General features: G+C 47.0%; 5 protein-coding genes and 1 non-coding gene across 8 annotated transcripts in view; 5 read left to right on the plus strand and 1 right to left on the minus strand.

Annotated features, from left to right (window-relative positions):
• Positions 1-1,461, plus strand: part of LOC135367543 (uncharacterized) — a 1,958-nt gene extending 497 nt beyond the window's left edge. The window contains exon 2 of the mRNA XM_064600837.1: positions 1-1,461. This exon is cut by the window's left edge and continues 30 nt beyond it. Coding sequence (XP_064456907.1) covers positions 1-1,461 — 1,461 coding nt within the window.
• A 24,050-nt stretch (positions 1,462-25,511) lies between these two features.
• On the plus strand, positions 25,512-34,756 carry LOC135366029 (phospholipid scramblase 1-like). 3 transcript variants are annotated; one of them, XM_064598682.1, is made up of 7 exons: positions 25,512-25,673; positions 28,121-28,244; positions 28,321-28,398; positions 31,783-31,922; positions 32,922-33,089; positions 33,148-33,306; positions 34,558-34,756. In XM_064598682.1, exons 2-7 carry the CDS (start codon positions 28,235-28,237, stop codon positions 34,603-34,605), a joined length of 603 nt encoding a protein of 200 aa, XP_064454752.1. In that variant the 5' UTR covers positions 25,512-25,673; positions 28,121-28,234; the 3' UTR covers positions 34,606-34,756. The 3 variants fall into 3 exon arrangements, with proteins under 3 accessions (XP_064454752.1, XP_064454750.1, XP_064454751.1); XM_064598680.1 differs by having other exon boundaries at positions 28,152-28,244; XM_064598681.1 differs by having other exon boundaries at positions 28,152-28,244; positions 31,840-31,922.
• Positions 34,757-56,836: 22,080 nt separating this feature from the next.
• On the plus strand, positions 56,837-100,190 carry LOC135366601 (BMP and activin membrane-bound inhibitor homolog). Its single transcript, XM_064599380.1, has 3 exons — positions 56,837-57,249; positions 92,213-92,554; positions 94,281-100,190. The coding sequence occupies exons 1-3, from the start codon at positions 57,174-57,176 to the stop codon at positions 94,637-94,639; spliced, it is 777 nt and encodes a 258-aa protein (XP_064455450.1). The 5' UTR covers positions 56,837-57,173; the 3' UTR covers positions 94,640-100,190.
• On the plus strand, positions 68,121-68,198 carry Trnat-ggu (transfer RNA threonine (anticodon GGU)). Its single transcript has one exon. It is a non-coding gene; the product is annotated as a tRNA-Thr (tRNA).
• Positions 95,725-110,797, plus strand: LOC135366600 (F-box only protein 47-like). Its single transcript, XM_064599379.1, has 11 exons — positions 95,725-95,814; positions 98,233-98,322; positions 103,086-103,184; positions 103,240-103,371; positions 103,428-103,504; positions 107,109-107,283; positions 108,111-108,278; positions 108,333-108,485; positions 110,292-110,434; positions 110,487-110,628; positions 110,705-110,797. Exons 3-11 carry the CDS (start codon positions 103,133-103,135, stop codon positions 110,788-110,790), a joined length of 1,128 nt encoding a protein of 375 aa, XP_064455449.1. The 5' UTR covers positions 95,725-95,814; positions 98,233-98,322; positions 103,086-103,132; the 3' UTR covers positions 110,791-110,797.
• A 3,862-nt stretch (positions 110,798-114,659) lies between these two features.
• LOC135367544 (uncharacterized) lies at positions 114,660-120,829 on the minus strand. The gene is made up of 3 exons (XM_064600838.1): positions 120,753-120,829; positions 117,715-117,848; positions 114,660-116,097 (listed from the first exon to the last, which is right to left on the minus strand). The coding sequence occupies exons 1-3, from the start codon at positions 120,827-120,829 to the stop codon at positions 115,787-115,789; spliced, it is 522 nt and encodes a 173-aa protein (XP_064456908.1). The 3' UTR covers positions 114,660-115,786.
• Positions 120,830-138,660: the final 17,831 nt, after the last annotated feature.

Raw genomic sequence — 138,660 nt, forward strand, 5'->3', positions numbered from 1 at the left:
ACGTTGTTCAAGCAGTGGATCATCAAAATTAAACGTGATGAGGGACCATTGTTTGAAGTCACAAGGCATACAAAAGTGTGCTCGAAGCACTTCACCGAAGATAATTTTGTGCCAAATGTTGCAAGCGGGAAGCGCATCCTCCGAGATGATGCCGTTCCATCTGTGTTTAGCTTTGGTGCTCCCAAGTCAAAGCCACGTCGACCCCTGGTGAGGCGTACCATTCTGTTGGAGACAAATAGCAATGCTGCCGCCTTTGTTGAACAAGAGAACATTGCCCCGCAGGAGCAACTACCGGAACGTGCCTCATCACCTCGTGCAGACCTTCAAGCCCTGCAGGAAGAGCTTGCACACATCAAGGAAGTTTCAGAGAGCAAGGAGAAGGCAATCCAGAAATTGACAGCAGAGCTTGAAGAACTCAAGACGCAACTGCAGATGAAGACAGATGAAAACCATAAACTTATACGTGAGCTTGAAATATGCAAGGGGCACTGTAAGAAGCTTGAAGAAGACAAAAAGCCGTTTTGTGTTGAGAGGTTTCAATGCAGTGACAACGACTTCCAGTTTTATACTGGCTTGCCAAATTATGCCACCTTTTGTGCTCTTCTGAGGTACCTCGACCCAGGCGACGTTGCTGAGAATATTGTCCCCTGGAATACAGAGAGGAGCTCTTCAGATGCTGACGCCAGTGGGTCCAGAGGACGCCCGCAAAAACTCAGTGCTGAAAATCAACTTTTCCTTGTGCTTGTGAAGCTGAGATTAGGCGTGTTTCACCAGCATCTTGGTCATCTGTTTGGCGTGTCTACGAGCTATGTGTCAAGAACATTAACCGCATGGCTAAATTTTATGTACCTACAGCTTGGACAGCTGCCTTTGTGGCAGTCACGTGAAACAGTTGACCGCAGCATGCCAGCAGCGTTTCTGGAGAGCTACCCAACCACGCGCGTTATAATTGATGCAACGGAAGTGTACTGTGAAGCACCAAGTTCTTTTGTGCTGCAGTCAAGAACATATTCCAACTATAAGTCTGCACACACGTTTAAGGGCCTAATAGGAATTGCACCAAGTGGTGCTGTCACGTTTGTGTCAGACCTGTTCACAGGGAGCATGTCAGACAGAGAATGTGTCATCAGAAGTGGATTTCTGCACATGGACTTCAGTGAGAATGACTCTGTTATGGCTGACAAGGGGTTCAAAATTGCTGACCTCCTTGAGCCTCTCAATGTGCACCTGAACATTCCACCTTTTCTGCGGCAGCCACAATTCTCGCAGCAAGAAATTGCTGAAACTCAAGACATTGCATCGCTCAGAATTCACGTTGAGCGAAGAATCCAGCGAATTAAGACGTTTCATATTTTTGACCGACCTATCCCTGTTACTTTGGGGCCAGTTATTAATCAAATATGGACTGTTTGTGTGATTCTGACAAATTTTCAGTCACCTATTATTAAAAGTGCTGAGTAGCGAGTACCCTTATTAGCAGTGGTGTACACTATGTATTCGAAGTGTAGTGCTACGACTGAACCATGGATTGCTCCTCTAGTCGATCATGTGTCATACAATGCAACATTTACCACATTCCTAGACTCCTACACTGTCATGTTAGGAAGAATAAACACTGTTTCAACATTTCAAGTCAACATTTATTGCTTTGTACATCACATGCTTAGTCTCCCGAAATCACAGGTAACAGGGTGTCAAAATAGAATCGTGTAAGCTTAGGCTCAACACGGGCCCAGTCACATTCTGAGAAAGGTATTCGCTCAACAAGTATGAAATCCTTGGAGTACACAACAAAGTCACCCCACCTTAGTCCCGAAACTGCCATCTGGCCAAGAATCTGGTAATAGTAATCATGATCCCTGTGTAGCATTGGCCTCTTCATTACATTTTCTTCATTCTCATGATCTGATACAACAGAAAAAAATGCTTCTTCCGACAGGTCGTGCAGGCTTGCACTTCGCAGGGAGTATGGACACTTAATTTCCAAAATTCCATGAGGTGTCTCTTCCTTGGGGTCAAACACGATGCCATCTGGAGTCGCGCCAAGCCACGGCTGTGAGGGTGGAACAAGCAGGCCACAAGGGCTCACCGTGATGTTTCTATCTAGCGAATGGAGCACGGCCTTGTAACGATCACGAGCAGTGTCCTCGTTTTCAATCCCGTACCTGGAAGTCAAACAAAAATGTGGTGAATAAGTCGGCTTGGAGATAAATATCCGGGACTATTCACATACTTCACAGCCCTCACTCTTGATATGTCCTTCTGTGCAAGCATGTTATCGAGCCCCTTCCTGCTCCATGTAGCACGTTTGAAGACTGCTCCAAAGTTTGATGCCGTCAAACGTGCAGACCTTTCCTTGAGCCACGTTTTGCTGTTTCGCTGCTGTCTGGTATTCTTCTCGACCTCTCTAGCAGCAGCAGGAGTAACACAGAGCGACTGCAAAAAAATGGCTGATTAAGTATTTTATACTGGGTATGGAACCACATATGATGGAGGCAGCACTTCCTAGAGTTCGAAGAGCAGTGGTACAGACCAGGCCATCCCAATGTGTTTTGTTTGTGTATGTTTGTAAATTACCTTGATAAGCTCCATCTGCTTTTCTGGAAAGGTGTCTGGAAAGTTATGGGGTGCCTGTCCACAGAAAAATATACACTCCTGCAGCGTAAAGCTGTTTTGGGAGGGCCTCATAAGATTCTCAGATACACAAGAGCTGAACCCAAATGGCAGTACAGCCTGCTGGTATGACAGCGGGGAACTTCCGAATGCTGGGCCAAACTTAGTGTTTTTAACATCCTGCATACCATGACTAGTTAGGGCATCAATAAATGGGTTGTCAACACCCAAAACCTGGAGTTCATCAGCTAAGCGTCTCGCTGCTAACTGCTGCTCTATGGAACACCTTGGCTTCTTCCTTGCCTCGTAAAGTCTCATCTTTATGGAGTCATCCCGTCCACCTTCTTGCACTCTTCTCCAATTGACGTTTTGAACTGATGTCGCTGGCACCTTTCTTCCACGAGGTACTCCCCACTGTTGTGGGAGGTCAGTACACGACAGTTGTGGAGGAGCCTCGCTGAACCCGTTCTGCTGCAGCAGACCAACGGTGCGCAGTACACCTATTTGGTGGTTGCATGCTCGTTTGCCCGCGGGGTAATTACAGGCACCATCTCGAACAACTGCATTCTGGTCGAAGCAAAGCACTGTTAGGTAGGGATCTTGGGTTTTCTTCTTACTTTTGTAGCACAGTGCTTTCACGTAGTACTCGCCTTGCCTGGAAATCATTACATGCATGACCAAATTAACTCACCGCTCGATGCACAGCACCCAGAAAAATCCGTTAATTGATTTCCATAATAAAATGGGGGATGTCGAAGAATCAGAAACTGGCGTCGTCAGTCGATAACATTTATGTGAACAGTTGGGAACAGCAATTATAAACTTGGAGACAATACTGTAAGCACAAAAGGAGATATGGCCTTTACTTTACTTACCTCGTGTAGTTTGCATGGATGGACGAAGTCACCACGTACTGCTCTACGCAGAAGTTGTAGCTTCTCCTCACATTTCGTTGTGAGGAACTGAAAGACTCTATGCTGTCATCTGGCAGTTTTGGCAACTTTGAAAGGTCACGTATCCATCCAGTGACTGGAAAGGATACGGTGGACATCTCGACAGCGCCAAGTCACATCCGCACGCACGCCCAATCGCTCAATGCGCAATATATGAACCATATACATCACATACGCCGTGTCCCGCAACATGGCGGACGCAGCTCCCCGTGGCCGCCAGGTGGCGTTATTTCGAAAATGGTCTATAAAGCAACCTTCGAGTTTTTATCATGGAAGGACGAGAATAATAAAGTGCTAGCTATAGAATAAGTCGTACTCGGCAAACAGGACGTCAACTTCAAACCTGAAAAAGCATCTTGAGGCGTGTTCCTTGTTCCAGTGTATGTCTCTCTCTCTCTCTCTCTACACGCTAAGAAACGCGTGCGTGTCACCGTGCTCTTCTTTTTCACAGCGATGCGCCAGGTCGCATGCACATGTCGTATTTTTCCGTGTGGGATAACCGCGTATTAACTTATACTGCTTCTGGTTAAGTGTAAGGCAACTTTTATCGCACTTCAGTAAATATAAATAAATGTATGTTTTTAACAATTGTATCACCCTCTCATGGTCATTTTTATAAAAGGTAACTGTAATGTAACTAAGTTACTTTCTCTCAGTAACTGTAACTGTAACTAGTTACTCGACCAAGAAAGTAACTATAACTGTAACTTAGTTACTATTTTTGGCAGATAAACTGTAACTGTAACTCAGTTACTTTTTAGAAGTAACTTACCCAAGACTGATGTTAGTAAACATTTTTTATTTATTTTCGTGTTAGCGCCGCGAAGCAACTGTGGCTATGAGCGGCGTGCAGATGTGGACAAATGGAGAGAGGACAGCAGGGGGACAGGAGGCATTAAATTTGCAATTACATCTGGAATTTTTATTTTTTCGCGTTTAAAAAGAAACTAGCCGTGTATAGGCCCATTCTCAGGGATCTAGAGCTTCCGATCTGTAAATGAGGACGGACGTAGCCGGTTCTAAAATAAACAGAGGACAAGGAAATTTTAAAAAAATGCAGATTGTCTCATTTTGCCCCAATACCCCTCGGGGCAAGACGAGACATCGCGCGGGGCAAGATGAGACACGCCGTCGTAATGAACTATGCAAATTAGTTTTCGCAATCCAAGCACGTACGCAGCCCCCTTGAGCCCACCGCCTACATGATGTGCATAAAATGGCAATAAAATGGCAATAAAACCACACAATCCAAACACGGGAGAGTCGCTGCGAAGGGCAGTACAGGCCTAGCGAGCTGGCTAGAACATGATTTGCAACTCACCCTGAACGTGGCGGGAAAGACGAGTAGACGTCAACCAGTGGCGAGAGCACTCCGCAAGACCGTAGAGTGCTTCCTCACGAACAAAGTGGCTATACGAAGCCCTGCCCTCACAGCCTGAAATATAGCTGCGTCTTCGAAGTCTGGGCCACCGAAAGCCAGCCGGCAACGACGGATTCAAATTTGAAAGGTTCTCTCCGCAATTAATGAAGCCATTTTTTTTTAAGCTGAGTGCCTGGAACTGAGTGTGTGGAGTGCTAGGAACTATACTGTGTCCCACGCGACAGTCGACAGCTGAAATATTTGCGTTAATCTGCGCCACAGCAAAAGAGGAACACGACAACGCCATTCAACGAAAGCTTCGTCGGCACCGAAGGAACTGCGGGACCGGACTGCAACTCCCAGATTGCCGTATAAAAATCGCTGACAGCCCATAACGGGATGTCAGCGCCAGCAAGCTGGAGTCGGAAACTCCTCACAACATCAACACAGTCAGCGTATTGATGAGGCAGGACTTCGGACCTAGGCCGAAATGCGGGACTCTCAATGGACCACCTGGTGGCGCATCTGAGAGAGTACTGCACTAAAGCGCGGTGCTGGGTGCTCGGGAGTGTGCAGAGCCTCGAAATAAAAGGGCGACTGAAGTGCAAGGCACCTGTCGAGCACCACCGGCATGGCTAAGCCGCCTTGCCACGTATACGGTACAAGCGGGATCTTGCGACCCACTCTACTGAACCGCCCCAGAGAAAACGGAACGCGTGTCTGGTGATGGTAATATGGAACAATAGTGGCGGCGTGACAACGACTCCTAGGAACCACAAGCGACGGTAGTACCAGGCCAATAACAGGTGAGCCCGAAAAGTGATGGGCAAATCAACGAACCTAAGCTGCTGGAGGACAGCTCTGCAACGATTAAACACGCGGGGCCAATTTACACTAAATATCCCAGTGCAATCGAAAGTCACGCCAAGAATTTTGATCTCCGGTCTCACTAGAACCCCGAAAGGAGCCTCGCAGGAAGGCTGGAGCTTAAAAAACAGTGCTGCACTTTTTGATCTTTCAGTCTTGCCCCTGAAACAGCTCCGCAATCTTCAAACGCATTCACAACAGGTCCCAGGGAACACTCGCGCGAAACAATCACAGAGGCGTCACCTGCGAACGTGAAAACAGGTGGAGGGTATCCATTGGACAGTGCGAAGGTAACATGAAGCGAGCCCAGTCTCTCGAGTAGAGGGTTGATGGCTATGGCGCACAAGGCGGCACACAGAGCACATCCTTGGCGGACACCACAAGTTACATCAAAGGGCAGCGACAGGCCGCCAGCAACAGAGACAACGCTTCTTGCGCCCTTATAGAGCGTTTCCACATAGGTGACCCGCGCTATGGCGAACCCGTATGCCTTCAGTCAAGAGAACAGGTATGCGTGTCGCACATGACCAAATGCCTTGGATTGATCGAAGGATGCCAGCACTGCGGGGGCATGGCCACTGTTAATCCAGTGGATGGCATCGCGAAGTGCGATTCTGTGATGGTCTGAAGACCTGCCGGGGGCAGAACATGTTTGGCAACGATGTAACAGCTACTCCAACAGAGGCGAAGCGCGCAACCGAAGTGTTTTAGCTAAGATCTTATAATCGCGATCGTCAGCAAAGTAATCGGACGATAAGCATCTCGGTCCAGTTTTCGAGACGCGTCTTTGCAGAGAAGGATAACAACACGAATTTTCGTATTGCTAACTGTAGGATGGGATAAGCAACGGCGTGTATTGTCATCAAGCAAGTCAATGTATGCATTGGCATCATGGTGGAAGATGGAGTGAACGGCAGCGGCAATTCAACGAAGTATATGTATTGGCATCATGAATAGGCATCAACGAAGTGCATTGTCATCGAGCAGGAAAGCTACCCACGGTAGGTACGCGAAAGAAAAATTATTTCACGGAACAGCACCGCAAGCGGTACTGCCCCGTCGACCTCATTCAAACACACGGCCCATCACCCAGGGGCGTACCGCGTTATCAAGGGACCCTTCTCCACATAGGTAGGTATCTACAGAACAGTGTGTATTGTCATCAAGCAGGAGAGCTACCTATGGAGGTAGGCTCCTTTACACTAGACGCGCACTATGCTGAAAGGCAGGATAACAACGCTCCTAGGGAGCTTGCTGTTTGTACGGGCCATACCATGCGAACAATCCATGATATACGGGAGAGTCGCGACGGAGGACAGTAAAAGTCTAGCAAAGTGGCTAGAAGAGAATGTGCCACTCACCCTGATCATAGCGGAAGATGCGAGTGGTGCAGAGCCAGCGACGGGAGCACTCGACTGAGCCGTGCACTGCCTGTTCCCTGGTGATCAGCGCCCGTAGTCCAGCACGAACTGCCTGAAACAAGCCTACGCTCCCACCGTCGCGGCCACCGAAGGCCAATCGGCACCGGCGCATCCGAATTTGGAAATTTATTTCCGCCATCAAACACGCCAGATGTTTCCGATCCCTTGGTGCAACCGGCAGCGGTTCCATGAACCTTACAGTGGCCCATTCGACTCTTGGAAGGTCAAAAACAACAGCCGCTCTGCTCCTACAGGAGCAGCGGAATCGGGCACTGAAGGAAGCAGTGCTCTGGTGACTCTGAGATGCCACAAAACCGGCAGAGATCCGTGCGACAAATATGGAAGTGTAAACGGTGTAAACGGTGTAAACGTTCACGAAGCGGGAGGACACCATGAGCCATCTTCCACTGGATACGAGCAAGAGTGTGTATTGTCATCAAGCAGGAGAGCTACGAGCAAGATATATGTATTGGCACCATCGTGGAAGACCAGCCATATCGGCTGGCTCCCTTTAACGAGCAAGATATATGTATTGGCATCATCGTGGAAGACCAGCCATATTGGCTGGCTCCCTTTAACGCAACATACGAGCAGGTGGTGGTGGTGGTGATAGGGCTTGCCGTTGTCGGCCTCACGTATGTGGGCAACGTCACGACTCACGCCCTGGGGGAATGTGCGTCCTGGGCCGACTTCTAAGGGAACTGTGCCGACATATGTCTGAAAGCGTCTGAGGAAAACCCAGGAAAAACCCCAGACAGCACAGCCGGCACCAGGATTCGAACCCGGGTACCTCCCAGTCTCGACGTGACATGGCCAGCACGCTAACCACTGAGCCACGGGAGCTGGTAACATACGAGCAAGATAACAGAGCAGATTGTTATTACTCTACGAATAACAGCGTTTCCTGCCGAGGCTTCAAGTTGAATTAGAATTAATATAGAGCGTCAATCTTTGCGGTGTCTTTAGCCGTGGTGTTGCTGACCTGCCGTGCCAAAGCAGGAGCTTTCTTCGCAATATCCAGGAGTAGGTAGGGTGAGTCCGCCCACACTTGCGCGGCTACATGCTGCACGATCCGCAGGTTAGGACTGCGGATACTGCGGATACTGCGGATACTGCGTGCACTATCAGGCGTGTTCTCTACTTACGGAGCACACGCCACCCGGCCAACCTTTATCCCATGCTAGTGTCAGGATAGAAATCTTTCGACCGGTGTCTCTACATTGCACTACGGCAACAACTGGCTATCTGCTCTGTGCTATGTCAGAATGCATTTGAACCCATCAGAGTCTTGAAGCAGTGTCACTCTGACAAATCTACGACGAAATTCAGCCCACGAACGCCCCTGCCCAAAAAGCGTAACCAACCCTTCTGGATAATGGTGGACTCTGGCCCTTGCTATGGGATAATCATTATATTTCACACAATTACCATAAAAAGTGGGAGACGGCATCCCGTTAATTTGAAACCATGGGGTAGAATATCCCGTTAATTTGAGACACCGGGGTAGAATATCGCGGTAATTTGAGACAACGGGGTGGAACATCCCGTTAATTTGAGACAGTGGGGTAGAGCACCCCGTTAATTTGAGACAGTAGGGTAGAGCATCCCGTTAATTTGAAAAAAAAAAATAGGCCAGAGCATCCCCTTTATGTAATACACTGGTCTAGGGCATCCTGTTAATGTTAGACAGTTGGTTCGTACATCCCTTTAATTTGATACAATGCACTAGAGCATCTAGGTAATTTACACGCATTTAAAGGGCTACGAAACGATTTTGATATCGTCTTTGTTTGACAGAAAATGTGTAGCGGAACACATACTCGTGTGCTTCATCCTCGGTACGAAGCGTGGTTGCGGAGTCAGTCGCGAAGACTGGACGCTACTGCGGCGCAGGATGGGTGAAACGAAAACAGACGCTTTTCGCTGTAGATGGCCAGAATGAAACGCAGTAACCACATTCTTCATAGATGAAGATTGCAATTACAAAGTACCGTTCCATCTAGGACCAGCCACCGTGCCTTAGTGGCTAAAATGTTCGCCTTGACCGCCCAGCCATTGAGTCGAATCCCGCGATACGACGCGACACCCGTAGAAACAACCGGCTCCGGCTTAGAGTCTGAGTGTTTTGCGCAGACACTATAAGGTACATGTTGGCACAGTTCCTTGTGAAGTCGGCCCAGGATGTACGATCCTAATCGAGCAACAGGTCGTCCTATTGGCAGACAGCTCACTCTGCAATAGCAGGCTGACTAAAGTGTGTTACAACGTTCAACACCAATTACGAAACATGAGAGAAAACACGGTTTGCGCTGTATGGTGGTCAAGAAACTGCATACCTGATAAGAAGTGACGTGAGCAGACCTTGTACTTGTCAGGATCCCCCGCGATTCCAGCACGTTTGATTCGCGCCAGCCATTCCCTGCGTCGTCTCTCGGACAGCAGTCTTGTTTTCTCGCACTCGTTCATGCGAACCTTCGGTGTCTTGAAAAAACTTGGATCCTTCTCGTTCGACTTTATCTTTTGTTGCTTGCTCTGTGTGCGGCTGTTACAGCCGACAATGGCACAATAAACCATGAATGAGGAGGACAGACGCTCTCGCCGGGCCAAGCGAGCGCGTACTATGGACTTCAAAATGGCGGACCGGCCCACAGTGCACCGCGCTCAGCGCTTCAGTGAATGCTGCCTATAGGAGTGTCGGTATGGACAGCATGTTGATATCACGACGCACCGTCACCGTTATATTCTGTTGCTTCGTACATACAAAATGAATACAGCTGCTACAGTTAAGCACATATATCTGGAGGCGCACTTGTGTGTATAGTAGGCATGTCTTTTCTCTTTTTTTTTTTACAAAAAGTTTACTGTGCGCGAAAACTAAGTAGTCAACGAACGAAACTTTTCAAATGTTTTTTCGGCACCGTTCTCCCACACCGTATCCCCGTCATCCTTGGCCCCTTGTCTAGATGCCTCCAAACAGCGCGACTAAGTCCAGTCGTGCGCTGGCATCACTAGGGGAGGGGGGGGGGGGGGGGGCTACGAGACAATTTTCTGGGCGCCACCTAACTAGCCTAGTCAGGAATTCATGCATGTCGTTTTTATAGGCCAGCACTCGGGATTTGGTCATGCGTTCACACCGACTGACACTCATAGCCATCAACGTCATTTGTTTGTTGAGTTGTTGTTGAAGAATGAATGGCTGACAGCTGTGACGCGTGCGGCGACACATACTTATTCGACACGCTCGATAGTCACCCAACAAGGGTTATGGGCCGAGAAGCAGGAAGAGCACCAGGGCTCTACGACACAGGTGGTCGAATTTATCTGCAGTCCTACCCTGCTGCGCGTGCAGCAACAACTACACACTCTAAGAAAAAAATGAGTAAAATAGGGAGTAATTGCAGTTTCTAGTCCCCTGGATTGCAATTACTCCCCATTTTAGACCCCTAACCCCGACATTTACTCCCCAGCTAGGTCTGCAAGTTGTCACTGAACTTCGCAAATGGTGTTGCGGATTTTATATGACTCGACATATCCCTGTTGACGGTTTGATGATTGTTGAGTATTTTCACGCATGCACAGGAATTATGTACCTGGAACTGTTAGAACGGAACATGAAATGCAGTCTCCACTCTGTGACATTCATTTACTCCCGTACATTTACTCCCGACATTGACTGTTTCTTTTTTCTTTTTTTCTTTTTTGAGGCAATGCATTTAGTCCCCAAAAGGAGTAAAATTACTCCGTTTTTCTTGGAGTGTAGGGTGGACTTAGCACTGGGAAAAGTTAGAGATCTACGGCAAGGTCCACTCGAGAGACTATCAGAGAAGAAAAAGAACTAGATGAAACTTCGAAGAGCAACCACATCCAGAAGCAGGAATGGTGCAACAACGGAACCTGCAGGTTTAAATCAGCCCTGTAAGTAAATACGAAATGATTATATGGACTGCTTTTGAGAATGATCCACCAACGGCCACATGAGGAAAATGTTCTTGGGTCAGGAAGGTTCAGCAAGGTCTGAATGCAATCGTCCAGACAGTCTCCAGCAACTAGACCAGCTATGTTATACAGGGTGTTTCAGTTAAATCCCCGGGCTAAATAATTCGCGAACCGGTGCACCAATCGAATAACTTTCTTTTTTAGAAGTATCTGTCCAATACCGCCTACAAGATGCGCACCGCGTGAACGAGCGGGAGGCGCTCATTATTTAAATAAAAATTCAAATGAGTTTCGTGAAAAAAAGCTAATTTCTAAAGCAGGGCGCCGCCGGCATTAAAATGGGTACTACTCCTTTCGGGACCTTCAGTGGACACCTTTTAGAGAAAAATCTGCCACCGAAGCGGGTCATTTATTGCAGTAATTAATTGGTTTCGGTTTACGTATTTTTGTCGCGGCTGGTCGCGGCGAAGCGCAAAAGGACGTAATTCATTGGTGTAAGGATGTAATTCATTGGTGGACATGGGAGTGAAAGAGCGTCCTTTTGCGCTTCACCGCGACCAGCCGCGACAAAAATATGTAAACCGAAACCAATTAATTACTGCAACAAATGACCCGCTTCGGTTGCAGATTTTTCTCTAAAAGGTATCTACTGAAGGTCCCAGAAGGGATAGTACCCATTTTAATGCCGACGGCGCCCTGCTTTAGAAGTTATCTTTTTTCGCGAAACTCATTTGAATTTTTATTTAAATAATGAGCGCCTCCCGCTCATTCACGCGGTGCGCATCTTGTAGGCGGTATTGGACAGATACTTGTAAAAAAGAAAGTTATTCGATTGGTGCACCGGTTCGCGAATTATTTAGCCCGGGGATTTAACTGAAACACCCGGTATAGTAGACGTAGTAGGCGAAAGACGCATGAGACTGTTTAGAACGACTTAACCGAGGACGAGTCGCAGAGAAGAAATTTGGGCCCAAACGTGAGCTCAACTCAATGGAGCGGAGAAAGGAAGAGACCTCTTTTCAGAACTCCTTTCTCCTTCCTCTGCGGCGCATACAGCATTAATAAATGCATCATTACTTGCTTTCCCGTGACAGTTCGTGCTAATGCGCTTGTCGTCACGTATTCCAAATCTGTTCCAACAAATTTTGCAGCAACGCGAAAAGAGAAGCCAGTAGTGGTAGTTGATGGTATCAACAATGTCATTTACTCTCAAAGGGCACCATGCACGCTGAAAGGCAGGGCGACAAAGAAGAAAAGAAGCAAAAAAAAAAAAAAAGAATCCAACTGAAAGAGGCTTCAGCATCACAATGCTTGCGAAACCGTGTTTATCAGACTAAGTTCTTGCTCAAGCTTTACAGAGAAAGTGATAGCAAGAAAAGCAAGAGCCTCGCATAATAACCAACACTTTTTCTTATAGAATTTAATGCAAAGTAACCCCGCAGGCTTGCAGACAGTATGTACGAACAACAGTGAACGAAAGAAGAAAAGAAAAACTTTTTGTGGAGAAAGAAGCAAGTTCAAACGTTACACAAGGCGAATGGTCATTGTGGTGAACAGATTAATCTGCCCCCTTTTTCTTTCTCTCTCTCTCTCTTCTTCTTCTTTCTTTTTTTTTCTTTTTTGCCTTGCATTGTTGTATAGCAGATAAAAGGACACCTTTTTTTTTTTAAAGTACACGCGTGAATGAAATAGGAATAAATATATATAGAGAGAGAATGACAGAGAGGAAAAATTGAGATTTTCGGTAGCGTGTTGGCTTGCTGAGCTCAAGGTCGCGGGTTCGATCCCGGCCGAGGACGGTAGCAATGTGGGGGATGTAAACATTTTGCTTTCAGCACCGTGTGTAGGAGTTTTCCGGCGCATGTCAAAAGATCCCCAACTGGTGGTCGAAATTATCCGCAGTCCTACCCTGGGGCACGTGCGACATGTAGCCACACTATTGGCCTCGAGATCGAACTGTAGGTGGCGCTGCGGCGGTCCTTACGTGTACAAACCTTAAGTGTAACATCACGGCATCATCATCATTGGGGCAGCCATCTGCTCCGGAACATGCGCGTGCGTACGCGTCAATCAAACACGCTAATCTTTTGGTACTTGTCCAGTCTTTTTTATTTTTTCTTAGGGTGTATAGTTGTGTGGCTACATGGCTCAGTGTTACATTCCCCACATCCCCACCAGCAATGGGGTAGAGTATCGCCTCTGGCGATGAACCTCCCATCTCAAAATAAAGTTGTTGTTGTTTGTTTGTTGTTGTTGCTGCACGCGTGCCGCAGGGTATGACTGCAGATAATTTGGACCACCTGTGCCGTATAACCCTGCTTCTCTTCAAGCTTCTGAGCCCATATATAACACTCGTTATAGGACAATGTGTCTTCATCAACAACGCAACAAATTAATGACGTTGATGGCTTTATGAGTGTCAGTCGGTGTGAACATATGACAATATTCCGTACCCCGGCCTCAAAAAAGTGCATTAATTCCCGACAATGTATGTTCGTCGCGTAAAAGATCCGTATAGCATTCATACCGAAAGCTGACTGCGTATTACATACGGTAAATCTTCTGTGACTTCTAGGGAGAAGAAGGAATAGGCACAACTTGGAGTGCGCCCTTCTCAGACAGGAAAAAAGGAGCCACATTCTACGCGTACCTACGGAGATTTTTCCCATTGGTCGACTACGGACCGACGTCACATTCTGTAGCACATATCGCCGGCTGTGCTTTCGCCGCGGCCGGTTGGTTACTGGCGTATTATTGCCGAGTGATATGACTGCAAATACGACGGCATGTTGCTCGAGAGGGATCGTGCGTTTTGGGCCGACGTCACAGGAAACTGTGCCAACATGTACCTTACGACGTCAGCGGAAAATACAGAGAAAACGCCCAGACACTGCAGCCGATGTCGGCTGTTTTCCCGGGTCCGACTCCGGATGCATCTTCCAGTCACGGCGTGGAAGGCGAACCTCTTAGTCACAAAGGTGCGGTGACCAGTCATATAGATAGAATGGTAATTTGTAATTGCAGGCCCGTCCAAGCACGTCAAACAGCCTGTCAAATCAAGAAAAAAAACAGTCAAAAGTACGCTGCTCCGTCCTCAAGTCCCCCCGCAAACACGGGGACCGTTGTAGGTCGGAGGCGAATGGTCCGCGTTGGGATTTCGGTTCCATCGCGGACTGGAGAAGACGCAGATTTTGATGACGTAGCCTGTGACGTCCACGCCATCCGTGGACTTATCCCGGGGATGCGTCCCTCGTGTAAACCCGCCCTTAACGCCCCGTCTTCGCCACTCACGCCGTATCCCCTTCGTGTAGAAGAACGAGTGTATTTTTTGTGTTCAGGGACACCTCTTCTGTCAGACGAGCACGAGATAGAAAAACGTTTCGTAGTCCTTCTAATGCGAGCAAATTAACGATGCTAAAGATGCTCTAGCCCATTGTCTCAAATTTACTGGATGATCTGCCCCAGTGTCTCACATTAACGGCATGCTCTACCCCAGTGTCTCAAATTAATGGTATGCTCTACTACCACAGTGTCCCAAATTAACGTGATGCTTTAGCCAATTGTATCAGATTTACTGGATGCTCAACCTCAGCGCCTCACATTAAAGGGATGTTCCACCCCGCTGTCTCAAATTGGCGGGATGATCTACCACAGTGTCTCACATTAACGACATGCTCTACCCCAAAAGTGTATCAAATTAACGAGATGCTCCACTACCACTGTGTCTCACATAAACGAGAAACTCTACCCTATTGTCTCAAAGTAACGTCACGTTCGGCCCCAGTGTTTCTCTGTCGGGGTTCCGCGAGTCTTGTCCTGATGTTACGCGAACGGGATACTGTTCAGCACCCCGTGAGTGGAACTTGGCCTCCTACCAAGGATCGCTCTCGGAGAGCGCTGCATGCCGGGCAGAAAATTTGCCACATAGTGCAATGTATTGTGAAGATGAACCCGAAATTATCCGCAGGGTAGGCCTGGGGCACGTGTAGCATGTGGTCGCACAAGTGCCGGAGGACTCTTCGCCTTACGTGTAAATCTAGTGCGTATTTAGTTATCATTTAGTGATCAGTGAAGAAGGCTCCTGCTTTGGGCAGGCGAGGTCAACAACAGCACGGCCACCGCGAAAATTGTCGTTCTATACTCATTCAACTTGAAGCCTCTGTAAGTGCCGTTATTCGTATAGTAATAACAATCTCCGACATGGTAGTAGAGATGGTGCCTACAGTTGGCAATACGATGATGCCAATACATATATATATAGTTGGCAGTACGAGGGATAGTTCCCTAGAGGGAGCCAGTCTGTGTGGCTGGTCTTCCGCTCTGATGCCAATACAGGGGATAGTTCCCTAATCGGTAACAAGACAATACACACACTGTTTCCGGGAAGATTTTTCCCAAAAACGCTGACGTCCAACGCGCGGCCTATCGGACGGTCGTCGGGGCAGCATCGCTTGGGTGCTGTTTTCGGGAAGATATTTCCCAAACAGTTGAGGTCGACGAGAGTACACATCGTCGTCTTACAGTCCAGATCATACAGCGTGCGCTTTGGTGCACTATTTCCTCGGTCATGCTGTCCGGTGGTTCACCGATACCGCCGACATCCGTCCGAGAGCAGAAGTTCGTTCCCCCATTTTCGCAGCTTGCATAGCTGCCGTCAGACGCGTACATGAGATGATGCACTCATGGAAGCACTGCTGGTTTCCTCCCTGCCTGGTGTCGTGGATGGTCCCTCCGGGAGTGCCCTGCGACGTATCACGGCTAGCTGGTTGGACGCTCGTGGGGCGAGTCTCCAATGGAAGCTGCCTCATGGTGTCCTGCCGCTCCATGAGCACCTGTCGAACGGATCACTGCCCGCCTTGCGGCATCTCGGAGTCGCCGGAGCACTGCTTCCTTCAGTGTCAGATTCCGCTGCTCCTTTGGTGCAGAGTGGCGGTTGTTTTTGAGCTTCCAAGAGTCAATGGGCCACCGTAAGGGTTATGGAACTGTTGTCGGTTGCATCAGGGGATCGGAAAGATTTGGCATGTCTCAGTGCGGAAATAAATTTCCAAATTTGGATACGTCGGTGCCGGTTAGCCTTCGGCGGCCCCGACTGCGAGAGTTTAGGTCTGTTTCAGGCAGTTGATGTTGGACTACGGGCGCTGAACACCAGGGAACACGCAGTGCTCGGTCCAGTCGAGTGCTCCCGTGGCTGGCTTTGCTCCACTCGCATCTTCCGCTATGATCAGTGTGTGTTGCACATTCTGTTCTAGCCAGTTTGTTAAACTTGTATTGTATTGTATTGTATTGTATTGTATTGTATTGTATTGTATTGTATTGTATTGTATTGTATTGTATTGTATTGTATTGTATTGTATTGTATTGTATTGTATTGTATTGTATTGTATTGTATTGTATTGTATTGTATTGTATTGTATTGTATTGTATTGTAAAGAAGCGCTCGCGCTTGTCCCATTCTACAGTTGGCAATACATCTGGTAAAGGAGCATCCATTCTGCAGGAGGAGTCTCCAGTGGAACCTGGCCCATGGCGTCCTTCCACTTCGGGAACGTTTTCTTTCCACCGTTTCCGGATATGCCGTACAGTCAGTTGTCCGTCCTGCGGCATGTCTAAGACTGCAGATCATTCTTTTTTTTTTTTTTTTGCGGTTCCTTATTTTGCTTTTACTGTTGAGTATTCGTAAGGCACGTATGCCGGCAACAGAGTCAGCAGTCACTTGTACAGCAAAATTACGATTTTTTTTTTTCTTACAGTGTGAGCGTCGTAGTGAGAGGGAATCACTAAAACATCTTGCGAGTGCCGGGCACAAAATGAATGACAGGGATAGGGCAGGATGAGAACTTTCCAAACCGTTTAGCGCATTCATTTAATTCCACGCGCGGTTCACTGAGGCATGCATATAGCGCGCCTTCGCAGCAGGCGTTAACGCGTGCGCCAGAAAAGCAGCCAAGTAATTGCCTCTTTGCGCCTCATATTAGAAGAACCAGTCATCAGCAGCTGCCATGAAAACACAAAAGGAACAAGATATATATATATATATTCCTCCTCGAACAAACGATACGAGTTTGAAAACAGGGCGAAAACAATGGGACACAAAATGATGACGGCTTTGTTGAGACGTTTCGAAGGTCGATCGTTAAGCCCAAGAGCATATATTGACGCTGTGGAATTAATGATGCATTACGCTATTAAAGCGTCACAACGCCGACTAAAATAAGTGACGCGTATTTTGTTTGGTATGACTGATAAAAGAGAGAGGACGCTGACGAGCTGGTGCATACTTGAAGAAGGAGGAACCAGAGGTATCAGTACCAGAGGTACCAGTAGGTACCAACCAGAGGTTGGTATTATGAATTGACCTCTTTCAAAGATTCGGTACGCAAAATAATAAAGACCGCCAATGAACATTGAGCGCTTCCACGAATTTTCGAAGAACACAAATAAGCTTCATAGATTCGGATTGTCCAAGAATATGTGATGTCGTCATGATGGGGCGTGTGACTTCTACCAACAGCGCGAGCGTCCCTGCTCTGCACCGTGGAACGTTGGAAGTCAGCCTGCACCTGCGGTCGGTTGCAAAAACTTATCCTCGCGGAATGATTTAATACCGTTACCTTTACATCGACACAAAAGGAATGGGATTCATCGGTTTCGCCGTTCGTGATTTATGATCGATAAAAAAAAAACACAATTTATCGGTTGCAATTGTAGTCCGTCAACCCTCTCCTTCTCGAGAAGCGCGGCAACGCAGAGAGGAGTGGGATTGGTCTCCTCAAAGGGTCTTCCGTGATGATTGGACAAATCCTGTGAGGGAACCAATAAGAGCGCTCCGCACTGTCGGCCCTCTCGAGAGAGACCAGAGAAAGCTATAAATTGCAACATTCCTCACGATGTCCGTCTCCTCATCACAGCTTCTGGGAGACTTCCAACGTTGAGTGAAGAGTGGAGACGTTCACGCTATTGCTAGGTGAAGAACGCCAACTCCCGATGACGTCACGTACTCTGGCAAAATCCGAATTCGTGGACCCCGTATGTTGGCTCCACCCGTGAGTCGGAGTCGCGACGTATGAGAGTCATCGTACGTCATCGATCCACATCGATAAGGGAATCGCTGGGAGTCTTAAGCGCCTCTTGTGTTGAATTCCTCAAATTTTAGAACGGGAGTCACAGATGACGTCACAAGATCCGCCCCTAGGCATTTTCGTCACCAGTGTCAACTCTCTCCACTTTGGAGCTCCTCGAGTTCAATAAACGAATTCGACCAGGGAGCGCTTATTCACTGACGTCACTCCTCCAGAGGGCAGTATCGTGGAAAAGACGAAATCGACGCCATATATGGCATCACTACCATGCTATTCATGAGGTTATTAGCGTTGAAAACATGGAAGCTATACTTGGATTGTTCTTCAAATAATATTCACATATTACACTAACTTCGAAACAGCAAATGTACGGTGAATGCGATGCGGGTGAAGGCCTGTACTGCCTAAGCCTGAGGACTTACATTATGTCTGCAAATCTGCTAGCGACAGTGGCGCTCTCCTGCGGATGACGTCATGAGAATAAAGCCGATATTTTGCGGGCTAACTTGATCTAAAAAAGAAAATCAACTAAATTTCATTCTCTACTGAGCAGTGGCACGTTAAAGGTCTTGGATAAACTAACACAGTGTAACGCGAAGACGCACATCAATGCACGTACACAAAAAAATAAAACAAACAGTAACACAAACCGACAAGGTCGACGCCATAAAACTCCAGGGACTGGAAACGGGTAGTAAAATTTCAAGCGTCTAATATTGGGAACGATTTACCGCCGTTCAGCTTGTAAAAGGCTTGTTAATAATGTTAATGGAACGGTTCTCGGTAAAATCTTTAAACTGGATGAAGACAAAGGCATGGCTAAGGGCAGTGGGGTCGACCCTATTTGACAAATTTATGAATCGTCCTTGTCTTCTGCAACAAATATTTCAGGCTGTCCTGTCACGTGACGTTCCCCATATTTCTTTTTGTTTTGCCGTTAGATTGTTTGAACATTTCTTTGTAATCCGTTGCTTTACGTCACGAGGCAATTATGATCATGATTCGTGAGCCATTTAGAACAGATACTACCGCATTTATTTCCTTTCTTGCGTGCTTTTTGCGTGTTTAAATGCGCTGTAATGTAGTAGAGCTGCAACTTCTGAAAATGTATATATTCCATAACCTGAGCATTCGATTATCTTACGTCACAATTTTCGTCCCAATTGCGCTCATTGTTGTTGTAGAAAATTAAAATTAGAAATTACTGGCAACACTGTGTCAAAGTAGCTATACCTACTGTGCACTGCTCGCCGGAGACAGCAGCAAAACTACATTGCATGCGTATAACACTGGGTCTAAAACCAAAGAATCCGGCTACGTGTCGGCTACGTAGTCACCATGAGCTGCAGGCCAGTCAGGAACACTGATCACTCGTGTTTGACAAAAGTAGGGATTGTCACCCACCAGACGTCGCCCCGGGCCATTTTATCGCAATTTTAATTGCAAATTTAAAAAAAAAAAGTTAACATTCCGCGTCGCATGAATAACTTGTTGTGGTGGGTTTACAAGCAGCAAGCCGTTACACTACGCCGCCAATATACAGGGTGTCCCACTGAAAAAGGGCCAGGGGCTAATGAAAAAACAGAGTGATCTACACAAATGGAACCAGCTGTACGTGCTTAGCAGTTGTGTGGTCTATCCAAAAAAATTTTTTTCATCGTCCTTGTCAATTAATTAGCGGTAATTAATTTTCCAACTTTTTAATTATCGGTTTTAGCTCTCAGATGTCAATGAGAAAGTTGTAGTACATGTCGAAAAAGACGCAACTGAAGTGGTTCGAGGTTGCTATGGCTTGTGGTTTAGTTTTTTCCCGGGTTTAAAAATTGGTTTCTGAAGCCGCGCGCACCACAGAGCGCTTCCCATAATTCGGCGCCCGCGTGCGACGATTGCAGTGCACTCTGATAGGTGTGCCGTGAAACAGGTGAAATATCTTCCTCTTGTGTGAAGTGACCCAAGGATGGTCTCCAAGTCTCCAAGTCAATGTACGCCGGAGGGCGCTGGAATCGTCGCGCGCGGGTGCCGGACTTTTAAGCTCGGGAAAAAAACGAAACCACAAGCCATAGCGACCTCGAACCACTTCAGTTGTGTCTCTTTCGACATCTACTACAACCTCCTCATTGACATCTGAGAGCTAAAACCGATGATTAAAAAGTTGGAAAATTAATTACCGCTAATTAATTGACAAGGGGCGATGCAATTTTTTTTTTTTTTTTTTTTGATAGACCACACAACTGCCAAGCACGTACAGTTGGTTGCATTTGTGTAAAGCACTCCGTTTTTTTTTTTTTAGCCCCTGGCCCTCTTTCGGTGAGACACCCTGTATATATATTTTAAATTCCGTGTTAGTGCCGCGAAACAACTGTGGCTATGAGCGGCGTACAGATGTGGATAGATGGAGAGAGGACAGCAGGAAGGAGTGGGGGACAGGGAGGTTAGTACGCGTCCTGGGCCGACTTCAGGGGGAACTGTGCCGACGTTCGTCTCGAAAGTCTTCGGAAAACCCAGGGAAAACCTCAGACAGCACAGCCGGTGAGAGGATTCGAACCCGTGTCACATCCCAGTCTCGGCGTGGAAAGCGATCATCCTAACCGCTATGCCACGGGAGCTGGTGCCGCCAATATAACCGCTGCCGCTTTGCGGTAACTAACCACCACGCTACGCTGATCCCTCTTTGCTGCAATAACTAGCCGCGGCACTCCACGTCGCGACAAGTAGTGGAGCGTTCACGAAGCAGAAGGATAGGGTGTCTGAATACTAACTCGTCCGCTGCTGCGTCGTCTGCTATGATATCAGCCATCTTGAAGCCCACGCGCAGCGCTGACAAGGCTGTAGCAATACGCTATACACCGTTTTCCAGCAAGCCTCACACCCCAGTGCTTTCGCACCCAACACACTGCAGCAAGGAGGAAAGCGATGCCAGGGAGGAAGCACACGACATGCGTGCTTTCCTTCTCTCTGGCATGGGCAGTAAACAGTTTTCAACGTGCTCCTCCGACTAGACGGCGCTGCGCTTTCAATATGGCGGCGTCCACGGGAAAACGCGCTCACGCTCACCACAGATACACTTATATACTCGCGGAATGACGGATGCCGTAACCGTGACATAAACACAAAAGGAACGGGTCGTCCGTTATGTCATTCATGATTTGCGAGCGAAAGAACCTTCAGTCCGAACTTTGAGACTGCACTGTTAAAACAGAACTTCACCACATAGCACGCTCCTAGCCAACCCTCATTCCGATTGATATCATTCTGTGCATTGATTTGTTGAAAATGAGAGGAGGCGCCTACCTGGGACAGATTATCTTCTCCCAGATAGGCGCCTCCCCCCTGTTTTGAACAAATCATGACACAGAATGATATCATTTGGTATGATGGTTGGTTAGGAGCGTGCTATGTGGTGAAGTTCTGTTTTAACAGTGTGCCATTCAAGATGGCCGACGACACGGAGCGTGCCCTCATTGGTTTGGAGGGGGATCTATCTATTTCGGCGGGTTTCTGGAGAAGTAAAAGGAAAGCACAGCAGAAACGATTGAACGACTTTTTAAACATCCGTCGAGTTAAGTGGCACATCCTGTACATGGTATGACCCCGTACATCATCATTATGATCGTAAAGCACATGAACGACACGTTTTTCGTGTTCAGTCATTCGTGACATAAAAATGTCGTGCATCTAGCGCTGTCCTGACATATTCATCTCAGGCGAAACAGAATTCGTTATAAAACCCATGTGTCCTCGCTTCCGTCGTAACCCTGAAAGAACGTATATGCCGACGTATTTCGTTTACCGTATTGTGTAAAACCATTGAAGCGTTCGCCCACAAGCAAAAAGCTGCATGCTTTCGCACATTTGTCATTTGTCTCTGTCCTGGCGAAGGACTGCAGGTCTCTGCGCCTGTGATATTAATCTTTTAACTTACGAATGGATACGTCCGTATAGAGGTAGGGAGAACATAAAGTGGTATTAAAAGCGTATCGGTTGTGTATTTATCGATGTCAGAAATATCCGGGGAAACGTGAGAAAATGGATTTTTGGCCAAAAGTTTGCCACGCTGAGAGACGATAGTGAGTAATGACTAGTGTGGAAAATGATCGCATTCTTGGCGTTTTTATTTTTATTTTTTATTTTATTTTTTTCACGTCGTGGAGAACATAGCTCAGACTTAGCGAGCCTGGGAGCAACCTGCTGGGAACTTTTCGTTTTCAATTCTGAATGGTTGTGTAGGTTGCTCAAATCGGAACGAAAGGACAGCTTTGCCAGCCGTTTCACGCCGACTAGAGCATGAACCATTGCTCCGCAGAGCCTTCCAGTAAATACGGCTTGCAACACATTGTCTCTAATCGGCTTGATACGCAACACTGTGCTGGTATCGCGCACGAAGGATCTACACCGAAATCGAATATACCGTATACAGTGAACGAACGTTAATATGATCAACCCCTGCAACATCACCCTGGTTTCAGACCGCACACGCTAGCACTTTCCAAGTAGCGTCAAACGGCATCACCCAACGAACAGTTGCGGAACAAAGAACAACACTGCTCGCACAGAGGAGAATGGAATGAGTCAACACGTCTATGCAAAGGAAACAGCAGCAGAATGTAAACGCAGACGCACGCGGAAAAAACAACTACACACACACATTTATCTGAGAAGAACACAACAACAGAAGAAAAACACACACGCTAGGGCAGAAACAGAGTCTTAAGGGCCTTCTTCGTCTTCTTCTTCTTCTTCTACCTGAGATGCTGGCCGTTATCCCTATTTCCACTTCTTCTGTTTTCACTTTGACCGCAATTCATTAGCGGCGCCCTATCTTTCCTGCGCGGTTCAGACCACAGACTTGTGCTAGCGTTCGCTGTGGTCAGCGCGAAAGGCCATCTATCGCAATTCTTGTACATTTGCCCAGAGAAGCTTCCAGTAATTAAGATGAAGTGGGTCATTTCGTCCTGCCGCGTCGTATAAGAACTTTACCTACGGGGCCATCCATTAAACATGACCAAGGACGTTTTGCTTTTTCTAATTTTCCTCTCCTCTCGTGGGATGCTTGCTGAAACCACAACGTGCGAGCCTGGTACAAACTAAGTGTCTTCGATTCACAGAAATGTGCAGGGCGCGAGTGTAAGGGCGAGCGAACGGAAGTGTACGTCGGTGCAGCGCCAGTGCAGGTTGCACCGAAGCTGAATCGAATAGGAGAGTTGGCTCCGTGATGCCCCGGGCAGCACTGAATCTTGGACCAATATTGGTTGGTCACTGGAAGGCTTGGTCCGATATTGCACCAGCTTTGCCAATGGCCAGCCAATAATGGCTTCGGCATGAAAACAGTGGTCCAACATTGCCAATTACCAGCCTATATCGTCTGGTTTGCTATGTTGGCGGGTTGTTTTTGTAACGTGGACGTGGATCAATCAGAAGGTCTACAGAAAAAAAGAAAGAAAGACGAAATAAGTAATCTCACTTTTGATGGTGGATATTATACCGGATCATGCTTTATTATTTCACCGGCTGATCATTGGCATTATCACGGAAGAACTGGCACAGTCTGGGCAAAATGGCCTTGCCAATATAGGCAATATAGGAAGTGCAATCGCAATATGGGAATCCAAGATTAGCATGCCAATATTGGTCCAGTATTGGGCCGGGTTGCATTTACAAAATTGCGCCAATATTGGCATCACTAATTGCCAATATTGGCACAATCTGGGACCAATATTGGCGTGCTGCCTCGGGTCCGTCGTCTGCTGCGCGCCGTTCGGTTAATTTCGACAATATTTCGACAGTGAGCGACTTTTTGCCCAGCGTTTTTGAGCTCACCGACTCCAGTACTGAGGAGACGAAGACAACGCGTCGGCTGCGCGGAAGGTGTTGTGCGAGTCGCAGTTGGACAGGAACCGAGTCCCACTGTATTATGAGAACGTCGTAGGCACCGTTTTGGAAAATATGATTTTCATCGGCGTCTATAGCACACGCCAAACAGATTTTGACATTCCATCAACTTCAGCGGTGAATTCCATGATGGAAAACCTTTTGCTTTGGGGACGAAACAGGCGGACGACACACTTCAAGTACACTCAGAAACCGGATAAGAAAGTAACGAGGAAAAGCGAAAACAAGGAAGATAAATCAAAATGCTTAAAATATTAGAATAGGTATACTGAAATTGAAAAAAAAAAGGTGAAGTTAGTTTTCTTTTCAGTGCTTTATTTTACGCATCCTCCATGTTGTCGTCTGCTACTGAGTTTCACGGAACGCTGCACGGAGGTATGAGGATGTGCAACGTTTTCCTGCACTCGTGCTGCACTCCTGCGTCACGTTTTTGAATCGAATGAGAAAGTGTAGTGCAAAGGCTGGGGGGGGGGGGGGGGGGCACTGCACCTTCGCCGAATCGAACGGCAGAAGTTGCACTACTTGCACCAGTTCAGAAAGTGCAGCCCAATCGAAGACAGCTACTTTACTGAGATAAATCTTCACCGGAGACGACGTATCTGCATGTGGCATGTCCCGTTCTAAGCACGGGGCCGAATGCCGCGTCTCAGTCTCGTGCTCATGCACGTCGTCCCCTACCGTGGCGCCATCCGTTGTAGCGGCAGCAGGTAATTGTCCCGATGGAAAGCGTGGGGCATACGCCCCCTCTGTAACCAGTAATATATAACTGCGTAAGCGTCGTCGCGAATGCGAGTACACCTTCCCTTTCCACCAATCAGAGAAGAAAGCTGTTCCGTTTCTGTCTCCAATTGCCTATTATTTCTGTTGTAGAGTTTACCGCCGAATTTTATGTTACGGAGCTATGCCACAAGTTCGCTTACCTTTTTACCCACCTATGAAGTCATTGGCCGGGCACCCAAACAACAATAAAATCAATCAATCACGGATTGCATAAGTCTCCTCTGTCATTGAGATTACCATCCAACGACGTTTTCAACGTTGATATTTCAAGTGGTCTTCGCGGAAATGCAAATACCATTACCTTAGCTTAGCTGTATAGACATTACTTTTCTTCACTATGGATAGATGGAGCCATACTCCTTTAGGCCAGAGTTGGTGGGGGCGCTGGCGGCGGAACTGCTTGCCGTGGTCGTCCACGTCTAGACTGGCAACGTCACCACTATAGCAGGGGACGGGGAATTTTGCGTCCTGGGCCAACTTCACAGGGAACAGTGCCACAGTTGTTTTGGAAGTGAACGCCAGTTCCGTGAATAGGCGTCGACGATGATGTCGCGGGCAAGCCGCGTGGCGCGTCAGGTTCGCTCAGGAAGAAAAGGAAGATCTGCCTCGAGACTCTTCCGTGAAGGAGAAGCCATTATCTCATTGGCAGAAGAAGAAGAAGTAGCCACTGTACTTAGTGGTAGAGGAAGAAGAAGGAGGAGGAGATTCTTCCGCACTGTCTCCTGTTCGAGAAGTCGTATCTAAATAAGCTGGCCGAATAATATGCCCGAAGGAGGTAAGCTACTTGTAAGAGCTATTGTGCCATTCTTCCCCCCCCCTTTTTTTTTTTTTTTTGAGAATGCGGGCGTACGCCTTTTTGCGGCACTTTTGTGGCAACATTAATTATCGCAGAGAGGCGTACGTGCCGTTCTGAAATCGCAGAACGGTGCAGGGTGCGCAGATGATCGTTCTGTACTTCTGGTTAGACAGCAACCTACGCCTCCTTGTGATTGGGATTAGATATTATTAGATATATGTGATTGGGAGTAGATTGGAATAGTAGAAAAAAATGCATCCTTGCTCCGAAAGTAAGGTACCCTGCACTACTACTTCTAAGCATAACTCACTAAAGGCGAACCTGCACTCCGAGTGATATTGGCTCTGTCTTCCGATTTGCTGAGGACGTGGGGCGTACGCCCATTTCGCCGTGTTATGCGGTGAAGCTTCGTTTTGACGTCATATGTACGTTTCTTTAAAAGTTCGAAGTTGCCTTCCTTTTCGCTTACGTGGCTTTATGTAAGGCTTTGGAGTTGCGGTTCTGTGTAGAGTTAGGTTAATGTATTTCATTTAAATCGAAATTATTAACTAAGTAGTCTTATTCAATGAAGTAAAAATAGTCGAGGTAAAAGTCACCATAGTAAATTCTAAGCCCGAAACCTCGCGCGCTATACTCCAGGAGTTACCCCACCCCATGAAATTTTTATGGTGTGTATGTGAATACTGCTTTCGTTGCCATCGTGGTGTTGTCTAGAGTCACTATATAGAGGGCAGAGTAGCGACACTGAGCCACGCCTTGAGCGAGCCCGCCATCTTGGGTAGGTCCGACGCGGCTGCGTCGCCTAGCAACGGGACGCCAATCTCCGCCTTCTCCGCCGAAAAGAGACCTTTTTACACAAACGCGTCGCATCCTAGCGGCGCTCCGGCGAACCCAGAGCCATTTATAAGGAGAGTTTGGCCATTCTCTAATCTTTTGCCGCCTCGTGGGTGGAGCCTATTTTGACGTCAGAGTCATCGTTGCGCCGCCCAAAAAGACCGAATCCAAGCAGAATCCGCTTATCAGCCATCTGATGCGCGCCATATTGATGCTGTCCGTCAGCTTTGTTGTCGCAATGAATGCAATCTACAGGAATATCCGGCTCATGACCCACAGCCGCCTCTGATAAGGGGGGGGTTTGTTGCCAAACTGAAAGAGTTCAAGGACGGAGGGCTTTCGAAGGACAATGTACGCACGTGTCTTCCCTCCTTGCATCGTAAACAACGATCAGCATCAATATGACGTCGGCGACCGGCCGACAACGGGACAACAATAGAGCACGGCGAGGGAGGTGGGCTAGCCTGACGTCGCATGACGCGCTTCAAGTTAGGCTCCTCCTAATGGCCAAACTCTCTCTATAAACGGCTCTGGGCGAACCATGCTCGGAGCGCCTCAAAACAAATCCACGTGGGTGGCAGAAAGGACCAAAACCCGCTCGGAGCGGGACCGACGAGCTCGCGCCGTTCGTGCGGTCTCCCCACTGGTCCCCACTCCTGTCGTCCCCATACTGCGCCATCTAATGAAGACGGAGATAACCCTCTCCGGCGCCTCAAGGTCATGCGCATGCGCATAAGCCGTTATGAATAAAATGTTCATAGCGCGCAGTCGAGCCAGTTCGCAACCCACGAAACCGGTTTCGGATGGAGGCAGACTTGTGCGTAACGCGTTACTAGTAATTGCGTTACTTGTAATCAATTACTTTTTTGAGTAATTTTTCGAGTAATCAGTTACTTTAAAGTCAAAGTAATTTTTCGAGTAATCAATTACTTTTCTGAGTAATCGATTACTGAGTAATTGATTACTTTCCCGGCAGAGACTAACTCATCTTTTAGATGTTCTGCCCCAAGTCAAGATCTTCGTGCCATCAGCCTTTGTTCTGGAATTTCAGAGTCTCTCTCCCTGATCTCTTCCTACACCAGTGTTGTGGTTCCCCTGGTGGTAGCTTTGGGGGTTTAGTGAGTCATGGGGAAGTTCACCGCATGATATTCCACAATCGGGTCAACGTCTTGTCGTCTTCCCGGGCGATAATTACAGTAGACGTACATATTTTTGGGTTATTTCAGCTGTTCCACTGTTGAACTTTTTTTTTTTTTTTTTTTTTTTTGCTGAGGCACACAAAGACGGGTATAATTTGCGTGAATGCAGAGTAACGACAGGAGTAACGCGTTACTTTTCTACTCGTTACTCAATTACATTTGAAGTCCTGTAATTGGTAACGGTAATCAATTACTTTTTTCGAGTAACGGGCACAAGTCTGGATGGAGGGGACTCACCATGAAACGGCGCTTTCTTGTAAGGAGAAACCACGTGACGCGATCGGGGGCCAATCGGGGACATCGAAAGGCGGCTCCGGCGCGGAAAACGAATGCGATACCCTCTGCCCCTATTTAGTGACTCTAGTGTTTTCCTTCTACCGATTTTTAAACTAGAACCTTCCTGTGGCATCTCTGTATTGTAAAGGACATGGACCACTGCCCCACTGTCCACCAGGACTAGAATACTTAACGCTCATTGATCAAGTGGCCATACAGCAACACCCGGCGATGATCGAAGGTGAGACACATGTGTCCATGCGTGTATGACAATCACATTCAACACGAATGCAATTTTGTTTCCATGCGTGAATTAGGGTTCACGGCCTTTGAAAGGCACAACAAATACATAGCGATGAACGCGAGGGCTCAACCTGTCTACCTCATGGCCGAAGGTCAGTATCTCTCAATTTACTATTTTGACGGTAGCATTAAAAACAAATCATTAACAGCCCGTTGTCCGAAATGTTGTCCGATCTTATGTCCGAAATTGGTTTGAACTGATGGAATAAATATAAAATGGCATATATTGTAGATGTATATAAATGTATATAAATGGGAGGGAAAAGCCATTAAAAAAAAAGGTAAATGATGCTAGACGTGTTTGAAATTCAAACTTACAGTTAAGATGGCTTCTATGGCTGCACGTAGAGAAACAGATACTCATTGAACGATGCGACAGCACCAGAGGACACGTGTTTCGCCGTGTTTGCGGCTCGTCGGCCCTGGGTAGCTGCGCATCGTTCGGGATTGGCAAACCAGGGGTCACTCAGCGAGCGATATACGCCTGGGAGGGTGACCGAGCACTCCTCAATGCCACAGTGCAAGCCAGTGAATTATAAAGAGGAGGGAAAAGCCATTAAAAAAAAAGGTAAATGATGCTAGACGTGTTTGAAATTCAAACTTACAGTTAAGATGGCTTCTATGGCTGCACGTAGAGAAACAGATACTCATTGAACGATGCGACAGCACCAGAGGACACGTGTTTCGCCGTGTTTGCGGCTCGTCGGCCCTGGGTAGCTGCGCATCGTTCGGGATTGGCAAACCAGGGGTCACTCAGCGAGCGATATACGCCTGGGAGGGTGACCGAGCACTCCTCAATGCCACAGTGCAAGCCAGTGAATTATAAAGAGGAGGGAAAAGCCATTAAAAAAAAAGGTAAATGATGCTAGACGTGTTTGAAATTCAAACTTACAGTTAAGATGGCTTCTATGGCTGCACGTAGAGAAACAGATACTCATTGAACGATGCGACAGCACCAGAGGACACGTGTTTCGCCGTGTTTGCGGCTCGTCGGCCCTGGGTAGCTGCGCATCGTTCGGGATTGGCAAACCAGGGGTCACTCAGCGAGCGATATACGCCTGGGAGGGTGACCGAGCACTCCTCAATGCCCCTGACCCCTGGTTTGCCAATCCCGAACGATGCGCAGCTACCCAGGGCCGACGAGCCGCAAACACGGCGAAACACGTGTCCTCTGGTGCTGTCGCATCGTTCAATGAGTAAATGTATATAAATGTATATAGATGTATAGATGTTGCAAAAAAAAGACGCGGAAACAGATTTAGGGAAGTTACAAACACTAGTTTATTACATAGGGAGACGCTAAAAAGTAAAATGGTTACTATGGTTAAAATGATCAGGACATTGTTCTCCTGACGAAGACAGTGCCACTGTCGCAACGTCGACCCCTTGCCGATTTTACTTTTTAACGTCTCCCTATGTAATAAACTAGTGTTTGTAACTTCCCTAAAGTCTGTTTCCGCGCCTTTTTTTTTTGCAACTTCTGTAAAACTTCGTGGCCGTTTGATAATCCTTTTACCTCAACCTAGATGCATAGATGTAGATAGATGTAGATGTATAGTATTACGTACATAGTATACCGGGTGTCCCACCGAAATACCCCGGCTGGATAATTCGTGAACAGGTGGCGCCATCGAAGAAATTTCTTTTATGGTGGAGATCCTTGGGACATCGGCCATGAACTGAGTAGTGTGCGGCTCATTTGCATACGCTCACTAATTAAGTAAACATGCTAACTTTTAGCTTTTACTTCGCACGCTTACAGAACCTCTGTGTTACACATCGAGACCTTCAGCGAAAAATATTCCAAGAGAGAAACCGCATCGACACTTCGATTTTTCCGAGTAATTAATAGACCTCTACCTGTTTGTAAACAAATGACGTCATAGTGTTCGACAGCGCTACCAATTTGGTAGAGTTGAACTACGTTCAAAGCTAGTGGCGAACAAGGACTTCCCAGAAAGCCACGGTCTTGAGGGGGATTACGATGGTCTTTGAAAGGGACGAGACCTTCGGTCCTAGTTTTCTTTCAATAGGAGGCAGCGAACTAATGCCCATTCGTGGAACCAAGCTGTCCCTTTCCGATCTGTTTCGGTTTCAGTCTGTCTAGCAACGTCATGATGACGAAAGATGAAAGTCACTGAAAAGGTTAGCCAGCTGTAGTAGTCGAACCCACATCTTCTGGATTGCCGGTCCAGGGCTCTACCAATTGAGCTAAGCTAACAGCCTCAGAACATCAGTTCTCTCATGTCATGATGACGTTTCTCGGGTAGAGGTTTATTGGTTTCGGTTCATATATATCTTGCGCGGAGCAATGCACCAATGCGCTCTTTGGATCAGCTATCCGGCTGTCAATTTCGTGTACCGCGCGCAAATACGGCACTTCCGCTCCTCGGGCCGTGGACGGAAGTCCCATAGGCGAACGGTCGAGTGTTATGGTCGTGTATTATAGAGTTGGTCGTGCTTCTGACAGGAACTGTGTGAGCAAGTAAAATGTGCCTGCAACTATAGTTACTACTTTTAGTGAAAGTAGCTGCAAAATGTGACTCTGTTATTCATGTAGCTTCAGTCATTTCGCCACAAAACCTCGTTTTTCGTTGCATAATTTCGGGCCCTTTCGGGCGAATATGAAGCTCTTGAGAGAACTGATGTTCTGAGGCTGACCTTTTCAGTGACTTCCATCTTTCATCATGAAGCTCTTTGCTCTTCCGGGCACTGCCGCCGCCTGTTAGGCACCCGTCGCAACTTAACCGATATATGATTCTGCCCATTTTGGATATCAGCTTTTCATTTCTATGCATTAGCGATGCGGTAACACAAAACTAGCTGCAATAAGGATGCACAGGTGCAAGCTTCTGCGTGTGCAGACTCCTTTTATTTTTAAGTATAGGATTCCATTTAATTTCAATTTCAATCCCCGTGTGCAGCCGCTGAAGGCCTGGATAACAGTGCACGCTTACTGAAACAATGAAAACAGAAGAAAGATAATTACGAAATATATATACAAAATTACAATGAATGCAATCCACTGGATATAATGGGGATTACGCTGAAGTTTCAACGCTTACAGTATGAATCAAGTTGATACACATTCTCTGTACTTAGGTTTATTATGCAATTATGCACCTTATCCACTAAAGAGGTAAGAGCAGCGTGAATTATTTGCTAGACTCGTCGGTTCTCACAATATCTACGGGAAAGCAGCAGACTGAGCTGTGTTTTGTGTACCGAGGGTCTTTTGAAGCGCACTTTAATGTGAAAAGATCGTTTTCCGCAAACGTTTTACGTGGCGGTGCTCCGAGAATTCTATAGTCCCTTTAACGCACATTGGCATGCATTTAAAATAAACGCGTAACACATTAGGGACCACATACCCGTGACTTATCCTTATGATGCAGCCGGCGATGAATGACGAGATTGCTGCTCCTCATATCGCCGGCGACCGCCCTGCACATCCCGTTTATGTTCTTCTCTTACAGACAGCGGCTATTGTAGTCGTGCGGTATGGGGTCGTAATCGACAGTTTCTCATGCAAGTCGTCGACTACAAAGGCGACGAAGTCATGCGGTTGCTTCGACCTATGCGCTGTCAGTTCTGCTGTTTCATGTCCTGTCTTCAGGTAGGCATCACTAACGACAGAACTAGTGGCTAGTCCAGCGGGAGGGGGCGATCGCCTCCCCCAACGACAACGCGTTCACACGGTGCCGGAATATCCGGAGTGACGTACTGCGCACTTGGCAGGTGACACCGTCCGCGTCTTTTCCTGTCGTCTCCCACGGAATATATTGTGGCTGTGTCGCAAGCAGACGACTCTTAGCAGATGATACTGTCTGCGTCTTTTCCTGCCGTCTGCTACGGAATATATTGTGACTGTGTCGCAAGCAGACGACTCTTAGCAGATGATACTGTCTGCGTCTTTTCCTGCCGTCTGCTACGGAATATATTGTGACTGTGTCGCAAGCAGACGACACTTAGCAGATGATACTGTCTGCGTCTTTTCCTGCCGTCTGCTACGGAATATATTGTGACTGTGTCGCAAGCAGACGACTCTTAGCAGATGATACTGTCCGCGTCTTTTCCTGCCGTCTGCTACGGAATATATTGTGGCTGTGTCGCAAGCAGACGACTCTTAGCAGATGATACTGTCTGCGTCTTTTCCTGCCGTCTACTACGGAATATATTGTGGCTGTGTCGCAAGCAGACGACTCTTAGCAGATGATACCGTCCGCGTCTTTTCCTGTCGTCTCCCACGGAATATATTGTGGCTGTGTCGCAAGCAGACGACTCTTAGCAGATGATACCGTCCGCGTCTTTTCCTGCCGTCTGCTAGGGAATGTATTGGGACTGTGTTACGGGACATTCCCCACGGTTAGCAGTGTACGTGAAGACGCGACGCTAAGCGCTCGCGATCACGTGACAGCAGAAAGCTATGACGTTTTTCGCATCTTGCGCTGTGGCATTGTGGGGAATATCGCGCGTGTGAATACAGGGGAACTGCCCTAGCATATAGTGCGGAACAGCCACGAAGTGAGTGTTTCAGTGCCGCACTGAAACAGCGATGCAAACCAACTGACACAAGTATATGATGTGCTTCCGTATTCTTTTACGTCCAATCTAGCGGATCGAGGTTGAGGCACCTCCAGGGACCAGGATCGGTTTCGTGGCTCAGGACTGGACCGTTTGCACTCCTTGTTTTTCCATCTATGACTCCACTGGACGAGCAGTACTCGGAGTGGTAGGGCCGTTCTGTCCCGCGGGAGTCATGGGCAGGAACTTTACATTCCAGGTCAGAAGGTTTTTACACTCGTAAAAGTTTCTTAAACGTAGTCGATTCGCAAACGCAGGTTCTCACGCTGGGAGGCCTAGAGATCGGCATCATCTGCAAACGTTGGGAGGGTTTTGTGAAGGAGTCCTTTACCGATCCTGAGATATTTGGCGTCAGTTTTCCTTTGGATCTGGACGTCCACCTAAAGGCGGTTTTGATCGCATGTGCGATGCTTATCGTAAGTCTGTTTCGTATAGTCTTGCAATAACATCGTTTTCAGATTAGATATGGTACGTTATCTGTTCTGTGAACGTCCAATAAACATTAAAGGGCCATTACGGGCTAAATCTCGTCTCCTCAGCATCTAATTGATGTCGTTGCAATTTAATGTCACACTGTATTTTTCACAAAAACGTTTCCTCCATGGGAACTATCATTACATTAAAGGGACCATGAAGATATTTTAATAAAAATATCGGTGGAGAATGGCTCACGCGGAAAAAAAAGCGTCGAGCGATCGCCCGACACGCCCCCTACGACTGGCCTGACGTCACCCGCATCATTTGCTCACTCCAAGGTTACACCGAGTCAGTCCGCCAGCGGGAGTGGTCACCTGCTTCTGACGTCACGTCTGGTTTCTCCGTCGCGCCGGCAACGATCGATGCGACTGCCGCAGCAGTCGCATTTTTTGGCCGTGGTTTAACCAGTGCCCGGTTCATACTCGGCATGATGACTGTAATAGCGGCCAGGAATGCATCACATGCGTTTACAGAGGTTTCGAGAATTTCTTCATGGTCCTTTTTAACTAATTTTGGTAAGTATGACGTCAAAATGGGCGCAATCTGCAATCCCTCTGGCAGTATTGCATCTCCAAAGTCGCTTTCTGCCTCCTCATCAGGGCAGCCGGCAGACTGCCATTGCGGAGCAGAGAATGGGAATGTTCGTGTAGTCTGTGACATCGTGGGTGGGACGGCAGTAGACCTCTGACTTCTGACCCCACATTGCAGACTCTGACGATCCCAGGAACTTCACTACCCACTAAGGAATTAGTAATCCAATTATTAAACTAATGGTGGTACTTTACCCTACTGAAGTACACCGACACAACACGCTCCTAGTCGAAGGCCACTACGAATAACATAACGTCGCTGTCCCTCCTGATTGGCCGAAAATGGAAAGCGTAAGCCTGTCTTGGACACTTTGCATTTTGCGTTAATTGTCCTAAAAAGACGCAGGGCCGAATGACCGCTGGCTTCGTGCAGTGTCATGTCGCGATTTAACGGCGTGCTTAATTCGCTTTTTCTGAGTTTGTTTAGTACCCGGTGCTTTTCCGAAGGGTATTTGTACCCTATTTCAGATATTTTTTAGTTGAGTGTGTGAGGACAACCACCTTGGTCCGGTATGGGCTGTGCTTACCCAAAAGAGAGAAAAGGCCGACAAACTGACGTTTTCAGCATTTGCGTTTTTTCTCTCTCTCTCTCTCTTTCAGGACTTCGTGTACTTCGAAACCGGGAAGGTGCCGAAACCCATCCGATGACTTCACGTTCAACAGCGCATCACGAAATTCGCTATTTGCATTTCTCTCAACACATCACACACATAGAAAATGTATTCTGAAAGCAGTTACCACTGTCAATGACGTACTATTACTATTCGATATTAAAACTATGAACTATGAACTATCGAAATATGTGCTCGTATTACTTCCGTTGCACTTCCGTACGTTTTCCAGAAATTTCGAGGGGAAAAAAGGCAGTTTTAGCGGACCGTTCGTAAAACGTGAAGATGTCGTATACGAACTGGAGACGGGAAGAATCCAGAATTTTCTGAATCCGAATCCATGGAAGGCTCTGCGAATTAAACCGAATCTTTGGAATCCTTTATTTGATTTATTTATTTATTTATTTATTGTATGTACGTCAAAGGCCCGCTAAGCGGGTACAACGGCGGGTACAACTTTAAAAAAAGTTTAAAAAGCCAGGGGGAAAAGCTACTACTGAAAAATATTTTGAAGCAGAATATAAAAACTGAAGAAAACATAACCCTTACACATAAGTTCTCGAGTCTGAATTTTTTCCGTAAAACTAAGAAACAAAAGCAAAAAACAAAAGCAATGTGCTACTTCTAAAGACCTCAGTCCAAAGCAACGTAAACAAACAAACAAAAAACATCCGCAAGCCAGTCGGGCTTTCGCCAGACTCCGCAGATGACAATTTTAAAAAGAAACAAACGCGGTTGGTGGATTCGAAAGATTCGATTCGCCGTTTGAGTTTGGCGCATCCCTAGTACCAACCAATCGCGGCGCCGGTGTGATTCGGAGTCGTCGTTGATGCGGCTCTGAAAATCACGTTATAAACGGTATGCTCAATCGTCGAATGTTTTCGATGCCATCTTTTATTGTATCTCTTCATGTTAAAGTACTGCGTCTGAGAAGTTGCGGTTCCTTCGGTGCGGCTTCTCTTACCTCTGTTCAAGGTCGTCAGGGTTGCCAGGTCAAAATCCTGAAAAGTTGGCAACGCGCCATGGGAAAGTAGCCAAAAATAGCAAATTTACTTGGTATGCAGCCAATTCTGCAGCCAGTAGTGTGAAGGCACCATATATCGAATGAAGGACACTCTAATGACTGCTAAAACATTAGCACAGAAATAAAGCAACCGAAGGACATCGTACGGACTGAGAGATCGATCGATCGTCAAAGCAAACTGGAATAAACGCACTGTGAGTACTTTGGCATTATATAGTGCAGGATGGAATTTAGGTGCACAGCGAAGAAATATCCACGAAAGTATCCAGGAAATAGCCAAGCTGCCATTGTCCAAATTTCGGCGCCACCACAGCCCGAAAGTATAGCCAAACCAGCAGTGTCTTTTATATCCCTGACACAAGGGCGCGTTTGAACTCCTTCCCTTTAGGGAACGTTTATAGCTACAAAGGACTAGGATGCCTCCAGTGCCGTGTATGCCAAAGGGAGTCTGGCCATTAATGGAACATGCCTATACTTGGAGCTCCACCCACTTTTTGAGCTCTCTGGCCAATCACGAGCCAAAATACAGTTCGCTATTAAACCCAGGCTATCCAAGCTATATATTACCTGTATTAACTGGGTGCCGACATTTTCGGGAAACTGGATTGGATTAGATTGAATAGGATATTCCCTGACGACCTAGCAACATAATGGATTTTGCGTCCACTTTTAACGGCGCCATCTGGATGGTGAGGGGCACGCCGGGAAGACGCAGAATAGCAGAAGTAGCAGAAGCAGAAGTGCTTGCTAGCAGAACTGATTGGCCGGCAGAACCGCTAGTTGGAACAGACTGCCGGTATTATACGTATTTTAACTATGAAACATAACAAGACTGAACCAAGAACGGGCAAAGGTGTGTATATGAATAAAAGTATGTCATAAAATGAAAATTTTTGGCCATTTGTAGCGTTTTTCTCGCTATTTGCCTGTGATCGCTGTCGTTACTAGGCCTAACAAGGACGACGAAACATATTATTTTCAGGTAAACATCGACACTGGAGCGTAATTTAAAGGTGATTTGCAAGATAATTGCAACAGAATGTACACTTACGGAATAAAATTGACGTAATTTGTGAAAAAAAATTGTCATGAAATCCTCGCTTCGCCGTTCCAAGCTACGCCGCCATTTTCGGGAAAATTTTGGTGTCATGGCGGCCCGCATAGAAAACAGCAGCCAATGAAAAACGCTCAATTTGATTGATAGGTCGAGCCCCTTTTTTAGGCTCCTCCTAATGGCCAGACTCCCTTTGGCATACACGGCACTGGATGCCTCAATACTCGAGCTCCATCTGCATACACCGCAACAACACCGACTACCCTCTAGATGTACGAGTAATGTGCTAACGGATTCATACGTCCGATGGATATCCCTCGGATGTCCATCGGATGTACGAGTAATGTCCCAACGGATTCATACGTCCGATGGATATCCCTGGGATACTTCGACAGTACATTGTCGTCGTATGTCCCTTACTTCGAGGCTATGCCATACGCCTTTACAAATGAAAAGGAAATCGCCGATCTCATCTTCCCTAAAGGACCGCTTCGTAAAAGGACATTCTGCTTTGTCATGTGACACGTCACGCAACACCTTTCCGTTAGGTGTCCCGTTGTGTAAAGGAATTCAAACGTTCCCGTGCGACAGGGATGTGTAGGGGATAGCAGAGGATAGCTCATAAGGATGCATGCCCAGTGCAGCGAAGTGCATCCAGTGCTGTTCGCAGGGGCAAATCCAGGGAAGCTTGTAAGAGGGGGTGTAGCGGCTATATCCAGTAGCGATATGTAGCGGCGATATGTAGCGAACACAACTACACGGGATCTCGTCGCGCTCAGAAATAAACTACCAGTTTTGCCTATCGCCCTGGTCTGATCAGTCGTCTCCCACAGGGGGGAGCTCTAACACGCTCTGCTGCACTTTCATTCGCACCAGACTCCACCGTGCGCCTCTAAAGTCGGCGCGGATTAGCGAGGTAATGACAGCCAGAATAGTGTGGAGTTTGAAGGTGACAAACAAAGTTCGTGACAGAATTGCTGTTTGGCAGGACTGGCATGAAGTCTGGAGGATCACTGAGTCGGTTTGGGTCAGGTTGTCGCAAGCTGAGAGGAGACGATCGTGCGTCCTCCTCTGCGCCCGAGACTTCGTTCCTTTGTCTGTGTTCGCAGGACAGGTCTTGTGCGGGCAGACGAGACTGAAAGATACTGGAGTGATTTTCTCAAGAGCTCTGCTCCTTCTCCTTCGCACTGTTTCAGTTACTGCGGTACGAAGGCTAAGGTGAGGAAACAAATGAGTGTGTAGGTGTAGCCTTACCGCGCCACTTGTGATGTGCTTTGTCGTATTGCTGTTTCGCAGAACCCAAGAGGTACTGTTAAAGATTGCAATGCCAGCCGAGCTGACCACGTCGTGAGACAGAACGTAAACTTAATTAGGGTTGTGTGGTGGTGGTGAAAGGGCTTGCTGTTCTCGGCCTCACAGAGGTGGGCAACGTCACGACTGACGCCCTGGGGGAATGTGCATCCTGGACCGACTTCTAAGGGCTGTGTCATTGTGGACTCTATGCACCTGATGCTGGCGAGTACAATAGCGAGTACAAAACATCGTTGTTTCCTTCCTGCCTTTTACACAGGTCAACGCACCATCACCTTTGTGCGTTGACCAAAGCTGAGGGTGGGCTGGTCAGCGAGTTGCATGCTGTATTCATTTTATTGCCTTGGAATGATCGGAAGGAATGGAGCTTCCTTGCGTGCCACAGCTGGCGCTTGCTTTTGTCTATTTTGTGGTCTACTTTTGAAGCGTGATGTGGCCAAGCTTTCGCTTGTCCTATCCTACAGTTGGCAATACGACTCTCCCGTATATATCATGGATTGTTCGCGTGGTATGGCCCGTACAAACAGCAATCTCCCTTAGGAGCGTTGTTATCCTGCCTTTCAGCGTAGTGCGCGTCTAGTGTAAAGGAGCCTACCTCCATAGATAGCTCTCTTGCTTGGTGAAAATAAATAATGGAATGATGACAATACAGTGCCTATCATGATAACTTGGAGGGTTTGAAGCAAGGAGCAGCACACAGCCTTCGGTCTTGGGGGAGGCAGCGTGCGCGTGAACATCGACTCAGGCACGTATTAGCTATTCTTCGCCACCCTGGCCCTCGCAGCCATGATACTGACTGTGAAATAGAGGATGTGCAAAGGCGCCTTGCGTCTCTTCGTATGCACTCTTGGCGCAAATAAACGTCGAGCGCTGGTGTCGGGAAGCTTATTGTTTCCGCATGGTATTGCGGCGCAATGTGACAGGAAATCCGGGCTCGAGTATAGCCAAGCTCCGGTCAGCTAACGGCTCACTTCTAACCGAACCTGATGATATTCAAGCAGCGATGCGTGAGCATTGCGCAGTCCTTTACGAGGAGTCATCACCCGACGAGCCTGTTATTAGCCGAGAGTGCCCACTGCCGGAGGAAAAGATAGAGCATGTAGGCTCGGTGCCGATCACGCAACAAGAGATGCTAGCAGCTGTCTCCTCAATGCCGAACGGAAAGTGTCCTGGTGTTGATGGACTCCCAGTTGAGTTCCACAAACGTTTCTGGAGGGTAATTCGTTACTCCTTGACTCGGGTATATAATATATGATCGTCCCGAGGGATGCTATGTTGTAGCATGCAGGGTGGAGTTGTTGCCCTCTTGTGCAAGGACCCGTCCAGAAAACGAGATCCGGACGCATACGGGCGTATCACTCTCTTGGCATGCGACTACAAAATCCTATCCAAGGCACTTCTTCTGCGTGTTTCGCCGCACTTAGAAAAGGTGCTACACCCGTGCCAGGCGTGTTCTGTCCCTGGCAGATCGTCAGACCTCCACAAAGCGCTACGTGATGTCATCCATTGGATAATGTGTTCACGCACAGCTGCAGTTGTGGCTTCCTTCGATCAGTCGAAGGCGTTCGATCGTGTGCGGCACATGTACTGATTTCAAGACTGAGGGCATATGGTTTCGCCGATGGTTGGGTGCAATTTGTTGAGGTGCTATACAAAGGCTCAAGAAGTGTCGTTTCCGCAGCTGGTGGTCTGTCGTCTCCGTTTGACGTTACATGTGGTGTACGACAAAGATGCCCTCTCTCCCCTGCCTTGTATGCCATTGCCATCAACACTCTCCTCGAGAGACTGTGTTCTCTCTCAGTTATCCTAAGGCTACCTAATAGATGCCCACCGCCTGTGTTTGCGTATGCTGACGATGTCTCCGTCATACTACCGCGCGAGAGTTCCCTAGAGCCAGTGTTCAAAGCATTTGAAGACTACGGTACAGTTTCTGGGGCAAGATTGAACAGGTCCAAAAGTGTCGCTCTTTTTATAAATGCTCAGACAACCTGTGCTGCACCGTTTCAAGTCCCTGTCAGACCTTAGGTTAAAATCCTTGGAGTAATGTTTGACAGTGCAGGAGTCTCAGCTCTCAGCTGCCTCGAGTATTCAGCCGCTGTAGTGCTGTGCTGCGGGAGCTTAAATTTGGTGATCAGCCTTTTCGAGCACGGCTGTTAGCAGTATGGTACAGTCGCTTGTGGTTTTTAGCGGCTGTTTCATCCCCACCATGCGGTAATACAAGCTGCCATCACACGACACGCGTTCCGCTTTCTGTGGGGCGGACGCGTTGAATCGATCCGTAGGTATCAACTCCATGGAAGCCGTGATCTGGGTGGCTTGGGAGTACCAGCTGTGCCAGAAAAGTGCTTAGCGCTTCAATCGCGTATTCTCTTTGAAGCGCTCCGTGCGTCGGAGCACACGGCCTGCACGTTAGTCCAGTATTTTCTAGGATACGCCGCCATGTGGTTCCTAGAGAGTCCCGAGCTTCGCCCTAGGCCGGAAATACTCCCTGCTTATTTTAGTGATTGTGTTGCTGTTGTGCGGCGCTTGCGTGTCCAACGCCCAGGTGAAGACATTTCCTTGTGGAGCGTCTGTGATTTCTACGCCGCCTTCAGGGAAATGCGACCGGGTCCCGCAAGGCCAGCAGTGCCAACGAAATTCGCCTGCCGGCGTATTACTGCAGGCTGGCTTGATGCACGGCGCGGTAGTCTCCAGTGGAAGCTGGCCCATGGTGAGCTTCCAATTAGCTTCCAAGGACAATTAGATAATACTATATACGGATATTCAGGCTCTGGAAGAGGAGCGCTGTTGAAGAAGGTCCAACAAGCATGTAAACACACAAAATATATCGACGGCCTAGTAAATTCCATTGGCTTCATTGACGCTTTGAACTTGTCAACGGGAATGCTTATGAATTCAGCTGGGTTGATTCCCGGGACCAACACCACAGACTGGACAGATTTTAAGTCTCGCCAGGCTTGTCGGGTTTTATATCCCGCTGTGTGAGGCGACCTGCTGGGGGTCTCACGGATCATTTTGGTGTTCTGTTATCTTTATCTGGCCCGATAAATTTTTGTTCTGGCTCCAGTTTTTGGCGAACGTTGTTGAACTTTGCTCAGTGTCTCCGAAATTAAAAACGACTTTAGAAATTGGCTCGCGAATGTTTGTTCCGTGCCCGATTTTGGGCCTAGTGAAACGAAAACGAAACGAAGCTCTTCTCATCTAAAGCAGAATTTGTAAACGCACCTGACAGTGGAAAGAAACCCTCACGGGCATGCGAAAACACACTGAAGTGGAGAAAGTGAAGTACTTCAAGGAATTCACTTCGACACTCATCAAGCACTAACGGATGAAAAGGGCGCTCTCCAGACGAAGTTAGAAGAGACAGCCATGTCCCTTCTTCCCACAGGGGTGGCATCCAACGTATTGCTCCGTAGACGAAAGCGTGCTGGGCGAACGCAATGCATCCTGGACAGGTCCTGGTCGCACGTCACAGCAAACGTCAAGACACACGTGACCTTAAAGATGGCGGCACCCGTGATCGGCGGCCAAACCGTTTGTAAACAATGCGGTTGTTGTTTCTGGACGACGTTTGGATGTTTTTCGATCACTGTAATTATTTTTATCCGATAATCTCGCAGTAAAACGCGTAGTTTTGCACATAAAGCCTTCTATTGTTGACAGCTTCCAAAGATGTGATGACGACCGCGCGTTAAGACTTACCGAGCCGATGCGATGTACGTAAATTGAGGTGAAATGGGCTACCATGTTGCGGAAGAAGCACCGCATAGTTTACGCTGGCAAAATGTGGTCATCTCTTCGTGTTATGACGGCGAAAATATGTCGGTAAGCGGCAAAACGACACGTAAACAAAGTCACATGACCTCAAAATGACGTTTTCTGTGACGTGCGACCAGGACAAGATGGCAGTTTTGCCAAAAGCACCCGCTTGAGGGTAGTTACAACAATGGCGGGTTTGTGTCACCCCTGTGCTTCTTCCCAAGGGGCTTCAAATGAGGGTGATGTGCCACGTGACAATGAAGCCACTGGGAACAGGATGAACGTTCCGTCATCCTGTGGGCAATCGTACTACCCAGGAGAAACGACATTCCCTAAAAGGTCAACGCGCGGTGTCAGACCTCCGAAACTAAAGGACTTCGAAGTAGGGGGAGAAATGTAGCATTGTCCGGCCCAAATAGGAGAAAGGGCACTGAAAACACTGAAAAGGGTGACAGCCATCATGGCAGGAGACAGCATCGAAGGAACATGTGATCGGACAATCTGTTACAGTCACTGCGTATTTTGGTTCTCAGTAACAAACACTGAAATCGTAAAGCCTGCCATACGGAAACCTTGTTGTTTCCTTCCCGCCATCTACACAGGTCATCACACCATCAACTTCGCACGTTGATGAAAGATGTGACTGAGCAACGTCACTAAGTTGTGTGCTGTACACTTTCTATTCCCTCACTTTCTTCTTGAACGTCAGCGAAGTTGTTCGAGTCTATTTGAGATGCTGCAGGAAGCCTGCCCCTGTGGCCGGCCTTCCATTTGATGCCAATACACTCTCTCTCAGAGAAGTTACGAGCAGGTATTCGCTCGACGTTCCCACGAGACCTTGCGTACCACAGGTGGCACATTATTTGATCCTGCTCTTCATTTTTAGGGCGAGAACAGTACTATTTTTGTAATGTGATGTGGGCTAGCTTTCGCTTGTCCCATCCTACAGTTGGCAATACGAGGTATTCGGCTCTATCGCTCCGCTGTTAAGTCTTCCGTTTTTAACCGTTTTTGTTAAATTGCGTTAATTGAGTTAAATTAATTGAGTTAAATTGCTCCTGTCAGGGTACCGCATACACCGCGGGGATCCTGGCGAGGATGAATAACAACCCACTCCTCGAGGAGTGGAGCTTCGGCGTTCGCGTACCAGACGTCGCGACTATAGACAACGTCGTCGACGCCGTGTTTAATACAGTGGGACCTGGGAACTTCTACGTGATCCTGCATCGTGGTGTCAACCTCTACGAGGTCGGCCTTGGAATGAGGTCTGCCTTGGATCGTGTCATTGAGTGCGCCATTACAGTCGCAGAGCAAGCCTGCTCGATTGAGCTTTTCGGGTTCACGTGTTGTGAACGTCACCTGCAAGACGGTACCGCTTTATATGCGCGATGAGAATCATATTAGTTCCTTGAACAAGTACGAGAGAGTGCTCAAGATGGAGGATGTTACCTTCCAGGATCGGAAGGGTCGTGGTATCTTGCGTACTGGAAACAAGAAGGCCGTCTTCGAGATGGGTGAGAGAACCCCGCTGCCCAATTTCGTCCGGGTCGTGGAGGTCCTCATCCAGTGCGACTACGCTGGAGTGAAGAAGGTTTGTCGGCGATGCAAGCAAGAAGTACACTTTAGATCGGCCTGCAAGGTCCCGTTTTGTGAACGGTTCTCGACGTTCGGGCACACTACCGACGAATGCGGCTCCCGCTGCCGCACAGACTTCCCCGAGCTCCCTCATGTACACAGGACCACAGTTCCAGTGACGTCTGGCCAAGTACCAGCGACGCAACAGCCGGAACCTGAACAAGTTATTGGCCATGCACCGACAACCGAGGACAGCAGTTCCGTGTCTGCTGTGGTCTCCCCCCCACCATCATCCACCGTACAAGCGTCCGTGAACGACTCAACGCCGTCTGTCTCGTTTCCTGCAGTATCACAGTGTGTTGACCCTTCAAACACTGATGTCGACGCAACAATGCGCGAGATATCCGGCACAGAAATGCAGAGGAGCACCGGAGACGACGGGCTACAAAGGAAGCGACGAAAGAAAGTTAAAGCACCACTGGTTCACGAGCTCTTCGGCTCGGGCTGTGACAGCCCTTAGGGTCGTTGTTTACTGCCTTTTCGATGTCGACAATGAACTTCGCATGTGCATGTGTGTGTGTGGGGGGGCTCCCCACACTCGACAGACTGTGTAGAATGGGCATCACAAACACTCCCTTCTGTTGTCTCTGCTAAGCAGAAGCGACTCTGGATCACCTACTGTACGATTGCCGTGTTTCAAGGATTTCTTTTGTCCCGAGCTGCCCACCGCTTTTCTCCTCGTGTCCCGCTCCAGTGGGGTCCCAACGCAGTAATAAAGAACGAAGGAAACAAAATGACGGTTGCCGGAAGTAGTACGAAACTCTTCTCATCTAAAGCAGAATTTGTAAACGCACCTGACAGTGGAACGAAACCCACAAGGGCGTGCGAAAACACACTGAAATGGAGAAAGTGAAGTACTTCAAGGAATTCATTTCTACACTCATCAAGCACTAACGGGTGAAAAGGGCTCTCGAAACGAAGCTAGAAGGGACACGCTTGTCCCTTCATACCAAGAAGCTTCAAATGAGGGTGATGTGTTACGTGATAATGAAGGCACTGCGAATAGGATGAGCATTCCGTCATCCTGAGGGCAATCGTACTATACAGGAGAAACGACATGCCCCAAAAGGTCAACGCGCGGTGTTACACCCCCGAAACTAAAGGACTTCGAAGTAGGGGGAGAAATGTAGCATTGTCTGGCCCAAGTTTAAGAAAGGGTAGGCAGCACTGAAAAGGGTGAGAGTCATCATGGCGGGAGACAGGATCGAAGGAAGATGTTATCGGACAATCTATTTTAATCTGTTACATTCACTGCGTATTTTGGTTCTCAGTGATAAACTCTGAAATCGTAAAGCTTGCCACTACGAAAACCTCGTTGTTTCCTTCCCGCCATCTACACAGGTCATCACACCATCAACTTCGCACGTTGATGAAAGATGTGGCTGAGCAACGGCAATAACTTGTGTGCTGTACATTTTCTATTTCCTTATTTCTCAGCTTGTGTTACTGTCTTCCTCCCTTTGCAATCTCCCTTGGTTGTAGACTAGTGCGTTTGTTGCGTAAAAGGGAGCCAGCCAATATGGCTGGTCTTCCACGATGATGCCAATACATATATATATATATATATCTCCCTTTGGAGCGTTGTTATCTGGTATGTAAGATAGAGTTTGTGTAAAAGAGGCTACCTCCATAGGTAGTTATCTTGCTTGATGACAATACACCTGTCTTCCGCTGTGTGTTGTGTATGGTCTTGTGGAGTGCTCTCGCCGCAGGCTGACGTCTACTCGTCTTTTCCGCCACGTTCAGGGAGAGTGGCAAATCATGTTCTAGCCAGCTCGCTAGGACCGTACTGCACTCTGCAGCGGCTCTCCCGTGTTTGGATTGTTCGTTTGGTATGGTCAGTACGAAAACCAAACTCTCCTAGAGTGTGTTGTTATCTAGCTTGTAGGACTGTAACGTAAAGTTAGTGTCTGTCCAAAGGGGACTACCTCCATAGGTTCTCTGCTCTCCTACTTACTCTCCTGCTCTCCTGTACTCCTGCTGTAGCTCTCCTGCTTACTGTCTTCCGCTCTGATGCCAATACAGGTACTCTCGTGCGGCGCTTGCGTGTCGAATGCCCAGATGAAGACATTTCCTTGTGGAGCGTCCGTGATTTCTACGCGAGTTTCAACAAGCGAGTTTCAATACAAGCGAGTTTCAACATTTCTGATGCATGCTTACACCGAAGCACGTACCATGCTTCGAAGCACAATATCGCGCGATTTCGAAATTGGCAGACCCCATCAGCGAACGAATTCTCGTCAAAGTCGATAGCCGGCGCAGCGCTCGTCCGGGTCGTCCCCTAACGTGCTCACTAGGCTTCACAGATGGCGCTAGCTGCTGGGTGTTCCTCGGTTCTTCTCGAGTACGTTACTGTCTCCATGGCTATCGGATACAAGTGGATGGAAGCTGGGTCAGGTTCCAACAGCTCCCCACAGAGCCCATAGTTTGAGATAATTCACACAACACTTGGCACACGACAAATGAAATTGCGACAATGTACACATTATGCACAACCAGACTTAGCTTAGCTTTAATGTTTGGCTGGCTTTTCGGTCGGTCCTGGCTACCATCGACTTCTACTGGATTTCACGCCCGCCGCCGTTTTTCGGTATTCAATATAACTACAGCGACTTTTGGCTAAAAGAAACATTTATCTGACACAAAACACTGATTCAAAGATCTGATACATTCCTGCGCTGTGCATACAGAGCCCATTGCGTTGCTGACACATAACAAAGTTCAAACTTGAAGGAGAAAGAAATACACTGTTCAATTCCTAATACCGAGCCAGTCTCATGCGCGCGTAACATTTCGATGAGCATTTTATTTCGCTACTTGCAGTACATAATGCATTACAGCGAAGCGGAAAGCGCTTGTGCGGCACGTAATCCTGACTTTGTTGCCAGTTCTCGAAATGTGTATAACTAGTTGCTCTGGGTTTACAACAAACTCTACGTATACGATGCAAGATGAAAGTCACTGAAAAGGTTAGCCAGCTGTAGGGATCGAACCCACATCTAATGGGTAATCTAAATGAGCAATCTAATGGGTAATGGTAATCTAATGGGTAATCCAGAAGATGTGGGTTCGATCCCTACAGCTGGCTAACCTTTTCAGTGACTTTATTACTTGTTTGTATCTGTCCCTTCTATGTGTTCCAGCCTCAGAACATCAGTTTCTCTCTTGTTCTACGTATACGTCATCAACATAATTAAACTGCCCGTCTGCTACTTTGCGGTTCCTTTAAAGGGGTCGTGAGACTTTCATAGATGTGGTTAGCATTCTACTACACCCCAGATTATTGAGGGGAAAAATTCTACGTATGGTAGATGTGGCGACAGAAACCCTCGAACAAACTTCCGTTTCAATTTCTACCGTCATAAAAACGAGAGCCCCGTGCCATTTCCATTGGTCCTCAAAAGCACGTGACCTCACCCGCGGCTGCGTCAGTGGCGGGGTGTCCTGCTGTGGTATCCCAGATTAGGTGTGATATTTGCGGTTCCAATTTTCACAGCGCCATATCCTGTGCTTCTCTCTTGTCGGCGTTTTCCGCGTTGTATTCCCATGTGTCCAATTTTGTAAGGCTATTATTCCCTTTGGCTCGAATACACCTGTCAAACGGACAGTCTTCAATAATAATTGACCCCTTGTCCCCCACTCCTTCCTGCTGTCCTCTCTCCATTTGTCCACGTCTGTACGCCGCTCATAGCCACAGTTGCTTCGTGGTGCTCGCACGGAAATAAAAAATTAAAAAACATAGTCATTGAAACCAACGGCGATTACCATGCCATTGGCCAGGGCCATTGCCAGGTGCCTAGCGCCACCAAGCGTGGAGTTTGTCAACCTGTCAGGAACCATTGGACCCAATGCGCCTTGAGAAGTTGGCACGATACACGCTTGATGGCGCTAGGATAGAACAACGCTGGTTGTTCAATGCATGGATCGGAACCGAAACTGAACCCGAACCGAAAACCGCTAAAAAACCCGTATTTTTCACTGAACCGGAACTGAACCGAACCGAGCCGAAATAAATTTAGGCGGCTACCAGTTCGCGAAACAGTTCAGACGCGTAATGTGCGATGTAACAGAACGGAACTCCGATTTACACAGCGGACTGAGCCGCGTTGCCAAACTAATAAACCTCTACCCGACAAACGTCATCATGACGTTGGTAGACAGACCGAAACCGAAACAGATCGGAAGGGGAGAGCTGGGTTCCACGAATGGGCAATTGTTCGCTGCCTCCTATTGAAAGAAAAGCAGGACCGAAGGTTGCGTCCCTTTCAGAGACCATCGTAATCCCCTCCAGACCGTGGTCTTCGGGCGCGATCTTGTTCGCCACTAGCTTTGAACGTAGTTCAACTCTACCAAATTCGTGACGCTGTCGAATACTATGACGTCATTTGTTTACAAACAGGTAGAGGTCTATTCGAAACCGAAATTGAAAAAAACAAAACTGCGACGTAGTTTTGAGGTCGTCCTTTTGACAGTTGTAGGCTTCCTTGTACGCGAGTTTTGTCGTTCAGCAACCCCAAGTTTTCATTTTGAGCTGTGAAAATAATGGCCAGTCCCTGAGCAGGATGTAACAGGTGGTATACGATGAGTGAACATAGAGAGTACAGTATTCTAGCGTAACGTTGCACCTCAAACGCAGGCCTGTAACACGCAGTGTTGCTGTGAACCACAGCAGTGTCGGCAACACAAAAGCAAAAGTACATTTGTGTTTGAGAATCGTAAGGATGTGCTTGCTGTCAGCCCATGGCAATCGCTCAAAATTCACTTTCCTGAACCGGTTCGACCCGATATTTTGTGCTGCTACGGAGCCGAACCCGAACTGAACCAATATGCCTGAACCTTAACCCGAACGGAACCGAAACAAAAAATAACCGTTCCTATCCCTGGTTCAGTGTAGGGTTCCTGAATAATGGCAGTTGAAGAAAAGACACCAGCAGAGCGATTCGAACCCACACCCTCTGATTGCCGGTCGGAGATGCTACCATCTCCAGGTAGGGTAGGGTTCCTGTATTCCCCCTCCGCTCGGAGAATACAGGGACCCTAGTTCAATGACCATTATAGCTTCAATGACAGTTGAAACCAACGGCCATTGAACGTGCACGTAGCGCCACCAAGTGTGCAGTTTGTCAACCTGTCAGGAAGCATATTGGACCCAATGCTCTTTGAGAAGTTGACACGATACACGCAAGGCGCATGTTCAATGTAGGGTTCCTGAATAATGGCAGTTGAAGAAAAGACACCAGCAGAGGGATTCGAACCCACACCCTCTGATCGCCGGTCAGAGATGCCATCAAGCGTGTAACGCGTCAACACAAAGAGCATGGATCCAATGGCCTCTAATAGGTTGACACGCCGCACACTAGGTGGCGCTACGCGCGTGCTCAATGGCCATTGACTTCAATTATCATTGAAGACTGCCCGTGTAACAGGGGTATGAGAATATTGTAATGCGGGCTCACAGCGATGCAAATAACTTACTTTAACATTTGTGCGGCATAACTTGGGTTGAAGTGTCGCAACCCTTGTGAAAGAAATTTTCCATGGTCCTGTTCCCGTCTCCATGATTTCTGTTTTTTTTTTTTTTAATTCGAATAAATGTTTTGCCCTCTTCTCTTGTGCACCAGCTTGTGTAGCCTTTATGTACAGAGCCCACGAATACTGCTACTTCCAACACCGGCTGCATATGGCCGAGCAACCGTTGGTATATAGTTACGCCAAGGTGGTGCTGAAGACTGGGAGGTGGTGCTGGGTTCGAATCCTACCACCGGCTGTGCAGTCTGAGGTTTTCCCGGGGTTTTCCGGCATACCTTCCAGGCGAACGTCGTCACTGTTACCCCTGAAGTCGACTCAGGACGCACACTAACCCCCGTGCTATTCCGCAGTCGTTCCTGCTGTCCTCTCTCTGCCTGTCCACGTCTGAACGTTACTCCTAGCCACAGTTGCTTCGCAGCGCTAACGCAAAATCAAAACGAAAACCTTAAAATGCTAGAAAATTCAGCGATCCAGTTAGGAAAAGTTCTGGAAGAAAGCAGCAAATATTTCGAACGGAGACTGTTCTACTTCTGCACTCCAAGAAAAAAAAAGGGGTAATTGTACTCCTTTTGGGGACTAAATGCATTGCCACAAAAAATAGTCCCTTTCGGGAGTAAATGAATGTCACAGAGCAAAGACTGCATTTCACGCTCTGTTATAAGAAACCCAGGTACATATAATTCGTGTGCATGCATGAAAATACATTTAATTAAACCGTCAATCGTGTGATATATCGAGTGGTATAAAATCTTGCCACAGACATAGGGTACAATTTTCGAAGAAAGAAGCGCTAACTGTGTCTTACTCTCTGTGGGTGGAAAATTGCTAAGTTGGCTGAGTTATGCAGCTTTATGCCACCATACTGACCAAGAGCACATGTTTACGTAGACTGTATAGCATTGGAAAGACCATTTACCGAGTTCAGTGAAAATTAGCATTCCTGAGGGGGCTTAATCACTTGCACGCGTTAGGAGCTAACGAGAGGCGGGGCACTCGTCGAGAAGGGCACGTGATAAAACACGTGCACAGCGCTCTTCGCGCGATACGTGAAGGGCGTGTGATACGTCACGCGCAATGTGTCACGTGCCCATCTTTCTCGAATTTCCCGCCCGCCTTTTTGAATTCCCCGCTGCTCGTTAGCTCATAACGACTGTAACGACGATGAAGCGATTAAGCCCCCTGGGGAGTAAATGTCGGGGTTAGGGGACTAAAGCGGGGAATAATTGGGGGCAGTCTAGGGGACCAGAAGCCGCGATTACTCTCCATTTCCCCACTTTTTTTTTTCTTATAGTGATGGGCGCCCAGTGGCTGATCTGTGTGCTCTCGTCCTGAGCCTGCTCCTTCAACTGCCGAGGCAAGCAATACAAATATGGACGACATCCCTGAAAGAAAATCAGGAGGGCCTAGGTTTGATTCCAGGCGTCGGCACGTTTTCCGTGAGTTATTTGAATCGTAAGTGGTTTGTGCATTTTCATTGTGCCCCCCATGCTCTGCACACATGTATCCAGTCTTTCGCATCACCCCAGCGCACCCCAAAAGCTACCACCCCACATCTTCCGAGAACCAAAATCGTATTCATCCTCCAGTCTTCTATAGAAAGAAGATCCCGTTCACTCAGCGCACGTCAACAGGTAATAACCGCAAATTTGACGTCCCACAGAGAAAATGGGTACAAAATAATTGATGCGGATTTGAGGTTACGCCCGCATGCGTGCACTTGAGAGAACGTGCCCAAAGTACCCTGGGAGCAACGTCTTCCCACTTAGAGAGGAACACTCAAGAAAAATATACGGATCTTCGCAAAAACACAGGGTATCTGCAGACTCTCAAGCAAACCCTAAACAAGCAAGCAGACACAAACATATTTCTGTAAAGTACGACTCCCAAGTATCTCCCCCCCTCCCCCCCCCCCCCCAGCCCGAAACGCAAACAAATCTCCCGACAAACCATCCGAACCCTCGCCCCTTTCACTGTCTTCGAGATCTTCTTATCTCGCGGTGGCGAATTCCGGGAATTTCGAATCAACGCACGAAACCGAACCCGTGTTCCCTCTCTGCCCCCCCCCCCCCCAAGATTGCTCCGTCGCGGGAAGGGAAGGGGGGTGGGGCTAAGTGTGCCCCACGGGGGGTGCCGTCTTCAGAAAAGCAAACACGGCACTTCTTCCGCGAGGACGATTCTTGGGTGCGTTCGGCCGGAAGCGGCCACGGCCTGTGGCTAGCTGATACTATGGAGAGAGTGGCGACGAGAGGTTTACGTTTGGATGAAAGCGCTTTCTGGGTGAGGAGAGCTATGAGATGCCTAATTGGCAGGCGATTTACTGGAGAAAAACATTTTTGCTCGGTGGGGTGCTGCCGCCGTGCTGGCGAACGGTAGCGTTCTTTAAAAAGTTCGGTCTATTGCTCCAGACATGTGTTCGCCGCATTGTGTATGTTTAGGCATGTGTAAGTACACCGAGACCGCAGGGACGAGAGGCAATTATCGGGTAATGAGGGGGAACTCCAGAACTTGCTCGGAACATTGAGCAAGCGTAAACTTGACGTATAGACGGCACATCCCTGATTGTGTCCATCTCGAAATAAACTGCTGGAGACATAGGCTGAGAGTTTGCAATCTGCCGGAGGTGGCCGCCCCCTCCTCCCCCCATACACGCAGGTCGGGCATGGTGTCAGGAATTCCGTGTTATGACGTTATGAGACGCATTTTTACAGGATTTTCATGTTCACTCGCATGCAACACGCGATCATTGCTTATAGGATATCCCCCGAAACGTTCGTCTTGAGTGTCAGCTGGGTAGACTTTCCCGAGGGGGCCTGCCCCTTCCGGTCGCGAAATCCCCGATCTCGAACTTCACCTTCTCGAAACGAGGCAAAGGAGATCGCTCGAGTGCTTCGTAAGATGATATGCCAGTGTTCCAAAACGCGTCATCACTATAAAACCACTTAAATTCGCGGGTTCTCGATGTCTCTTCAAGTCGTCTTAGCGGACGAACGCCACATTTCAGCAGCCGTTAGGCTTAGCACAGCGGACACTACGGAGCAGCATGTTGGTTAGCTTATTATTCAGGTTAGTCCAAGTTGGGTGTTTGCGTACCTATGTCCAGGTTAGTCTATAAGTTTGCCGTTGGCAGTTTCCCGCCTGAGACTGCGCATTTTATAGTCAGATAAACATTTATTTACTGCACTTTATTTTGCAACGTTACTTCATGATGCACCCAATGCTAACAGAGAACTTGGACTAACCTGATTGTAATAAACTAACCATCATGCTGTTCCGGCGTGTCCGTCCCGCTAACCGTAACGATCGGTCAAATGTGGCTTTCATTCGCTTTTAACGACTTCCACAGACATCGAAAACTCGTGAAGCTGAGAGGGTCATTAGTGATACCGGAGTTTTTATTTTTTTGTTGGTGTTGTTGCCTATCATCCGGCTCAGTATCACAAGCCTCTCGGCTTGGGCGGGCCTGTTTTCTACTGCTTTTTTGTGTTTTGTCGTTTGAAATTAATATTGTCATAAACAGGACATATCATCTTACGAAGTAATCGGGCACTTTTATTTTTTTTCGAGATCGCGACCTTCACGACCGGGAATATCGGTATGTACATGAAGGAGGAACGAAGGGGTGAGGAGGAAACTTGCAAGCATGAGAGGTTCTATGCTTGCACTGACCTTCCAGCCTCGCAATCCTATTTATGAATCAATGAAATGATAACTAATATTAACAATAAAATCAGAAAAGACCGTAGAAGGAAGACTATAATTTCTCCGAGAATCATTCCATAGTCCTATCCAAAGTACGCTGATGCGAGCGAGTTGATTGGAAGCTACGAAATGCATGCTGGCACAGGAGGGATATGTGTGTCTTGTCTTTTGTCCCTTCTGCGCAATAGATTTCGTAAAATCGTACCCGTATGCTCGAAGGACCTCGGCTTACGTGAGTTTCCCTCTGGGTTCCTTCCCGACTTTTACAGCGTGTCAGTTTCGTTCTCTGGTAAAATAAAATAAAAATGAAAAGGAAACAGTTGTGAAGCACAAAATGTTGTCGCGACCTATGTTTTTCAGTAATATTTAATAACAATTCAACAGCTTAATTAATAGAGGATGTTTACTTTTCTTCATTGAAAGGGTCTCAAAGTGCAAAAATATTTCCTCGACGAATAGAAGATGCCGTTACCTTGACATGAACACAAAACGAACGAGATTCTAGCGATTGCGTCGTTCGTGATTTATGATCGATAGAGAGGGAAAAAAACGCAATTTACACTTTCCATTTGACCTTTTTCACAACTGCTTATGCGCATGTGCTGTGACTTTGAGTGCGCCGGACAAGGTTATCTTCGTGTTCAATAGATGGCGCTGGATGGAGACAACAGGAGTGCGGACCAGTGGGACACCGCGCGAACTCGTCGGCCCCACGTTTTCACAACTGCTTACGCGCACGCGCTGTGACCTTGGGTGCGCCGGACAAGGTTATCTCTGTGTTCAATAGATGACTCAGGATGGGGACAATAGGAGTGCGGACTAGTGGGACACCCCGCGAACTCGTTGGCCCCATTTTCACAACTGCTTATGGGCACGCGCTGTGACCTTCAGCTCCATGATTTATATCTGTGGCACAAGTACGTATCCTTTGCTGTGTTCTGCAGAACGAATGTGGGTTTATTTTACTATCCTATCCCTAATAAAATACTCACATCTTTAAAAAGGGGCATTCGATGCATTGCTTTCGTACCAACAACAATGAAAACCATTGCATATATTGAGGATTCTTAGTGCATATTTCGAAGATTTCAATACATAGTTGCATGCATATTTCGGCAGTTTTTACTGCATATTTATCCGCGCTCTAGTGATGAGGGAGACATCTCCTCGAGTTTCAGGAGTAAGCACAGGGACACGGACAAGGGAACGGGAAACAAAGCACCAAATGGCTGTTCCCAATAGACCGCTGCCCGAGAAACGTCATCATGGCGTTGGTAGACAGACTGAAACCGAAACAAATCGGAAGGGGAGGGCTGGGTTCCACGAATGGGCACTTCGCGCTGCCTCCTATTGAAAGAAAAGTAGGTCCGAAGGTCGCGTCCCTTTTAGGGACTACCCTAATCCCCTCAAGACCGTGGCTTTCGGGAGCGACCTTGTTCACCCGACCGTCGACCGTAGTTCAACTCTACCAAATTGGTGGCGCTGCCGAACACTATGACGTCATTTGCTTACGAGCAGGGATGGGTCTATTCATAAAAGCGCGTGTTCGCTCACGGTTCGCTGATAGTCTTTGAGCGAAGTTGATTCGATTTATGACACGAAACAAAATAAATACACTTTTTTTTGTTCGTAGTGGCACTGTAAAGACCGTGTCAGGAATTTTCAGCATTCATATTTGTTTCAGTAAATTACAAAAAAAAAGAAGAAAAGCTGCTGTTTCCTACACGTGTAGGAAACACTATTTATGTAAGCAGCTTTTCTTCTTCTTCTTTTTCTTTTTTTTTTACGATACGGGAACCCTCGAGAACGAAATAAGAAAATAGCCAAAACAACTGTTCTTATTCCATTTTTTTTTTGTTTCCTCGGCGTCGTAAAAATTACCGATTAAAAACTGTCCCGCTTATATACATGACATGATATCACATCACGCTAGAAGTAGATGGAGGAGATCACCGCGCTCATCCTTACTAACTAATTTGCTCAGGAAATCCGCGTTGCTCAAAGAATATACAGGGTGTTCAAGATTAAGCTTTCACGAGCGCTACGCAAACACAGCGACGGCAGGAAACCGAATGATAACTTTACGTTCTTGTGCAAGAAACAAGTGCTGCTAATTATGTAGCACCTGTTTCTTACTCAAGGAACAGAAAAAATAGCACCAGTTTTCTTTTCTTCGCCTATTTATAAAGTGCTAGTGAAAGCTTAATTTTGAACACCCTGTACGTACCCTGCGTGACAGTTACTGAATATGGTATGTTCATGTCACGCAGGTAAAAAGAAAACAAAATGTCCGAAGTGCCATCTATTTACCTTTAATAATGGAAGGTATTTTCGCCCACCAACGCCAAAAGTCCCCACACAGCAACAAAAAACAACAAAAAAAAAACAAAAAGAAAGAGAGACAGAAAGGAAAGAAACACAAGCGCATACAGGCCTTGACATGATGTTTGTATTAGCCCGATTCAAGCTCTTCTGGAACCGCAAAAGTGTAGTCTATACACATATACACAGGGCAGCCTTTTCAAGCCCGAACTATGTGCGTTCCCCCGTTTCTGCATTGTAGTCATTTTCCTCCTTGTTGCCAATATATACTGCCACTACTGGACCTTCCAACTGGCATATCGGAACCACAATCCGACACGGTCACGTGAACGCAACCCTCCAACGCCCCCTTCACCCTCCCCCCCTTCCTCCTCCTCCTCCTCTTCCTCCTCCACCGGACCTACGGGTGGAAGGTATCGTGAAAGAGAGGTTCGGACTCCCCAGGCGGTACCTCAAGAAAGTGAAGGGTTGGAAGACCTCCCCATCCCGTGTACCTCTTTGTGTTCCCCAATGCACCTCGCTTGTTTGCTGGTGTTTTCTTTGTTCGCTGCAAGATTTCTCTTGGTCTGGCCTGCTCCTGTGGTTTACTTTGGCTGTTAGTATGTCTTCAAGAAGAGGGTATTTTTTTTTTTATTACCGGCCTCGGTGGCTCATTCGGTAGCGTGTTCGCCTTCTGATCCCGAGATCGCGGGTTCGAACCCGGCCGTAGGACGCCACCAACTTGGTGGCAGGGTACAAGTTGCTTAGACACGCCGTTTTCCGCGAGGGACGTTAAATACAGGGTGCCGTGTGATGAGCTCTCATCGCACGTTAAAGAACCCTCAGGTGGGCAAAAGCAATCCACAGACCGACCGCTGTGGCGTCGCTCATGATCTCAGTTGTCTCGCGATGTAAACACCCAATTATTATTATTCTTTTTATTATTTTTTGTCGAAACTGTGACATTAACTGGTCAGCGCTAAGTGTCGTTGCTGAATGTGAAACACCCCCGTTTTGCCCGTTCGTAGGTCATGCTGAGGGTAAAAGCGCTGAAAAACAGGGCGTCAAACAAAAATTGTGCGTCTTTTGTGTCGTCTTCTGTTTTTTAGCGCTTGTACCCTTATCATATTACCGCTGAAAGCACGAAAGTTAGTGACATTGTTTGTCAACACAAACTCTGGACTTATAGAATGTGTTTCCGAGGTCTCGGGTATAAAACCCATCCCCTTAAATCCCAGAATATATTCAGTTTTCACAGCGGTTCGCGCCAAACTTGCCCTAAAGAGTCAAAATCATCCCAGACAAAAATTTCGCTACTGACACAGTTGCACGCAGACTTCATCCTACTGCTTACGCTCTGCGCTGCAGAAGAAGAGGGAAATATACTATAAAAAATCTGAGCAAACTGCTTTAGAGCAGGCCAGAGTCAGCGTCTAACGACCCCATGATTGATGCACCTGTCGACACGAGATATACAACACCGCGCGCACTAAAGCAAACAGACAACAAGCATTAGCCGGGCAAAAGGCAGTTTTAAATATACCTGCGCCAGCATACGCGTGTAATAAGCCAGAAACAAGACCCTCAATCCAAACACGCGAAGCTTCGACAAAAAAAAAACGAAGACAGAAATATATATCCCAAGAACACACGCAAATCCGGCCTACTCTAAACATTTCAAGAAGGCTATCCAACATCCACCCCACCACACACACACACACACACACGCTTGGGGCAAGCAAACAGAAGGGAGGAAAAAAAAAACACTAAACAACGACGAAAACGAGAAGCAAAAACCGAACCCACAAAGCGACAGCCACGCCACCGCTCGGCTCTCCCCGCAAAACACGCGCTCTCCGTTCCTCTCTTTGCTCCTCCCTTTCTCCGCCTTTCTTCCTCTCCCAACAAACTCTTTCAAACAAACTCTGAGAGCAGACGACCGAACGAATCGAGAAACAGACGATAACAAAACGCAGAAGGGGACGGTGCGCTTCGAAACTTTTTGTCCCGCGCTCGTTGTGGTGTGTTTGTCGTGTACGCGTGCACTTTGTCGCTGTTGTCGTCGTCGTCGTCGTCGTCGTAGCGGCAGTAGCTGTACGGCGCCGTACCGTGACGCTCTCGGCGTTCGCCTCGTCCGGCGCCCGAATGTCGGCCTGACCGCCGATGGGACGCCGTCGCCAGAGGCGGCTAGACGGCGACTGCGACAAAGCCGCCGGAGCGCGCGGGACAGCTCGCGTCGCGCGGCGGCCAACGTTGTGAGGACTTGTTAACGCCAACAACGTGGACAAGCAAGATGAGCTGTGCCGTTGCGAGGCTTCGTTTGTGGTGCTGCGCCATTGTGCTCTGGATGCAACTGGTAGCAGTCTGTGGTGAGTTGCTTTTTTTTTTTTGCTGTTCGCGAACTTCTCACCTCGCACGTGCTGGTGTAGCCACTGATATGAATGGTGGAGACGACGCCGTGGACGGGTCCTGCGACTGATGGCGAAACCGTTATCAGTAGATGGTTTGCGAATTTTTGGGCTTCTACTGACTAGCTTTACTGACTGACATCTTGCTTGGAACGACGAGCAGTACTGCTTAAGTGCTAGGTATAACTATGTCAACATGAGAAACTGACGCCCGTACCATGGATGTGATAGATTTCGTCTATTTCATGTTTTCTGTCCCCTTGTTTTACTTTTTGTTTGCCACACTGTGGAAGTTTATCTTGCGCCTGTCTTTACACACACACATTGGATGATGATGCGACTTCTATGAGAGTGGACAGTACAGGAACTGGGAAAACTCGATTTCTGACAAGCCAACGACGCCCGAAAACTTCCCATCCGAAGTCTAAAGTCAGTGAAGTGTGGGTTACGGATTGCACCCATGCACTGATTTCCCTAGAAATCAACCTCTGTAGGGGTGCCCAGCATCCAAACTATGGTTACCAATGTGTTCACATTGGTACATGATTGTGAATATGTACTGGTAGCCGAGCTGTGCTGGGTAATCTCAGATATCTCGGGGGTGAAAAAAAAAGAGAGAAAATGTAGGAAATATCCCTGCACCTCTGCAGAAAAGACTGTCTTTGAACCCGATGTGGCCTTTAGGCAGTTCTATATACCACCTGTAATACAGTATTTCGAAACAATGAAGGCTGCAGCGTTATCAATCATGTTCCAACTTGCTAGCGCAATCCCAGACTAAGCGGCGCGGCGCAGGGCTGCGAGGTAGATGTCCGAGATGATATCGTTTTGAATGTGGTTATGTCTTCCCCTTTTTTCTGCCCGTCACGATACACTGGGTTCCGGTTATGTTGGTCATGTACACGTTTATATACTTCTGTACTCTGACGTGACAATTCCTGTTTTGTGTCGATATCGATAACGTGCAATATACGCCCAGTAGCAGCAGAGGATGTGAATTCATTGTATTGTACTTCAGCCTCTCGGATAGGTTCACTATAATGCTAGTATATTGATAAAAGATCAGCCCTAGATTAGATTAGAGGAGAAAAGAAAATTGACAAATTCAACGGTTACAGGATTCCAGTGGTTTATTCTGACCCGCCTCCCCCCCCCCCCCCACACACACATACACACACACAACCACCACCTTCAAAATCTGGGAGACACCCCTCTAAAATCTTACTCAGATTACGCAATATTTCGTCGAAGAGCATAAAAGTACTTTGGAGTATCCTACATGTTGTGGCCTGACACACTCTTAAAAATGAACTCCACTGCATAGCACGCTCTCAGCCAACCATAATCTCGAATGATATTGTTATCGGCCCCGATTTGTTGAAAACGGAGGCGTACGCCTTTTTTGTGCACTTACGCTGTTCATACTTGTCACAAAAAAAAGGCGTACGCCTCCCGTTTTCAACAAATCGGGGCAGATAACGATATCATTGGAGGTGATGGTTAGCTAGGAGCGTGCTTATACGGTGAAGTTCATTTCTAAGAGTGCAGGGCCGAAATTCTAGTTCCATGTATTATAATCGCACTTAGTTTTTGTTTAAGTCTCTCCTCTGTTTCTACATGTAATGTTCAGCTGAGCATAGTGGCTTTGGCAGACACTTGGTTCGGAACCTCAATTCTGGATACCCATTAAAAGGACGTGTTATGTAACCGCTAGCTGCTACCTCTATCTCAAGAGCGTGATATCATATCGGAGAGGGTACAGTTATTGTTTGCAGAGAGGCGACTGAACAGTGTTTTCTACACGAAGTTCTATTTTTCGCCGCTCTATCTCGCAACCCACATACAATCATCAGCTTACCTAAAGAAGAAGCATCAAGTGCAGTTAGCCCACAAACGCGTCTTCGCCAGCACATTGGATACTTCGCCCCCTGCAAATTTCGGTCGTGTAGCTCAAAGCAGGTGAAATAGAGGGCGCTGCTACGCAAGTAGGTTAGCTGTCTGCGCAGCTCCTCAGTTTCCCTCTCTCCCGTATTGCCCGTGGAGTGACCTCATTGGTCCCGCTCTCCCAGGTGTGTGGACAGACGTCACGTGGTTTCTCTTAACTGTACCCTCTCCCTGCGCTGAGATTTGGTTCCGTGTAAGCACCGCGAAGCATCTGTGGCTATGAGCGGTGTACAGACGTTAACAGATGGAGAGAGGACAGCAGGAACGAATGGGGAATGGGGGGTTAGTATGCGCCCTGGGCCGACTTCAGGGGGGAACTGTGCCGACATTCGTCAGGAAGGGGTTCGGAAAACCCAGGGAAACACTAAAAAACCTCAGACAGCACAGCCGGTGGTAGGGTTCGAACCCACCACCTCCCAGTCTTCAACACGACCTTGGCACCAGCTCCCGTGGCATAGTGGTTAGCATGATCGCTTTCCACGCCGAGACTAGGAGGTGACACGGGTTCGAATCCTCTAACAGGATGTGCTGTCTGAGGTTTTCCCTGGGTTTTCCGAAGACTTTCTAGACGAATGTCGGCACAGTTCCCCCTGAAGTCGCCCCAGGACGCATACTAACCCCCCCTGTCCCCCTCGCCTTCCTGCTGTCCTCTCTCCATCTGTCCACGTCTGTACGCTGCTCATAGCCACAGTTGCTTCGCGGCGCTAACACGGAGAAAAAAAAACGACCTTGGCTACCTACCACCAATGAGCGGGATGCAACATTAGGATTTGTTTGCTAGCTCATACTCCAAGTATAGAGTTCTTCTGCCCTCCTGCTTTACAAAAAAGGCCTTGTTTTATCAGTGGAGAGATTACTGTTGCATCTCGGCCAAGTACGCAAGGTCCATTAGTCATTGCCACTACTACAACACCTGTAGAAAGCTCCGACATTTACCTTTTTTTTTCCCCTAATCTATATCTAATCTAATCTACAACACGCGTGCCTCAGGAGCACGAAAAATGACGTGAAGTATACCTAATGTACCGTTCTAATTTCATTCGTGCAGTGTCACGGGAACGGTTTTAATGGTATTTGCCTTTAGCGCCATCTTCTGTCTCATATGGGTTCCCTAAAACTCATTCGATCATTAAATGCGTACTCTCGCACCCATCGTTTCCGTGGGGGTAACAGTTTACGCTGTCATAAAACCACTTTCAACTGTGCAACGCACGACGGTTTCGCAAATTTTCTCCTTTTCGCGAAAGTGACATTCAAGTTGCTAGGAATTTTGAATGACGGTACCCAAAGGTGCGCGACGACGCCAAAAGCAGACGCAATTGTTTATGAATTAGCAAACTGGCCAAATTATTTAAACTGATCTGCATGAAAATCAGCCTAATAAATATTAATTAAATATTAATAAATTAAGTAACTTTACGTAAGGTAACTATCCTGAGGCTGGTTCTACGGGAACTTTATGTGTGTGAGGGGGGAAATTCACCCCCGATTTCCCTTTCCCAAAGGCACTACCAAAGGTACGATGCGGGGGGTTGAACCCCCGAAGCAACCTGGTATAGGTCTGGAGACGTAGTTGGGAAAACATTCGTGACCCGAATGACATTGTACGATAATGTCATTTTTCGTGCACATGTACGGCACGGGTATATATATATATATATATATATATGTGTGTGTGTGTACGCAAGGTATATATATATATATAAAGGGGGAAAAGCCATTAAAAAATAAGTAAATGATGCTAGACGTGTTTGAAATTCAAACTTACAGATTAAAATGGCTTCTATGGCTGCACGTAGAGAAACAGATACTCATTGAACGATGCGACAGCACCAGAGGACACGTGTTTCGCCGTGTTTGCGGCTCGTCGGCCCTGGGTAGCTGGCCATGGCATGGCATATATATATACATATATATATATATATATATATATATATATATATATATATATATATATATATATATATATATATATATATATATATATATGTATGTATATATGTGTTTTAGGGTTAAACCCGGTAAAATCCGTTTCGATTTGCATTAGCGTCACTTCGGATAACACCCGAAATTCTCGGAAAATGAAGTGCAAAGTCAAAGTGCAAAATGAAGTGCACTGAAGATATAATGCCAAGCACTGCGCCATCAGCGCAGCCGCTGGGCATCGGTATTCATCTACGCGCACATTATATTAGTTTCTCACCCGAAAATTCGCTTTTCCACACGACATATATTACCAGCATAGCCCGATTTCACCCTATTTCACAGCCCCTGCAACGAAGCCCGATTTTTTTTACCCCGTACAACCCGATACAACCCCTATCTCTCGCCGACATCGGACGCAGACGCCGTTTCAGACTGTCAATGAACTACTGAACACAGCGACGAGAACGACGTCATATACAGCACTGCCGTAAGCGAGTGTAATGACCACCAAGCCTATATGCACGAACGTTCCCCGGGAAGCCAGTTGCAGCAGTCGGGTGTCATTCGTAAATATGCGATTACGTGTACCAGATGCGAACGCGTGTGACCGGCTGCTTTTAGCATGCGCATCACTTCCCCGGATCCCTCGACATTTTTGAAAATTTCTCGTCTCACGCGATTTCAGGCGCCCGTAAGGCGACGTTTCGGGGGCCCCCGCGCGGAATCTTGTCGCGCGCTCGGCATACTATGCATTTCCATACTGGGCGTGTGCTGAAATATACGTCTTTTGAGAGCGCACGCGTGTTGGCCCGTTTCTACTTAGCAACCATGAGATGAAACTGGGACGTGCTTATCAAATGATACCCGACCTCGCTGTTATAGTATATCGTTTGTTTATTTGATTGATTGATTTCGTATTGGCGCCGCGAAGCAGCAGTGGCTGTGTGTGGTGTACAGACACGTGGACAGATGGAGAGAGGATGCGGGAAGGGGTGGGGGGGGTTTGTATGCGTCCTGGGCCGACTTCAAGGGGAACTGTGCCGACATTCCCTATACAGTATACTTAGGGAGTGACTTTTTCGGGTTAAACCCGATTCCGCACGGTTATTCCCCCCCGAACTGACCTCCGACCAATTCGGGTTAAACCCGATTTCTCCCCGAATTCCAGTCACTATGAAATCCTCAAGTGACGTTTCCACTGAAGACGAACAAAGGTCGCCACGTGTAACACATGTAAGAATGGGTCACTTACTTTCCAAGCAATACACCCAGGTGTGTCAACACTGTCTATGCCTTCGGGGATTACCGCTGGAAGGTCACGATCTCGCAAAAAAACAACAACAAAAGAGCAAAAAAGAGAGATTAGGAAAGGACTTAATAGACAAGAAGAGAAACAAAAACATATAACACCCGAAGGAACAATTATTATCGCCCGATTTCTCCCCGAATTACAGATTTCAAAATAGCGCCCGATTTTTACCCCCCGAATCTGAGAAAGGCATTTAACCCGAAAAAGTCACTCCCTACGTATACTGTAAAACCCTTTAATTTCTCGGCCCTAAATTTTCGCGAATCGAGTAACAGGGTTATATATATATTCGCGACCACGAAATTTCACGAGCTCTTTAATCTCCTCGAGCTCCTCCTCATCCTCCTCCTCCTCTGTTTTGAAGTTTTTGGCGTGCCCTTAAAGTTCCCGAATTTTCTGGATTCGCGACATTCGCGAACATCAAGGGCTCGCGAAATAAAAGGGTTTTAGAGTGTATCGCGTTGATGAAATATGATATGAAAGGATGTAAAGAAGTCGGCGGCACGTAGATAGCACGCCGGTGGACAACATAGCACGAGGGAGTTGGTGCCGAATGCAAGATACTGGGTGCACTCTTTAGAAATAAAGGACTAAAATGGGGAGTAATTGCAGCTTCTAGTCCCCCAGACTGCCCAATTACTCCCCATTTAGTCCCCATTTAACCCCCGACGTTTTCTCCCCAGGACTGCAAATTTTCACTGAACTTGGCAAATGGTCTTCTGAATGCAACAGTCTATATACGTAAATATGTGCCCTTGGTCAATACGAGGGCATAAAGCTGCATAACGCAGCCAACTTACAGATTTTCCACCCACACAGAGTAAGAAACAGTTAGCGGTTCTTTCTACGCAAATTGTGCCCTACACACTTAAAAATGAACTTCCCCTCATAGCACGCTCCTAGCCAACCATCATCCCGAATGACAACGTTCTCGCCCCTGATTTGTTGAAAACGGGAGGAGGAGCCTATTTTGTGGCCATTATGCACGGCACAAAATAGGCTCCTCCTCCCGTTTTCAGCAAATCTGAGGCGAGAACGTTGTCATTCGGCGTGATGGTTGGCTAGGAGCGTGCTATGCGGTGAAGTTCATTTTTAAGAGTGTAGCTACACTCTTAAAAATGAACTTCACCACATAGCACGCTCCTAGCCAACCACTATCTCGAATGGTATCGTTATCTGCCCTGATTTGTTGAAAACGGGGGGCGTACGCCATTTCTGTGACACTTATGCTGTTCATAATTGTCACAGAAAAGGCGTACGCCCCCTGTTTTCAACAAATCAGGGCAGACAACGATATCATTCGAGATAATAGTTGGCTAGGAGCGTGCTATGCGGTGAAGTTCATTTTTAAGAGTGTAGCTGACGCGAGTGCCACACCCCTGTCTCCCCCCCCCCCTCGCGAAATTCCAACACTCCCCTCAGGACGAAAAGCAATTGAATCCCCCCCTATGTCTCGGCGGCAGAAACAATTCCTCCGCCCAACGTTCTCCCTTCACGATTTTTTTGGCGACAAATCTCACGAGTGGACGAAACCCATTTACCAGTTGCATATAAAGGACTCATTCGTTTAGCATAAACCCCCCTTTATCTTTATACATTTGTATCTAATTAAAAGGCCGGAAGCCCGGTCCTTTGTCCGCCCATCCGATAACATCTCGAGCGGCTCAACCGCATACAATTCTCTTTCATTAAACCGGTCTCGTGCCCGCCAGAGGTCGTTCGCTTTCAATTCATTTTCGTTCCTCAAGAACGCTGCATGTGCAGTGCAGTTCTATATGCTGTGGTTACAGCCGATAAGAATAAGTAGGTTGTTGTTGTAGTAGTTTGCGAGATAATCACTGCCTTACGTGCCTTTCTAATATGCATACAATATTATGCGTTTCTGATGTCTCTATTATTCATTTCGGTTATGTCTTAATTTTTAGGAGCCCTAACTTCCAAGTGAACGTAACATTTACCTGTTCGAACGCGTGTGTATCAAGGATCGCTCAATTTTCGAACCTTTGACTTTGTGAAAGAATACTGAAATAGGACTGACCTGTGCGCGTTACGTTGACTTTGCGGTCTACTTTGAGGTAATGAACCGTGATGAGAACCTCTTACGCATTTCGCTAATTTTGTATCGGTTCTCTTTCCTTGTTTTTTTATTTTTTATTTTTTGCGTGAGATAGATAGGTTCGTCACTATAGTGACAGCAGATGAAACCTGAAGTATACCCTTCTGCTTTAGGATTACACTCGTTTCTACCGTCCGATTTTTAATCGTCTTCACTTATAGACTAAACCCGGAAAAACCCCGAAGAGTGACTTCTCAAACTGCTAAACCCCCCTTCGCCATCTCGTGCACATCCGAAATGCAAGACGAGCATAATTTTTAGTTTCCTTTCCGGAAATCTACCGTAATTTCACGCGTATAAGCCGCACCGCAGATAAGCCACAGGACGCGTTTTTTGGGACGTTTTGAAAATTGTCTGGCAGATAAGCCGCAGCCGCAGATAAGCCGCGGGTAATACGAGACGACTGATTTGTGCGACAAAGGAGACCATAGAGAAGGCCATAAACCCTGTGGTCCATACTCCGGGATCGGCACAGTGTACAACAGAGGAGGCCAGTTCTGGAGTTCTACCAAGATCGGATTGTGCCCTTGTCAGGTGTTTTTCGTGGACTGATGGGTCAGTGGTCTTCCAGAAGACGTGAATCACTGTCACCACTTTCCTTAAAGCTGCTTGGGGGAATGCACTAGGAAGATCAATCTACTCGAATGTGGACCCGTCCCTGTTACGCGCTGTTCGTACATCGGCAGGGCAGTGCTGTTCCAGAGACACTGTCGGCCCTTTCGTTAAAATCGGCGTATGGGGAAAATACCAGGAAAAAATAGTCATCAGATAAGCCGCACCGGTGGATAAGCCGCAGGGCGCCCGTGAGAAAAAAAAATCGCGCATAAGCCGCGGCTAATAGGCGTGAAAATACGGTACTTTTCCACCCAATATTGCCCGATTTTACAGCTCCCGAAATAAGACTTCAGTTTTGCTCCCGACGTTTAAAACACAAGCCTAAAGTCCAAAGACACATGGGTCTAATTATAGGAGGTTCCACACTATTATTTTTTTTATTTAACCAGCGCTCAAATTAGCACAGTGAGAAATCAATAATCCTGTTTCGAATTAACTGTCCAATCAACAGATACTCATAAATTATAGCAAAATATAATATTTAAAGCACAGAAAGCAGAAACCTGAGAACAAGGAAAACTTGCCCCCCCCCCCCCCACCCCACCCACTCAATCTTACTTTCAAAGTTCTCAATTATTACTTCACTTTCTACTGTTTTCACAACTTTCGGTGATAATTGATAATTATAATTCGTGGCTTCCCCGCAAACCCCGCAGTGCAAACCCCATTCTTAAGGTGATACTAAAGGTGCAAAAATAAGTGACTTCGTGATAGTGACAGATATGGATATCTGAAACAGAACAGAATATCGATTAAACTTTTCCTTATTGTCGATATCATATCGATACATAACCATATCCGCGCGAAAAAATGTCTATATTTTGTCGATATTTAACGATATATCTGTCAATATCAGGGAAAAAGAACCGGAATTTTAATATACCGATATTCTACGATACTTTCAGAATGCACATAACATCAATTTCATTTCATTTCATTTCATTTAGCTATTTCAACTTGCGCACAGAGTGATTGCGCCAAAAAGCGGCGCATACAAGCCGCTTCACGCGGGCATAATCCTAATGACACTGCTGTCAGCAAAGAAAAAGAAAAATGCATCACGAATTGTGGAAAACAAACATAAGAAATAACTATTGAAGTCAATGATATACACGCAAGAAACAGACAAAAAATGAATACACAGCACAAAACGCGAAAATTTATAAATACCAAGCATTACAAGAAGAAATGACTACTATGCCAATAACTTTTCCGCAAAGCACTCACAGAAAGACCGTTTATATCTACACCGCTGGGCATGGGACAAGAGCTGGTCACCGCATTTTGTTCTGGAGGCGGATAATTCGATAGAGTATCGACAATATCGATGCAAACGTCGCTATCATTCCATCCCAAACAGACAGTCCCCCATACTGATCTACAGGGTTATTCTAGCAATTCTCAGTTATTCTAGGTTTGACCCATGCGAAACTCTGCAGACTGATAGCCATTTATCTGAAGCTTCATTCTAATTTTTTGTAAGCGCTATTGTCATGTAGGCAGAAAATTAGAAATAAATCAAAATCTCGCTCCATGCGTTTTCAATGGCCTATCCCCCACAAACACCGCCAGTTTTTCTTGTATCTGCTTCATATTCACATCACTTCACACAGGTAGCGCTGCCTACAACAATGTGACATGCCGATTCTGACGTTATGCACCAATCCTCTTGTTCCAGTCTTGTTCTCTATGCTGATGCCACCTGTGTGTGGTGAAATGAAAATGAAGCGCACACAGCAGAAAATGGCGGCTTTTCAGTGAGATAGGCCATAGAAAACGCATACACTCTTAAAAATGAACTTCACCACATAGCACGCTCCTAGCCAACCATCACCCCGAATGACAACGTTCTCGCCCTAGATTTGTTGAAAACGGGAGGAGGAGCCTATTTTGTGCCATTATGCACGGCACAAAATAGGCTCCTCCTCCCGTTTTCAACAAATCAGTGGCGAGAACGTTGTCATTCGGGATGGTGGTTGGCTAGGAGCGTGCTATGTGGTGAAGTTCATTTTTAAGAGTGTAGAGTGAAATCTTGCTCAATTTTTAATTTTTATTCTACCGGACCATAATGCTCAGAAAAAATTCCAACAAAACTTCAGACAAATGGCTACCAGTCTGCAAAGTTTGGTGTTGGATAAACCCCGTCTTCTATTTTTACGATGCGATCAAAATGTGTAACGTTTGCGAGACTAACCCTGTATTTAATTTGAGAGCGCGCCCTCAGCAAGTCGGAACCTGTACTTCCACTACACCAACCACGTCTCCCGTTCGTTCCTCGATGTGTTTACACTTTCAACTTCCCGCACTCCTGTTCTGCATAAACATCACGAAGATGGCGGTGCCCGGTGAAACTTGAACAAGTTCTCCTTGTACTTGCACCGCGATGCTGCGCCGCTCACGGTGCATTCCCAGACCGCGGAGGTCTCCCCTCATTGGGTAACTTAATACCTGAAATATCAGATAGGTCACCGCCGTTAATCACAACAAATGCCGAGGAGCATCGTTTTTCTCAAGGCGAAACGAGAGGCTCGCTTATCTGCGTTCGCCTTTTTTCTATTATAGGAAGAGGGAAATCTCTGCGCGGCGACCAGAAGTGCGTGAGAGAGAGAGAGAAAGAAAGAGAGAGAGAAAAGAAAAAGACGTCCGCTCCTTGACGTCGTCGAAGCGCAGTGAAATCTGCGTTGAATCTGTACAGAATGGAATGCGAGAGGATTCGGTGTGAGTGCGTGTCTGTAATCGTGTTGAGACCGTGAAGATAGGCTACCGCTTCAGGACGGGTATTTATTAGGGATGTGCCAATCGGATCCTCAAATCCTAGGCGGGGGATTCCAGATTCGGGAATCCCAATCCCGGTGCCCCAAACGGCGAATCGAATCTTTCAAATCCACCAACCGAATCCACCGAAAGTCGCTGGAGGGGCGTGGTAGCTTAGCTCAATTGGTAGAGCTCTGGACCGGTAATCCAGAAGATGTGGGTTCGATCCCTACAGCTGGCTAACCTTTTCAGTGACTTTCATCTTTCATTGTTTGTTTGTTTCTTTTTCAAATTGCCGCCTTCGGAGTCCTCCGAAAGCCTCATTCACCGACGGGTGTTTCCTTGTTTGTTTTTGTTTTTGTTTACATTGATCTATAGACTGAAGGAGTTCAGGCAGGCACTGTTACATTACAAGTTTAAAAGCAGCATGGTTTTGCGTTTGATAGTTGCTTAGTTTTATGGAAATTATTCTGACTCGAGAATTTACGTATATTTCTTGTACTCGTTAAACAACGTGTTAAATAACAAACGTTTAAGAAAAAAAAAACTATACGGGTATATTTTCTCCTGAAGTTGCGCTATTATTTAATTTCATTTTCGTTAAACAAATGTATCATATTGTGCTTCAAAACACTTTTCAGTAGTTCAGTAGGAGTTCTTTTTCTGGCTTTCTAAACTCTTTTTAAAGGAAGGGTGCGAAAGATTCGAGATTCGTAAGATTCATGGATTCGCAAAACCTTCCTCGGATTCGGATCCTGATTCGGATTCGTAAAATTCTGGATTCGTCCCATCTCTAGCATTTACGTATTATACATTTGGAGCGAGCATACTCACACTTTTTTTTTTTTGTAAGAATCCGTAAAGAATTCCCTGAGCGTGCCCAGAACCTAATCATTGTTTTTAGCGCAGTGACAGCACGTCATGTCTTTGGGACTCTAAGGGGCTTTTGTGTCCTTTCTTAAATTCTCTAATATATTCGAAGCGACAAGCACAACGAAGAAGCAAGATGACGGTGTTTGCTACCCCATTGCTGCGATGATTCCTAGCTCTTCTTGCTCAGGGCGGCTCGGATCTTCCTTGCGCGGATACCATGCTGATGCGGATACTGCCAACCTTATCCGCCATCACTTCTATCCTCATAACAGCAATTTCCCCCCAATTCGCTTCACTTCACTTCAATATTCCGACTCTCGTTACACGCAGAGTGCCCATCGTGCAAAACCAACTATATATGAACTCCCTCCACACACACAAAAAAAAAACACACACTCTGCCTTAAGCGGCATGCAGAGCCGTCCCCCCATAAGCAGACACTCTATTAAGTCTTCAATTAACGCTATATCTCACGACCGTAATGAGAGCAATACCGAGTAATTGGATCCGTTAATAGATGACGGACCAGCCTCCCCCCTCTCCCTCCCCCCCCTATTTATATGTCTCTATATAATTCCTAGATGTCGCGGCCACAGTCGTATAAAGCTGCTTGTATGCCCCTTTCGTTCGCCTTGTCGAAAGGACATCCTGGTGAAAGCGTGCTACATAAAAACTAAGAATATAGAAGAAGTATAAGAAGAAAGAAGTACTATATGCAAAATGAACAAACTACTACTTTATTTTGATGATGATGATCGTTGATGCGTTTTATCACCGCTGGCGCGATACTGCGTTATCACACTGCACTGTTGGTGCCACGAAAGGAAAGAGCAGAACTCGCTAATTGACTAATTACGAACTAAATAATTAAGTAACGATTCATGGAAGTCTGACTCAGTTATTTGTGCCGTGCACTGTAAACTTTTTCACACCTTTAAAGGTGTGCGCTATGAACATTCAACCTGGTTGCGTAACATTGCATCTCCAGGATGATATTTTACAAAATTTGGAAAGCATTACTAAAGATCAAGTGTCAGTGCAAATCTTGCTTTCATTATGTCTTGCATATCGTAGGTACGAGCTAATGCATATATGCATCGCTATCGATAACCGAGCCCGAGCAAGCGTGTACAATACTGTTGAACAATGTTGAGATGTTGCAAGACTGCATTTTTGGAGGACAGACAACACTCGAGTAAAGAAAATTTGTGCGAAACCGTGCTCCATTATGATGTTACCGAAATTACACCTAAAAAGGCGTGCGCCATGCACGTTGCTACACCTTTAAAGGTGTGAAAAGATTTAGAGTGTGACAGCTGAGTGCTAACACCACACTGTGGACGTATGATACCACCCAGCGAGGCATTCCTGCCTACCCTGGCGCTCAGTTGTCAGTGGTTTCAGCAATCACCAATTAGCCGCACGTTGTCCTCGTGAAACAACATGAAATACGTGCACACATATACACCTACTGAAAGCCCAGTGAACCATGTCACTCTGTGTCGCCACCTGCTGTCGCACAGGAAAACCAGCGCGGAACATTTTGATGGTATCCATCTGCCGAGACCTTGTCTCATATGTCTCATCGCCGAAACACAGAAGAGAAGAACCGAAGAAGAAAAAACGCATCGGTAGTACACTCTTAGAAATGATGGTGGTGGTGGTGGTGGTGGTAGGGCTTGCCGTTGTCGGCCTCACGTACGTGGGCAACGTCACGACTCACGCCCTGGGGGAATGTGCGTCCTGGGCCGACTTCTAAGGGAACTGTGCCGACATATGTCTGAAAGCGTCTGAGGAAAACCCAGGAAAAACCCCAGACAGCACAGCCGGCACCGGGATTCGAACCCGGGTGCCTCCCAGTCTCTTAGAAATGAACTTCACCACATAGCACGCTCCTAGCCAACCATCATCCCGAATGACAACGTTCTCGCCCCTGATTTGCTGAAAACGGGAGGAGGAGCCTATTTTGTGTCACTACGTTGTCATTCGGGGTGATGGTTGGCTAGGAGCGTGCTATGTGGTGAAGTTCATTTTTAAGAGTGTAGGGGTCCGTGTACATTTCCCTCAACGTGTTCCTTGCCAAGATACACGCGTTTCTGTCTGAAACTCTCACCAGTGAACGAACCTATCCTGTCACCCTCACCGGTGACTTCAACGTGGACACCAAGCGCAACGGTGTCTTCCTCCAATGGAAGCGAGAATTTTTCGATTTCTACCTCCTGTCATCTACACTCTTAAAAACGAACTTCACCACATAGCACGCTCCTAGCCAACCATCATCCCGAATGACAACGTTCTCGCCCCTGATTTGTTGAAAACATGAGGCGGAGCCTATTTTGTGTGCATTTTGCATGGCACAGAATAGGCTCCGCCTCCCGTTTTCAACAAATCAGGGGCGAGAACGCTGTCATTCGGGATGATGGTTGGCTAGGAGCGTGTTATGTGGTGAAGTTCATTTCTAAGAGTTTACACAACAATCCACCTGCAGAAGTGAGGATTGCCTCCACCACCACCAATTCGCTCTGTCTCTCTCTCTCTTGTGACGTGATGTGATGTGATGTGATGTGAATAAATAAAAAAAAATGGGGATGTGAGTTTCGACGAAGTCAAACTAGCTACCCCAGTACACTTAATACAGAAAGTTCAATCCGATGATGAGATGATGAAAACGCAAAAGGATGATGTCCAGAGACGAACAGAGATGATAATGGAGTTCAACATGTAGGTCAAAAGTTCAAGAGCTACGCCCAAGTTAGAGTAAGGTGGCGGAATCACCGGGGGCACACACAGGACACATCACACATTCACCGTGTCATAGAATGTCCATAAGCCCATAGCATAGCCCATAGGATGTCCATAGCTTCTCTTTCTCGTTTGTATATGTCTTCTATCAGGCACCAAGATGACACCTAAAATGGCACAACATTTGATCGAATTTAACCGAGAATGCGGGGGGGGGGTGGGGGTGGAAGGAGTAGCTCAACAGTTAGGTTACCATAGCTACGCAACCGTGACAAAAAGAAAAGCAAAAAAAAAAAATCAAGGCTCATATGAATGCAGGCCACGTGCAGTATAGCCACCCCCCACCCCTCGACAACAAAAGCCATTGTTGAGTGGCCATCGATATATTTCACCCTTGCATGTGTATGACGTGTCGAGGCGCCCGTCTTTTCGTCGTCAGGCAGCCTCCGCTTGTCGCGCCATCAGTCACTGATGCTGCTCGGAGTAGTACTAGGAAGCTTAATAACCCCCCCCCCCCCTCCTCCCCTCCTCCTCCCCTCTTCCCATGCCGGCCTCTCTTTCCTATCGATTGCTGCTCTGATTCTGACCAGCCGGCAGCCACGTGGGCGCCTACATAACTTTTTTTTTTTTTTTTCCTCCCGTACAACGCGGTCGTAGTGAAAAAGCCACACTCGGGGAAAAAAAAAACAACAGAAAACCAGGGAGGACTGAAATCGTTGCAGAAGTGTTTACACGCTGCAGTGTTTATATGTTTCTGTATTGGGGTTTCGTGAAAAAAAAAAAATGTGAGGAGGCCGAGGTTGCAACATCTCTTCGAAGTTCAGTGGCGCCCTTCTTTTTTAGGAGAGAAAACACGTGTCCGTGCCGCTACTTTTTGAATATTGCGCGGTCCTACACTCTTAGAAAAGAACTTCACCACATAGCACGCTCCTAGCCAACCATCATCCTGAATGACAACGTTCTCGCCCCTGATTTGTTGAAAACGGGAGGAGGAGCCTATTTTGTGCCGTGCATAATGGCACAAAATAGGCTCCTCCTCCCGTTTTCAACAAATCTAAAGCGAGAACGTTGTCATTCGGGGTGATGGTTGGCTATGAGCGTGCTATGTGGTGAAGTTCATTTTTAAGAGTGTATATACCCAACTATATCGGAGTGTAAGCTATCTGAGGCGGTCTTATCTGTGGTTTATACCTCGTTTGATAAGATGGCGCAACGTGTAGCATCATGCATTGGGGAGCTGTAGGAAAACGTAGAAGTTTTTCACGGTAACGTTTCTGAAAACATGATAAGCCAATAGCGTGATTCCTTTTCAGTGGGTGATATCACGTTGCTCTTATCTGATTGACTGACAGCGATACGGAGTCTGAATCGGAGGGCGCTTTAAGATTTGCTAGAACTCTTATCAGTATTGCTCACCACCCAAGCAGCACAATGTACTGAAAGTCGAGTGCAATAGGGGTGGACGTTATGTGTCTTATCAGTGTTCCTTAGTTTCAAGAGCCTGTTCAAGGTCTTCCACCTATACCCGTCCACCCCTATTGCACTCGACTTTCAGTACATTGTGCTGCTTGGGCACGTATAAAATTAGACCACACTGTTCACGCTATTTTGTCTTTCAATCCAATCCAATCCAATTCAATCCAACATTAGAGACAAGTTGGAGGTGGCTCTGTTCGCTATGGACGTCTGTCGTCTGAGATTTTATCTGGGTTGTCCGGCAGACTTTCGAGGTGAATGTCGGGACAGTTCCCCCTGAAGTCGGCCCAGGACGCATACCAACTCACCCCGGTCTCCCCACTCTTTCCTGCTGTCCTCTCTCCACCTGTCCACGCCTGTACGCCACTCATAGCCACAGTTACTTCGCGGCGCTAACGCGAAACCCTAAAAAAAAAAAAACTCGTCCACTTATTTCTTAATTGACACGTGGGTATCTATTATTAACTCAAGATATATTAATACATTATGTAATTATTTTTGTGGTGATGCGACCAGCTATTATATATGCTATCAGCCTTGGGGGTATCATCCTTGAGGACAACACTTTACACGGAGTCCACGCACTCCAGATCCATTATTCACGGACTCCACGCACGCCAGATTCATGATTCACGGACTCCACGCACTCCAGATCCATAATTCACGGACTCCACGCTGTCCAGATCCATGATTCACGGACTCCACGCACTCCAGGTCCATTATTCACGGACTCCACGCACCCCAGATCCATTATTCACGGATTCCACGCACCCCAGATCCATTATTCACGGACTCCACGCACGCCAGATTCATTATTCACGGACTCCACGCACGTCAGATTCATTATTCACGGACTCCACGTACTCCAGATCCATTATTCACGGACTCCACGCACTCCAGATCCATTATTCACGGACTCCACGCACGCCAGATCCATAATTCACGGACTCCACGCACGCCAGATCCATAATTCACGGACTCCACGCACTCCAGATCCATGATTCACGGACTCCACGCACTCCAGGTCCATTATTCACGGACTCACGCACTCCAGATCCATTATTCACGGACTCCACGCACTCCAGGTCCATTATTCACGGACTCACGCACTCCAGATCCATTATTCACGGACTCCACGCACTCCAGATCCATTATTCACGGACTCCACGCACGCCAGATCCATAATTCACGGACTCCACGCACGCCAGATCCATAATTCACGGACTCCACGCACTCCAGATCCATGATTCACGGACTCCACGCACTCCAGGTCCATTATTCACGGACTCACGCACTCCAGATCCATTATTCACGGACTCCACGCACTCCAGGTCCATTATTCACGGACTCACGCACTCCAGATCCATTATTCACGGACTCCACGCACTCCAGATCCATTATTCACGGACTCCACGCACTCCAGACCCATTATTCACGGACTCCACGCACTCCAGATTCATTATTCACGGACTCCACGCACTCCAGATCCATTATTCACGGAATCCACGCACTCCAGATCCATTATTCACAGACTCCACGCTCTCCAGATCCATTATTCAGGCTGGAAGCCTGTACGCTATCTTTGGAAAACGAAAAACGAGAGTCAATTATTTCATGCATGTCAAAGGCAAATGGGGAAGCAACCGTGCGTTTATCGAACATTTAGCTAAGGCTGCACTGTCGCAGGTGGTGTCTTTTTTTTATTTGTGTCACGGACGAGAAAAAGCCAGCTGCAGAGGTCGGCATTTCCGATTCCTCGCTCGGTGTAGCACCCCTTGCAGCTGAGATAAAAACAGCCTTCCTTTACGTCGTGTTATTCCTCTTCGAACCGACGCAAAGTGAATGTCAAATCAGCGTTTAAAGCCGCAACCCGATCCTCGTAGCAACAGGCGCCGCGGACCTTGCGCATGGAAAAAAAAAGTTTTGTCAAAAGTAAATACGCGGGACATTGCGTCTTGACTAATTCCAGCTTAACGCTGTCAGTGTCCTTTTCTCTCTTCCTATATCTAAGACTTTTTTTAACCTTTCTGTTTTATCAGCGCTTGCCGCTTTTACGTGATTTATAGTGTTAAGGCGAAAACCAATTCGCCTTCAGCCGTTTGCTCTTGTCACGTGACAGTATTATACCAGCTAGAAACTGCGTCCGCGGCACCTTTCTGTTCCACAGGAGAGCCTTTAGGCTAAAATTTTTCAGCGGATAAGGAACAGGTTCGAAATTCATCCCTGCTCTCGTTCGTAGATAAAAGAGAAGATAATAAATAAGGAGAAACGTGGAAGATATCGGAAAGCTCTTAATATTCCTGCTCCGTCTTCAAGCGTAGAATACAAAGCAACTTGGACTGGTTTCTTCCAGCTTTCGGAAGCGAGAAAACCACATCGCGTGTTGTGATGCACCTTTGTATTATTTTTCTTTTCAATCCAGTCCAATCACTTCATTGTCGTGACCGCAAGGCTGTAACCGAGTATTAATACAAGCGACATTCTCACGGAATATTCTAGTGGAAGAAAAAGTGAAAACATTGCTCACGGAGCCGAAGTTCTGTCCCGTGTTACGTTGGCCATTCAGACGGTGCAGAGATTCGGGAGTGGCGTACTGTGCACTTAGCAGACGACACGACACTTAGCAGACGACACGTAGCAGATGACACCGTCAGCGTATTTTCCTGTCGTCTGCTACGGAATATTTTGTGGCTGTGTCGCAAGATATTCCCCACGGTTAGCAGTGTACGTTAGCTATGACGTTTTCCGCATCTTCTGTTGTAGCATTGTGAGGGAATATCGCTCTTGTGTGAATAAACGGTAACACTTCTGTCCGGTATGTAATATAACTCAGTTATACTTGGGGTCTTTATCTTTTTCAGTTAAATGCCTTTCCGGGATAAGGCGCCATTTCTAAATCTGTAATCGGGCGCTATTGATACACTCGGCTTTTATCGGCTCCCGCACCCCCCTATCTGTCCAGCAAGCGGCCCGCATTGCTGCTAAATAGCTCACGTGATTCAACGTGGTACGTGATTGGAATTCGAGGTGAGATCGGGTTAAGTCCGAACTGGTCCTAAGTTGATTCGAGAGGAATCGGGTTTAACCCGGAAAAGTCGGAGCTTACATATTGCGCATACCAGACTTATATTGTTTAAGGTGCAAGCAATGAAAACATCACCGGAACCGAAAGAACTTCAAATTAACTGAATATTACGACGGTTATCAGCGGTCAGAGTTATTTGCCTCAAAGTCGACTGAGAAGTACCACCACCATATATACATATATATATATATATATATATATATATATATTTTATGTTCTGATCGAATCTGAACAGTAACCTGCAACATCATTTCAGCTAGGACTTAAAATCTTGTTGCAATGCTTATTATCAATGTCATATTAATATAATATAATATTACTAATAAATTAAGTAATAAATCGGTGTTAGGCATTTTTTGTGTCTTCCAGTCAAAGGGGAATAATACTACAGTTACCGGTTCAAGGTTCGAACAGTGAAAAAATCTGTCTTTTTTGAGGTCTGTAAATTGTTTTCATTGTCATTCGCTCGTTATAGTGAGCAAGAGGAAGGATTCAACTACCACGTTTAAGCAAAAAAAAAAAAGAACACAGACTGAAAACGGTTTTAAAACAGTACTTTTACTCTTTTCACCAGCTTCATCTTTCTATCTTTTTCTTTATTTTGAACACTAGTTTATCTGCCTCGTAGTTTTATCCGAAAATTCAATGCGGCTCAGGCTGTGGATGACGCACACTAGTTATCGCCTCTGTGGGAGTATATGAGTCCCGCGCAGACGCCGTCTGTGGGAACTTGTTATCAGTCGCCAGATAATAATTGGGCCCGTTTAAACAGCCCAGCAAGCGTGAGGCGAGGGTATGTAAATGAGATGCCATTTCCCCTTATTTCTTTCTGGCACGCAGCGAGAGAACAGGCGACGTGTGATGGCTTATGTCAGCGTCCGTTTCGAGTGTTGACGCGATGACATCGTCTTGAAATAGGGCTCCGCCAACAATGGCATGGCATGGCATGGCAGGCAGCGCGGGGGGTTGGGTCGTGCTCTGTAACCGGTTGCGTTCTGAGTGTCACGCGCCACATATATTCTTTATGTTACTTTTGAATTTCCTCGAGTGCGTGTTAGAATGACTGTACCGACACGTCGCACGTGCATTGTATACAGTCACGTTAATTTGACGTATATACGTAGGGTTTTTTGTTTTCGGTTTCTCTGTTTTCTTTTGTTTTTTTGTTTTGTTTTTTTTTGGGGGGGGGGAGGGTTATTTCATGAACCGTAACGCAGGGTAAAATCGTACGATATTGTGTAGGAAAGCAGATTTTCGGGAAAAAAAATGCCAAAATGAAAAGCGCTTCTCGCATTTCAAATGAACAGAACATGCAGAACGACCGTCCTGCTTGTGTAGTCCGGCACTCTTAGAAATGAACTTCGCGGCATAGCGCGCTCCTACACTCTTAAAAACGAACTTCACCGCATAGCACGCTCCTAACCAATCATCATCTCGAATGATACCCTTATCTGCCCTGATTTGTTGAAAACGGGAGGCGTACGCCATTTTTGTGACACTTATGATGTTCATAATTGTCACAAAAAAGGCGTACGCCTCCCGTTTTCAACAAATCAGGGCAGATAACGATATCATTCGAGATGATGATTGGCTAGGAGCGTGCTATGCGGTGGAGTTCATTTTTAAGAGTGTAGCCAACCATAATCTCGAATTATATCGTTATCTTCCCTGATATTTTTGAAAACGGGAGGCTTACGCCTTTTTTGTGACAATAATGAACAGCATAAGTGTCACAAAATAGGCTCCGCCCCACGTTTTCAACAAATCAGGGACGAGAACGTTGTCATTCAGAATGATGGTTGGCTGGAGGCCGGTGGAGCGTGCTTTGCGGTGAAACTAATTTTTAAGAGCGTGGGCATTCTGCAGTGTCCGTATCGCATTTTGTTCAGCATATTTTCTTCAATGAAACACTTTCGACAGCTGGCCGGCGCTTGTGCCGTTTTAATCAAAGCAGTGTTTCTTATCGTAACGTGCTCACTTGACTTCGCTACCGCCGCAGAGGGGAAGAGCACACAGATTACGGCCTTATCTCATGCGACTATTACCAGCTGCAACGGGAGAGAAGGGCTGTTTGCGCTACGATAAGGAGAGCAAATCATGCTTCTGTACGTTTCGGCGTGTCGTATATATGTCCGGCACTTTGTTGGTTTTAGCTTCCCGTTGGATTCGAAGAATATCCCCGCAAATGAAATCTCAGTTAGAATTCAAGTGCTAATCGCATTTAAACATTTAATCTAATCGCATTTAAACATGCCCCTACCGAGATTATTATCGAGAAAAAAAGTAGTACCGCGTACTACCGCGTAAGTACCGCGAAAAAAAGTAGTACCGCGCAGGGTTGTCTAGGGGGTACCTCCGTGGAAGTTGTCTACATTTTTATAAATCAAATCAAATCAATCAATTAATCAATGAGAATGGAGTCGTCTGCATTTGAGATATATCGCACGAGAGGATGTCTTTTTAAATTCTGTGTTAGCGCCTCGAACCAATTGTGGCTACGAGCGGCGTACAGGTGTGAGCAGATGGAGAGAGGACAGCAGAAAGACGTGGAGGGACAGGGGGTTAGTGTGCGTCCTGGGCCGACTTCAGGGGGAACCGTGCCTGACGTTCGTCGGGAAAGTCTGCCGAAAACCCAGGGGAATCCTCAGACAGCGCAGCCGGAGGTAGGATTCGAACCCATCACCTCCCAGTATTCATTGCGACCTTGGCTGCCACCAACGAGAGGATACTTTTTGCCCACTTGTCCTCGCCGCTGGTGAGATTATGCCTTCCTGTTGGCAGGTACCCGTTAACGTCTCTCTCTCTGGCATTTAGTTGATGTTGATGTTGATGAAGAAAAATAATAGGGAGAGCATTGAGGGAGCATTAGTTGAAATTATGGTTTTACACATAAGTCCTGCATAAACGCATACATACGTCACGGATCTCGTATTTTGTCGTTGCCAGTCCTGAGTGGCTCGGGGCTAACATCTCTTTTTTTTTATTTTACCAATCAATCAATCAATCTTATTTTGTCCAAGCGAGAGGGATCAAAACTTGTATGTCCCGTTGAACAAAGAACGCGCCGTGGCGGCGCCGCACTTTGAAACGCATGTGTGAACCCACTGACGCCGTGTTTCATAAACCTCCCAAATTAGTTGACCGCCGTTGGTACCGCAACCTCGACCAGACGCGGGAGTTTATAAAAGCGAAGCCCCGCGAAGGTACACAAAGAGTAGCCGCATGGCCCAAACAAGACCAGTCGTAAAATAGGCTACGACGAGGAGGGGGCCGACAAAAAGTAACCATAGGAGAACGGTACACGAGCGAAACTTTCTGAATGTTTGTCGGCCCTTGCCGAATTGGGTATCTGCGTATCAAGATCGAAAGCAAACAGTACGGCCGACAAGAAAATAAACGTCTCGGTGAGTTGGCGGCCAACTGCTTGGAAATACTGAATGTTTCCCAGAAAACGTCTCTAGGGCGAAGGAAAGGACTGGTGGATTGTGAAAGTGGAAGACCTCTTGAAAACAAGAAAGAAGAAGAGGTGATCCACACTTTCTTGATTACTTAAGAAAGCAGAAATAGTGAAAGAGGGATCAAGGGAACCAAAAACAAAGATGGCATGGCTGAGTAGGTACAGCATTCGTCCGTATGTGATTGCTTCAAGGTCACGCCGAAGACCAGAAGGTGTGGGGGTTCGGATCTTACCACCACATCCACATGTGCAGTCCGAGGTTTTCCAGGCAGGTTTTCTCATTTCCCGGCAGAGCTTCCAAACGAAAAGCGGCGCACTTCCCACTGAAGTCGTCCCAGGAGCAACCAGCTGCGTTTTTGGCATTCAGCATCTGCATGCATGTGCCTATAGTTCCACGCCTGTCATGTACTGTCTTAACTTCTTCTTCCTTTTTTTTTCTAACGTTTTCGGCCACTCGTTATTTCCAGCGTATAGTTTTCCTCCGCCCAACTTTCATTTCTCACGTACCTTCTTTCCACATGACGAACTTTTTCTCCTAGACCGGACGCGGGCCACGGCGAAGAAGTGACCCTCAAAGCTAACAATCGCCGCGAGAGTCACGCAAATTTTATCCTCGCATCACGCCTTAAAACGGAGAGATGTATTCCACCGCCCTCACGAGCAGCACACAAAAAAAAATAACAAAAAAAAAAAGAATAGCCGGGACATTAACCGGGTACTCTGAAATCACCATTCCCAAAGCGAACAATGCCCGTAGAGACGCACGCTACAAGTCTTCATGCAGCATTCTCTTCGCCGTAAACCCAGTCATCCAGAAACTGACTTTCAGGCCGAACGCCGGCCAAAGCAGAAAAAAGAAAAAAGAAAGAAAAAAAAAAGGAATCCCCTCCAAAGCCGCAATTCCACTTCCACCCTGTCAGGAGGACCCCTCAATTACCGTATGCCATCTCAAAAAAAAAAAACTACGAACCCGAAACGTCGTCTTCCCTCGCCGCTGCTCTTTCTGCATTCCAGAACGTTCCTCCTCTCCGCCTTTCGTGATTCCGTGCGCTCCGCCGGGAACATTATCTCCAAATTAAGGAAGAAAACAAAAAAAAAAGGGAACTTGGCCCGTCATTATTACTATACCACGGACAGCTGGTTGAAGTGCCGATGTCTACGATGGCCCGAGAACTCGCAGTAGATAGTCGTGACCTCCGTCTTCTATGGTACCGGGACGATTCTTTTTGTCAGTTGCGGTCGACGAAATAGCGTCTCGAAGGGATGTGCTTCTTACTAATGGAAAGCTGGCGATGTCAGTGGCGAAAAAGCGTCTGGTCCCTGGTCGTGCAGTCTTTCTGGTGTTTGCTTGTTTGTTCAGGGCATCTCCTTGAGTTTGAGGCGCAACTTACAACACAGGAACGGAAGACAGAACAGGAGAAATGTCCGCCTGCATTTCTCCTGTCCTGTCGTCCGTCCCTACGTTGTATAAGTTGCTCCTCAAGCTCATGGAGATGTACACACCAGCGTGCTTGCCTCCGCATGATCATGATAGGAGGGAAGAAAAAAAAAAGGAGATATGAGCCCCCTCACTGCGGGACAAGCTACTCCAGGTCTAGTAACGAAAAAAGAACGAAGAAATACTTCTACTATATTTGTAGATATGTGCGGCACTAGCTTTCATATCGCACTGCTATAATTACACTGGGATCAAAAAAGAAGAAAATGAACATAATCGCACTTGCTTTTTTATAGACAATTTATTGCCATAATCCCGTGTTGAAGTCAACAACAACAACAACTTTATTTTCGGCCTAGGAGAGTGGGGAGTTTCATCGCAACAGGCGATACTCTACCCCAGTGCTTGGTGGAATGGGGGAATAAAATAACGAGCCCCTTTACAATAACGATCGAAGTCCGATGGTGTCCAGAAATGTCAGAAGAGCTTTGAGCGCAGAGCGTTGCTGGGCTGGATTGGGCCAGGGACCAAGCAATTTCCCAAGTAATTTCCCAAGTAATTTCCAATTACATCTCGTACTTCTTGGAAGTTATATTTCACCTCTTTCTCAATCTTTAGTATCACGGTTAAAAACGAAAGTGAAAGATGTGGATCGGTGGTGGTGATCCGATGATGATTCGGTGGTGGACGCGGTCAACGAAGAGTCAGCCGATGATCGATGAAGACAGCAGTTTATTTACAGTATCTACATGGCGTCTCGTAGAGACCAGACTTCAGATTGAAATCCAGAAAATAATTAACACAAAGAAAACTTCAGCTTTTAAAGGTTTCTCGCCGGACTGGCGTCACGTGCTGCCCACGATGTGACATCATATTTTCTGACCAATCAATACATACTTAATCAGGACAAACTCCCTTTCTCAAGTTTTCGTTCAATTACAGCGTCAGGAACTGACGTGTAATGAACCATCCAATCAGGGGTTACAGAGCTTCCGCAAATCAAATGCAAACACAGAATTCTACGTACTGAGAGCGAAAGTGTTATAGTTCCCAGGAAAAGTGAGCAGGATTAACAAATACAAAGGCGGCCGTGCAGCGGCTGCGCCTTTCTTTCGTTGGGAAGCGGGTCGCTCGTTTCCTGTTTTGGGAGACCTGTCCCTAATCTGCCTCCTCCGTAGGCATTCAGTAAAAGTGACTTGCCCTATTGAAGCTCATGCATCAATGGCCTTGCGGTTGTTTTTATTGTCACAGCTCTTCGGGGAATTCGGCCTCGCCTTGAGTCGAGTGGCTTATTACTGTAACAGGCGCTGGGCATTTCGTGGGAACGTCAATTACGCAACACGTTCGAAATGACTTATGAAAACGAAGCAATTAAATGCATAACATGACGTATGGATGTTTCGAATATCACATAAAATAAAATACAATACATCACAACATGACAACGAATAACAGCGAGAAATTGCTTGCTTGCTGGATTGATTTAAGTTGTTTACGAATAACATTTCCCCGTTCGATTAATTCCCGCCTGTCCGCGTGTGGCTCCTGGATCGTCGATACCTTCTGATCCACCGGAACTCCCTAATATTATAATCGCTACCGGTTCATAACTTACGAATAGCACCGCATTACCTGTCGCCCGATTAGTATTGTCGCAGGACTTCCGTTGTCCATTGTTTAACCGTGAAGCACCAGCCAGGCGGGTCGTCAGAAACCGTTGGTATCTTTGGTTGCAGCTGGATTTAAAGCTGAGCTAATGATTACGTCCGCCATATACATCGGGTGAGGGTTTGTTGCTCTCCCCCGTTTCACCTGCGGACATCACAGCTGCTTCCTACGCTTTTGTAGTTTTTACTTAGAGGAATGTTTGTTATTTTTATTTTTATTTTATCTATGTATTGTTTGACGTTTTAGTTTAATGTTCGACCGATGTGTGTGTAGGATGAAAGCGTTTGCCCTCAGGATAAAAAAGTACACGTCAGCAATGTGATGAAAAGCTACTTTTATTATTATTATTATTATTATTACTGGTGCAGTTGCACCACGAAATACCTGTGGCTGTGAGACGTGAAGCGAGAGGAATGCAAAGAGGAATTCGTTGCCAGAAGAAAAAAGGAAGGCGAACTGTCAGCATACTGTCTCTGCGGTTGAAGCATGCCTTTATTGCTTGCGGCCTTCGGTATTCGAAATAGTATCCGAATATTAGCGCAACCCTAATATTTATTTTCGACATTTTGAATTTTTCGTTATTTTGTCTCGCAATATCTGCCGTGCTGAATGGCCGCCACCCCGAACTGAACAGAGATGTAATCTGCTACCTGTTCGGCACTGATTGCCTTCTGCCCGCTGGGAGACCCAAGTATACGGCATGCAACGTATCATCAATGTGTGGCAGCTTAACGAGACTCTTTGAATAAGATCTAAACACATTAGGGGAAGAAAAAAAAATACATACGTAAAAATTATTTTTTTGTCTTTAATTATTTATTCATTTATTTAAGGAGACGTTGCGTCACGTCATCGGAAGCGTGACCCTCTCCGGGAATCAGCGCCATCTTTTTTCCTCCTTTCCTCTCATTAAAGGGACGCCGCACTTTTTTACGACCATGAAGCTTTCTTTGTGGCCGGCACATAAAACAGGCCCCTGAAGCCCTTGAGTGGAAGCCACAATATAATAAGCGTCTACAAACACGGTCTGTGTGGGAAAGAAAGTAGAGGCTGCGTTCCTAACCCTCAGTTTAGAGCGCGTGTCCGAGGGCGCGCCATGATTTACAGACCCCTTGCGTAGATCATGACAGGGCGTTCGACTGCGTAAAGAGGGTTGATTTCATCAGACGGCGGATGGCGTCAACAATGAAACATGCGTAGCACAGCGCCGTAGACGGCGTTTTAGATGCAAGGTAACCCAAGTAGCACAACATCTTGGTCCAATATTGGCAATAGAGGCCCGACATTGGTTCAATCTTGGTCCAATATTGGCAACAGAGGCCTAACATTGTTCCAATATTGGCAATAGGGGCCCAATATTGGTCCAATATTGGCAATAGAGGTGCGACATTGGTCCAATCTTGGAAATAGAGACCCAATATTGGTCTAATCTTGGTCCAATATTGGGTCGGTACTGCCAATATTGGACCAATATTGAGCCAAGATGTCGTGTTGCTCAGGAAGCAACTCCTATTCGCCATTATTTCGCAAATGGTATTTATTCTGCGACAAGGCCTACATCCGTATTCCCTACTTCGTTTAGTCATTCATTGATATGGATTGTGGATTGCGAAGATGTGCAGAATGTTCTTGGCCTTCCGGTTGGCCTACGGTGTTTTCTTGCCGAACGGGTCTGCTTTCCAATGTGGCGACATGTTGCTCGGATGAACCGTGCAACTTGGGACGACTTCACGGGGAAGTCAATCACTAAGAACGAAAGATACAGAGCACCGAGCGCTCTGAACTAACCGAAAGAACTGTTTTAACTACATGGGGAACTGTACAGAGATTGGTCTTAGTCTGCGTCCGAAAAAAACTCAGAGAATAAGATAAATAAATAAAATAAAGAAACGAGAGCAATGAATATGCGAGAGTGAACGAACCCGTGCGATGACCACGTAAAGTACAGTCTTGGTTCTCCTAAAAGGTGCAGAACAGAAATGTCCTGAGACCGTATACAACACAGCGCAGTGTGATCGTAACGATTTCTTTGTTATATCTTATGTCCCGTTTTCTGTTCGTGTTTTGCGAAGTGTTCTTCAGCATCGCGTTGCAACAGCTATATGCCTTATGGAAGATGCAACGACCACAGCAATCGCAATGAAGGTGCTGTGAGACACACGTGAGTGCTTGACAGCATAACCGTCGTCTCGCTACCACCTGTGCTAGAAAAAAAAAGAAGAAAAAAAAAAGAACGAACAGCGATACAAAAACGCACGACTCTTGCCAGCACCGTTCTACGTATATACCTTTATAACGATCCTATAACAACAGCCCACGCTCGGCTGCTCGAGAATTTCAAAAGTCGTCGTCTTCACAAGTCCCGTGATTACAGCAGTCGCTGGCACTTTTCTTCAGCAATCACAGAGCGAGACCAGAAATCGGGAGAATATATATATATATATATATATATATATACGGAGCATCCGGGGGAGGAGGATAATTACAGACCAACAACACCGAAGAAGAAATTCGATCGAGCAGAGGAAAGCACCTTCTGTGTTCGGAGAAGAAAACGTCCCACGCGAAATCGTTTTTCTTTTTCAAAAGTCAAAATAAGAAAGCGGCGTTGTGCTGGTCGGTGGGTGAGTGTGTAGTATACGCCGAGAGCCCACGCGCAGCTCCAATAGTAATCACGTGCCCTGTTATTAGGATGGGCCAAATTGTTGTCACTGCTGCCCCCCCCCCCCCTCACCGGACGGCGAAAATGCTGGTTCTTTCCTGGGCTGCACGAGGAATGCGCTGCGTTTTCCGTCTTGGGTTTCCAATGAAGACCAGATGACCTAGAAGGAGATGGAAGTCGTTTTCCTTTTGTCTGGTCCGTAGGCTTTCGTGAAGAGAAGCGTATGATGATGATGACTGAGGGTACTTCGTCGCCACAGGCGTTACTGTACTCCATTGCCCGCCGTAATTTGGTGAAGGGATAATGGTGGGTGCCACTCGCAGTGATGGCCGAACCCTTGCATTGTCCAGACGTTGCATCGTATTATTAAAGTGTGTTGTTCCCGAGAGTGGATTCGATGTTGATTTCCTTCGTAGATTCCAGTTCAAAGTCAGGGCCATTCCAGTTCAGTGAAAGAGACAAATATTCGCGTGAGTCCTTTGCGGCGGTCGTTGTAATCTGCCCTCACGAATGTGAAGCCGCCTCAAATGAGAATAATGTCATCACTCTTCTGCACATTCTCGCCATTTCTTGTGAAGATGTCAGGCTTTCTCTGCATTAAGAAATCGTGAAAAAAAGAAAGAAAGAAAAGGAAATACTTGTGAAAGTAAAACGTTATTCCGTAAACGTCATACAGATGTTTTGCTGAAAGCATTCCCGAAGACTTGGAGTACGTATTGCACCAGAGGAACGTATACACGAAGTAACATAAAGGGGGGGGGGGGGTGAAGGGGATGGGAAAATTCTTCTTCCTCCGCAAGCAGATGTCCGATTGGTCCAGGCCTTGTGGTATAGAGATTGCTCTGACGGATCTTTGTCCCGTATGCATGTGTACATATCTTATCAAAATCTTCATACACGAAGGCCCCACTGTTTCTCCCACCCATGCTCAAAGCCTCAAGACAGCACCCCCGGTTTAGAATACCACCTTGTCAGATAGTGATCGCGCAACGCGATTGGTTCTTTCTCGGGCTCCGTCTCTGTGTCGCTCCTGTCTCCCAATGAGAGAGCTGTTCTCCGAGAACATTCCTTCTCGTGTTCCGTCCTCAGGCTTGCGTACGAACCTCAATTGTGTGCTTCTCTATAGATACCGCTGGTAGATATGCGCCCTGTGTAGACAAAGACTGTCCAGACAAATACTTGAACGACGCGACATCTGTCCGTCAACAGACACGCCATGTGTACGCACGGGTGCCTTCTGCGACAACCGTCTTCTGCTACGGTCTGGTTGATTGGGTTTCTGCTGCGGTCTTCTGCTTCGTAGTAGAAGACCGTATAGCTGGAACAATCGGTAGGTAGACGCTTGACATGCGCTTCGTAACAGAAGACAACCGTCGTCTGCTACGGTTTGGTTGATTGGGTTTCTGCTGCGGTCTTCTGCTTCGTAGTAGAAGACCGTAGCGGGAACAATCGGTAGGTAGACGCTTGACATGCGCTTCGTAGCAGAAGACAACCGTCGTCTGCTACGGTTTGGGTCGGGTTTCGTTCTCTCATGATTGAGAATCTTGCACATGGACACCGCGTTGTCAGGGTCTTCGAGGTTCGTTGGACTGATCAGCTGTTATAGCCCTGAATTCCTAGTCCTAAAATTATTCGGGTGTCACGTGTCATGTTCAGAAACCAGAAGTTCAGCACCGCATACAGATTAATCAATTTTGGGACGTATATAAATTGTATATCTGTAGTATTAAGACGCCAGGGCATCTAGTTTGATGAATGAACACCGTGTAACCAAGACTCAAATTAGGATTGATGCGTCATAAATGTCTTTAGCAGTAGGATCCAGTCCAAGAGTTCGAAGTTAGTAATTTCAAAACTTAGGTAATTATGGAAGATGAAAGTCACAAGTCAAAGGTAATTATGCTATAAATGGAAGAATAGATAGGGCGAACTAATGCAGGTCTGTGCAGCTACTGAATTCATATTTTATGTTCAAATCATCCTCTGAGGACTTTATTTTGGAAGTTATCTTTTTTTCTCCTTCTCCCTTTTTTTCTCGGAAAGCGCTTAGAATGTATTGGCTTTTCGACGCGAGACGCCTTTGTTCATTCGTGTCCGGTGCCACTTGCTAATTTTTTTAACGCCTATCTGCGTGTTACAAAAGCTGCCCTCCAGACATGACCGACCCGTTTATTAAATAAACGCCCTCCAGGCCAAGCACTCAAGGCCCCACATATGTAGGGCACAGACACACAGAAGTTGTCTCTCCAAGCCGCATCTGCCCGCACCTCACGTTCTGAGAGCGCACAAAAGCACCGACAGCAAAGGCGACGCTTAAACAAATTTCTCCCATCTGGATTCAAACACAAACAGTATACCCATCAAACTTTGATCCCAAATATGCAACACGCCCATACTGTTTTCAAACCTGTCGACAAGCGCACGTGAAACTATATGAACACTCGTGCTTGTAGGTAGGTACGCCGTTGTCGGGATGGCGTTGTTTGCCTTGCGTTTTTCACGACAGACATCACTTCTTCCAACTCCCCCCCCTGGCGGGGAAGAAGGAAATGTCCCGGAAAACGATGCTTATCTGAAGTGCCACTCAAGCGAGGGCTGCTTCTCCTGGAAGTGTACCGTAGACAGTCGGAAGAAAAGTGCATGGGGGGGGGGATCTCCAGATGCACCCTCCAAGAGCTACAACCATTGACAGGAAGGCACAGATTACCGTCTCCGATACCAGGACGTGATATCTGCTGAGTGCGTCCATCGTGACGGCTTGGATTCTTTCATCTTCTCGGGTCACGCTTGGGTTGTGCATTCAAAACGTGCACATACTGAGGGGTACTGCACCCCCCCCCCCCCCAAGCTTTCGTTTGGAGGAAACGAACGCAGCAGAAGCGTCTTTTGGCAGCGTCCAATTTAGGTACTTTCGCCCACGAGCGGTTCCTTATCAGGCCTTATCGCGACTGTCCCCCCCAAACGCGTGGATGGGAATCAAAACTACTACGCGTTTCGCTTTGGACCGGAGTGCTTTCACGGCGGAATTCCTGCTGGCAATAAAATAAATGGAATTTTGTCGCTTATTTTCTTCGGTGTCGGCGAAAGCTGTCGTGCAGTGCGGTTGTACGTGCTTACGCGGAAATTTAATTTTTACAGCGATTCTCTTTCTTTGTATCTCTCGATATGTACCTTCCGAGAGATCTGCCTGCAACCAGCCGGCATGCCCACGCGTCTTGGGCCCACTTCACAAGGAAGCGTTCCGACCGACACTTGTCTTACCGTTTGAGGGTTTGAGGAGCACGTACCCCCGGGAAACACCCGCTGGGTGTTTCCCGGGATTTCCCGGAATTTCAACTGGGTCACCCACGCTGTCATGGTGTGAATTTGTGCGGTTCGTACCCAGACCGTAAGGTAATTAATTGCATTTACCGTTAATTTCTCAATTACTTTCAGTATCACGCGGTTGTTAACTCTGACTTAATTGCTTTTCCGAGTAATTTGCGATACACTTGGGGCTACTTTTTGCATCATTTCGCACGCGATTTTGCACTCAATTTATTTTAAATCTTGAATCACTTTCGCAAGGTCCGCGATTTTTGCTCATCTGTTTTGGCATCAGCTAAAAAAAGCCCGTTGAGCATAGATTTCCAGTCATCGTGGTCCACTGATCATTTCATTTGTCCTTTGAATAAATATTACAATATTTGTACCGCGTTCCATAGGAAAGTAAAATTAAGCTGAGCCAAAATCGTACTATTGAAATGAATGCAACCCGGCGTAATTACTTTTCAGTGTAACTGCAAGTTTAATGAAGTTACAATTATAAATTTCTAAGCCTGTCATTTAAATATATATTAACATCGAGCTATAAATGTAATTCAGTTTCTCTTAAGAAGTGTTTTTTTTTTTTTACAGATCTGCTCGTATAGCCCTGGTTACGAGAGAGTATGAACAAACGCATAAGCTTAGACAAAAAAAAAAGAAAAGAAGAAGAAGCAGAAGCCATTGGAAATAATACGCGTATTTGTTTAATAAGACGTTGCGCATCGCCGTTTTTTTTGTTTTGTTTTTTTTCCTGTTGCGTACACACGGTAGATAAGAAACAAGCAGACTTCCACAACTCAAATACACACTATCTTCGCTACGAAAGTACAGCGCCGCTCCGCGAAGAGCACTTCCATTTTAACACCGCACAAAACAGAACTACTTATAGATATATATATATAGTATCCACTCGCAAAAAAAAAGTACTATTCGTAACCACTCTGAACGTACGTACGTACGCACGCAAACCCACATATTTCTCCCAAAACGTCAGAGCCCGGTGCCATTATCAACAAACTCTGCATGTCCGCACGAAAGAACAAAAAGGCCCTCGCGCCCTCATCATCTCCAGAGGGTTCCATCACTCAGTCAAAAACTTTCCTTTTTCGTCATCCCCATTTTTCGGGAAACCCTCCTTCCCCCCGCGCGGCGCCGGCGCGCGCGGCGACTTGCTTCGGCGCCAACGAAACAAACGGTCCCTTCTCCTCTCCTTTCACCCTCGCTGTCTTCAAAACTTCTCCATCCCGTCGGAGAAACTTTTTCCCCCTCACTTCTGTCCCGAACTGTTTCTCAGATTCTTCGCCCTCCCTCAAAGCCACTAGAAAAAAAAAAAAAGAAAAGAAAGAAAGAAAAAAAAAGGAGAAGGGGTGTGGGGGAGAAGTACATGGGAGACAAAATGGCGAGATTCAAACGTCGCACGTAATAAAGTGTCCCCTGGTCTGGATCGGAAGAGGGAAAACATCGTCCGCTTGCCACACTTGTTCTTCTTCTCTTTTATTTTTGTTCCCTTCTTGCGCGTTATTTGGAGCTGGGCTGCGTTCATCTACCAAGCACATCGTACGTCTTGCGTTGGTTGTGTTTAAGGGCAGGCGAGCGTGCCCGGCGGCGGCGGCCGCCGGACTGGCGTCCGGGGTGCGTTGCGTTCAGCCTCGCTCATCCGGGCCGGGGGACCAACCGACCCAGCCCTCACTCGCTGGCCGAAATGCTGCTCATCATTTTGATGTTGCCAGTCGCCGTCTCGCTGTTGCCTCCGTCTCGAATATCTGCGTCTCTCTTTCGCCTATTTTCTTTTGGTTCTTTTTTGGTAGAACTTCCATCCACTTCCGGGTGTTTTCGTTTTTATCGATGTGTGGAGATTATGAGTCATATTTGAAACACAGCGCGTATTGGGCCGGTTTGTCATATTTTGCCCTGTGTGTCCCTAGCGGGGGCGAGGGGTTGCCAACATCCTGGCCCACTTCTTCTCCTCATCCCCTCAGACTCTATGGGACTCCTCTTTCATGTTTGATATGGTGTAGCGCCGCGGTAAATTGTTAAGTCTGCGTGAAATATGTCTTGCCTGGTATATTTACGTGCTTAGTTGGGTTAATTTTCGGTTCGAAAAATGGCATTAAGTGCATAAGGAGTTAAGTGTTAATTTCATTCGTGCCGTGCTATGCGGAGATATTTAATGGCATTCGTCTGAAGGACATTTTCCGCATAATGAGATTATCATAACTCATTCATCCACGAAATGCGTACCCTCACTCTCATTGTCTGAGCACAAGAACACCATAAAGACACTCTGTACTGCACACTGCGCAATTACTTTATGAATTACACAAAGACAAGCATTATTTCTGGCAAAATGCCCAGCGTCGTTAACGATTGCTTTCTTGCATATTTGCCATGATAGGCAAGCCTGAGCGATGGGCAAGACACGTAAACAAACACAAACACGAAGGCTCAAAACCAGCAAGACGTTTAATTGATTACATATTGATGACATATTGATGCATATTTGCTTTTGGCGTAGACTGCCACCTGACAGGCAACAAGATGACAACAGTTTCTCGACATAGTACAGACCATCGATTATGAAATATAAGCAGATTTTTTAATTTTGTGGGATATTATGGGTATCTTTAATCTCGTTGAATACTTTTACGACCTTCAAGTACCCAGTCTCTCACGTGGCTACTGGGGCGACGTGAATCGACATCACGCGTTTAATGGCACCCGGGACCCGACTGACATTACACGCTAATGTCATTTTTTCTGCCCGTGTGGCACAGGCATTAGAAACTTTCAGAGCTTTTGTAGAGGTCGCACTTTCTGCTTCATTCACCGTTTGTCATCGTTCACATAATGGACACCTCAAAGACGAATTCTAGTTCCATTAGGCACTACAAAGATATATCCATAATCAATAATGCATCCAACAATATTTTGCGTACGCTGAGCCAGAAATATATTTCGGGAGGGGCTCTGCCGGGGACTTTACATGGGAGAGGATTTCACCCTCGTTGTTCCCTCTCCCAAACGCACAACCATATGGCACTACGAAACCCACGGAATCCCCCGGCTAGCAAGCTGCGTTGGGCCATCTATCTTGTACAGGATTTTTTCATGAACTATGATAAGCTGACAAGACCCGTTAGGATTTCATTTTCAGGCTATGTGCATAACAGGGTGATAACATGCCAATAATGGTTACGCAACCAGGTTAGTAAAAAAAAAAAAAAAGGACCGGTTGCACTGCATTCATGGGTTGAGGCAGGTGCTACCACAATGAAAGAAGGGTCTCCGGTTTGTGTGCGCTGCAATGGCACCGCGACATCGATAACAAAACAAGAGAACATTAAATTTTCATCCTCCTTTTTCTTTTGCACTACATTCACTGTTCACACGCAGAGTTACACTACTGCCGTACTGAACTGCATTATGACCTGGGCCCTAGTTCGCTTATTTTTTCCCCCTCAACTGAGGATAAGTGTTCTCATTAGATCAGGATAGGAGACCGCCGTTGAGTAACCACGGGATACATCTAACATACCGCTCCTCTATGCTGCAGGTGAAATCCACTGCTTCTGCACTATGGCAGCATGTGTTTCCACTGGCTACATGTGCAAGTCGACGAAGGGCCTGTGCTTCTCGGACTACTTCGGCCACCCACCGGGGGATCCTGCCCAGTCCCGTTATGGGTGCCTGGACCTCCTGAGCTCTGCGAGCTCTTCTTCCTGCCAGGGCGACTCGACGGGTAAAAGGATGCAGAGCACATCTTCCATTTTCCTGAGGACGCAGCAGCAGCAGAAAGAGGCTACCGTTGCACGAAGAATATGCTGCCAGGAGGACATGTGCAACTTCCACCAGGACTATGCCCACTTGTGGAGGGTCAACAGGACAGGTGCAGGAGGTAGGACACACACACATACATGGCCTCTTTGACTTTAGCGAGGTTGGCAGTTTTAAAGGTCATTGGCTGCTCTTAACGTATCTTACTGCGGACTCATTGATGCTCACTGAGTCGCTCTGCAATCACATGCCAGTGACGCCACCAACTGACCAACCCATCGATGCAATAATGGCAGGCACATGCAGAAGCTGGCTCCCCTCTATGCTGCATATCAAAGAATTCAACCTTGCCATGTGAGGTCACCACTGTCATTTGCCTGTAGGGAGTGCCCTGAGAAAACATAGATGCAACATGCTCTGGGTGCATAATTACCAGTCGTGTTGGCACACACCACTTCCAGGACCCCTTGACACGTATCAAAAGTTCCGAAAAGTATGCGAACATATAGCTGCGTATGTGCATATGTGTAGGCAGCTGTAAAACCCAAACTTGAAAAACTGAATAGTGAAACCCACGAAAGTCAAGGGCTTACTGTAATCCCTTCCCACACCTGCGTTCTTTCGGCGGATGAAAGGTTCCTGTTATGGTATTGCACGCTGCATGCTGGAAATGCAGGGCTGAAAAGACGAAAAGATGCCGACCGAGATCAGACCTGTAAAGTAATTAATTACTATAGTTAATTACTTCCAGAATTACATTTGATTAGATGTAATTGTAACTGTAATCAAATTACTACTTTGGACCCTGTCTCGGAAGATAAAATGTTTAAGGTTTGAGTCATTCCCACAGCGATCTTCCTTGTCTGCTCGTGTCCATGAAGTACAACGTCGGGCTGCCCAGCTGTGCACTGCTGGAACGTCTGTTTTTGGTTGGTAGTCTTGTTATAACAAGAACTTTGGAAATACCCTTTAAAAGCCAATGGGCATTACAAGGTGCGCTCTGGTCAGCAGTTTGTTCAACATAACTGAAGAAAGAAAGCCTTCTGACAGTGACGTTCAGTGTTCCTTTCAAATGGCAACGGAATTGCCCAAATATAAGGCTTCTCTTACTTATCTACCACAAGGACAACTGGCGAGCATTCTAGTCATCTGTAGTCATCTTTCAGCACATATACAATAAATTTTTACATCAACACACACACACACACACACATAAAGAAATGCTGATGAGATGGGGCTGATGCCGGCCAGCAGGCTCAAACATCTAAGCTTGCACATTGCAGAGAACTTTGTGAATGTAATTCAATGTAGTGCAATTACTTTTTAGAGTAATTGTATTTGTAATTGAATTACAATAGAAAATCAGTTATTGTAACTGTAATTTAATTACTTTTCTGAACCTGCAATTGAAATTGTAATTCAATTTAGAAAAGTAATTTTTACAGGTCTGACTGAGATGCACAGGAAAAACCGCAGGTGGCCACACAAAGACTATGCAGTGTGCATTGTAGAAGTTGTTAACGACAGATCGTACTTATTAGCTGCACATATTGCGATTTTTTAACAAACTGGTTTCGCAGAGGTGCGAAACAGATGGAGACATTGTGAGACGCGTGCGTTTGAAAGCGGGAAATATTATGCAGGAAACACTAGAAACTGGGAGTATTACTTTTGAGGCAGGCGCACAGCAGATTTCACATCATTTTGGAACAGCTGGCAGGCATGGGACAGCTTCATGTTTTTCCTGTGCTGCAGCGCTTGAGAACACTCGCTATTGATAAAGTTTTTATCAATAACCTAATGCACTGATGGTTTGCTTACGCTCTACATTGTCTTCCTCGATGCAGGTCAGGCGTTTGGACGTGTCCTGCCAAGCGACTACATCATCGAAAGCGATGAATCCGCTCAAGAGCGCCTCATCTGGTTCCGGGCAGCAGTCATTGCAGTGCCCATCGCTGGAGGCTGCATACTCGTGCTCCTAGTCCTTCTGGCTGCACGCGTCTTGCGGAGAGACGCACGTCAGTTTCCTCGTGTTCCTCAGCCCGTGTTCGTAGAGACTGTACGGGGCGATCCGCACGCCACAGGGCATCACATATCCACTCGATGTGTGTATCACGACGGGTGTGCCAAGACTGTGAATCCCTTGTGGTGTCCCTCGTGGTGGACTCGTTGGCAGGCCGATCCTAAAGGTGTGGCGCTAGTCTAAAATTTGCAGGACATCCTGCGGTGTACGAGATTCAGGAAGGACCGATCTTTGAGAGTTTTGCACGATGCGGCGATGAAATGCGCTGCTTGCGGAACTTGCGGTGTCAAGCTGAAACTAGATGCTGCCTTCATACTTCAGTTAGAGGAGCTGTCGGACGTCATCGAGACTGCTACACACCATCTCACAACTGGTCCCAACGTTTGCTCGGCTTCGGAAAGGGACACGAGACGAGTATGGAGATTGTCCCAACCCAACAGTCATCAGGACAGTTCCTAACATGGTGCAGACAGCAGAGGCATGCAACGATGTTGTTCCAAGAATAACCAGGACAAGAAGCAGGGCTTATACCTAGTGCTCAAGTGCCTGCAGTTGTCTAAAAAAAATCAATTTTTTTACATTCGACAGTTTGCAAGAGAGGGGGACAAAATGGTGACTACAAGTGGACGACACCATATGAATCTGTAACGAGGGAACATTAGCAAACTACCGCATTTACGTCGAAAGCCCAGCAATCAAATGCCACCACTCCCTGCAATCATGCTCGGGGACGCAAGTCGGTCAAGCGTTCAGCACTCCAGTGTTGCCTTCTACATGACCGAAGGTGTACTAGTCTCCGTTCGTAGCACAAGGAATCTTGCCCTTTTGCCAAGCCCTTCCGTGGAATGTAAATACGTGCTGTGTCCATTCTGAAAGAGCAGCAGCGAGAGAGTTCCTCCATCAAATTTGATCTCAAACATTTTGGCCCTAGACTTCTTTCTGCAAGAGTACCCAGCCTTATGGTTCTCCTTCGAGCATCTTTCTGCCCAACAGATTGATTTCTGTTGTTCTAAACGGGACATGTATTATACTGCTTCCATTGCTGCCACCAGTGCCACATCTAGAAGCCAGTGAGCTGCTTCTGCAGTACAAGTTGATGCACCAGTGCCAAAAAAAGTGCAACAAAAGCCTGCTGAAGTGCCATTCCTATGCCAGGGAGAAAGTACATTTCTTCCTGAATCGAAAGCCCTTCCCCCCCTCCTGTTCATAGTCGAGTGTAGCCTTTTTCAACAACGAAAACTGCATGTGCCAGTGCCCATGGTGCACAGAAATGGATGCTTTCTTGACTGAATTGCGTTGAAGGGATCACTGATGCTGCCAAAGATAACAGAGAACTGGGCGAAGATTGCGAGAGTCAGGTGAACATACAGCAGAATCGTACAATAAGAACGGCACCCTGATGTTACATTCGGTCTGTATTTGAAAACTGCTACATGCTCTAAATTCTGTTAAGCTACATTCTAAAAAAAAAAACTGTTCCGAGAACTACTGTAAGAAGCCATTTGTCGTCAAGGCGACATTTTTCTCGTACCTTGGGCTTCGAGTATAATGTGGGTACTTCTCATACTGCTGTCACACAGGCATTTGAATGGTCATTGAAGGCAATGGCTATTGAACACTTCAAGCGCCACTGATGCTGTCCCGCTGCTACACAGACCTATGGGCATGTTGCACTAAAGTTTTGCCCGGGGACCGCAGCACCATCTAGTGGAGGGCGCCCTTACTTGACGGTTGTGTCAGACGTGCTCCCTGCCTTACCACTGTACCGAGAACGTAATCTGTTTTGTGGGACCCCTTGTGGCACATTCCGAGCTGCAGTGTAGGCGATACGTGACGGTGTATGGATAAACAGCCGGCGACACGGCCGGAAATGGTTAGCAGCGCCCCCAAGCGTCATAAAACAGGTCCACACATACGTTCTTTAGACGGCAACACGTTACGCACCGGATGGTGCTACACACGTCGTCTGCATTAGTTTTAGCAGACAAAAAGGTGTTTATAGTGACATAAAACGCACAGCAAAAAAAAAAAAGAAAAAGTAATCTTAATAGTGCTTGAATTGTTCATCGCACATCACTACTAATTTATTATGAATTTTTGTTAAGACTGTACATGGCATCAACATCATGCTGGAGCATGATGTCAAAAGTAGAATAGTAATTTATTGAATGTCTGCGACATGTAATAACTGTTACACTGAAGTTTTGGGACTTCTCATAGCACTCCTCGCAGGTTTACTGCGTGCATTTATTTAGTGAATGTTTCAATGGCAGTTTAGTTGAATGGCATTTCGCGAACCTTCCCCAAGCCGAGGACCATCCCAGCCTATGGTGATTCAAACTGGGCACGTAGAAGTGTCCTATCACCATCATCACTCATTTCAAGGACCATTGAAACGCCTGCGTGACAGCAGTATGAGTTTGCTGTCACCGTACCTACAACACCTTACCGATAAGCACTGTGCCCATTGTCCGTGTCTGCTTGAACTTGCTTCGATCAAAATTCATTTTAGCTGTCTCGCGAGCCATGTTAGTGCTGATGGAACCTGCTGTAATGAAGAGGGTTGTAGCTGGCGGCAAAGTTGTAAACGGGAGCTCCGACGGACATTTTGCGGTGAAGACAGCTTGATCTGAGTGATCTGTGATAGTGCTCGTATCTGATCACCACAAAAACATTGTACGTAACCATGAACACACGTCTTGGTGCCAAGCCATCTACATGTGCCAACACGTGCTAAAAAAAAGCCTGTCGCCGTTTTTGCCACGTAGAGTGATGACAATCACACGTGGTGCAAGGAAAGCTCCTCGCTTCGTAGAAATCTTCTATTTTTGCCTACCACTATTTATTACGAGAGTACTATATGCAAAGAAATAGTTATATATGCGAATATACATTGGGAGAGAACACTTTGTAGCCACACTGTTAATTTTTCCACCGTGAAATTGTCACCCACACTGTTAATCCTGCTGCAGCGTTACACGACAGAGGTGGCAGAGCGGAATCTTCTATCTCCCATCCGACGACACGCGGCAGGCATTCTGCACATGAACGCTTCCAGCCGGTTTTATTTTCACCGTGTTTGAATCCGATACCCGAGATGCACATCTGGACCTCTAATGTTTGAGCAGATCCTTGAATGGTACCATAGAGCACATTCTCAACAAGCATTCCGTACCCTTTTGCCGTCCCACTACAAACGTTACCTCCACCCACTGAAGCAGACGACATATGTGTCGTTATCCCGGGCAGCACAACATCTTGGCCCAATATTGGCAATGTCGGCCCATTATTGGATCAATATTGCGCCAGTATTGCCAATATTGTAACAAGATGTTGTGTTGCTTGAGATTAATGTCTTTCTTGTGCCAGGTACAGCTGATGCAGTTATCAAAAGATAATACGGACCCAAAATTACGTTTGGCTCAAACATTATGGCTCATAAGTTTGCCCACCTCTGCGTGCAATGCTCGTGCAGTTCAAATGTACAAACCTTTCATGTAAATCGTATCCCAAGGATGCCAAGTTTTCCTGTCTAATACGTAGTCTACAAAAACGGCATCGTGCTTTGGGTCGTATCAAAGGTAGACAAGTTAACTTCGTTCTACTGGCTGAGCATCTGAAAACACTTGAAGGGACGGTCGCATTGGAAAACCCATGTATGAAACCAGTACGGCTACGTTCGGCATCGGCCGGCAATCTACTCGGCTAATTTTTTCGTCTGAAAGTGCTTAGATATGGAACAAACAAATTTTAACGATTGGTGCTTCTTTCCGCAGCTGCGGAGGCTCCGACGGCGCGACGTCACTCCCGAACCGGAGGAGTGAGAGGGTGACGCTCGGGGGAGAAAGGTGCCGTTCAGACGCCAGGTAAACGCCGGATCCCATAACACTCGACACGCTACAGATTCTGTCGCTAGCAACAAAACTACATTTGCGATAGAAATATTTGTACTTTTGAATTTATTATGCGTAGGGTTCTTCGTTTTCAGGTCTTGTGATTTTTCAAATTTGGGAGGGAAAAATCGGGTGCTATTTACATACGAGAGTTTGGGGATAAATTGGGCGCTACGATCTCTGTTTGATATGTCATCGGGGAATTTTCGGGTGAAACGAAAGGCATATGAGACAAGCCACTGCTGTGACACTGGAACGAGAAACAAGAATCTTTATATTTCTGCTCGGAGCTGGGGCAGTGAACGACAGCGGCATTCAAACACTTCCCCGAGCTCCACAAAAGCTCGTCTTTGACTCCTGCGGGAAGGGATTATAAAAGGAGGACAAATAGCTTGTCACAAATAGCTCACTTTTCTGATGGTTTATCTAGAACGACAAGTTGAAGGACCACAACGATTTCGGGTAGATATCAGGTATGACCCGAATTCTTGAAAACTTGTTTAGGGGGGAACTATCGTGAAAAGTCTGGTTTAACCCGAAAACGAAAAACCCTAATGATGCGGCATACCTGTCTCAAATGTCACGAAATTTCGACTGAAACGCCACAGGAAAATAAACAAAGAGAAAAACTTACGCTAACGTAAGTTTACGATATATGTGTCTGTGGTGGCGCAGCAGTTCTATCTGATTGCACACAATGTACAATAGATTTTGATCACACGCGATAACCATCGATTCAAACGGCTACTTTCCACCTGGAAGCTCGAAATTTCGTTGTGTTGATTTACCCACTGTTGCCCCCCACATCTCAGTGCTTTATCATTCGCTCCAGCTACATACCGCCAAAATCTAGCGGATTTGGGCACGCAACGGTCACTGGCGACAACTATCTACGAGGAGTAGACGCAAGATTTTGTAGCCGCAACATAGCTATTTTGACGCTAGAACCCGGGTGCCGCCGACACCAAATTTGTCGCTTGTGGTGTGTTATGGAATTCGGTCTGCGGCATTTCTGTTCTCAAGGCCTTGTTCCGAATGGAGCTTTGGGAGCGACGTTTCCTCATTTTTCCAGAGAGGGAACTGCGGTGTCTGCTCTTGCCACGTACCCCATCGAATAACAGTCAAATCACGCCACTATTCCACGTGAGGTCTTCGATATTGCTGTCAGTGGCCGACGAGGAATAAAATGACACCATAGCTTTGAAATCCACCAGAACGCGTGCGACCGTCCCTTTAAGGCAGACACTACATTGGAGTGCTTTACAACGCATCGACACTACTTGAGAGACCGAAGCCACACGTGGTATTCACACTGTACTTAAATTGCATCTTTTTCCACCGTGCCAGGTGCTACGTGCAAACCGGTAAAACATCTTAACATCCTTTACATTGCCAAATAGAACTTCTCTATATTTATGCTGTACAGTTTTATACCTAATACTGCTGAACATAGATGTAGTCACGCACATAACTAGTGAATGCCTGAGACCAACATACATTTTGCGAGCGCCAAAGTATTTGACCACGCCACTGTGCCTCTTGCTGCAACAGCCCAGCGCAGATATAATCCGAGCCTCCTGTAGTTAGTAAGGTCGAAGGTGTCCGATGCCACACGAGGTGCCGCTGCTGCCTGAGCACTATAAACATTTTTCCGTCGAGGGAAGGGGGGGAAACAAGAACAATCCGAACAAAAAGCAGCAGTGTCACGGAACCTTCGACCGTTTTGATGCACCTTAGTATTGCACACTACATGCCTTTTGAGTGCCAGCCGCAGAAACAATGATGTACACCAGGGTGAACTTTGTAAGAAAAAGAGATTTGTATAAATGTATTAAAATGTATGGCTTCTTCAAACGGTGTAGTTCTTGTGCATGCACATTCTTACCGGATCAAGATATACGCTTACAGGTGGCTTCTACTGAGTTACGCCTACATGCTGCATTCCGTTGTTTAGACAGCTTCTTTTGCTAATTTAGCCGGACAGCTTGTTCTGGCAGACTTTTCAGACGTATGTTGACAGAGTTCCCACTGAAGTCGGCCCAGGACGCGTAGTAACCGCCCGGCGTCCCCCACTCGCAATCTCTACGTCTGTACTCATAGGCAGAGTTGCTTCGTGGTGTTAAGAGTAAATTTTAAAAGTACGGTGTGTTTCTTTTATTTTGATGCGACTCATATCTGTTACAATGTTGAGCCAAAAGCAAGTCTAATGCAAAAATCATGCATTAGTTTTCACTGAAGAAGTACCCCGATTTCCTTGGAATGATGTTTGCCCCTGCAACGTATTTCCAAGGAGGTTATCTACAAAGCGACGAAAATTATGTAGAGCATAGGGATATGTGGCTAGTTATTTATCTAGAATCCCAAACACTGGAATGGGGGGAGGGAGGCATTATTAGAGTTACGTCATAACAGCCGTACGTATCATTACCGACATGCTTCTAGAGCTGAAATAGCAGAGTCCCCTTGTAGGCGGTGCACAGGTTAGGGGGATGTCACCACTATTCGGGGGTGTGGAGGGATCTCGGTAAATCACTGTGAGGCAAGTGAGCTGGATAAATTTAGTATGCAGTTGTCAGAACAAGTAAATTAGTAGTTAGTTAAATGTTGCCATCTGCCATTACTATTTGCTTTGCCGGCCCTTGGTCTTTGCTCATAGCAGCACATCAGTTCCAAACACAACGACTTCTGTTTCTGCGCGTCGTGTTGCAACGACTATCGATCTACACCGATGAGTTTTATCCAGTATTCTTGCAGCTAAACACCTACTCGCCATTCACAACGAAGTGTAACGACATCAGTGCAAAAGAGCCGATGTGATGCAGTGAGAATTCGCAGGAATAAACTGCTACGTCGAGCAAAAAGCACCTTGTAACTTACACTGCTTGCACCAGCAAAATACGCATTGCACATTCACACAATATTAACGTATTATAAAATACACATTCGTCAGTCAGCGCCAAAACGGAACATAAACAAATGTTGCCTATGACATGTGGTGACGTGAACCAGGAAAATGTCACGTGGATAAGATGGTAATTTTGCCAAAAGCGACCGCTTGGGGGTTGCTACTTTTTTTTTTATCGACACTACGCCGCGTTAGCAGACGACATCCAATTGTTAAATCGCTTCTTGAACAGTCGGTCAAATTTAACCGGTAAAACGTGAACTGTGTACGTCGAAAAACCGAGAAATATTAGTCAAAGAATGGTTCACGTACATTTACGCGCCTGACAGCGATTTCAATGAATCAGAATCTCTAAGTGCGCAGACGAGGTAAGTGTCGTCTGCTTACCAACAGTGTCAAGAACAGAGCGCTTGAGATAAAGTCAGTCAAAGATAAATTTAGGAATGAATTGCTTTCACATCGGTGAGTACAGCATCGAATAAAGTTGCTGCCGCACACTACTGGCAGAAGTAGCAACAAGTGTAATTGATTTTCCGCCGAAATCTCTCTCCGTTCGCCGCTCCCGCATGATATAAGTTTCATGTCAATCCCAACTGAGCGTAAGCACAATGAGAATCAAATGCGAGCACCTATCGGGATTTTCTGCATAGTATATTACTAACATTGATGTGCGTCACGGGTGATGGGTTGACGACCGAGAGGCGAACAGCGTGAAAGTAATGGACTCCGGTTCGCAAACAAAAAGTGGCTTCCTTCCGTACTCCTTCACCACACCAATCAGTCATAGCGAAAGTGATATTTTCCGGTGTAGTTAAAAACAAATTCAAAGCGCAGATAAGGGTACATGAGTAAACCTAAACGGCCTAGCTAAGCTAAGCTACCGCAGCGATCTGTTACAAATCTGCCAAGGAAACCATACAAAGCAATAATACCGGGTGTCCCACCGAAATCCCCCGTCTGGATAATTCGTGAACAGGTGACGCCATCGAAGAAATTTCTTTTTTGTAAAGATCCTTGGGACATCGGCTATATGAACTGAGTAGTGAGCGGCTCATTTGCATACGCTCACTAATTAAATAAACATCCTAAATTTTAAATTTTACTTCGCACGCTTACGGAACCTCTGTTTTACGCATCGGGACCTTCAGCGAAAAATATTGCAAGAAAAAAACCGCGTCGACACTTAGTGATTTTTCCGAGTAATTAATTGGTTTCGGTTTACATATTTCTTGCGCGGAGCAGTGCATCAATGCGCTCTTTGGATCAGCTATACTATACGGAACGACAGAACCGCCAGCGCTGTTTACCAGTCGCTTTGATAAGGAATATTAAAGCATCTCTTGCGGCTGTTCCTAATCTTCCGTCGCCCCCGTGCGTGAACCAGGCGGATTAACACGAAATTGACAGCCGGATAGCTGATCCAAAGAGCGTATTGGTGCACTGCTCCGCGCAAGAAATATGTAAACCGAAACCGATTAATTACTCCTAAAAAATCTCTAAGTGTCGATGCGGTTTTTTTTTTCTTGCAATATTTCTCGCTGAAGGTCCTGATGCGTAAAACAGAGGTTCCGTAAGCGTGCGAAGCAAAATTTAACAGTTAGGATCTTTATTTAGTTAGTGGGCGTATGCAAATGAGCCGCTCAGTACTCAGTTCATAGCCGATGTCCCAAGGATCTTACAAAAAGAAATTTCTTCGATGGCGCCACCTGTTCACGAATTATCCAGCCGGGGGATTTCGGTGGGACACCCGGTATGTAAACACATTGACGAAATGTCACAATAATACGATCAACGTGTTCTTCCTGCCGCTAATATGGATGACGTTACACAGAACGTGGCGTGTACAACCTGCGCCCTCGTCCTTCCACTGATGCCTTCATGACAAAACTACCTCCCGAACTTCTTCATCACATCCTTTCCTTCTGCGACGGTAAGGACTGGACAGGGACAGGGGGGCAGAGACTAATGCAGTGACTATAATGCAGCCCATGAATTGAGCATACTGTCACTGTGCTCGAAATGGATGCGAGATGAGGTCCTTCACTTCTGCCAAAGTTTACGTCGCCATCTGGACCCCCTTCCCCGCGAGGACCCGTCCGCGCAGGCGTCTGCGCTCGGTACTTCCTTCGATAGGTACCCATGAAGACATCTCTTAATACGGCCTTCCTTGCAGGGATCTTGATGAAACGAGTCACCTGCCTGTACCCCACCAAAGAGAGGCTCAATCTCATGGTCAATTTCATCACAAAGGTATTCCCGTTTCGATCTCTTAGCAGTTTCTTTAGAATTAATCTATTTCGAAATAAGACCCAGTCATATCCCGGTCAGACCATATCAATGCCGCGCATTAGGCGCTTGCAGAAATTTTCGAAAGAATCTGCAAAACTTCATCGTTTCGGATTCTCCAATAGTAAGTGACGTCACAGAGAACTTTGATGTCTGTCGCTTAGCAACAGCGCTCTCCGCTCCACGTTGGGGGAAGGAATGAGAGGAGGCGCCCTATTCCACCGAAAAGTGCCGAAAAGCAGAGCCCGAGCTGGATCACGTGACCGTTGTCACGCGAACATGAGTGCCAGCAATTTTGCGGTTTCAGTCGCTTGGATCACGCTAGGGGCATCGCGATCGCCCGTCTTCGAGTTCCGTCGTCTGCTAAACCACGTGAATTTCTACGTGCGGGCCAATGAGGGCACTCGCCACGGTTCCAGTGCGGATGTGACTACACCAGCAATAGTTGGAGAACCCGCTCCTCGGTACCGTTTGGAGGGCGGGCGAAAAAGGTGCTAACTGGCAAATTCCGGAAAGCGCCACGCGAACATGACTGCTCGGGACCTGACAAAAAAAGTTGCCACGAAATGACCACCCGAATTCGCCAAGGGTGAAGCTTTAGACCTCTACCCGAGAAAAGTCATCATGACGTTGGCAGATACAGACTGAAACCGAAACAACTCGGAAGTGAAGGGCTGGGTTCCATGAATGAGCGCTTGTTCGCTACCTCCTATTGAAAGAAAAGCAGGATTGAAGGTCGCGCCCCTTTCAGGGACCGTCGTAATCCCCTCAAGACCGTGGCTTTCGGGCGCGACCTCGTTCTCCCCTAGCTTCGAGCGTAGTTCAACTCTACCAAATTGGTGGCGCTGTCGAACACTATGACGTCATTTGTTTACAAACAAAGAGAGGTCTATTTGCATAAACCACAGAATCGACAAAAAACAAATACGACTTGTGTGTGACCGTGTGTTGGTCGTCCGTATAGGTAAACATGTGTCTCGCTTCTTCAGCCATTCCTTCTCCGCATCTGTGTTAAGCCCGAATCCCATAACAAGCGACACGCGGCAGATACACGCGAGAAGCGACAAAATCGACGTCACTGCCGCCACACGAGCGTCAAAAAAGCTCAGTCGCGGCTGAATATTTCTGCATCTACTCCCAGTAGATATTTGTAGCATGTCGCTGAGTTCGTTGCCTGTTGTTTGACAAAACCAGCTAGATTTGACGGCGTGAAACAAGAACTGAACGCGTGGGCAAGGGAAAGGGTGGAGAGGGCAACCAACAAAAGTAGCAGACGAAGAAGTGGGCGGGGCGTTGGGAACTTCAACCGCAGCGCCACTGCGTTACGGTGAATATTACATAGCACCTTCATTACAAGTTCTCCTCGTTTTGACGAATGAAATACTATTTTTGGTATATTTATGGCAATTTACAACTTAGCTCGAATAAAATAAGCAATGCTTCTCCAAAAACATCATTTCTCGGCGACGAAATGTCGCTGCTCAAATGGACCAGGAAGTCGCGCCATGACCAGACGCGACAGCGACAAATTCTGCAGCGCGTCGCGTGTCGCTTGTTATGGGGTCCGCGCTTTATACTGTGTCACATCTGTAGTTACAACAACATTGACGATGCCAGCAGAAATGCTTCAGAATTATGGTAAAATACATAACATGTTTCACAATGCGAATTTGGAGGACGAGCGCCGGAAGTGTGGGCACGATCTTGACGTAGCAACAACAACAACAACAACGAAGCGCGTTTGCAGGCTGGCGGCTTGGCTATGTGTGACAGGCCCCTCATCGGCTGCGCTAGAGTCACTAAATACTGAGCAGAGTAGCGACAGTGAGCCACGCCGGCGAGAGATCCCGCCATCTTGAGTCCGGCGCGGCTGCGTCGCCTGGGAATGCGACGCCAATCTCCCCTTTCTCCGCCGGAGAGCAGCGCGCAGTCGAACCAGCTCGCAGCCGAGGAAACCGGTTCTGGATGAAGGGGACTCAACATGGACGACGTGGTTTCTCTTGGAAAGAGAAACCACGTGACACGATCGGCCCAATGGCGGACACCGAACGGCGGCTCCGGCGCGGAAAACGAATGCGATACTCTGTACCCCTGTTTAGTGAGTCTAGGCTGCGCCCCGGACTCTGAGAGGCGGCGCCGCTTTTTAAAACGCACATGCGAATGAGTCTTAAAGTAGGTCAGTTTCACAGCTCCCCATGGCCGCCCATGCAACGTCGTGGCACCGGTGGAGCGCGCGGGAACTAACGGCGCTACGGTCTAGTCTTTCTCTTATAGTCTTTTTCCATGTCCTGTACGGTGTACGCCGTCAACTACAGCAAAGGTGATACCGACCGTCGGCGAAGCAACGTAGTGCACCATGGAGTGCACCAACAAATGAAGAAAGAAGAAAGGCTCGAACGTAGCGCCGTTAGTTCGCTTGACCGCCGCTGTCCAAGGGACGGGTGGGAACGCCCCCGTAACGTCACTGTGCCGTCTCACGACGTCACGCTGCGTCTCTAAGTGTGAGAATTTCAAACCGCGTGCATTACAGTGCTTCGCGATCAGGGGCGGATCTAGGATTTTCCCGAGGGGGGGGGGGGGTCCGCTATGGACAAGTGCCAGGTGCATGCTCGGATTGGTTCATTGAACCCCATGTTCAAGTCTGGAATTGAGGGGGGTCAAGACATTCGAACCCCCCCCCCCTAAATCCGCCCCTGTTCGCGATGCGGATACCATGGTCCCTTTCGATGCTAAGTTATACCGTATATACAACTTCACGCAAAGTAACACAGAATACTGGTAAAGTATAAAATACACCACCATTTCCAACAAAGATATACGTACGGTCCGATCCCTCAAGAGCGAACTGTCCCTGTAAATGACTTTGGAGACATTTTTCTTTTTCTTTTTTCTTAAAGGGACTATGAAATTTCCCGAACACCCATACTTTTTTTCGATGGAAACTGTTCTTCCCGCAGAGAAACTAATATGCCACAAATTTTTCCGGACGAAATCGCTCCACTCTACGAGGAGCGCGCGCTGGAAATGTCTCTTGCGCGTTCCTCCTCTTCCGCGCATATTTCACTGCCGATGGTGTAACTGTACGGACCGCTCTTCGGTTCCCCGTTACGTCACCAGTGTTGCACAATGGCAAGTAATGCCGCGAGCTCGCGCTGTGGCTGCCGCCACTGCCGAAATCTGCCGATCGCGCTAAAGCTGCTGTCATGGAGATTTCCACTCCCGATGAACGCATACGCGGGATCCTACGGCGCATGCTCCTGGCGGGATTCCTCGGCTCGGCAACACGTCACGATGACGTGTTGCTGAGCCGGCCGCGGTCGCGTCAAGTTACCCGTTGTGTCTCCGCTCGACAGCTCGTCACGGCGCGGCGCCAGCTGTCCTCCCTTCGCCGCTCCGTTTAAATTCTCTCCCGAGAAATCCGCTCGCGCGACGAAAGTAAAATTTCGGTTCTAGACTCAGAAAAATGTCTTCTTTCGAACGAAACGAAGAAAAAAATCGTTTCATAGTCCCTTTAAGACGCAGATTGGGATGACAGCCGCGGAAATTTTGTGGCAACCTTCTTGTGCAGTATATTCCAGCACCGTGCCTTTCGTCCGACTTGAAGCAGTGGCATCTCTTTGGCCGCTTCCTGTTCGCAGCCATCGCTGGATGGGACGACGACGAATGTTCCCGTGTCTACGAGGCGCTGATTTCCTACACAGCAGCTGGTGGGCGCATCAACACCTGCGTCTATGCCGCACCAGGTCCCTGTTGAATGCACTTTTAGTTGTTTCATATCAGTAGTGAACGCAGCAACGAAGTGGAAGGAAAAAAAAAAAACGACTCACCTAATGATGGCTTACAGCTAGGGTTTCCAGTTTACGGTGTTTAAGTATCAAAAAATAACTCGGCGCGAAAAATCGTTAGCTATTTTCGCCCACCACGAATGGCTGGTTTTCGGCGGCAATATTTTAAACGTGAAGTTACACGGCGAAAATCGCCGAGAAACGAAACTAGTATTTCCTATCATGCAGTGAAAGGAACATTTTATTTAGTTAGTTAGTTGCTATTAGTTAGTTGCAAAGTGCTAGGTCTGTGTTAAGGGATTCAACCAGGAGGCACATGGGCGTACCCAGGAATCTTTCCCATGTGGGACAATGTGCTTGCGGGGGGGGGGGGGAGGAGTGCAAACCTAATCGCCCTCACTTCCTGGAGATGGATGCTGGTGACGTGCAGGTGTTACTATGACATCTCAGAAAAATTATGACGTTATATGGATAAGGAGTAAGCAAAGTTCACAATTGGCCCTGAAACTCCATGGAGGGGCCACGGCCTCCACCTTGCCCCACTCTCGGTACGTCCATGACGGAGACATCGCCAGCCAATCTTCTGCATGAGCCGTCCAAAAACTAGTAGTAACAGTAAATTTACTTGTACGAGATACATTTATCAACAGATACTTCGATACAACAGACAATTTGCAGTTCTCATTCTGGTGATTACCAGTGCATGTAAATACCGACAATTGGTAACCCTACTACTGACGGGGGGGGGGGGGGGACGGTCTGCTTGAAATAATTTTTCTCCGCAGGCAAGTACGTCAAAGAAGAAATCACATTGCGAAACTTGGTGACAACGATAGTGTTCAACCAGACGGCCGGTTACGAGCGAGCCCTGTGGATCTACCTTTTCCTCAAGCCTCACCCGATCGCCTGCAAAGCCCAGCTGCTTTTCATCCTATGCGGCCCTTCCTGCCAACGTCAGTCCCTTATTGTATAGTCGCGGCACATGAGTCGATCTTTGCTTACTGTAGATGGCGTCCTGTGGGACCTCCCCGATGACCGGCGCTTCTCAGACCCGATGGTCCGAGCCATCGACCAGTTAGCCGAGAGTCTTTTACTGCTGCATGCGCATGCTGTCAACTGGACGCCGGACGACACCTCTAGCGTCTTGGAAGAATTAACCCGTACGTTGTTTCTCCCGGTCCTCTAAGTTGATGCTTTCGTAGACTGGGCTGCCAGGTCAAAATCCCGAAAAGTCGCCAACGCGCCATGAGAAAGTAGCCAAAATTAGCCAGTTTCTGTTGTATGCAGCCAATTCTGTAGCCAGTGGTGTGCAGGCATCATATACAGGGTGTCCCACCGAAAAAGGGCCAGGGGCTAAAAAAAAAAGCGGAGTGCTTACACAAATGCAACCAACTGTACGTGCTTGGCAGCTGTGTGGTCTATCCAAAAATTTTTTTTTTCATCGCCCCTTGTCAATTAATTAGTGGTAATGAATTTTCCAACTTTTTAATAATCGATTTTAGCTCTCAGATGTCAATGAGGAGGTCGTAGTAGATGTCGAAAGAGACAAAACTGAAGTGGTTCGAGGTCGCTATGGCTTGTGGTTTCGTTTTTTCCAGGGCTTAAAAGTCCGGCAATCCGGCACCCGCGCGCGACGATTCCAGCGCCCTCCGGCGTACATTGACCTTGATATTAGCACTTGGAGACCATCATTGGGCCACTTCACACAAGAGGAAGATATTTCACCTGTTTCACGGCACACCTATCAGAGTGCACTGCAATCGTCGCACGCGGGCGCCGAATTATGGGAAGCGCTCTGTGGTGCGCGCGGCTTCTGAAACCAATTTTTAAACCCGGGGAAAAACTAAACCACAAGCCATGGCAACCTCGAACCACTTCAGTTGCGTCTTTTTCGACATGTATTACAACTTCCTCATTGACATCTGAGAGCTAAAACCGATAATTAAAAAGTTGGAAAATTAATTACCGCTAATTAATTGGCAAGGGGCGATGAAAAATATCTTTTTGGATAGACAACACAACAGCCAAGCACCTACAGTTGGTTCCATTTATGTAGATCACTCCGTTTTTTCATTAGCCCCTGGCCCTTTTTCGGTGGGACACCCTGTATTGAATGAAGGACTCTTTATAACGAGTGCTAAAACGCTAGCGCACAAACAAAACAGTCCGAAGGACATCGTACCGGCCATTATTGTACTTCGCCATTATGTGGTGCACGATGAAGAGTACCCAGATTTAGGAGCAGAGGAATCTCTATGTTGTGCGAAGAAATATCCACAAAAGTAGCCGGAAAATAGCCAAGTCGCCATTGCCCAAATTTTGGCGCTACGACCACGACCTACTCTATACTAGCGATCCCCTATGGGAGAGACGGGTCACGGGTTAGTTACGTTAGTGACCGCTGCAAGCGCCACATACCATTATTGGGGACAGGGAATCACCCTTGACACCGCCTTTAGTCTGCTGCTACGCAGGGATACACAGGCTCCATGACTTGAAAACCCTAGACGAGGTAGGGACGAAAACAGACACACACAAACACGGTCTCACGGTTGTTTGTGTGTGTCTGTTTTCGTCCCTACCTCGTCTCGGGTTTTCAAGTCATGGATCGTCACCACCAGCTCGCTTGCTACCTAACTTTCCTTTCGTTATCATACACAGGCTGTTGCTAAGCACGCGCTATTATCTCTCTTATACTGCTTCGTCGTTGTCAACACAGCCTACCATACATCGCTGCGGTTTCGACAAGTCACGTGGTAACGAATAGTGCGAGCTAGCGCCAAATCCCATAGCCAAGCGGCGATTGCCAGAACTACTACCCCGGTGCTGGGAGCATTGCGGATGTCCAGGTCTCTAGTATAGTAGTAGGTCACGGCTACGACGGAGTAAGAAAAGTAGTCAATTTGGCAACCCTGTATCGTCACCTGACTGTTATGACTGACGTTACTGACCTGTAATGAACGCAGGAGTTCCCGAGGAGTGGAGTCTTTTGAACGTGTCCCGCCTGATGCTGGCATGCGGTAAGGAGATTGCCCTGCTGTCCTTGGCGTCCAAGCTGCGAAACGGCCGTTACCACGAAGTGGGACGCATCGTAGCCAACATGTTCATCGTAAGTGCTGAATGTCGTTTTTACGTCAATTCGTATACCAGAGGTTTCGCAGGTGGAAGACAAGGGCTATGCAGGTAGAGTGACCGTCTACCACCTCTTGGATGCCCTTCAATGTGAGGCCTTGTACAACAACCTGCCTACGGTCTTCGGAGAGATGATTACTGACTGTGTACAGGAAGACGACGACGACCAACGTATGACCTATGCATAGTCTACGGTCTATACCACGTATAGTGTTTCCTTGAACCACTTTTTCTTTTCTTCCCGCAGAGCTGTGCACGGATCTGTTGGAGATAGCGTCGGCTCAAAACTGCTTCATCAGCTATGTGTCTCGCAGGTTCCGACAACTAATTTAAGTTATGAATAAATTAAATGTGTATGTTCTCATTGGTTTCCGTCATTCGGAAACACTCGTTGAAGATTGACTCTGGAGAAGTGACGTCCAAGATGATCTTTCTTGGGTAGACATCACCAGGTATAGACTCATGTCAGGACGTCGCAGACGTATTCTTCTGTAGTCACGGAAGCAAAACAAAACGAAAAGAAGAAGAGCATGTGATGCCCTTGGTATCTTGAAACGAAGTAGGGTTCCCGACTAATTTATCGACCGTCATAAATTGTTAATGTACTAAACAAATACTGTTCACTTTATATCGCATTACACTTAAACTAATGTTACTCAAATATACAAAATACCAACGCTGTCCGTGAACTCAGTTTCACTCATTTTTGAAAAGAACTGACGAAACTATGCAGTAGTTTCGGTTTCTCCACTATTATGTGTCGTCATCATGCACGGTCATCTCTCTTTGCAACGGCGGTCTTCCCGGTCTCTGTTGCTTGTTCACACACTGGGCACTGGTCGACACTTGCTTCACTCAGCTTCTCGATTGTTTATATATTTAGTTATTTACAGAATACCTACTTGGCCAATAACATTACAGTAGGGGGAGAAAATGTAGATATTGTGAACAAAAGTGTACACAAGAAACATATTCAAGAGCTTGTGTTTGCTCTTAGAAAAAAAAATATAAAAATAAAATAAGTTAATGCAACAACACGGGGACACCAAAAGACAACAAACAATTATTATACAGCACGTCCCCGGGTTAGTTGATAGTGACATTGCTTTGGTGTTGAATTTCAAAAACGCTCTTAAAGAAACGCAAAGTGTTGTCAGTTGATGCAATGGCAGAGAGTAATCGATTCCAGTCATTAATTGACTTTGAAAAAAAAAAAACATGAATGTTTATATAAGTCAGCTCTAGCATATATTTATTTTATTTTCCGTGGATGATGACCGTGAGAAAAGTAAGTAGGAGGTAGAAGAAAACGATTTTTGTTAATGCCAGTATTATCGTAAAAAATGTCATGAAAAAAAATTTTTTTCATGAAAAAAGTTTCAAAAGTTTCAAAAAGTTTCTTCTGCGTGTATAGCCAAGGGAACCCAATTAAGTTTAAGTGTCACCGCCGTAGCACTGGATTGTTGCATAAAACGCCGATTAACACTTGAACCGAGATAGACGGTCCCTTGACTTGAATTTAACGCTTAACTGTGCTTCACTAAAGGGAGTTATTGTTACTGAAACATTCACCACGTCACCAACTAACGTTTGCCAAAAAGAATTGAGGGTTAACTTCAAGCGTGGTCTCAGTTCAAAGTTACCCAGCGTTGGCGAAACCGGGCCATAGTCTTTTAAAACAATTCGAGCTGCTCTATTCTGCACGCTCTCAAGACCGCCGTGATGCCGTCTTGACTGGCTCGTCGGAGCTGCCCAGAGTTTTCTTCCGATGCCCACAGACATTAGCCGTCTGCGTAAACGGAACAGTTCAGCTCCGGTACAAACTTCGGTAAGATCCTGGGAAGGCCAGGGACAACCAGATCGACTGAGGGCATATCCCTGATGTGAGCCAAGATTCTGGTGTTTGGTTGAGTGCGGCTAAAATTGATTCAGGGGTGGACAACACTGGCTGACCTACACACGGATCAGAACGCTTCCCGAGGTGCACCACATGCGAACTCAAAATAAGAGTTTACGCAATCTTATCACTGAGCTAGAACAAATATTACTAATTATTTATTCAGTTCTGCGTTGTTATTCCATGTATAAAGTTCCATCAAGGCAAACACGTCAGTACCACCACAAAACAGTTTGAGACGAACACAACAGGTATATGTCTCAGGTAAGTGTATATATTTGTATAGTTTCCCTTTCTTCGTTTTTCCCCACCCTCATTCCGCTTCATTTGTTTTACATATAACGTGCCCTAAACAACGCGTGCCAGTCCCGAGTGGCTTGGGACTAACATCTCCATTTTCTTCTTTTACCAATCAATCAATCAATCAATCGATCAGGTATACCTCTCAAGTTGTATCAAACAATGTGCAACCATGCGACAAAGTGCTACCGTTATGTCGCATGTACTGCATTCGTCACACTTGTCCCAAATTCCGAGCTTCTCTGTGGGTGTCTCCGGCCGTGTCGTATATTAAAAGAGCAAACGGCAAAAGAATCGTGGTAGCATACGGGTGCGCTACTACGCAGGGTGCTTTTATACATTACAGATTTTTATTTAAGAATTCTTATGAAAAAGTAGAATCCGGCGATAGATATTTCAAAGTACTCGTTTCATCATTAAAAAAAAGAAAAGAAAACAGAATGGCTTCGAACGAGGGTTGTCTCCCATTCTGATGTCTCACTTCTGCACGAAGCCCCTAATTAAAGAGGTAATTAATGTATTTTAGGTAATTATAGTCATCGAACAGTTACATACTTTCGTTGAGGGAATGTCCGCCTTGCAGTATATAAGCCCCCTGAAAAAACGGTACATATGCTGCTCTCATAGCTACTTATTTTATAACGAAACCGTAACGAATAAAAAAAGCATCCTGCATGCAGGTCCATAGACGATAGCGTGCCAGGTGAGTGCAATACCTTCTGAATAGGACCTGGTCATTCGTCATTGCAAACGTCAACATACACTTGCGCGCAAAAATGGCCGCGTTTGTAAACAACGCGATTGCTGTTTCTATGCATCGCTTTTTTAGTTTATTTAGACCTTGGCAAGTAGTTTTATTCGATATCCTCGCAGTAAATCATGTAGACTTGCAAGTGAGACGACATGCTGCTGCTGACCTGCCAAATGTGATGCAATCAGACTTCGGACGAATAGCGTACCATCTGTCGCCGAAGAAGCATCAGATAACTTACATAGGCAAAATATACGCTCATCTTGTGACTTTATGCTGGAATACGTATAAACAATGTCACACCACCTCAAAATGATGTTGCCTGTGGCACGCTACCGAGACAATATTGTGGTCTTGCCACAAGCGACCTCTTCAGGGTAGTTACAAAAATGGCCGGTGTACGACACTGTTTGATGAGTTGGCCTTTTTCGAAGAAGACGTTGCCCGTAGGGAACTACGGACCGGGCGCGATATTTCATACAAGTGTGTCGCAAGCAGTACGTATACGGTCAGCACTACACTCTTAAAAATGAACTTCACCGCATAGCACGCTCCTAGTCAACCATCAACTCGAATGATATCGTTATCTGCCCTGATTTGTTGAAAACGGGAGGCGTACGCCTTTTTTGTGAAAATTATGAACAGCATAAGTGTCACAGAAAAGGCGTACGCCTCCCGTTTTCAACAACCCCAGGGGGCTTAATCGCTTCATCGTCGTTACAGTCGTTACAAGCTAACGAATGGCGGGAAATTCAAAAAGGCGGGCGGGAAATTTAAAAAGGTGGGCACGTGATAAAACACGTGCACGGCGCTCTTTGCGCGATACGTGAAGGCCGTGGTACACGTCACGCGCAGTGTGTCACGTGCCCACCTTTTTGAATTTCCCGCCACACGTTAGCTTGTAACGACCGTAACGACGATGAAGCGATTAAGCCCAGGGCAGATAACGATATGATTCGAGATGATGGTTGGCTAGGAGCGTGCTATGCGGTGAAGTTCATTTTTAGTGTAGCGCAGTCAGGAACTTCGTTCGTGGACGCTGTTCCAGTTTCGGTGGTATAGTGGTGGAAGGAAGCTACTCTCCATCAAAACAGGCATCGCACCGTTTTGAAGAAGTTTTCAACATTCCAAACTCATAAAACTCATCTTGGCAAAAATATAGGAGACAAGTCACGTAGAACATAATGATGTTCATGTTGCCTGAAGATGTACAACACTTATTACTTAGCCATCATGATACAACGCCACTTGTTACTGTTCGGCGAAACCTGTACTTTATTATGTAGCACACAGATGTTCAATTTTCATGCGCATTCGAGTACATTACCAGAAAGGACACTCATGGCCATAACATCACATCCACACATCACCTGCAGAATGCGAGTCCTGAATTCAGTTTTCGCAGAGCAGCTGAACACTGCAGCTCACTACACTTAAAAGCAATGATGCCACTGTCGTGAGACGTGCGCATATTATGTCACACCAAGCAAGTCACATGGATGCAAGTTGAGTCATGTCAACACTCTATTTTCAACATAACGGACGACACGTTATCTTCATCATGTAGTTGCTGTTGCTGTTGATATTGAACATAAGTCATCTCGACATAGGTGCATTAGGGCAATTTACCCCGGACAGATCATATGACTCCTGCAGGTAGTCACAGCCCCGTCTTCAAAACACATTGCTTCTTGGGTGAGAAGCTTGGGAGAGACAGCTATTGTCAAAGTGATCAGATGATTTACCCGTTCCCGAAGGGCTCACACTTCGCGGTTCCTCTCTCTGGAACTGTACTACACTCCCTGGTTCCCACCTAACTTGCTCTGCCATACACTTCTGCTTTTCGTTCAACTTGCTGTAATGGTTGCTTTCTGCAGCAGGTTGGGTTCCGGAACACGTACATGCAGAATGCATCAAACAGAGAGTATGGCACGATGCGAAATAGCGCGCCCGTATCTGTGAAAACAGTCTTCCGTGTCTTACGAATGACGAGTTCATACCGATAGTGGGAAACCAACCCCGAGAGTAGAGCACTCACGTGGTATTGTACCACACCCTTTGGAAGTTTGTCCGGCTAGAAGCTGCGAATCCCTGGTCAAAAGTAGTACACGCTTGCCGCGGAAATAACGCGGAGGTTCAACTACAAACATATTCGAATACTGCAACGTAGTCATTCTATACAGATGAAGTTGAACGCGTTTGAAATTGTATCGTGCATTCCTCATTTTATCTTAGTGCACAGAACTGACGCAGACGGGGTCTGTTGGTCCCTGTGTGTCCCCTGGTGAGTCCCCTACATCACTTATTCCCTCCATGGTGTCCTTGCATAACCATGGGTTTCACACGGTCTCTATAGTTAGACGTGTCCGGAGACACACACGTCAAGACACTGATGCCATCTTGGCATTACGCTGTGAAATGTAACCAGGAGGTAGAGTTAGCTCCGTGGACGAGTCGCGCCTGAGCACGGCGTGGTGGGCGGCGTGAACATTGACGGGCTGCGTGGGCTGGTACGCCGGGTGCAGCGGTCGGATGGGTGTGGAAACGCGATGTCCATGGTCTCCGGCGAAAGTCTCGAAGGCTTTGACGTTGGCGGTTGAGCCTGGTACCGCCGTTGACACCGCTGCACAGGTGGAACCGTCAGGAGCGAAGAACATCACGTCTGGGTGAATGATTCCCCGTTCGTCTTGAGCTGCGAAGCAGTAATTGAGTTAGCCTCCATGCAGCCTACAGCGCATCTACAGTTTGCGGGGCACTTTGGGGAGGTTCGTCGAATCCACCTTTGTATTTTCGGAAGCGGATGCTGAGAACTGCAAATTCAGAGCATGTGCAGGGCTGCTCCGTCAACGACGGTGCCGCCATGGAAATCACTACGGCAGTGCCGCTGTCGTACCAAGTGTAGCCCTCTAGGACGCACGCGTTTATTCCCACAGGGGTGGCATACAATGTATTCCTCCGTAGACGAAAGCGTGCTGGCCGAACGCAATGCATCCTGGACAGGTCCTGGTCGTACGTCACAGCAAACGTCAAGGCGCACGTGACCTTAAAGATGGCGGCGTCCGTGATCGGCGGCCAAACCGTTTGTAAACAATGCGGTTGTTGTTTCTGGACGACGTTTTGGATGTTTTTCGATCACGGTAATTATTTTTATCCGATAACCTTGCAGTAAAACGCGCAGTTTTGCACACAAAGCCTCGTATTATTGACTTCCAAAGATGTGATGACGACTGCGCGTTAATACTTACCGCGCCGGGAGAAATGGGCTACCATGTTGCGGAAGAAGCACCGCATAGTTTACGCTGGCAAAATACGGTCATCTCTTGGTGTTATGCCGGCGAAAATATGTCGGTAAGCGGCAAAACGACATATAAACAAAGTCACATGACCTGAAAATGACGTTTTCTATGACGTGCGACCAGGACAAGATGGCAGTTTTGCCAAAAGCACCCGCTTGAGGGTGGTTACAACAATGGCGGGTTTGTGTCACCCCTGTGTTTATTCCGCTGCAGGCGGACATAATGGAGAGCGTATAAGAAATGAGAGACTGTGAAATCGCGGTTGCACTAATCACAGCATCTCTCCTCCCTCGTGTGCAGGGTGGCGCGACATTGGACATACCGAAAAACGGGGGGGGGGGAGCCGTGGCTGCCCTGGACATCTAAGGTCATCATTTGTGAGAATGTGCGCGTTTTATTCAGATGTCGTCAATATTTATACTTAGTTGTCATAATAATGTGGACCTGTGAAAACCCGCACAGTCCACAGCGTCCGTCTTCAGAAGAAGCGGGGGTCGCCCCCTCCCCCTTTGAAAAAATTCTGGGACCATTAAAAGTACATCCGTGCAGGCATGCAATACTCAGCAACTATACAAGTGATTGAGCACGCAAATACAAGGTTATACGCTGAAACGTATAGGAGCCCCGCAATCAAGACACCGCTCCCCAGAGGCGCAGCACGGAAGTCGCTGTCATTGCAGAACAGCTTACTGCGATGTTGTCGCTTCAATGTTGTCCGTCAGGACGCCGTCTGGAGATCAGCATCTCAACTGCTCTTCCCAACACCGCCATTTATATTGTTTTGACTAATGGGTTCGTACATCTCGCATTATAACTCTGCGCTGCGATGCTTATCTGTGAAATTTACCAGGATTGAATGACCTTCAGAGCTTTGTATGGAGTTAACAAAAATACGCCGCACGCATCGAGTAATTGCTGAAAATGGTAAACATTTGTAGGTCACTGCCCCGAATGCTCTGACTTGTGCGAGCCCTTAGTCTGCTTTGCTATAGCCACTGCGCATAGCTACTTACAAGTTTTCAGTGCTGCATTGGGAATGGCTTCTGGTAATAGTCTGACGACGAGTGTCTTCCGAGGCCTGCGACAGCAAAGCACGAACAGCACTGTCAGAGACACCGCGGAGAATGCCACCGCCAGCAGCGAGATCCTATATAACAGAACGTGCATATATCGCTTAGTTTAACCCTTTCATCGAGACAAATCATGACCGCTGTGGCGAGAACGCAGCCGTAAAAAGAAGTACAGTACTGCCCAAAAATGTTTTTTAAGCGCTGTACTGTCGTTCTGCCCTTCGGGATTGCTGAAGCCAAGTGCGCTTTACGAGGTGAAGCTCACTTGGCTGTAGGGGTCCCTACTATAGGTTTAAGTCAGCTATTGAGTCTACTATTTTCCTTTGAAGCTCTGAAACGTCTGCTCAAAGACGAGACCAGACCACTTCCGGTGGTTCCTACCGACAACATGCGCCTTGAACATGCGCCATACACTCTAAATCTTTTCACACCTTTAAAGGTGTAACAACGTGCATGGCGCACGCCTTTTTAGGTGTAATTTTGGTAACATCATAATGGAGCATGGTTTCGCACAAATTTTCTTTACTCGAGTGTTGTCTGTCCTCCAAAAATTCAGTCTTGCAACATCTCAACATTGTTCAACAGTATTGTAGACACTTGCGCGTGCTCGATTATCGATAGCGATGCATATATGCATTAGCTCGTACCTACGATATCCAAGACATAATGAAAGCAAGATTTGCACTGACACTTGATTTTTAGTAATGCTTTCCAAATTTTGTAAAATATCATCCTGGAGATGAAGTGTTACGCAAGCAGGTTGAATGTTCATAGCGCACACCTTTAAAGGTGTGAAAAAGTTTACAGTGTATGTTCTGACCACGTCTGTAAAAGTCACAGATGATGTCGCACGATATAGTTGAGCAATATAGGTCTCGGACATACCGCTGGATTTATTTATTTATTTATTTATTTATTTACCCTCAGGGTTCTTACAGAGGGGAGTGGGTAATATATTGAAAATAGACATACACATATGTTATACAAAAAACAAGAACAAGAAATGCAGTTGATCACAATGCAGGTTTCATGGACAAATAAGCACATGTATCAAAACAGGTATCAAATACTATATTCGCTAAGTGCATTGTTGAAATGAGTGATAGAGCTGATGTTGCAAACAGAAGAAGGAAGGTGGTTCCACCTACGTGCTGTGCGCGGGATAAACGAATCAGCCAGTGTGTTAGTTGCAGCTATGGGAACAAACACTTTGTGAGAATGATCTACTCGCAAGGATATATAATGTGCAGAGGAAAGAAGTTCGTTTTTTAGCGACATGTTGTGATAATAAATTTTATGAAACAGAGAAATGCTAGAAAAGTCGCGTCGGGACTGTAATGATTGTAATGATAAATGATTCTTCATTAGTGTCAAAATTAGGATTACTAGGATTACTAGGATTACTCGTGTCTAAAATGAGTTCCGTTATCACATCTACCTGAGAAGGAAACTATGAAAGGATGAACATACCAGAAGTACCATGCCGATTGTAGGTTCGCCAGGTTAGGACTACGTTGTCACTTGTTCGTCCAGAGGCCCTGTGCATGAGGTGGTCCTGGTATCACCATGCCGTAACAAAGGCTGTTGCCCCTGCGTCTCTGCTTATATTGCTTCAGTCGTTCACTCCATGTAGCATGATCTGCAAGGAAACACCAAGAACAATCTGTAAGATCGAGCCCATGATTTTGACGGTAAAGGTACAAGGGCGCAGGTTTTTTGCTCCTTGTCTCAGGTTTTTCGTCGTGTTACAGTGATTTTAATTCGCTGTAAAATGACAAGTTTATAGGAGTGTTAGGTGCGCCACCAAAGCCATGCCTGTTCTTCTTTACGTGACAGTGGTACTATGTCATCATGGTTGAGGCAGCCAGATGAAGTTCACAGCTTGACTGGAGGCGTGTGCAATATTTTTTTAGCAAACAGGGATATTCCCTTACACACGACACGCACACCCTAACGAACACCCCTTCCCCTAAAGTATCTTACTATATACTCCCCCAGAATACCTGCCGGAAAGTCCACAAAAGCCACAACAGCCAGCACATACGGGTCCCACAGCCATCCTGCATAGTACCAGCACTTCCTGTCCGCTCTTAAAAACGAACTTCACCGCTTAGCACGCTCCTAGCCAACCATCATATCAAATGATATCGTTATCTGCCTCGATTTGTTGAAAACGAAGGGCGTACGCCCTTTTTATGACAATTATGAACAGCATAAGTGTCACAAAAAAGGCGTACACCTCCCGTTACAACAAAGGGCAGATAACGCTATCATATTTGAGATGATGGTTGGCTAAAAGCGTACTATGCCGTGAAGTTGGTTCCAACACCTCCACGAAAGCGACAAAGCAGTATAGCTCAATTAAGATTCCTCGGCATATCGTCCTCTTAACAGCATTGTTGACTAGTATTCTGGAACTGCGTATCATCAAAGGTTCTGCGGTCGGCAGATGCGGATGCATCACGCACGCGATGGCCACGGCGAGTTTTACCCCTGTCACGTGAGCAGACTTATGGCGAACTAGCAGACTATTGAAACCAACGGCCAACGGCCAACCAACACATGTGCGTGGCGCCAGCAAGCGTCTAACGCGTCATCCTGTTAGGGTGCATTGGGTGCAACGCTTGGTGGCTCTGCGTGCGTTTTCAATGCTCATTGCTTTCAATGATAATTGAAGGCGGTCCGTGTGACAGGGATATTTAAGAAACACAATGCCACCTTGTTGTACTGTAGGCTTCGTCAGACATGTGGCACACAGTACATTCGGGGTTCGCGCTAGGCAACACAGCAGCCTCTGAGTGCCTTTAGGCTAAGCCCCTTGCAAAGGTCTCGCTGATGTTGCTCTGGTTGAAAACCTTATGAAGACCTTCTTGATGAGGGAATGACCATTTTTACATCGGTTAGTCTATCGACGCCTCCCTCTATACAAGGGGGTTAACAGTATTCCCGTGATGATTGGTAAACATTCAAGCTGAGGATACCTGCAAGGAGACGCTTCATATGCCAGATGCTTCACGGACCCCTCGGGCACCTCGTAGATCGTACCATATATCGACATATTCCCGCTTAACCTTGGTGTCCAACAAGCGTGGTTAATTTCGCAGTCAAAAGTAATTACGAACAAGGTGACGAGCAACGACACGAAAAGCATTACTGCATCAACCATTAATGCCCAGCTTTCCAATTCCTTCGTTGCCTTTGATACGCATATTTGAACGTGTGCTTCACTTTGTGAATCTTCCGACCTTGACGCAATCATTACTACGGCACTACGTCGGTGCTGTACGCAGTTGAAGCCACGTGCAAGGGAAGGTCATCAGGAAGGCCAGCAACGCTGGTCACGTTGACGCTACGTGCGAAGCCATCCATACAGGAGCGGCAGAAGCAAACGAAATGTACCGTGCTCAGCGACGCGCGTAAACGCAGCCCATATCCCCGATGACCTGCATCGATTAATTTTGCCCACTTCCGTCACATGCCACTTTAGCATGTACACTGCTTCTGGCTGCGTAGCACTATGGTGCTTTGCAGAAAACGGTTTAGACGTTTAAATGTACGGGATCTTCACAGATACGTGAAATCATATCGCTATCGCTTTCGCTATCTTCTTCAGTTCTCACTACGTTGTCCGAACACAACTATGGCTTTGTGCATTGAGTGCGTATATGGACTGCAACATATCCAAACAGGGCATTGAGTACATGACGTTAGAGATTATTTCTCAACTCCTTACACCAAAGACACCTTACCAACAACACCAACACCAAACCAACCAAGCACCTTAAGATCAACACAAAAGGAAGGAGAGTCATCCGTAGCTTCGTTCGCGATTTATGAGCGAAAGAAACCGCCAATGTACGCTTTCCCTCCCCCTCTCCTTCTCAAGAGGCGTGACAATGCGGAGCGCGCTCTCATTGGTCTCCGCAAATACTTTGTCCAATCATCGCGGGAGATCGTTTGAAGACACCAATCCGAGGCCTCTGCGCATTGTGGCGCTTCTTGAGGAGGGGGAGAGGAAAAACGCACATTGCGGTTTTTTTCGCCCACAAATCACGAACGACGGAACAGATGAGTCCTGTTCCTCTTGTATTACTGTCAAGGTAACGGTATGTTATATTCCACGATAAGAACCAACAGCATGAATGTATGACACTCCCTGCAGTTTGGTCACTAGTCCCAAACAAGAAAATAGTGCACGCATACTCCCTAGTAGTAACGGCATACTATTAGGGATAATTAGGGGAGTATATTATTAGGGAGTATACTCCGTAACGGCAAGCCTCAGCGGGGCAAAAACACATAGAGAACACAACATTGCTGTGTTGTGTTGTCCATGTGTTTTTGCCCCGCTCTTTTGGTATTCGTTCAAGGCGACTGAAAAACAGCGCTGGCAGTTCTGTCGTTCCGTACACTCTTAAAGATAAACTTCACGGCGTAGCACGCTCCTAGCCAACCATCATCTCAATACCAAAAGTCTCTTGTGGCTGTTCCTTATTTTCCGTCACCAACCGTGTGTCAGCCAGGCGGATGAACACAAAATTGACGGCCGGATCGCTGATCCAAAGAGCGCATTGCTGCACTGCTCCGCGCAAGAAATATGTAAACCGAAACCAATTAATTACTCGAAAAAATCACTAAGTGTCGATGCGTTTTTTTTTTCTTGGAATATTTTTCGCTGAAGATCCCGATGCGTAAAACAGAGGTTCCGTAAGCGTGCGAAGTAAAATTTAAAAGTTAGGATGTTTATTTAATTAGTAAGCGTATGCAAATGAGCCGCTCAATACTCAGTTTATGGTCGATGTCCCAAGGATCTCTACCAAAAAGAAATTTATTCGATGGCGCCCCCTGTTCACGAATTATTCAGCCGGGGGATTTTGAAACACCCTGTGTATCTGCTGTACTTCACAGTCGTGTATGACCTCAATTACCTGCGCAGCAAGTATCCTCTGCAAAGACGAGATAGATCATATATACTGCCTCCTCTTATTATTATTTTTTCCTTAGCGTGTTGCTCGTCCCAGTTACTACGGGGTTTCGTCTCGTTGAACAAACAATCCGAGCGCTGGCTGTAACACGCGACACAGACCCGACCAGTGTCAACATTCTTAGGCACGGCAACACGTGTGGTCGGCAGTAATCTCGCCAGAAATCGACCCAGCCCCAGGTACCGAGCTTCCAAGGGGTAGGGGAGGGTGTATACCTTTATGGAATATGTGCATTGATAGCTGAGTTGTACTGGGAAATCTCAGATATTCCAAGGGGAGGTGTAGAGCGCGGATAAATATGCACTAAAAACCTTCGGAATATGTGCAGTAAAAAGCCTGAATATGCGCAATCATTTTCCTCGTTCTTTGTGTAAAAGCACCGCATATTTGGCTTAGATAATTTTATTAGAGATCGCACGGTAAGATAACATCGCCTTGGTTCAGGAGCACACAACAAGGAAGGCTTGCGCAAGAAATAAAATCGTGCAGCTGAAAGCTTTGTTTGCGGCATTGCGCCACAGCGCAGGTTAATGAAGAAAGGAATATGAGGCAAGGCAGCTGGTGTGTTGAATGTATAGACACATGTCCCTGAGATTAAAATGCGTCTTCGTAACGGGAAAGAATGTGTCTAAGTACGGCCCGTGAGCCGTGCACGCGCAGCGTTGATACTCCGATGACATGCACTGCAAAGGGAAGATCTCGAACACTTCTGGGAATCGTACGTTTGGTACTCCAGTGATGCTGAGTACTATATGTTTTAGGCAGTGGAGCAGCGGGGACCGAACATCGCTGCGAGATGGAAAATAATCTATTATTACCGAGACTTTTGCGAAAAAGGACACGAAGCCTTTCCGAAACCTGCACGACCGTCCAAGGCTCTGACTATACGCTGATGCTGAATACACACCAGGCCATTTTGGGAAATGTAGCACGATATGCCAAACGGGTGCATTTATATGCTACACAGCGCCCATGTCATCAGTCCCAAATCAAGACCAACAGCGTTTTTTTTTTCTCTCTTTTTTTCATTGGCCACGGTACGAAACCATATCGAGAAGAAAACATGCATTTGCATAAAAATCGCGGCATGTACCCCGCGTGACGTCACAGGTAGGCTCGTGCGGGCCATCGGCTGTTTACATGGTTTCGGGCACGCGCTCGGTAACTTCTTTGCGCGACATGGATGACGAGTTATCTGCTTCCTCGATTTCGTTTGTAAAGTACTCGCCACCGGTAGAACAGAATCTACAGAAAGGCGCACGCGAAGAATAAGGGTGAGGTGAAGCACAGTGTTGCTGGACCGCTCTCCCGTGGAGGAGCGCCGAACCACTCAAAGCAAAAATATTCTTTTCTAATTATCTGTGCCACCTGGGGATGAGATATTATGTCCACTCAAACTCTCATACAGTATGGAGTGACGTCGCACTGTTACTTCGACACGTTTCTGGTGCAAAGTCTCCCTTTTTAAGGTCCCATAAAACGTGGGACAAGTCACGTGGGACATTTCGACGTATAGCTTTCACAGAACGTGGTAATTCATAAATCGAGGGCTATAACTGTATGCACAGAATGAAATGTAATACATACATACAAGGATCGTGAAGTGGACGGATAGTCTGGATAACCTTTTCTGCCTTCGGCTTACTCCAGCAATGTCCCGTGGCACACCACCCTGCAGCAGTGCGCGAAGCGAGACAAGACAATGCTCAGATATGTTTCCTCAACTCAGTAGCTCACAGAGGCCAAGGGCCCCGACGGCAGCATCGATTCCGGATCACTGACTCATTGATCCGAAGCACTTTCCTCGTATGGCCAGTATCTTCGCCAGTCTCGACCAATGTCTATCATGTCTTGTTCGAGAGACTTCGTGTTATCTCTATGAGGAACACCGCCATCAAAGATGACATGGCTTGATTCGTTTTCGAAAGAAGTGTATGTATTGCGAGGCAAAGACAGCCAGGAAAGCAGCATGCACTTCCTGGTCATATCGGGGCGGATTTAATTGTCGTCGGAGGCGATCAAGTGCGCCTGCTTTGAGTTCCGATAGGCAGTGATGGCCAGTAGTTAACTACATGTAGTTAAACTACTAGTTAAACTACCTGATTGTAGTTAAAAAGTAGTTATCAACTACTTGCAGAAATGTAGTGGCAACTACTTGCAGAAATGTAGTGGCAACTACTTGCAGAAATGTAGTGGCAACTACTTGCAGAAATGTAGTGGCAACTACTCGTTAAACTACTATTTTAAGTAGTTAACTACAGTAGTTAGGTTACTGAAGACACCAACTACTTCCGATTTTGCAGCAAGCTTTACGACACGATTGTGCTTCCGATTTTTACCCTGTGCTACTTGTTTGATGAGAACGGAGGTGCAGAGGAATTGTGTCGTGCATGTGTACTAACTTTTAATGCTTGTCTAGTGAAGCCTCATTTGCTGTAAAATAATTCTGCAACTTAGTTTATCGCGTAGGCACAGAAAGAATCCCACCCCAAGCTTTGTAGTTGACGATCGTAGCAATAGCTTGAGCCAAAGTTTAACATTGCTTGTGATTCATATTTAGGTGTGCAAGAACACTGCAAGGGATTGGTGTTGATGGACAACTTTAAGTAGTTATAGATGTAGTTAAACTACATTGCAGTAGTTAAAGAAGTAGTTTTAACTACTCCCCTGAAAAGTAGTTGAACTACTAGTTAAACTACTCAATCGCAAAGTAGTTAGTAGTTATAGTTAAACTACTGTAGAAGTAGTTAGTGGCCATCACTGGTGGGGGCGATGACATGATTAAGTTCTGAAGGTATAGGGACAATCGATTGGGCTGAACCACAGGAGGAGGATATGGATATACTTGCAAGTTTTAGCGTATCGGAAGCATTCTACGAATACGACCTGATAAGGAACGCTGCCAAACCCAGGATCAGCAATGTGATGTCGGTGAGTTAAAAGACGTAGCTTGATCAGCTTCTTCGGAACGGTCATCGTAAACACTTTCCGATCTACTGAAGTTTTCTGTTGTAGTGAATGACGTGGCAGTCCATGTAGACAGGACAGACTCGTCACAAAGAAATAATGTATATAATATGTAAAGGTAGATAATTTAGGACGAGAGGCATTTTCGACTCAAAAGTGGTGGACGCGACATCATATCACAGAGTGTTCTGAGACTTGCGAAGGACTCGAAATCCAGCACCGACTGCGTATCTCTCGTTGTATTCCCCGGATTCTCTTCGCGTTGCGTAAATGATGGGTACAATACTGTATGAAGTCGACCCAAGACGCATGAAGCAACATGCCACCATATGGCAGGCACACCGTTCAGCACAGGAGGAACAAGCAACTGCATGGAAGCCAGTGAAGCCAGCTTGGGAACTACTGTTGTAACATATGTAGTATGGTCTTCCAAGCATCGCAGGGCAAAGAGGTCGTTTGTGACGCAAATTAGGCCCCCATCTCTTATAGGAGACACTCCTGGAGGACTAATTAACCTAACTAATTGACGACGCTCACGTAGTAGAATTTCAAAAACGAAGGCCCTGTTTGAATGGCGTTAACCGATATCAGTCACAGAGCGGGCCACACTGTCAACTCTTTTACCACGTCAAAAGACCTATTATCGACTTCCTCCAGTGCTCTTCGTAATGACTAGGAAAGCATTTGCAATCCGTTGGGATATTCTGTGAATTTTCTCTCACGTCACGGCTGGAACACGGAGTTTTGTGAAAGTCGCGTTTTGGGGCTTTATACCTCATAGACATTACCTTCAAACTAAGAAATGCAGTTGGCATGAGGGGTAGAATGTGCAACCTATACGCGTAGTCACAGTAGTTGGCATAGAAGCGCTTGTAGAGCAGAATCAGCTGAGCAAGGACGAAACAGGGAAGGCACGACGCTTGTGCTATCAGAGCTGAGTGCATGCGGGATAAGCCACTGGCTTGATGCTCAACTTTTCGTTATTCCGTATCGCGCGATAAATGCACGGCTTCGCTATGATTCGTCACAAACCCACGCCCAATGACCAATCGTTTCATTTCTTTGAAACCTCAGCGTACGGAAACGGTTTTCCGTTTCGGTTTTGCCGTCACACGTGCGTTTGGAGTGCGCCAACTTCAAGTAATAACGACAACGAACGATATGTTCAGTTCAGCATCGGGCCCGACTAGTTCCCACAGTGACCTCTAGAAGCGCAACATCATATTGTCGGGGGCAAATGGCATGTACACTATCGTCATCGTGGTTACTGCGAAGCAGCAGACAGGCAGTATGTGTTGCCGGCGTTGTTCAGCAGTCTTGTTGCTTGTAAACCTCGGGCAACAAGTTATATATGACAGAGCACTCTGAATATTTTTATTCTATTGCGAAACAGCGGTAAAACGACTGAGGGCGACGTCTCTTGAGTCCCAATTCGTCAAGCAACACTGATATACGTACCCGATAAATTTTCTGCCCTCGATGGCTACGTAGCCGACATGTAGCCGACTTTATTCGTCTTAGATCCAGTGTTATCAGCATATATGCAATGCAGTTTTGCCGTCGTACTCGACAAGAAATGCGACGTTAGTGGTAACTTCAACACAGTGCTGCCCGTACTTTTAAATTTTCAATTTGTAAAAAAAAGCTATGAGTGCAATTGTGACGAAAATTATGACGTGAGAGGGCTGAGAGCTCAGCCTAATCAATCGATAAACTTTGTTAGACTGCACGTCTGCTGCTTTGCGGTACTTCTATAACGAGATCGAGAACCTCTTTCCCCTGGCGAGTAATGTGCGAACTAATCCAGGACGGCGGGCCCGTTGGTACGAACATGACATAGCGAGAGTGTTGTCAGGTCCTTGTTTTGTGTTCTACCGTTTCGCTATATGTCGAGCGATGTGCGTTTCTCTTCAGTCTATACGTGAAGACGGTTGCGTTCGAAAAGCATCTAGTTCATGCAGACCACGCGTCCACAATGTCCTAGACACGGATGAGAGAGCACACATCGTGGCTTGGCATGATGAACCATCTGTTACCCTTGCGTACGGAAGGGTTGCGTATCAGCGTGGCGTGATACGGAAGGGTTTCTACGTATCCTATCATATCAACCAGCTCCCGTGGCACAGTTGGTATAAGGACGATAGCGTTCTACGCCGAGACTGGGAGGCGACGCCGGTTCAAGTCCCAGCGCCAGCTGTGCTGCCTGGAGTTCTTCCAGGGCTTTGCGGCAGGCTTTTTTAGACAAATGTTGGCACAGCCACCCATCGAGACTATAGCAATCAATACATGCCCTGCTGTGGAGGAGGCACGTGATCCACAAGTCTGTGCCCCATTCTGTGCAAGTCTGTGCCCCCCTCTACACGCCAGGTATGGCAGCTATCCGCCATAAGCCAGGCAGAAAATTTGCCAAATAATACAGTGTATTGAATCCGAGTGAACCCAGTGAACCCGAAATATTACGGCAGTCCTATTCTGCGGCATGTGCAGCATGTATGTGCGGGCGGACTCACCTTACGTGTAAATTATTTTTTAAACTGCGAAGGAAGCCAGCCTGCCTTGGCACGCAAGGTCACTAACACCGCGGCTAAAGCCACCGTGAAAATTGTGGCTCTATCCTAATTCTAATGCAACTTGAATCCCCTGCATGAAGTGCTGTTATTCGTAGAGCAATAACAATCAGTAGTATCAAAAGCCAGCCGCTCCGATGCCAATACAGAGAAAAGCCAGGTATTGGTATTGGTATTCAGAATGTTGTTCGAGCCTATTTGAGATGCTGCAGGAAGCCTGCCCCTGTGGCCGGCCTTCCATTTGATGCCAATACACTATCAAAAGCCATTTTGCCTGCTCCTGTGGCCGGCCTTCCATTTGATGCCAATACACTCAAAAGCGATTTTGCAACGCATCTCTCCAGTTCTTGGTACAGTCATTCCTCCATTCCAGGCCTGTGCTGTCCCTGAGCGGTCCATCACGCTTCATACGCAGGCTTTAAGAGACGCCTTGTACTTGGCACATAGTCGGCGGCGACCTCGTGTTTTAGTGTCGTTTGACCAAAGGAAGGCCTTTGATCGTGTGCTTCACGAATACATGTACCGTGTGTTGGAGGCGAATGGGTTTGATCGCGAGATCATATCGTGGTTCCGAGCACTGTATGCTGGTGCGTCAGCTTCCATTGGTGTCAATGGGGGTACCTCTGCTAACTTCCCCATAAAGGTGGGTGTCCGCCAGGGCTGCCCCCTGTCACCGGCACTGTATGCCCTAGTGTTTGGCCCGCTTTTAGAGTCCCTCGCCTCCTCGGTTGCATCCCGGATGCTTGCCCTTCCGGGCACATCTGCATTACCGCTTTTTGCGTATGCGGACGACCTGTCTCTCATCCTGACCGACGAGGAAGCTATCGGGAATGTTCTCCAGGTAATTGAAAGCTACGGTAGGGTTTCTAATGCACAGATCAATAGAGATAAAAGCGCACTACTTTTCGTCAACCTCATCCCGTCGTGCTCCGCACCCTTTGGCATTCCTGTGAAGAATGCCGTGCGCGTTCTTGGGTATGATTTCCTGCCTTCAGGAATATCTCCCAGCACCTGGGCACGTGTCCATATGCGTAGTATTCCTGTGCTCCGGGACTTGAAAGAGCTCGTACTCCCCGTTACCTGCAGAGCGCGCCTTGCTGCGTCTTGGTTTCTGAGTAAATATTGGTATTTAGCCAATATTTCCATCCCTCCGCGGACTACTCTTCAGGCCGCTACACGTGCGGCGTTTCAGTTTATCTGGGGCGGTTCAGTAGAATGGGTATCAAGAGGTCGAATGTATCAGCCTCGCGTAGATGGCGGCCTTTTGGTGCCCGATTTCAAAGTGATGTGCCTTGCCTTAGGTCTGCGCGCGATCTTTCAGGGTCTCCTAGAGCAGCGGCATCCTGCTCAGGGTCTACTAACTTTTCTGTTAGGACCCGACATTCGTTTTTTTTTCTGAGCTGACACACACTCGCCCGCGCTCAGAGGGCGTGGCTCCCCACCTGAAGGCGTACGTTGTGGCAATGCGCAGCCTGCGAGCTTCTTTCCCTGATGATGACATAACATCATGGCCCGTGCGGCGCCTTTACATGGCACTTCTTGCGCTTAATCGGCCACCCCCGAACTCGACGCCTATTCAGCGCCACATAGCGTGGCGTACGACCACTGCTGGCTGGTTGGACGCCCGTCGGGCCAGTCTTCAGTGGCGCTTAGCGCATGACGTCTTGCCGCTGCGTGAGCGTTTTTCCCGTTTTGGTGTAACGTCACCCCGGCTGTCCCTTTTGCGAGTACAGGGAGTCAGCAGAACATCCTATTAGTTTATGCTTGTTGCCGGGTGCCCTGTGTCATCGTATATAACAGGCCTCTAAAGCCTGAGGGATGTTGAATGGAGCACCGTTCGTGGTCTGTACCCCCTCCATGTCTCGCAGCGGGATAGGCGGCATTTTGTGCTCTTACAATTGGTGGTTTACGTCGCGAGACAACTGAGATCATGAGCGACGCCACAGCGTTCGGTCTGTGGATTACTTTTGCCCACCTGAGGGTTCTTTAACGTGCGATGAAAGCTCATCACACGGCACCCCGTATTTAACGTCCTTCGCGGAAGACGGCGTGTCTAAGCAACTTGTATCCATTTTGTGCTCTTGGTAGTCGAAATAAATTACCAAGTGTGGATTTCGCGTTGTCGACGGGTGCACGCGCAGCAGAGCCGCAGTGTGCAGGAGGTGATTCAGCTAGTTTACGCCGTATTCCCAGAGTTCTTTGCAGGAAGCGAGCGGTGCTTGGAGCAGTTGAGTTTCACGGCCGCTGGATGACCTCTGACATTCTCTTCTGGGTGGACAATGGCAAGTTCCATGTTAACGTATGAGGTATGTTCACATCCTCGTGTTGTTCTCCCATTTGCGGCTTTCCAGTGTCACGGGCTGTTGCATGGCGAAACAGACACGTGTAGCAATCTCTAAACAGCCTTAGTCGCTGGGCGAGAGTTGGTATTCAGAATGGTGTTCGAGCTTGTTCGGGATCCTACTGGCCCGCCCCTGTGGTCGGCCTTTCGTTTGATGCCAATACACTCTCGTCTAATCAGCTCAGTTAATCAGCTACCCATCGAGTCTAGCAATGAATACATGCCCCGCTGTGAAGGAGGCACATGATCCACAAGTTTGTCCCCAATTTATCGTACACGCCAGTATGGCAGCTATCCGCCATACGTTAGGCAGAAAATTTGGCAAATTGTACAATGTATTGAACGCGAGTGAACCCAGTGAACCCGAAATAACCCGCAGTCCTATTCTGCGTCACGTGCAGCATGGCAGCATGTGCGGGCGGACTCACCTTATGTGTAAATTATTTTTTAATTGCGAAGGAAACTAGCCTACTTTGGCACGCAAGGTCACTAACACTATACGGCCACCGTGAAAATTGTGGCTCTATACTAATTCTAATTCAACTTGAAGCCCCTGCATTAAGTGCTGTTACTCGTAGAGCAATAACAATCAGTGATCTACCGTGATCTCCCTTCAACCCCCCGTTCCAATCCGGGATAGACGACAGTTCATTCTCTTAGCCGTAGAGATAAATTACCAAGTGTGGATTGCGCGCTGCATAGCAGTACACGGCGGTCGCGCTCGGGGGCCGTCACACGTTCTAAGCCTCGTTCGAGCGGGTGTTCGCAGAGTTTTATAGAGGGAGAGAGCAGTCCTTGGTGCTATGGAGTTCGGAAGACGCTGGCTAACTTCGTCTGTGCTATTCGAAGAAACGCATGGAAGGTACGTTGTTCACTACTAAGCAATACTTTCCTTCGTGCCGTTATCCCGTACGCAACTCTCCGCAGTTTTGGTCTGTTGCATGGCGACGACAAGCACGAACAGCAATCCTTAACGTGACGTGATGTCACAAGCAGGAGTTCGCATTGCACTAGTTTTAGTCCTAGCTTGTTGAGATAGTTATATGGGAGCCAGTCCTTGTGACTGGTCTTCCGCCTCGATGCCAATACACAGGTAACAACAGGTCCAAGAGCAGTGCCGTCTACATTAATACAGAACCTTCCCGCGTCGCCCCCTACGGCGTACCCTCAAAACCTCAAGTCAAAATCCTCGTTGTTGTCTTCGATGGTAGCGGGGTATCTCGTGTAAACTGGCCTACAGTGTTTAAACGTTCCTCCGCTGTTCTCCGTGAACTCAAATCTGTAGACCTGCCCCTCACTTCCCGTGCCCGTTTACTGGCCTCTTGGTACTACAGCCGCCTGTGGTTCCTCGCCGCCGTATGTCTGCCACGTAGAGTCATTCGGGTCGCCATAACTCGCAACGCGTTCTGTTTCCTGTGGGCTGGTTCAGTTGAATGGGTCAGGAGGTCACAGCTGTATCCCACGCGTGATCGGGGCGGTTTAGGCGTGCCGGCTATCACGGAGCGCTCTCTAGCACTGCAGATCCGGGCTCTCATTGAGGCGCTTCACAATCCTGATCATCCAGCGTGCGCATTGGTGCACTATTTCCTCGGTCATGCCGTCCGGTGATTCACTGATATCACTGACAGCCGCCCCAGAGCAGAAGTTCCCTCCCCTCTTTTCACAGCTTGCATAGCTGCCGTCAGACGCGTACGCGAGATGTCCCCAGACGCTGACGTCTCTCTTTGGGAAGCCAAGGATTTCTACGCCGTGCTCATAGAGGCGGTGCTGGTTACCTCCCTGCCTGGTGCCGTGGGTAGTCCTTCCGGGAGCGCCTGGCGACGTATTACTGCTGGCTGGTTGGACGCTCGTCGAGCGAGTCTCCAGTGGAAGCTGGCTCATGATGTCCTCCCGCTTCGTGAACGTTTACACCGCTTCCATATTTGTCGCAGGGATCACTGCCCGTCTTGTGGCATCGCGGAGTCACCAGAGCACTGCTTCCTTCAGTGCCAGATTCCGCTGCTCCTGTGGAGCAGAGCGGCTGCTGTTTTTGACCTTCCAAGAGTCGAATGGGCCACCGTAAGGTTCATGGAACCGTTGTCGGTTGCAGCAAGGGATCGGAAACATCTGATTGCGGAAATAAATTTCCAAATTTGCCACCGATGCCGGTTGGCCTTCGGTGGCCCCGACTGTGGGAGCGTAGGTTTGTTTCAAGCAGTTCGTTCTGGACTACGGGCGCTGATCACCGGGGAACAGGCAGTGCTCGGCTCAGTCGAGTGCTGTTGCTGGTGGTCTATCGCGTCCGATTGGGATTACGCGCGGTGTACGGCAGGGCTGTCCACTTTCTCCTGTATTGTACGCTGTTGCAATCAACTCCGCTTCTGGTTCGTTTAAGTTCCCTCCCTGTCCTTCTTAGATTGCCTGGTGGTTTCCCCATCCTGTTTTCGCTTATGCAGATGATATCTCTCTCGTGCTATCAGAGGAAGCTTGCCTTGAACCTGTGCTGAAGGCTTTCGACGATTTTGGTAAAGTGTCAGGAGCACAACTCAACGGCTCTACATTAATGCGCAACCTTCCCGCGTTGCCCCCTATGGCGTACGCTCAAACAATCAAGTCAAAATCATCGGTGTTGTCTAGGATGGTCGTGGGGTACCTCGTGTAAACTGGCCTAGAGTGCTTAAACGTTCCTCCGCTGTTCTTCGTGAACTCAAGTCTGTAGACCTGCCCCTCACTTTCCGTGCTGTAGGACTGTACTGCGCAGTACAGTCCTTGTGGGCTAGGACTAGGGGAGTAACTGCAGCTTCTACTCCCCTGGACTGCAATTACTCCCTATTTTACTCCCCCAACCCGGCATTTAGTCCCGACATTTACTCCCCAGGACTGCAAATTGCCACTGAACTTCGCGAATTGTCTTCTGAATCCAACAGTCTACGTAAATATGCGCCCTTGGTCAGTCTGATGGCATAAGGCTGTATAACTCAGCCAACACTGTAATTTTCCAGCCACACAGAGTAAGAAACACTTAGCGCATCTTTCTTCGCAAACTGCGCCCTATGTATGGCGCAAGGTTTTATATAACTCGATATATCACGGTTGACGGTTTGCTTCAACATATTTTCATGCATGCACACGAATTATGTACCTGGGACTCTTACAACAACGCGTGAAATGCAGTCTCCACTCTGTGCCATTCATTTACTCCCGTGCATTTACTCCCGAAAGGGACTATCTTTTGTGGCAATGCATTTAGTCCCCAAAAGGAGTAAAAATACTCCTTTTTTTTTTCTTAGAGTGTGTGTTGCGTTACGACTACACCAAAAGGTGTGTGCCTTATGACAAAACATTTGCACCCGAAAGATCTAAGCAAGCTTATTGTGTAAAAGTTTGTCTCTTAAGTCTCATTTATTGGACTGCGGCGAGATACCCTGTTTTCTCCCCTAACCAAGCAAGGGGACTGCTGAGCACATGATTCCAATCACGACAATAAGATACCGTATAGATAAGGCGGGGGAGCTTAGCACCTTTGACACAGATGGCTCTTTGATGTAATCTGGAATTTATCTTTAAATTCGCTTACAACTTATTGGCATTCATATTATCATCATTATTACGTATCATTATTCACGCATTGCGAGTATAATGCAATGCAACGCTGCATTCTTGTGCACTTGCAATACACTACAATAAGCTACGCCATTACATCAACTCGTATAATCAAGAGGCCTGCTATGCTCACATAACAGATACGACACTCGAACTTCATATCACATATACACACAAAACAAAAGAGAAAGGGTACTTACCATGCGTCCACTTGTTATCCAAACACATCAAACAATGTTCCTTCCTTTCACGCAGACTACAAACATGACATAACTATAATGGCGTCAAACGGTCCTCCGTAATTCGAGAAAATGCAATTCCGCTGCAAGCGCGCAATCCCGTGCGAGCGCGCCTGACCTGACGAGCAGGAACTGTCCCACTTGGCCACTTGACGAGATTCCGTCGTCAGAGCGAGCATGTTTCCCCGTTGTTATGGAAACGCGTTGTCGTTCACGCCAAAAAAGGTGTCACAGGAAAATCATATGTGCAAATATGGGGCGGAGACGCGTGTTTTACCCTCGGGTACATATGTAGTATATGGCCGATGTGGGTGTGTATTTCCTCCGATGCCGTTACCTTGAACATACGCGTCATTAAGGATGGGGATAATTATTGTTCATGCCAGAGTTCGTGGGAGAAGGCAATTGGGAGACGATGACAGTTCGTGGATTGTCATTCGTTGCGTACTTAGACGGTTTTAGATACAGCCATCAGGTGAGACACCAGGTGAAAAAATTTTCTGCAAAAATCCTTGGGACATCGGCCACGAACTGAGTATAGTGAGCGGCTCATTTGCATACGCTCACTAATTAAATAAACATCCTAATTTTTAAATCTTTGCTTCGCGCGCTTTCATAACCACTGTTTTACGCATCGGGACCTTCATCGAAAAAATATTCTAAAAAAAAAAAAAAAAAAGAACGCGTCGACACTTCGTCCTTTTTTCTTTTTTTTTCGAGTGATTAATCGCATATTACACTACGCAGAGTAGAAACAATTTCATCCGCAGTTCTTCATTGTTTTTAATTCCGTTACAGCGCCACGAAGCAACTGTGGCTACGAGTGGCCTGAAGACGTGGCCGGAGAGGTGGAGACGACAGCAGGAAGGAGTGGAATACAGGTGGGGCTATTATGCGTCCTGGGTCGACTTCTTGGGAACTGCGCCGACATTCCTCTGGAAAGTTAGACAGAAAGAAAGAAAAGGAGGCTGCTCGTCAGACACGTGGTCGCTGTTTTGGGTATTTTTTTAAAAATCTACAGCATTCTTATTTAGAAAAACTAGCGCAGCACAATAGATGCCGTTCTACCAGGTGGGTTATACGGCCAGGCGAACATCCTGTAGGACAGCGTTTGCAACTACTGGTCCACTAATTAGCTAAAATCTAGGAATTAACTTATTAATTAGATGTTTTCTGGGAAATAAGACGTGGCAAAATTGCAGCCAGTCATTATTCAAATACATCGTCCTTATTAAACGCATTACGAAGCGAACGTACTTTGAGATATAGAATGTCAAATGTCGCTATATGCAGAATGAACCGAAACTAGAACTATACGTGCTTTTCGAGCGCAGCAAAGACGCGCCTTCACCTCAATCTGGGTCGGAGAGCGGTTTCAGATTAGCGCCTACACCAATCAGCTTCATCGCTCTAATGCACGCGTCCTCTCACCGGGATTCCCTGTCGCTCTTTCTGCGCTCGATTATTGCAAAGCTCTCGTTTCAGCCCATTTGCATAGCGAAAGTAGTCACTGTTTACAAACTGTTTCACTGTTTACAAACAAAAGGAACAACCGGACGTCGTCTAGGGTTCCCAGCGTCTCCGGGTGCATGTGGCGCCACGCCGTGGCACTCGTTTCGGTTAAACAATTTCGTTGTTTACCAATAGTGAAAAGGTCTAACTAAAATGAGTGACGGGACGTGGCGCCACATGTAGCCGCTGACGCTGGGGACCCTAGACAACTTCCGATTGTGCCTTCTGTTTGTAAACCACGACCATCTCAATAATACACGACCATAACACTCGCACCTAGCCCCAGCGCCACTGATGTAGTTTCGCCAAGCGGCCGCCGCGCGTTTGTGGCGCTGAATACGGGGCCCTCGGTAGACGACGCATGCACGCATGCTATGCGGATACCGTTGCTGCCGTCATTCGCGTTTGGTTTTTGCTATTTTTCACGCGGTGGACAGTGTTTGTCCCTAGTGCATGGTTTGTGCATGGTGCACACGTGATGGTGTACTGCACCGTCCCGCTTTGCAAGACGAAGAAAGCAGTGTCGAACACAAGTATTTCATTCCACGAGTTCCGCTCAAATGCTGTCTTACGGGAGAAGTGGCTCGAAATATATCGAGATGGTCGTGTTGTAAACAGTGGAAGGGCGGATATTTCGAAGTACGTTCGCTTCTCAGGGTGTATAAGAAAGATGGATTTGAAAAATGACTGGCTCCAATCCTGCTGTCCCGTATTTCCCAGAAAACATCTAATTATAATAAGTTGAATAATAAATTTTAGCTAACTAGTCGTCCAGCGGTTGCATATACGCTGTCCTACAGGATGTCTTCCTGGCCGTATAACCAGCCTGCTGAAACGGCATCTATTTTCCTCTGCTAGTTTTTTAATTAAAATTCTGTAACGAATAAAAAAAACACCCTATATATGCAGTTTTCACCTACGTCACATTGTGACGTGGCAGTGACGTGACATGCTCGCAAGCTCCTCCCACTGGTGGTCACTTTTCGTGATAGCGGCACTAAAAGATGAAAAACTCCGCTATTTTTCAATGCGACAACCATAGTTTTCATAAAAGAAAATGTGAGAATCACAATGACGAAGTGTTTTCTGGATAAAACAAGGGTACGGACGCGACTGGATGTCAAAACATTCAAGGCTTCGTTTTCGAGTAAATGCTAGACAATCTCGGCAGCTGCGCGCAAAAAGTGACCATGGCGGCCAAACGCGTTCGTTTGACGTCATGTGAAGACACAGATCACTTTGTTTGATCATCCCCTTCTTTGTTGCCGATGCCGACATCATGCTAGAATGCACATGGGTCACTCCAACCTTGTTTTCCTCTTCCACAAATGAAGGCACGGCCTTCACGAAAGGGGGAAAGGAAGAAGGCAGAGGGATGCTGGGATGCACTGTCCCATGACCCACTTGCATATAGCGTATCAGGAGCGTGTGCTTATTCGCGCGCAATACAAGCCGTCGGTGCCCGACGTTGTTGCGTGAGGGGATGACGGGCTTGCACAGCCTCTTCAAAGTTCCGCGAACTTACGAACAATATACGCTATATGCGGATGAGATTCCCTCTCACCCTATTGCCCGTGGAGCGATCTGATTTAATACACCATCCATGTAGTTAAAAGCGCTAAAAATGGGGTGTGGTTCATTACAGTGTCGGGTCGGGGTGTGGGAAGCGGTTGGGCGATTGCCTCCCCCCCCCCCCCCACCAAGACGTCAGGTTATACTTTGGATTTCCCTCTCTTCCCTTCCCCGCTACGTGCTCCGACAGAGAAACCGTCCCTCCCCCCAAACCGACGGTGTGGATCCGCCCCTTTAAAAGCGCGACGTTTGTAGTTCGTCTGTTTCGTTTTTTTTTTCTTCTTCTTTGCGCTTTTCACCACGTCGAAGGGTGTAACATTTCAAGGTGGGGCACTTATGATTTCTTCCGTGTACCCCGCATGCTTGTCTACAAATATATACCCTTATTGCTGCCTTGTGGGTGGACACACATTTTGTGGTTTCCCCAAACCTTACCCCCTCCCCTGCAAAGAGACAAACTGTTAATGATGATGATGATTGACAAGTTGTCGTAGCGTACAGCACTGGCATTCCCCCCTCAAGATGGTACCTTTGGTAGTACATCTGGGAGAGGGACACGACCCACACAGAACACTTTCTCCTGTGGACGTCCGAAACAGATCCCAAGGTCCATATCCGGAAATCTATATCCGTCGGATATCACTGGGAGCCTCATACATGGACGCCCTAGGATCTGTATCCACAGGATATCCGGTCGCGGCTGTTTCAAAAATTGTCCGAGCTAGATCCCTCTCGGGATGTTACACGGATCATTTATTGCGGGAGAGAGAGAAACGGGTGGCGATGTAGCACTGCGAAGTTTGACTTTCGATGTACCAGCTGAATGTCTCTAACCAAAACCAGTAGGAAATACAGACATTGTCTTGATAGCGAGTTAATACACCGAGCAATTTCTCACTTCGTTGTTGTATGCATGCGTAATCGAATTAAGCTTAGGCAACACACCCATCATTTTGATTCACAGGCGAGAAGGTATCTGGAATATGGGGATGCTCGCGAGACAAGCAGTATATAGTATCTGTTCTCTCTTTGGAAGGAAATGGCACTGCCTTTCGAAGTGAGCTTCTGGGACTGGGTTGTCCTGTCGGAGCTTTTATATAGTATTTTTCTTTCTGACTAAAACG

This window comes from Ornithodoros turicata, chromosome 8, assembly GCF_037126465.1.
Source record: "Ornithodoros turicata isolate Travis chromosome 8, ASM3712646v1, whole genome shotgun sequence".
NCBI lineage: Eukaryota > Metazoa > Arthropoda > Arachnida > Ixodida > Argasidae > Ornithodoros > Ornithodoros turicata.

What these genes read in the sequence shown, in the direction of transcription:
- LOC135366600 (XM_064599379.1), top strand. Translation starts at nt 103,133, where the DNA reads ATGACAAAACTACCTCCCGAACTTCTTCATCACATCCTTTCCTTCTGC. An exon ending in CGCGCAGGCGTCTGCGCTCG is followed by an intron (nt 103,372 to 103,427) that starts GTACTTCCTTCG and finishes CCTTCCTTGCAG; the next exon opens with GGATCTTGATGAAACGAGTC. An exon ending in TGGTCAATTTCATCACAAAG is followed by an intron (nt 103,505 to 107,108) that starts GTATTCCCGTTT and finishes CTTCTTGTGCAG; the next exon opens with TATATTCCAGCACCGTGCCT.
- LOC135367544 (XM_064600838.1), bottom strand. Translation starts at nt 120,829, where the DNA reads ATGTCGATATATGGTACGATCTACGAGGTGCCCGAGGGGTCCGTGAAG. An exon ending in TATGAAGCGTCTCCTTGCAG is followed by an intron (nt 117,849 to 120,752) that starts GTATCCTCAGCT and finishes TCTGTTATATAG; the next exon opens with GATCTCGCTGCTGGCGGTGG. An exon ending in CAATGCAGCACTGAAAACTT is followed by an intron (nt 116,098 to 117,714) that starts GTAAGTAGCTAT and finishes ACTGCTTCGCAG; the next exon opens with CTCAAGACGAACGGGGAATC.
- LOC135366029 (XM_064598680.1), top strand. An exon ending in TGTCTACCTCATGGCCGAAG is followed by an intron (nt 28,399 to 31,782) that starts GTCAGTATCTCT and finishes CTTCTCTTACAG; the next exon opens with ACAGCGGCTATTGTAGTCGT. An exon ending in TCGCATGTGCGATGCTTATC is followed by an intron (nt 33,307 to 34,557) that starts GTAAGTCTGTTT and finishes TCTCTCTTTCAG; the next exon opens with GACTTCGTGTACTTCGAAAC.
- LOC135366601 (XM_064599380.1), top strand. Translation starts at nt 57,174, where the DNA reads ATGAGCTGTGCCGTTGCGAGGCTTCGTTTGTGGTGCTGCGCCATTGTG. An exon ending in GCAACTGGTAGCAGTCTGTG is followed by an intron (nt 57,250 to 92,212) that starts GTGAGTTGCTTT and finishes TCTATGCTGCAG; the next exon opens with GTGAAATCCACTGCTTCTGC. An exon ending in CAACAGGACAGGTGCAGGAG is followed by an intron (nt 92,555 to 94,280) that starts GTAGGACACACA and finishes TCCTCGATGCAG; the next exon opens with GTCAGGCGTTTGGACGTGTC.